Genomic DNA, 144179 nt, shown 5'->3' with positions numbered 1-144179 from the left:
CTCCGGCCCGGGGACTGGACGTGGTTTCAGGGTTATCGGAGGCAATTGTGAGGTGCGGCAGGCCTTGATAGCGGACAGGGACTCCGGCGGCGCACTCCTGGCCCATTATCGGGCGCGCACAGATATAGATGCCAAGGTCACGGCGTGGAGTGAGGGCCGCGTCGGTTGGAGACGGACTGCACTGACTTGTCTGCCCAGTGTGGTGGGCCCAGACTCCGTTGCTGCTTGTGTGCCCAGCGGCCGGTGACTCTCAGATTCAACCCCAGGATCTACCAGCTGGCAGTGAGTTCCAGGTGGGCCGGCAGGGGGCACCCGGAAACCCGCAGCCTACACGCACAGGCACGTGGTTGTTACTGATGGCAGGCCATCATCAGGGGCCCAGAGCACATCCAGCCCTTGCCCGGTCACAAGTGGAGCTCGACGCCGGGGTCGCGGCGTGGTGAGTGGGCCACGGGTGCTGCCGGCGTCGGATCTATGCGACATTTCCCGCCCTCCGCTGAGGCTTGTGGCGAGGGTGTTAAACTACCGCGATCGGGATGTTATCCTACAAACAGCGAGGGCAGCCCCACCATTAAACGTCGATAATAGCAAGGTCACCTTTTTTCCTGACTTCACCATGCGGGTCCCGAAACTGCGGCACAGTTTTCTGGAGGTGAAACGTGCCTTAAGGGAGCAAGAAGTCAAATACGCCATGGTGTTTCCTGCCAAGCTGCGCATTGAATCGGAAGGGAAACTTTGGTTCTTCACCCGTCCGGAGGAGGCATGGGACTGGCTTGATGGCTGGAAAACTGTTGGCCGGTGACCCCGCAGATCCAGGGGGGACGCTGGAGGCCCCGACAGACACAGACAGGGGACGCCGAAGCAGGACGACTCAACGACAGCTGCCCCAGAGGGGTGATTGACTCGGAACTGCAAGTATAAACTATCTAGAGATGGAGGTTCCCTCCCACCCTTTATCAACACCCTTAGACTGTTATTGAGGAGGTCTTCTTTCTTCTTTTTCTCCCACTTCGGCTCATTCAGCTTTGTTGGGGGGTTTGATGGGGAAAGGGGGGCGGTTTCATGGATTGAACATATTGCAGCAGAACTGTTGGCCTGTGGACAGGTTGTGGCAGCCGGCTCTATGATTTCGCTTTATCTGAATATTTGAGGGCTGGTGGGCCGGGGCGGGCACGGTTTTCTTTCTTTCTTTTTTTTTTTTTTTTTTTTTTTTTTTTTTTTAAACCTTTATTGACAGTTCAATAAGAACAAGTATGGGCCTACAACCCCCCAGGGCCGGCCGCTAAGCAATCAGAGCAATAACAACAAGTATAAACACAGGCAGCACTTCGGGGAGCAAAATCGTACTGCTAATACTGTGAACAGCGTAAGTAGGGCACCAGGAGAAAGAGGTTTTCATTTTATGATGAAACAAGGCAGAAGGATCAGGTGACAAGCAATTTTAAAAACAACGATCACGGATATGCGGAGTAATGAACGTTAGCGATTTACAGCAATCTATTCGGTCAATGGCGCAAACACAAGAACATCAGGATGGGGAAACACATAGTATACAGTTGCGCCCGCAGTCACCCGCCAGAACTCCCCAAGAACACCCCGGAAATTGTGAACACATGGAACGGCAACGAGGCATAGCAAAAGGAGGTGTATCACGCTGATCCCAGAAAAAGAAAAACAAAAAGAATCAGAGAAGAAAAAGGAGGCCATGGAAAAAGGATGAAAGAATACAGAATCCCCTCCCCCAACCCCCCACCCTGCACCTCTGCAGATGAGTACGGCCCCCCCCCCCCAGCAGTGTGCCTGTCGCCCTGGAACCAGACCCGAAATGTAGGAGAATAGGGAAAAAGAAGTAGGAAAGGACCCCCACCAGACGGGGGGGTAGAGAAAGTATTTATAAACTGGAGGAGGGCCTTCATAACAGACCCCCGGCTTCTCCCTCCCGCACGGTAAGGTTCCCCTAAAGTGAACAAGGAACAGCACAAAAACAATCTTCTCAAACCACGATGGGGAGCATTATGCACCTATTGTGCCAGTAGCCATGTCAGGAGAGCACACCACCCCAAGCCCGCCCGTCCACTAGGGGGCCAGCCTCATCCCTGACCACTCTTTGGAATTCTGCCCATGCCAACCCCTCGACCCAGCACCATACCCAATGTTCCTAGGCAGAGGAATGTCCAACAACAACAGAGAAGCGACGCACACAGGTGGGGTGGAAGTCTCTGAGCATCAACACAGTCCGCCGCGTGAGGAAACAGGCTTCCCAGTGCTGCCCTAGGATCTGCTCTGCACGCAAGGTTCAGGAAGGCAGAAGCAGCCAAAGCAGACATTAGTTGCTGGAGTTGTCTCTGGGTCGCAGGAGGGCATGCACGGGATGAGGCCACCACATCCCACTCAGGTCCGACGCCTCCGGGACAGATCAGGCCCTCAGAAGGTCGAACACACTGTAGCATACTGGCCGGGGCGTCCAGTCGTGTACTAACCTCAGGGGTGGCCGCCACAGCATCCTCCTGCGCGCAGTGTGGGTAGACTCTGTGTTCGTGCGGACAGGCGGGCCGCCACTGCCCCCACTCCGACGCCACACCATCGAGCTTACTCCCCAAGATCACGAAACCATGAACCAAGGAGGAGTGAAGAGTACCAAGAGCCTCGAGGAGGTCGCCGTACCCCAGCTCAGCTCTCTGTGATCTCGCCGCCACACTCCCAAAAATCGTACGCTCACAGGCCCGCTGCGGCCCAGCGGACAGGATGGTAGGCTTCATCGACCCAAGATGGCCGCCAAGTATGCCCGACCCTCACCGGGGCCGGGACCCCGGGACAAGCGCCGCGATGTCCACGTCGCGGGTGACCGGGTTCCGGGGGCAGGCAAAAAACTATCCGTGGTCACGGGCAACAGTCGTCCCCACCACGGACCAGCTCCCGTAGAAATCCGGGGGCGGCCCGCAATGATCGGGGCAGGATACGGACGGCGGCCGGGCAGCTCACCAGCAAGGCAGGGGCAGTCGCCGGAGAATCTAAGATTTGCACCCCCGGTCATGCACTCGGTCAGCTACACTGGGCAGTAGAAGTGACCACGCCGAAATGTAGGCCGAGTTTGGCACCGCTCCGGTGGGCCGACTCCACCCAGTCACCACCAGCCGCTGTTGTCGCACTGCCACCCGGCCACGGCGTCCACTCGATGTCCCGGCTCCAGGGCCGCACAGGCCGCAAAGTTCAGATGCAGTTTTCTCCGGCGATAGCACTGCTAGAAACCTCGGAGTCACACAGTCGGGAGCCCCTCTCCTTCAGAAACACGACCACGTAGCACAGGTTGAGGATCTCAGGCAGGATATCCGTGCGGGATGCGGAGGTTCACGGAGCCGGGAGTCTACGCTGCCGTCCCGGTCGCCATCTTGGCTCCTCCCCCCACGGTTTTCTTTCTTGATGCTCTAGGGAATGGGGTTGTATCACATACCTTGAAATGTTTGGGGTGGGTGACAGGCACTCTGCAAGTTGGGGTGGCGGGCAGTTTTATGTCCGTTATGCAGGGAGGCAGGGAGGGGAGTAGGAGTTGGGGAGGCGGGTCGGGGGGTGGGGGCGAATTTGGTGTTTGGTATGGTTATGGTTTTTTGTTCTTGCATGTTCTGGATCGGTGCACGATTATGTTTGACGCTCCCACATTCGATGCGCTCCCAATGCGTTTAGCGCTCGCAAACTCCATATTTTTAGTCTCTGGTCCAGAGTCCCCCTGGGACACCCCACCGTCCATGGACGCATCCTGTTACGTTCTCTCCCCCCTTGGCCCATATAATGGCGACTGACGTTATGCTCAAACTGGCAATGTGGAATTTTAAAGGTCTGGGGATAAAATTAAAAGGGGTATTGTACTGCACTATATCCAAAGGCAGGGGCTTGATGTAGTAATGCTGCAGGAAACACACCTTATTGGTAACACATGTGGAGCCTTGAATAGGAAAGGTTATCAGCTGCTGGTCCACTCCGGCTTCACCTCGGGCTCCAGGGGAGTGGGGATTCTTCTCCGTAGGAACTGTCCCTACATTGTTCACGACTCCTGGAAGGATGTACAGGGCAGATATGCGGCAGTTACAGGCACAAGGGAGGGGCGTGTTATCAATATTGTGTCCGTTTATGCCCCTCGGGGTTGCAGAGAATGACGCTGCGAGCAGTAGGTGCCCTGCTTTTGGAATTACCCATGGGGATCTTGGTGATGGGTGGGGATTTCAATTTGGCCATGGATGGGTCTCGTGACCGACTGCTGGTTCGGGAGGATCCCCCGCGGGGCTCACAATTATTTGAATTCACTAATGCTTTGGGGGTGGTGGACATTTGGCGATGGCACAACCCTCTACACACGCACTTCACGTTTCAGTCAGGGGCACATGGTACCAAATCTCGTTTCGATCACTTATTCACACATGCCCAGGACATTCACTCCTATGTGGGCGCCTCATGCCTTGCTCGTCGGATCTCGGACCATTCCCCTTTCCTGACATCTTTTACAATACGACGGGTCAGAAGCCCGGATACACTCACCGTGCAACCATGGACGTTGAGGGTTCCCCACATCAAGGACGCATTACGTAAGGACGCTGAAAACTATTTTGTGGACAATGTGGGAACATTTGACTCAGCTTTGACTTTGTGGGGAGCGTTTGGAGCCGTAATAAAGGGTAAGGCCCTCTCCTTGGTGGTAGGGTACAGGACTGAGAGGTCCAAAAGAGTGGGTGAGATGGAAGCTGAAATTTTAGCTTTGGAGGCGTCCACCGCGGCCGGCGCTGACAATGATGCTCAGCATAGCCTCAAAATCAAGAGGCAGGACTCTGCTTCTGGAAGAGGCCACAATGTGCGCACTTTCTTCACAGCACCGGGTGTATGAACTTGGGGAGCGAACGGGTAAACTCCTGGCATGGCTGGAGCGCCAAGAGCAGGCTTCTCGGTGGGTCCACGTAATCACAGCCCCAGACGGTACGCGTCTCACAGATCCCCAACTCATTGCCGACATTTTCACGTCTTACTTTGAAGAGGTCTACGCCACGTCACCGACTTCCCAAGCTCCGCTGTCGGATGACCTACTGGCCACCATAGGGGTTACCAACATCTCCCCACAGGACAGGGAAGCGCTCGAGGTGGATCTTACCGAGACTGAGATCCAGAAGGCTATTCACGGAGTCCACTATGGCAAGGCAATGGATCCTAACGGGCTCCCCATCGAGCTTATTAAACCCATGTCTGCACTGTTGGCCCCACACTTGCTAAACCTCTACCAGGAGTGTTTTGAGCTGGGACTCCTCCCGGCCGATATTCATAACGCCGCCATCATGGTCACCCACAAACCGGTAGATGACTGCAAATCCTATCGCCCTATTTCCCTGCTAACTGTCGAGGCCAAAATCTTGGCTAAACTCCTGGCTAATCAACTTCTGCCCTATGCTACTGACTTAATTGACCCGGATCAGTCCGGCTTCATGCCTGGCAGAAATACGGCCCGCAATATGCAGAGGGTGAACTGGAATTACTACTATCGAAGAAGACGCGATCCTCCTATCTTTGTACGCCAGCATGGCGTTTGATACTATTGAATGGGACTTCCTGTTCGCAGTGCTGACTCGCATTGGGTTCGGTCCCTAATTGATACGATGGATCAGGCTATTATACACGCAACCTACCGCACATGTTACGGTTAACAACCATCGGTCGGCCACGTTTGCATTGCACCGGGGTACGAGACAGGGGTGCCCCTTGTCTCCCCTGCTCTTCGCTCTGTCGTTGGAGCCATTGGCTGTCTGGGTCAGGGGGGGATCCGGAGATCTGGGGGCTCAGGTGGATGGTGGACCATGAGGATCGAATTTCTTTATACGCCAATGATATTCTTCTATATTTGGCCTCCCCAGCGTGATTCATACGTCGTGTGCTGCACATTTTCCATATTTTTGGTTCCCACTAGGGCTACAGTATAAACCGGTCTAAGTCCCAAATGTATGCGTTGTGGGGTGTTCCCTCCGCCAGTCCAAGGGGCTATGAGATACCAGTCGCGGTCTGAGGCTTTCGCTACCTCGGCATATTTGTCACCCTGCATGTTGATCTCTTCTACGAACACAACCTAGTCGGGCCTCTTCAACACCTTAAGTCAGACGCCCTCCACTGGCGATCGCTCCCCCTTACCCTTCTGGGATGCGCGCCCCTGTTTAAGATGTTAGCATTGCTACGCTTTTACATGCGCTGCAAAATGCCCCTATACATATTCCAGAGTCCTACTTTGCCCAAATCGACGGCGTTGTCCGGGGGCCTTTTATGGGAAGACAGAGCTCCACACATCTTGCTATCCAAGCTCACGATGGGATGTTATGATGGGGGAATAGGGTTGCCAGATCTACGACTCTACTATCAGACCTCCCAGTTGGTTGCCATTAACAGCTGGGTATTTGACCAGTATAATGATTCCAACTTCCGAGCGGACCTTTGGATCATGGGGACGGGTGGTTACAATAGGGCGCTGTACACAAACCCCCGTAAATTGCCCCACTGCCCGTACGGTGGAGACCTGGCAAAAAGTCGAGAGACAGCTGGGGTGGTCCAGTCGCGTGACCAAGGTGACACCGCTGTGGGAGCCTGAAAAGTTGGGTCAACTCAGTCAATGCCCTGGGTTCGATAAAGGGGACACAATAGGGATTTCTACAGTGGGGGACGTGTGGGTGAAGGGGAGGATGGCCTCCTTTGGTGACCTCCAGACGAAGTTCCAACTTGCGTCATCGGAGGCATTTCGGTACCTCCAGATTAGACATGCCATTTTGACAGCCATACCGAGGGGGACCCTTCTTCCAGATTCGTCCCCCTTGGAAGACCGGTTGCTACTAGACCCCATGGACCAAAAGGCCATTTCATTCACGTACAAAAAGCTTGTCAATAACCGTCCTGATCCAATGCAGAAACTGAAAGGGAGTTGGGAGACAGACCTGGGCACTATAGAAGAAGAGGATTGGCGTGACGCATTGGCCTCCCCTAGGGAAGTAGCCATTCCCATGCGGCTCCGGTTAATCCAGTTGAAGATCCTTCATAGAGTTTATTTTGATGCCAAGCTCTTGTACCGTCTGGGTAGGCGTCCTGACACACTGTCTTCGTCATTGTAATCTAGTAGGCACTTGTTTTCATATTATATGGGAATGCCCACACATACAACAGTATTGGGATGCAGTCACCCGTCAAATGGCGAGAACATGTGATAAGTCGCTGCAAAAGTACACCCGGCTCTGCCTTCTAAACATCTGGTCGACGACTCACCTCTCCCTGGCCGAACAGGCTTGGGCTGCGATGGGCTTTACTATTGCAAAGCGCAACATTGCACAGAAGTGGGGGGTAGATGGGGTCCCATTGGTACGAGATTGGGCAATGGATATGGACGCGGCCATGATCGATGAAAAAAACAGTATTCAAGGGACGGGGCTGCCCTGGGTAGGTGGACCACCGGAGAAGGAAGTGGAACAGATACCGAGGCGATATTTGTATCTCCCCTACGATAGAGCTGCGGCGTTAACGACTAGAAAGCTTGGACCAGTTAGCGCCTGCGGTTGTGGCCTATCCCATCCCGGAGTAGGAAATATACCATGCATAATCTAATATTATTTGCTGTGTTTGTTCAGGCATCCTCACCTAGTAATGTGCCCCGAGGAAGTTGGCCAAAGGTATTACAGGGCTCGAGACTGTGTTGGGAAATGTATGGAGGTAAAGCGCTGGACATATTATGAGGGGGTTGAACTCAATGTGCTGATTCATGTTTTATGCCGATACTTTGTTTTTGACAATAAAAATTGTCTTAAAAAATAAAAAAAAATAAAAGAGAAACAATTGCTAATCCGAAATGCAGTTCTAGCTGGACTCCCTCGAAGCACTGACATTTTACTGAAGTGCTGACTGTGGCGGCGTCTTAACATCTAAACAAAAGGACAAGTTGAGGCATCAGGTGCACGGAGGGCGGCGGAAAGGGCAGTGGGCTATGCCTGAAGAGGTATGTGTGCGCCGCATAGTTCACAGGCGAGGTATGTGTGTGCCGCATAATTCACAGGGTCAGAAACTGACCAGCAAAAATAAATAAAAAAAGACCCTCCAAGTGTTTCCCTTGCGGGAGCGAGCAGGGGCACCATCTGTTTGCAAGTTAATTACAAACAGATGTCGCCAAAGCTCGCTCCCGCAAAGGAATCGCCAAACGTGCACGCGTTGCCATTGAAAGCGATGTAAAGCGTGCACGTTTTTGGGTGAAAAAGCGAATCGATTCCAAGAGGTCCCTTCCTACTGCGTAGGCGAGACCTAAAAAAATGACTGAGCTGCTCTCTCTTCCAGTACAGTGCATGCTGACACAGCACATTTGATTGCAAAGCTACTTTTTAATAAATCTACCCAGTAGTCTACCACGAAGGATCACGTTTTATGACCCTTGAAAAGACTGATATAGATTATTCCTTTCGTGTTTCACAACTCTCTGCCACTATAGATCTGGCCTAATGACAGCTGTTTTCTATCACCTGTGCTTCAGGTTTCCGAAAAAATCCTAATAAAAATACATATAGGTACATAGAAGGTATTGCGGCCACTCCTCTACATCGATTTGTCTGTTCGGGTATTATTCACATTTTGCTTCATCCACAAAACTCTACAACATAGGGGCAATGGACTGCCCACTGCAGTAAATGGCTAGCTTTACTGTCCGTGGCAGCAATTTGCTTGTGTACATCCACAGAAAAAGGAGTCCATTTAAGTGCCATCCCGTGGGACAGTCGCTGCTTTAATTTTTTTGAATATATATAGTTATTTTTGTTGCGCATCGTATCCACATCACTTTTAGAAGACGGTATTATTACTTTTAATGCCCATTGGATAGGCTTGCAAAACAACTAATAAGAACCATTAGAGACTTGCCCTATTGTCAAAGCTTGTTTGTACAAGGATGTAGCAGACCCAGCTGCAAATACCGTGTGCCCTTAACCCCTTCAGCGCTCATGACGGAGCCACTCCGTCATGAGCCACGGGTGCCGTCTGCTCATGACGGAGTGGTTCCGTCATGCTGCGGCCGTTGGCCGCCGCTCCTCCCACGCTACACTGATTCCCCGCCTGTGCGGGCGATTAGCGCAGTGGGCGGAGTCATGACGGAACCCCTCCGTCATGAGCACAGCTCAACCGTGGCTCATGACGGAGAGGCAGGACTCTGCTTCTGGAAGAGGCCACAATGTGCGCACTTTCTTCACAGCACCGGGTGTATGAACTTGGGGAGCGAACGGGTAAACTCCTGGCATGGCTGGAGCGCCAAGAGCAGGCTTCTCGGTGGGTCCACGTAATCACAGCCCCAGACGGTACGCGTCTCACAGATCCCCAACTCATTGCCGACATTTTCACGTCTTACTTTGAAGAGGTCTACGCCACGTCACCGACTTCCCAAGCTCCGCTGTCGGATGACCTACTGGCCACCATAGGGGTTACCAACATCTCCCCACAGGACAGGGAAGCGCTCGAGGTGGATCTTACCGAGACTGAGATCCAGAAGGCTATTCACGGAGTCCACTATGGCAAGGCAATGGATCCTAACGGGCTCCCCATCGAGCTTATTAAACCCATGTCTGCACTGTTGGCCCCACACTTGCTAAACCTCTACCAGGAGTGTTTTGAGCTGGGACTCCTCCCGGCCGATATTCATAACGCCGCCATCATGGTCACCCACAAACCGGTAGATGACTGCAAATCCTATCGCCCTATTTCCCTGCTAACTGTCGAGGCCAAAATCTTGGCTAAACTCCTGGCTAATCAACTTCTGCCCTATGCTACTGACTTAATTGACCCGGATCAGTCCGGCTTCATGCCTGGCAGAAATACGGCCCGCAATATGCAGAGGGTGAACTGGAATTACTACTATCGAAGAAGACGCGATCCTCCTATCTTTGTACGCCAGCATGGCGTTTGATACTATTGAATGGGACTTCCTGTTCGCAGTGCTGACTCGCATTGGGTTCGGTCCCTAATTGATACGATGGATCAGGCTATTATACACGCAACCTACCGCACATGTTACGGTTAACAACCATCGGTCGGCCACGTTTGCATTGCACCGGGGTACGAGACAGGGGTGCCCCTTGTCTCCCCTGCTCTTCGCTCTGTCGTTGGAGCCATTGGCTGTCTGGGTCAGGGGGGGATCCGGAGATCTGGGGGCTCAGGTGGATGGTGGACCATGAGGATCGAATTTCTTTATACGCCAATGATATTCTTCTATATTTGGCCTCCCCAGCGTGATTCATACGTCGTGTGCTGCACATTTTCCATATTTTTGGTTCCCACTAGGGCTACAGTATAAACCGGTCTAAGTCCCAAATGTATGCGTTGTGGGGTGTTCCCTCCGCCAGTCCAAGGGGCTATGAGATACCAGTCGCGGTCTGAGGCTTTCGCTACCTCGGCATATTTGTCACCCTGCATGTTGATCTCTTCTACGAACACAACCTAGTCGGGCCTCTTCAACACCTTAAGTCAGACGCCCTCCACTGGCGATCGCTCCCCCTTACCCTTCTGGGATGCGCGCCCCTGTTTAAGATGTTAGCATTGCTACGCTTTTACATGCGCTGCAAAATGCCCCTATACATATTCCAGAGTCCTACTTTGCCCAAATCGACGGCGTTGTCCGGGGGCCTTTTATGGGAAGACAGAGCTCCACACATCTTGCTATCCAAGCTCACGATGGGATGTTATGATGGGGGAATAGGGTTGCCAGATCTACGACTCTACTATCAGACCTCCCAGTTGGTTGCCATTAACAGCTGGGTATTTGACCAGTATAATGATTCCAACTTCCGAGCGGACCTTTGGATCATGGGGACGGGTGGTTACAATAGGGCGCTGTACACAAACCCCCGTAAATTGCCCCACTGCCCGTACGGTGGAGACCTGGCAAAAAGTCGAGAGACAGCTGGGGTGGTCCAGTCGCGTGACCAAGGTGACACCGCTGTGGGAGCCTGAAAAGTTGGGTCAACTCAGTCAATGCCCTGGGTTCGATAAAGGGGACACAATAGGGATTTCTACAGTGGGGGACGTGTGGGTGAAGGGGAGGATGGCCTCCTTTGGTGACCTCCAGACGAAGTTCCAACTTGCGTCATCGGAGGCATTTCGGTACCTCCAGATTAGACATGCCATTTTGACAGCCATACCGAGGGGGACCCTTCTTCCAGATTCGTCCCCCTTGGAAGACCGGTTGCTACTAGACCCCATGGACCAAAAGGCCATTTCATTCACGTACAAAAAGCTTGTCAATAACCGTCCTGATCCAATGCAGAAACTGAAAGGGAGTTGGGAGACAGACCTGGGCACTATAGAAGAAGAGGATTGGCGTGACGCATTGGCCTCCCCTAGGGAAGTAGCCATTCCCATGCGGCTCCGGTTAATCCAGTTGAAGATCCTTCATAGAGTTTATTTTGATGCCAAGCTCTTGTACCGTCTGGGTAGGCGTCCTGACACACTGTCTTCGTCATTGTAATCTAGTAGGCACTTGTTTTCATATTATATGGGAATGCCCACACATACAACAGTATTGGGATGCAGTCACCCGTCAAATGGCGAGAACATGTGATAAGTCGCTGCAAAAGTACACCCGGCTCTGCCTTCTAAACATCTGGTCGACGACTCACCTCTCCCTGGCCGAACAGGCTTGGGCTGCGATGGGCTTTACTATTGCAAAGCGCAACATTGCACAGAAGTGGGGGGTAGATGGGGTCCCATTGGTACGAGATTGGGCAATGGATATGGACGCGGCCATGATCGATGAAAAAAACAGTATTCAAGGGACGGGGCTGCCCTGGGTAGGTGGACCACCGGAGAAGGAAGTGGAACAGATACCGAGGCGATATTTGTATCTCCCCTACGATAGAGCTGCGGCGTTAACGACTAGAAAGCTTGGACCAGTTAGCGCCTGCGGTTGTGGCCTATCCCATCCCGGAGTAGGAAATATACCATGCATAATCTAATATTATTTGCTGTGTTTGTTCAGGCATCCTCACCTAGTAATGTGCCCCGAGGAAGTTGGCCAAAGGTATTACAGGGCTCGAGACTGTGTTGGGAAATGTATGGAGGTAAAGCGCTGGACATATTATGAGGGGGTTGAACTCAATGTGCTGATTCATGTTTTATGCCGATACTTTGTTTTTGACAATAAAAATTGTCTTAAAAAATAAAAAAAAATAAAAGAGAAACAATTGCTAATCCGAAATGCAGTTCTAGCTGGACTCCCTCGAAGCACTGACATTTTACTGAAGTGCTGACTGTGGCGGCGTCTTAACATCTAAACAAAAGGACAAGTTGAGGCATCAGGTGCACGGAGGGCGGCGGAAAGGGCAGTGGGCTATGCCTGAAGAGGTATGTGTGCGCCGCATAGTTCACAGGCGAGGTATGTGTGTGCCGCATAATTCACAGGGTCAGAAACTGACCAGCAAAAATAAATAAAAAAAGACCCTCCAAGTGTTTCCCTTGCGGGAGCGAGCAGGGGCACCATCTGTTTGCAAGTTAATTACAAACAGATGTCGCCAAAGCTCGCTCCCGCAAAGGAATCGCCAAACGTGCACGCGTTGCCATTGAAAGCGATGTAAAGCGTGCACGTTTTTGGGTGAAAAAGCGAATCGATTCCAAGAGGTCCCTTCCTACTGCGTAGGCGAGACCTAAAAAAATGACTGAGCTGCTCTCTCTTCCAGTACAGTGCATGCTGACACAGCACATTTGATTGCAAAGCTACTTTTTAATAAATCTACCCAGTAGTCTACCACGAAGGATCACGTTTTATGACCCTTGAAAAGACTGATATAGATTATTCCTTTCGTGTTTCACAACTCTCTGCCACTATAGATCTGGCCTAATGACAGCTGTTTTCTATCACCTGTGCTTCAGGTTTCCGAAAAAATCCTAATAAAAATACATATAGGTACATAGAAGGTATTGCGGCCACTCCTCTACATCGATTTGTCTGTTCGGGTATTATTCACATTTTGCTTCATCCACAAAACTCTACAACATAGGGGCAATGGACTGCCCACTGCAGTAAATGGCTAGCTTTACTGTCCGTGGCAGCAATTTGCTTGTGTACATCCACAGAAAAAGGAGTCCATTTAAGTGCCATCCCGTGGGACAGTCGCTGCTTTAATTTTTTTGAATATATATAGTTATTTTTGTTGCGCATCGTATCCACATCACTTTTAGAAGACGGTATTATTACTTTTAATGCCCATTGGATAGGCTTGCAAAACAACTAATAAGAACCATTAGAGACTTGCCCTATTGTCAAAGCTTGTTTGTACAAGGATGTAGCAGACCCAGCTGCAAATACCGTGTGCCCTTAACCCCTTCAGCGCTCATGACGGAGCCACTCCGTCATGAGCCACGGGTGCCGTCTGCTCATGACGGAGTGGTTCCGTCATGCTGCGGCCGTTGGCCGCCGCTCCTCCCACGCTACACTGATTCCCCGCCTGTGCGGGCGATTAGCGCAGTGGGCGGAGTCATGACGGAACCCCTCCGTCATGAGCACAGCTCAACCGTGGCTCATGACGGAGTGGCTCCGTCATGAGCACAGCGCCACTGCGCTGCCCCAAAACCCCCCCCAGCGCTGCGGCGGAATTCCCGCCGCAGCGAAGGGGTTAAGCAGCATGTTGGGAGGAGGACTCCAAAAACTGTTTACATCTCAGTGAGGACCGAGGTATGCAGTTACTCTTTTGAGCTGAAGAGTTTTTTTTCTGGTAGTAATGACAGATGCTACACCTTTGCTAACAGGGTGTATGAATATGCTTAGGTGAAAATGATCTCCAAGTGAATATAAACAAAACACTTTAGGATGGACTTCTTGCCCTCTTTAAACCTAATGTTGTAGCCTTATCTTTTAGTTATAGATTTAAAACATTAAGTCCCCTTGAACTACGAAAATAAATCCAACCAGAGCAGGCTCTGTATTTTCTGGTGGGCTTTGGGGTTAAAGTTGTAAGGTGGGGCAGTGAACATTTCATGGCAATGCCCCCGGCAGCAACCAAATGATGCAGAACGAACTGCAGCGTGCTGATAATTTGATCAGAGGTTAATCTGCCTACTTTTAGAATTGTGTCTCAATCTTCTCTGAAGTCCTCATGGGTACAGGTCAGAGAATTGTTCCAAAGTAGTGCAGTCAAAGTTCTTGAGGCCTGTAGAACTCACTATCCTTAAGGCCATGTCAAATGTTTTGCAGCCTTCTTTTTAAATCCATCTGCTGCTGTTCTTGTAAGTGGTTTGTCATCTCCATGTGCAGTAAATAAAGCAGGACCGTCCTATAACAGGCACTGATCAGGGATGTCTGGTCATACTTCTTAAATGCTCCGACAGAAGAGGTGCAAAGAAGCCCTGCTTGGTAACCTGTAGTTGGTCTGGAGGCGATGGACTAGAGATCGGCTTAGGCTGTAGTGTCTCACAACAACTCAGATGTGCCCTTAAGGTGAAATCATATCTATGAAGAGCTTCCCCCACAACCATTTGAGACGTTTTAGGAAGCAACATCAAACACTGGCAATAATTTCAATTGTACTGACTATTTAGGTGTCTATCGGCAATCCTGGATGTCTGTTCTAGCCCTGACGTCAGCACCTCAAACAAAAATTCTATGGCTCAGATCAAATCACTCCTGCTTCCTACACCTGTAAATATGCATTATGTTAAAAAATATATATATAAAAGTTTAAATGAGCAGAAAAGAGAGAACTGCTGTCTAGGTCTGTTTTTGCTGCCCGTTTCTTCCACACCTGCCCCAGACCACCTCCTCCATTACATCATGGTTTTCATAAACTGGTTTCAACCAGACACCACTTATGCAATTCGGTGCACAGCCCCCCCCCCCCCCCCCCCGTGAGATTCCCTATAAAATGTTTTGCGTAGATTGCCACAGTTCCTTAGAGCTAGATTCACAATATATCAGATAGTTAAAATAAACACTTGAGGTGCATATACAGCACAGTCCATGAGTGGGCTGCAAGACTGAACTGTCCTGGGTGGACTCCGCTGTCTTCAGGAATCCGAGGAAGGGGGACGCCTTGACCCTTGAATGCACTCTGGGTCTGTTGCAAAAAAGGGGGTACCAACTTCTGGAAGTTGCTGCTTTGTCTGCACCTTTCTCGAGAGAAGGACTTGCTGAGGTACACCTTCCCAAGGCAGCTCTTGAGATGCAGGAGACAGGGTTTTTACCACCCCTATGTAGTCTTCGAAGGGGGAGGGGGATGATCTACAAGTCATGCACAATTTCCAGATTGAGGTTTTAGCACTTATATGGGTGCCTAGCGGTGCAGTGCCAGTGGTGCGGCGGTCCCGCTCCTGCAATTAGGATGCCACCGCGGCAGCGGCATCCTCCATTCCCAGCATTGTGGCGGGCAGTGCTCACAGCACCGCCCACCACAATGCTGGGAATGCACTGTGTGCATTGTCATGCACAAGGTGACAGGCACCGTGAGGTGCCTACCACCATGTCCATGACAATGCAGGGGGGTACCATAGGTACCCCCTATGTGCACCCCCCCTACCCTGAGGGCCCGCAACGGGCCCTCGAGAGCAAACCCCGCATGCCTTCCGTGGCGGCATCACGGAAAGGCACGTCTCCGCCTGCATCCAAATATGGATGGCAGTGTCATGCAGACACCGCCACCATATTGAGCACCTTTTCCTCCCGGTCGACTAGTCGACCGGCAGAAAACCGGCAGACGGTCTTTCCGTCCGCCAGGGTCCCCCCCCCGCCATACTAATATGGCAGGGGGGAATTGGTGGCGGGCGGGGAAGGATGAAGGATGTAGGGTGGATTCTAATGGACCCCTACGTGTCCCGTCAGTGACTTCATTGGTTAGAAACACATTAAAATTATCCAAAGTGAGTGCTGTTTCAGCGTACATATGTTTTCGATATCGAGCAGGGTGCAAGCAAGGCAATTATCAAACCATCAATAAGGAATATCAGCTGAAGATAACCCCACCATTAGGAAGTCATGATCAGAACAGAAGAAATGAATGAACTTGTTAAACTAATCACAATTCTTAGTGAACACCGATTATAGGACGGAAAAGTCCCCTACATGGCAAATGTAAGCCTGCTCCGAGCAAGCCAACAGCATGTGAAACAGTTTTTTGTTGGATTGGCCAGCAAGCTAAGCTAGTGTATGCACTCAGGCCTAGGCCTGTCCACTGTGCACAGGGATTTCAATGTTGCACACCTGTTCTGTGACCTGGAGGGGTGCACTAACCGCACACTCTCTACTAACATAGGATTACTTTTCAATGGTCTGGATTGTTGACATGAAGCAGCAGACTGGTCCCATCAGTGTACAATTCTGCTTAGATGTGACAGCCATAACCTTGGCCTGAGTGAGTGTGTCTGTAAAGTGTGTCCATGTGAGGTGTTGATAGCTAGCAATACTCAGTGCTGTAAGATTGCTGGGACCAAGCGGTTGCACACTCTAGCAACACTGACCAGTCACATGGACTTACATACATTGTTTGTTTATGTAGAACACGGTTATGATACAAACAGACAACACAACCACCGTCTTTCCATAGAACTCTTTCTGAAAAGCTTTTAAGACTAAGAACACAGTTTTTAATTCCAGGATGTTGATGTGCTGAATTGCATCCTGCTCTGTCCACACTCCCCTTACTCTGAAGTTGTTCGTGTGAGCTCCCCATCCCATCTGGGAAGCATCTGTAGATATGGTCACTGTTGGAGTGGATTGTGTAAAAGGGTCTCCCTTGTGATATGTTTGTCTTGTTCCACCATGCCATCTCCTACTGTATTCTTTGCGTGACAACAACTAGATCTTCCCAACTCCCTGTTGCTTGTGACCATTGTGCTTGAAGCCACTATTGGAATGGTCTCAAATGTAGCCAAATGAGGTGGATTAAGTGAATGCACATGGCCATTATCCCCAGCAGCTAGCTGAGTTTCCTTCAGCAGGGCTGTTTGTTTTTCGCTTGGGAACACTTTCCAACTCTGCATTTATCTTCTCCCCCAAAGAACTGTTATGGCTCTGGGGAAGATTTATCCTAGTATATGGAGAAACAGAGCTAATATAGTGTCTCTATTCCCTGATGCATATGTTGCTTGCAGGCTCTGTACAAGTTTGTCCTTACTAGCCACTCGTCTAAGTACAGCTACACATGGATTCCTTGCCTTCTTAGGTAAACGGCCACTGCTGCCAGGCACTTAGTGAATACCCTTGGTGCTGACATTATACCGACTGCTAGCACTTTGAATTGGTAGTGTGTCTTGTTGATCACAAATCTTAAGAGTTTTTTTGTGCTTGTTCATGGGGATGTGTAAATAGGTGTCCTTTAAGTCTATTGTAACCATGTAGTCCCCTTTTTGGAGCTGTCGTGTCACCTCCTGCAGGGTTGTCATTTTGAACCTTTGAGTCTTTATACATTTGTTGAGGTACCTCAGATCTAAGATAGGACACAGCGTTCTGTCTATCTTTGGAATTAGAGAGTATGTGGAGTAATTTCCCTGGTTTATTTCTCTGTGTTGCATTAGCTCTATAGCTTTCTTCGCCTTTGGAATTTACTTTCCTCCTTGGACCTCTGTTTGGAGGAAGCTTGATTAGTTCAATGCAGTAACCATACTGTATTATGTTCAGGATCCACTTGTCTGAAGTGATCTCTCTCCATTTGTGGGGGATATTTTCTAGCCTGCCTCCCACTGGTGTAGAATGTTGGATGAACTGGTTGCTTGTGTTGGTCTCTTGTGTCCTTAGCAGGCACACTCCCTGATCTTTTGGGGGGGAGGGGGGATTGTTCTGGTAGGTGCTTCAGTAGGTCACCTATCTCTTCCCAGTGCTGGTATGCCGGTCGGATGAGCAAAGTATAAGAATTGGCGATGTGTCTTTGGTTCACTGCACTTCTCTCGACTTTCTTGCCAATGAGGTCCATTCTCTTGCTTTCCTTATCTGGTGGCTGTTATGATTGGAGTCAGCAGGCACCGACCCCTTGGTGTAATTGGGATCCTTGGAGGAGTATTTGTATTTTTTCTCCCCTCTAGGCGTGACTGCCCTACATGTAGCAGGCTCCTTAAATGCCTCCTTTCCGTGGTCTTGCACACCTGTTAGCACAGGAAGGAATTGGTTCCTTGATTGTGCAGGCATTAGAGTTTCCAGCAAAAAACATGACTGAGGTTTTTCTTCCTCTAGTTGTACTCCATAGGTATCTGCTGCTCTCTTAATGACTAGTGGAAAAGGCCTCGAAGGATAGGTGTCGAATGTCTCTTCTGGGGAATCTGTGCCTAGGTCTTGCCATTGCAGCTCTTGGACCTCGGAGGATACTGATCCTTTGGCAGTCTGTTCTTCTTCCTTGAAAAATAACTCCTCTTCCTGTTCTTCTAGAGGTTCGGGGGTCAAAGGAGGCTCTAAACCCTTGAAGCTTTTCTCGATAGCCGTCGAGGTCCTTGGCAGTATATTGATTTGTTTCAGGCTTTCGGCAAAAACCTTCTTTCACAGTAAAATACTCACAATTTCGACTTCGAGCCTGCTCTTTTTCTTGACCTCTGACACGTGTTTCGGCGTAGAGATTTTCAGCCCATCTCTTTGCGGTAGAAGGCGCCTTGATGGCTGGCGCCAGGCTATGCTTTTTGGATCTTTCAAGTGTCTTTGCTGCTACGGAGGCCCTGTCTAAGGATCCTCAGTACGTTTTTCTCGGGATGTGGCTGCGGACGTCGAGTGCTTTGACACCGAGATTCCCTTCCAGGCCCCAGTCTCTTTTTCAAAACTCTTCTAGTTTCTTCGAGGATGATGGTTCTCCTCCCTCTCGAAGTTTTCTTTTCAACCTCGATGACTTTGATGCCCATCTCTGTGTCGCCTTCTGGCCAGTCTGCGACATTGTCCTCCTCCTCACTGGAGGCCCAGGTCCCGGAGCGATTGTGCGGCTCTCTGCCCCTGGATATTATAGTTGGCTGTTCCCTGCCTCTCTTACCTTAAGGGTTTTCGGGATGAACACTAAACACGCTTTGCAATCCTCACTTCAGTAATCTACCAGTAAGCAATGGTTGCAGACTGGATGTAGGTCCTTCTGGGCGAACTGGTGATGGCAATTCTGGCAAAACTTCAGTGTTTTGTCCATCGCCACGCACAGGGAGCCCCCTGCATGAGCATTGTGCTCCAGTCATTGAATAGGTTGTTACTTCCCCTCTCTGCACCTTGATTCAAAGTCCAGTACATTGAATTGCTGTACTGTAGATTTTCCTGATTTTCATAGATTCTACTCTCCAAAGTTTGGAGCTCCTTACATATTGATCCAGACCCAACGGAGGAAAAAGAAACTGAACATGGCAACCAAAGGTGGGAGCTTCTGGAGGAAGCACGACGACGTCACAAGGGGAGGCCAAATGGTAGTACATTGAGGCCCACCGACAAAAAAAGTAACAAAATACGCCACTAGATGGCAGAAATGCACAGCATGTGAATCCAGAAAAGATTCATGCTGCAAAAAAAAAACAATTGAAAGGGATGGGCGTGGTCTAACCCCACAAAGGGATTACAGCATGCCTCGCAGGGTATGCCCGCTGCCTCTAGACTCAACCTAAAAATTTACTGTCTAGCTTAAATGGGAGTTTGCAGGTTACCGAAAATATTAACCACTTCTGGAAGACTCACAGGGGCTGCCAAGGATACTGGTAGCCTGATCCACCTAGCAACATTCATCTGCAGCGTGGTTACCGTAACAGAGAGATTCAGGGACACTGCTGCTCTCTTGTTCCTGCAAGTCACAATTCGAAGATATGTTATCTAGAGCCAAACAGAACATTGTACCGGTGGTAAGAGGCTTGTTTGCAGGACCTCCGGTTTTGAGGTGCCAGAATTAGGAACAAATCAGACTGACTCGGTCCGTAAGAAAAGAGGCCCTGGAGTCAGCTAACTAGTAGACGGTCATCTGCATAAAGTGATATGAATATGCTACTTACCAGTGTGCATCTGTTCTTGGCATGTAGGGCTGCTGACATTCATATCTGTGCATAGATCGCCGCCTAGTGTTGGGTCCGGATGTTTGCACGTTGTTGTCCTGGAAGAGTCTTTCAAGTATCCTGAGATAGGTGACTCCTCCCCTGGACCACAGTGCGCATGGGCATCCTCTCCATCCTCAGATTGTTTTTCGCCATTGTGGCAGTGATGGAGTAGATATAGAAAGTGATGACCATGCTATACAGTAATTCAGAGAGCTGCAGCTGCTACAGGCGCCGGGGAGGAGGGTGGGCGATATGAATGTCAGCAGCCCTACATGCCAAGAACAGATGCACACTGGTAAGTAGCATATTCAGCTCGAGGCATGTGGGCTGCTGAATTCATATCTGTGCATAGAATACATAGCAGTCCCTCCCATTAGCTGCGGCCATCAGTGCCAGCTGCAGCGGTCTGAAAAAGAGTTTTGAGAACAGCCTGTCCTACAGCTGCCTGCTGTTTTGAGTGTACATCTACACAATAGTGTTTGGTAAATGTATGTATAGTGGACCATGTGGCTGCTCTACATATATCATGTAAAGGAATGTTTCCCAGGAAAGCCATGGAGGCCCCTAACTTACGTGTTGAGTGGGCCCGTGGGGGAATCGTTAATGTGCGTTTAGCCTTTTGATAGCAAATTTGAATACATTTAACGATCCATCTGGCTATACCTGCTTTGGAGATTGCATTGCCTTTGTGTTGTGGGGAAAAGGCGACGAAAAGTTGTTTTGTCTTCCTAAAGTTTTTAGTTCTGTCTATATAGTACATGAGGGCTCTTTTGACGTCTAGTGTATGGAGCATTCTTTCAGCGACATTTTGTGGATTCTGAAAGAAAACAGGCAGTTCAATGGTTTGATTCATGTGGAACTGCGATATTACTTTAGGCATGAATTTGGGGTTGGTACGTAGTACAACCCTGTTTGCGTGAACCTGTATGAATGGCTCTTGAATGGTTAGTGCCTGGAGTTCACTAACTCTTCTCAACGAAGTGATTGCTACTAGGAAAGCTACTTTCCAGGTGAGGAATTGAATCTCACATGAGTGGAGAGGTTCGAAGGGTGGACCCATCAGTCGGGTGAGGACCAAGTTGAGGTTCCACACTGGTGCTGGTGGGTGTCTTGGGGGAATTACTCGTTTAAGTCCCTCCAAGAAGGCTTTGATGGCAGGCACTCTGAATAAAGAGAGGTGCTGCCTGTTTTGGAGATAGGCTGCTATTGCGTTTAAATGGATACGTATTGAGGTGTATGCCAGATTGCATTGGTATAGGTGTAAGAGGTAACAGATTATGTTTTGAATGGATGCGTCTAGCGGGTTAATGTCATTTTTATTGCAATAAATGACAAACCTCTTCCATTTGGCTGCATAGCAAGCTCTGGTAGTGGGTCTCCTAGCTTCCTTAATGATCTCCATACAGTCAGGTGGCAGGTTTAGGTAGCCAAACTCTAGGACTTCAGGAGCCAGATTGCCAGGTTCAGCTGTTGCGGATCTGGGTGCTGAATTTCTCCATGGTTCTGCGTCAAAAGCGCGGGTTTGATCCGCAGCCTCTGATGCGGCACCACGGAAAGTTCCAGAAAGGTGGTGTACCATGGCTGGCGTGCCCATGTTGGAGCAACCAGGATGAGTGTCAGTGAGTGCTGTCGCAGTTTGCGTGCCACCAGCGGTATCAAAGGCGCTGGGGGAAAAGCGTACGCAAATCTGCCGGACCAGTTCATCCATATCGCATTGCCCTGCGACTGTGGATGTGGGAACCTGGCGGCAAAGCTTTGGCATTTTGCATTTTCCCTTGTGGCGAATAGGTCTATCTCTGGATGACCCCACTCCTGGAAGTACGGTTGGAGTACTGATGGGTGTAACGGGGCACAACCTTTACAACGCACTACACTTACAACGCATTTTTTACAACGCAAAATCCATTACAACGCATTCCATTACAACGCATGACACTACAACGCATGACACTACAACGCATTTTTAAAAACTACCTTTACAACGCATTCCATTACAACGCATACTACCTTTACAACGCATACCATTACAACGCATTATATTACACTATACTATCCAACACTTACCCTACTGTTGCACCCCCTGGAGTTAGAATAGTAATTTTTATCCCTATACTATCCAACACTTACCCTACTGTTGCACCCCCTGGAGTTAGAATAGCAATTTTTACCCCTATACTATCCAACACTTACCCTACTGTTGCACCCCCTGGAGTTAGAATAGCAATTTTTACCCCTATACTATCCAACACTTACCCTACTGTTGCACCCCCTGGAGTTAGAATAGTAATTTTTACCCCTATACTATCCAACACTTACCCTACTGTTGCACCCCCTGGAGTTAGAATAGTAATTTTTACCCCTATACTATCCAACACTTACCCTACTGTTGCACCCCCTGGAGTAAGAAAAGTAATTTTTACCCCTATACTATCTAATACTTACCTTAAATGCAATTTAATATTATGCGTTGTAATGGTATGCGTTGTAAAGGTAGTATGCGTTGTAATGAATGCGTTGTAAAGGTAGTTTTTAAAAATGCGTTGTAGTGTCATGCGTTGTAATGGAAGGCGTTGTAATGGATTTTGCGTTGTAAGTGCATGCGTTGTAAAAGTGTGCGTTGTAACGACATACATCCGGGTGTAACTCCCACTCGTGCATCTGGTGGCTGTGTCTGCTGAGCAGATCCGCCATCTGGTTGTCCTTGCCTGGGAGGTGTTCCGCCATGAGGAATATGTTCCTCTGAATGGCCCACTTCCACATGCTCTGAGCCAGATGAGACAACTGTGGAGAGTGTGTTCCTCCCTGCTTCTGTATGTAGTACATGGCAGTCATGTTGTCCGTCCGGATCAACACGACCTTGTTGCACAGGTGTACTTTGAATGCTTTCATAGCCAGGAAGATTGCCATCAGTTCCAGAAGGTTGATGTGCATCTTCTTTTGTTGTGTAGTCCATAGTCCCTGCACTGTGTAATTGAGTACATGAGCTCCCCATCCCTGGAGAGACGCGTCCGCTGTCAGTATTATTTGTGGAACAGGCTCTTGGAACGGTCGGCCCTTGCAAAGGTTTTGTGGATTCCACCAATGCAGAGAGTTGTATGCCCGACCGCTCACCAACACTAGGTCTTTTAATTGCCCGTGAGCCTGATTCCATTGACGTGCTAAGCACTCCTGAAGCGGGCGCATATGTAGTCTCGCGTGTGGGACTATGAAAATGCAGGAGGCCATCATGCCTATCAACTGCATGAACACTCGCGCAGGAAGGGAGTGTTGGGGTTTGAACTTGGAAATCAGCATTTGCATGCTGTTGATCCTCGCTAAATTTGGCTGAGCTGTGGCTGCCAGAGTGTCTATGGTCGCACCTAGGTACTGTTGTACGTGTGCGGGTTGGAGATGTGATTTTGGGTAATTTAGTGAGAATCCCAGACTGTGAAGAAGGTGAATGGTGCGGGACATGTGGCTAGCACATTGCTGGGCTGACTTTGCCTGAACAAGCCAGTCGTCCAGGTAAGAGTCGACGTGAATGTGTTGCCTCCGTAGATGTGCAGCCACGGTAGCTAGGCACTTTGTGAAAACTCTGGGTGCTGTTGTCACTCCGAAGGGAAGGACTTTGAATGGATAGTGCTGCCCCTGAATGGTGAACCGGAGATATTTTCTGTGTGACGGGTGTATGGGTATGTGGAAATACGCATCTTTGAGGTCTAGCGTGGCTAGGAAATCTCCCTGTCTGAGGAGCGGGAGAACCTGCTGTAGGGTGAGCATGTGAAAATGCTCTGAGAGAATGTAGTGGTTGAGGGGTCTCAGGTCTAGGATAGGTCTGAGTGACCCGTCCTTTTTTGGTATTAAGTACAGAGAGTACACCCCTGTTCCCTGCTGGTGGACGGGCACGACCTCTATTGCGCCTTTTTGCAGCATACTTAGCACTTCCTGCTGTAATAACGCTAAGTGCTCTGAGGACATAGGACGTGCTTTGGCGGTATGGTGGGTGGAGTGGAGGTTAATTCGAGACAGTAACCGTGTTGGATAACATCTTTGACCCACCTGTCCGTGGTGATGGAATCCCACGTGGACAGGACCCGCAGGAGCCTTCCCCCGACAGGTGTTATGTGGGCGGGGGAAGGGAGAGGGCGTCACTGTTTGTTCTTAGGGGAGGACCTGGTATTGCCGTAACCACGTCCTCTGCCTTTGGTGCTGGAGCCACGATATCCACCTCGGGTGTTTTTATCGTAGGAACTCTGTGTGCCCCCTTTGTTGTAGGTTTGCTGTGTCCCTTGTCCTCTACCTGCACCTCTTTTTCCGGGGCGACGAAAGGAGCCACTACGAAATGTCTGCGTTTGCAGAGCCCCCATTGACTTCGCAGTGTCTGTGTCTTTTTTTATCTTTTGTAAGGTGGTGTCAACCTCCGGTCCAAATAAGTAGTCGGGGTTGACCGGCTGATTGAGGATGTTATTTTGGACCTCCGGTTTGAATCCGGAGATTCGTAACCAGGCGTGTCGTCGTAGCATGACGCTGGTGTTTATTGCCCTTGCAGCAGTGTCTGCGGCATCCAGTGCACACTTGATGGATGCGTTTGTGAGCAGTTGTCCCTCCCTGATGAGGAGCTCCGCTGCCTCTTTGTACTCGTCTGGCAGGTGTTGGAGTAGGGTCTCTAACGTGTCATAGTGTGAGCGGTCGTAGCGAGCTAGGAGGGCCTGTGTATTGGCAATGCGCCATATATTTGCTGCCTGGGCTGCAATCCGTTTGCCGGAGGTCTCCAGAACCTTGGACTCTTTGTCCGGGGGAGGAGCATCACCAGTTGTCTGCGAGTGTGCCCGTTTGCGAGCATTGGCAACTACAATGGAGTCCAGAGGCAACTGGCTTCTAATGTACGTGGGGTCCCCAGTTGCGGGTTTGTACTTTTTCTCGATCCTGGGGTTTATTACCCGTGCCCTGGTGGTTTCTTTGAAAATGTCCTTTGCTGGCTTGAGGACACCTTTTAACATGGGCAGAGTCTTTACAGTCCTCTCGGAGGATGCGAAAGTGTCCACCAAGAAATCATCCTCGATAGTGCCTGAGTGGAGTTGCACTCCATGATTGGCTGCGGCACGTTCAATGAGGGCGTTGAATGCAGCAGTGTCCTCTGTGGGGGACGTTTTTGCGCCATAAAGTTGCGTGTCCTGTGTATCCAGAGCGGCACCTGGGTCTACAGGGTCATCCCAGACTTGATCAGGGTCTTGCTGGCCCTCAGGGTCCATGTCTTCGGGGTAGGTGGTGTCGTCACCCATGTAGTCCTCCACTGCATCCGTGTCGGAGTGCGTTGGAGAGAATGATGGATCTGTGTAAGAGGTGTGGATGCGTTCATAAAGAATTGGTTCCGATTCCGCCGGCATTTTTTGTTTTAGCGGGATCCTATAAGAGTCCAAAGCCTGCCCTGAAGTGATCTTCCGCTTTCGGAGCATGAGCCTGCCGGTGTCGGCGTCGATGAAGTGGGACGGTGATGTCCCAGTAGTCGAGTGTTCCGTAGATGGGGACCTTGTCTGGGTAACATGTGTTCTGATTTCGAACATTTTCGGCGCCGTGGATGGCGGCAAACCAAAGGTGATGTTGGACGGTGCCGAAGGTGCCTTCTGTGCCTTTTTCGGTTCGGAGCCCGACGAGGTCTGGAGGGCCGCCTTTTCCCTGATGCGTTGCAAGGACGCTGCCACTTGTCGCACCTGGAACGCCGACGGTTCTTTTGCGCCGAGTGGTTCCGTAGAGGCAGGTGTGGACTTCTTCGAAGTCACCGGGTCATCGAGCCGAGGAGAGGTAGTAGCCGTCGACGGCGTCGATGAATGTACCGTAGTCGCTGCCTTCGAGGTGGATAGCGATGCAGTGGCCATTTTCACCTTGGTGGCCGGTGCGGATTGCTTCGGTGCCGGGGGCCGAGGCGCTTTGGCGGTACCGACGGCTTTTCTTTTTGGGTCGGCGCCGACATCGGCTGCAGCGAGTTCGGCACCGAAGTCCCTTTTGGTGCGGTCGGAGCCGACGGGTTTGGCTGGCGTCGAAGGTGTGGTGGTCCTCGAGCCGACCAGTGTCAGTTTCACTTTCGGTTTCTGTTGAACCGGTGCGATGATTGGTTTTGGGGTGGGGAAACCAGTCTTTTTAGGTAATAATGGCTCTCGCTGTATGTCCGTGGCCGGGCCAGAGGGCGGGGCCGAAGAACTGCGGGATTGGTCTTGGGTAAGGCCCGAAGGCGATCCCTCGACTGGAGCCGTCGACTGACACACTGGGATATCCTCCATTTGGACGGGTAGGCCTTGCTCCTCACCAGAGCTACCTTCTTCGGCCCCTAAGGCCTCATCGTAGTCTACCTCATCGTCGGCTTCTTCCCTGTGAAAAAGCTCTTCATCTACATCTTCCGATCGGGAACCGTGTTCGGAAGTGGGGCTGGAGGGTATATTTTCCACGCTTTCGACATCTTCGTCCTCGGTGCTGAAGATGTTGGTCGGGGCCGGTGCCGCTTGCTGCGCTTCCAGTCGCGTGGCTCGTCGATTCCGGAGAGTCTTCTTGGATCTGAATCGGGCACAGGCCATGCATTTCGATTCGTCATGATCCGGTGAGAGGCATTTGTTACACACCGGGTGGACGTCGATATGGGGGTATTTGGCGTGGCAAACAGGACACCGCTTTAATGGGGTCCTCGATTCCATCGTCGAAGTTCGGTCGATGGTCGGATTTAATGGATCCGAAAAGTTGTTAAAATCGCGAAACTAGCCTGTAAACGGTCGATACCGATCGGGAACAGTACCGTCGAAAACTAAAGGCCTTTTGGCCTGAAAACTAAATTTTCCTAACTTGAGTCAAGATAAGCACATCCGAACCCAATGGCGGAAAAAAACAATCTGAGGATGGAGAGGATGCCCATGCGCACTGTGGTCCAGGGGAGGAGTCACCTATCTCAGGATACTTCGAAGACTCTTCCAGGACAACAACGTGCAAACATCCGGACCCAACACTAGGCGGCGATCTATGCACAGATATGAATTCAGCAGCCCACATGCCTCGAACTTATTTGTTACAAAAAGTGCCACCTAGATCCACCAGTGGTCACATTACAGCCAAAGGTCCAAAAGCAAGAGCGAATAGCAAAAGGGATAGAGGGCACCCCTGCATAGTACTATGCTGCAGTGAAATTACCGATAGGGTGGCACTATGAACAATAACCCAAGTCGCTGGGTCTGCATACAGAGGCAATGCCATATTAATAAAAGAGGGGCTATACTGCTAAAGTACCTGCCACAGATAAGCTCAAAAGATGAAGTCAAACACTTTGACTGCTTTGAGAAGCCACTCATCACATTAAGCAGCATGTGGATAATACAAGTAGTCCACTTGTCAGATAGGGATCGAGGCTGATCTACTGGCCAGCATCATAGACTACATTTTGGTATCAGTATACAAGAGTGAAAAGGGAACATATGAGCCACAGTTCGGGGGTCTCTCTCTTGTTTGGGCAAAACAGATTACTCCAACACTTAACGAGGGACCTGAACCCCTCCCATTCCAGAGTCTTTAAAGAGAGTTTTATAATAAATGCTTGGGAAAAGTGATTGAGGATTGCCACTAAATACATCTGTCACTGGGCACTGCCAGGCAAACTTGACCTATCAAACCAAGGACTTCCATGATGGTGGCCTTCAGATTCTCCCTTTCCTCTCCAGATAGCAGCAGCAAAGTCAGATGATCGAGGTAGACAAACATCTTGCCAGTGGAGAGTCACACTGTGTATACAATAGAATTGTGCAAGCTGGAGGCAGAAACCTTCATTCTCCCTGGGGCCACATTCATCTCACATCAGCACACATCCCAGGCCCCTATCAGTCTTGTCGCCCGCCTTAATAAATGTTTTTGGTTTTTTTTTAAACACATTTTGTCACATTTCCAAACAGTTTTACAAAAGGCTGCAACAGTGGTTAGACTTTTGGGATCCACTAGGTTTAGTTAAGCTAAACAAAAGAAAACTGAACAAACATTTTCGAAACAGTTTTGTACGTCATTTATTTAAAATAACCAGCGGTAACTTTCACCAACCAATAACGTTTGCATTAGTTATGCAGCACAAACTGAAGCATTACAGAATTACTTTACATTATCAACAAGTGCTATCAAGAGTTTAGCTTCTCTCTGAGGTCTGACAGACCACCTCCATTTTCCATGGCTTCCTTTCCAAAGCACTTGTGCATGCTGTGCAAGTGGAGTGCCATTTCCGCAGGTTCAGTACAAATGGCATCAACGTGCAATGGGAATATTTCATTTAAAAAAAAAAAAATCCTGTGCATCGCCTCAATCATCAGGTCAATGGAGCACCAGGAAGGGACACATGCTTGGACTGTAATCCTAAGCTGAAGTGCTAGGTATCCATTACAACTTACCTTTCAAGCTACGCAACAAACCAACAGGCACCGTCCACTTCACTTTCACCTGTACAGCCTTTTTCAAAAGTTAGGCTGGTTTGAATTACATCAGACCAGCACAGGCGATCTAGAACAACAGTTGTTAGTTAAATAAAAATAGGTCAGTATATGCTGCCTTCTTGTCCAAAAACCAAAAATTAGCTTGGACAAAATGAAAACAGCACAGGCCACATTGTGAACCTGAATATGTACCTACAAGTTTAGTTCTATGCTATTTTCTACTGTACGTCAACTAGACCAGGTTCATGTTTCTGAACAGGTAGCTGCAAACACTAACACGATCTGGATAAAGGACTGGCTCCATCGCAGAAGCTAGTGGCAGTTCACACATTGAAAGGCTCCATCCACTGTGGCATGTGGCGATCTCCAGTTGCAGAAACTGCAATATGGCTTTTTCAACAGTTTGGACCACGTTTTTAAGCGGCACTTAAACCTGGTGTTGATTTCTGTCAAGAACATTAAACGCCCAGGCATTTAACTGCGATTACATCCCCACCCAACCCCAAAACCTACAGATTTCAGGCGACGTCCGCCATCGATCTCCCCCCCCCACACTTTGGATGTCAGTCTTTGATTTTACTATAAAATACTACACTAAAAATACAAATGTAACCTTTAGGGTTAACAATTAGAAAACTGCAACACTACTCAATGGCCAGTTAATATTTAAGAGGACATCATGGCGACAGACTCCAAGCTCCACTCAGCATGTGATTGAAATACAAGCACACTGCTTCCAAAAAGGACCCACTATTGCAAACATTGATAATTGCATTTAAAATACAGCAGCATTTCTTTCAGTCATATCTAAAGGTTCTCTTTACAAACAGTTACAGGACATGGATGAACCCCATTTACTCCAGGTAACTTTCCACATTTTAGACAGCAAACTCCTTACAATACTGCCTCTGGACCCTCAATGCTAACATTTAATCAGCCTTGTCAATTTTCAAACTGGAGTTCTGCTCTATGTACCCATCTATAAGATATGCAAACAATCGTTTCCAGAGTCTGGTCACAAGCAATGATACTAAGGCACATCACAGCCACATGCATATGTAACAATGCATTGCTTTCAGACAGAAAATTGCATCACCGTGACCTGCAGAACATTTGTTCAATGCAGGTCAATCTTTTCTAAACATAAATCCCTGAATAGTTCTAAGATTCCTTTAAAAAAAAGTTTTTGCAAATAGTAAAAACATTGCTAATGCGTTTCATTTAGTAGAAATTGACTGGAATCCCCACTTGAAAAAATAGGTACATTTGCAGTGCAAAAATCTCTTGCCTGGTCTACTACCACTAAGATACCTTTTCCATAGTACCCCTTCGAAAAAGAGATTCAAACTCAAATGAAAAAATTGGCAATGTAAAATGTTTGCTGATCCAACTGATAAGTGTCGAGCCAGATTTCCTTACATAAAGGATCATTAGCGTGGACGTTTTATTCATTCAAGATAGCGCTTAGTCTTTCAAGTTAGTGTCAAAGTACCAGCCTAAATCATCTTACTCCAAACATCGGAGTCTGCGGTATAAAGAAGTCTGTTTGGATCAAACTGATGGGCACGACATGAAATGCAGACAATACATACAGATTTTGAATAAATACCATTCCCCAATGCAGAAGCATTTATAGCAATTTGGTATTTGTACATGGTGCATCATTGTTAAGGTCCCAAATGCTTACTACACGTTTTTGCCCAACATAAAATTGGTACAGTTTTGTTGTACCTTGGAGCACATGAAGGCGATTGTTAGAATACAAAGAAATGTTGGTTATTTGAGGTACTCCGGAACTTCCTATGGTTATAAAATATAGTCTAATCTGTTAACCTGCTCCACCCCAAAAAAGTTTTGAGTCTTAATTGCAAAAAAGAAAATCAACGTTCGGAGTTATTCCAGATGGACGCTTCACTTCACTTGTCCCCACTGGAACAATTTGTCTTACCGATGACGCAAAGACAGATTTATCCAAGTAAAACAAAGTGTATTGTCTGGGAGTTTGGAGTGGACTGACAGCACCAAATGTGGACTGTGTGGGTGCACAATAACTTCACTGTATCATGAAGCCTGCAGCAGGCGGATGGCGAGGTGGTGGTCTATTGGGGATTGCGGGAGGATATTGGGCCGCAAATGGATTTGGATACCCTGGCTGTACCGCCTGACTTGATCGAGGTGGGAGAGGTGGGTAGGGACAAGCTGCATAAGGAAGGCCGGCCGGTCCTGGCCCCATTGCTGCAGTAAACGGAGTAGGATAGGCCCCTGGTTGGGTCGCTGCTGGTGGTGGTGGTGGTGGCACTGCTCTTCGAGGCATGACAGATGGTGGATTGTTTAATTCTGAATGGTAAGGTGCCTGAGGTGCAGGAGTCACTGTGGGCTGCCTTGGCTGTGATTGCACTGGAGCCTGTGGAAGTCTCTGTCCTTTAAGCACCATATCCTGAAGTTTTTCAATTTTCACACGTCGTAAATGGGCCAGTTTACGCTTACTTTGATATTCATCAATAAAGGAATCCAGTGGTATTTCACCATCAAGGAAGTTTTCTGCCATATTCTGAAAAACATTGAAGAGATTGGCTTATTGTTGTACACCAGTAAATGACAAAAATGTACTCTAAAGTAGTATCAATTCAAGTAGAAACTAAAAACATTTGAAAAACCCCAATGCTGTTGGGAACTTTTTACTGCTGCCCATCCTTAGCCCCCTCAAGGATTCCCTAATCTCAGGTCATCCTCAGATGATTTTGACATGGTCATCCGAGATGCCCTGCAGGTCACTTTCAGAAATACTAAGGGTGGGCGTAGTTCGCGAAGTAGCACTTCGCGAAGCTACGCAAAGTGAAGTTCGCACTACGCGAGCTACGCGTAGCACTTCGCGAACTGCGTAGTAACATGTTCGCACTGTGCAAGTTGTTGTTTTCAATGATTACACAGTGCGGACAAGCAACCGGCACTGTGCAATCATTGAAAATGGCATCTTGCACAGTGCGAGCTGTAGTTTTCTGCTGCTCGAGTAGATTTTTACTCGAGCGGCAGCTTTCTCAACGCGAACTGGTAGTTTCTCATCGCGAGCGGTCGCGAGCATACGCGACCCCTCGCAATGAGAAACCTGACCTCCTCGCGTTGGGAATCTCGCCGGGAGGTTTATTTTCCATGGTCGCGATCGCCAACTTGATGTTGCTGATCGCGAACAAGGAAAAAGTCTCGCCGGGATGTCATTTTGCTTGCTCGCGGTCGCCAACTTGACGTTGAGGACCGCAAGCAAAAAAAGACCGCAGCACTACGCTACGCGTGCTCGCACTGTGCTACGTGCAGTTAGCGAAGTAGCGCGAACTTCGCAAACTACGCGAGCGTAGCGTAGTGCTTCGCCCAGGCTTAAGAAATACACAAGAGCATCCGAGGCAAACTGATCGAAATAAGCACCCATGAGCCCATCTCGTTGATCACAAGCCAAAGTTTCCTATCGTCGGTACTCTCCAAATTCAGGGTCTCTGAACAAACATGCTAACTAGGGCGCACTTTTCCCATTTGCACCACGGCACACCTTAAAACAGGTGCACGAAGTGCAAACAGAGAAAATGCCCCCTATTTTGGTGAACGTGCTGCCGCCAGGGCAGCTGCAAACTTGGGCTGCCTCGGGGCGGCGCATTCAAGTGAAATTCAGAGCGGCTACTTCAAAGCCGCTCTGTGTTTCACTGTGCAGGAGGTAACCCACCTACATTTTCAAGAGGATCCCCTTCCAGGCAGGTGCAGTTAGTGACTACACCCGCCTGCAAGGGGATGTCTGGAGTTTCATGGGACCCCCCCCATTCTCACCTCCAAAGGGTACCTTTAGGAGGCACACTGAAAGTGAGCCACCTTTTTGAAGCATAATTTCAGCGCGCCTCGTGCTTGCCTCTATGTCCAGAATATAGCACGGGCACAGAGGAAAAGTGATTCTCCCATTTGCGTGGGGCCAGGCCTGCATGTAAATGAGGGAACACCTTCTAATGATAGCGCTGATGCTACATGTGAGCCAGCGCTATCTGTATTACAGCAGGGGCCACAAAGCGTCTGTGGCCTCTTATGTAAGAACAAAGTGCCACGGCAGTGCACAAAGCAAGCACACATGCCTGTTGCGCCTCCGGGGCACTCTGTAATTGGGCCCCAGGTGGTCATCCTACATTCACTACGTCAGGAATCGCATGTTCAGATCAAATTGGTGTAATCTAATCTAGAGAGGACAAGTGTTACGATGGTGGACGGCTTCAGTGTCCTCTACCCTGGCCTCCACAAAACACACAGCAATGAAGCCACCACTCGTGCACAATCAAGCAGTCAGGCCCATGCTCATAAAAGGCCACTGTCACTACAAACCGGCAAAGGACAGGATATGGATGGCAGTGGAGACGTGCATACAACCCTCTCGCAACAAACAAATCTTAATAAAAGGGGGTTCCTGTTAAACTGCAGTTTGATCACTAGATACAACCCCAATATGCATTTGAGATCACCAGTCTGTTAGAACTCACTAAGTACCTTGATGAAGGAGGAAACTGAGTGTGCTCCCTAAAGTAATTTATACAAACTTATTTCGCAAAGACTTCTGACCCGACCCCCATGTGCAAAAAAACCCAAAAAACAGTATGATGTGCTGATTGAAAGCGGCACAAACTTGGTAGGAATGCAGAATGAATATGAAAACATAGGGCAATCTACAGTGTTGATTGTATTACTTAACTAACTTGCATATTTGAGTTGTAGGTTTTTAACTCTTCCTACTGTTGCGCCATGTCAGTAAGAGAATATTAGGTTGATTGGAGAGTAGAGAAATAGGTGCTGGGACATAGGTTATTTTCCAAAAATATATGGACACTTACGTTTTCCTGAATAACTGATAAATTATAACCACCCCACCCCCAGATTCTCTCTCCTGGGAACATCAAATATTAACAAAAGGCATAGAGGACTGAGTTAGGGCAGCTAGCTTCAGTATTTCTTTAACATCCTTAATGCAGTGAGTTATACCTATCAAATGCATTCAAAATACACCCATGCACATTACACTGCATCAGTGCTCCAGGAAACAAACCTCTATATAATATAGCTGATCCTTCCATACCTCTGTCTCTTCTTCAATCTTGGCACCCTCTGTTTGAAGAAGAGCCAACAGTGTCTCCAGGGAAGCATTGCTTGACTGTTGGTCTGTGCAAGGGGAAAAAAGACATGTAAACACCGTGTAAAAGGAATTAAAATGTCAACTATTATCAAGTTTTTTGAAAAAGAAATTATCGGGGCCACAAGGCAGTAGACTCATTTCTGATGCACACGTATACTCTATCTGTACATTCTAAAAAAACACATGGAATATAAACATATGCAATCACACATCAGAAGGGTTAATCTGTCAGATTTTGAGGAGCACAGTCCTTTAATGTAACAGATCAAATCACCTAAGAGCCATATTAGTATGGTGGGCTCCATGCTCGCTGTGCCACAATGCTCAGGCGCACCTCATTCATGAATGACCTCACTAGTGAGGCCCAAACAAGGCTAAAATCTCCTAGATTTGCACGTGTTCCTTTACAGAGAGAACCATACCTAATGTAGAAGGACAGAGTTAGGCTTGCATAAAGTTGGTCCCTGGGTGTCCCCCACCCCCCAGCAAGCCTTCTGCAAGTATTCCACCCATGACCTGTGTTCCATTAGTGTTATGGCAGTCTTGGTGTCCGTAGTTAGCCTTGCTGCTGACTCCCAAACAATCACAGGGAAAGCTGTAGCATGATACCAGAGAACTCAGTATGCCCCTTGGTTCATCTGGTTGCCATTAGTGGGGCTTTACTAGAATCATTACTTATCTGCTTTGACACCATTACCCACTGGGTTCATCCCTCCATCAGAAACACTACTTTTAACCAAATTTCCTCTTTGCAAGTCTGGAACAGTCCCGGGGGGCCCCCATCTCCCCACCAAGGCTGAACAAGCATTGGCATAGCCAATAGGTCTCGCCTTTGGGGCCTTATAAGTGTTTAGGCAGAGCTATTGACTATGCCAATGTGTTTAAGCTGTGCTGTAGAGAAGTGTGGTTGCTGTGCAGCATGCTGAAAAGTTGTAATAAAAAAAGTATCAGAAGCATTTTTGTTACCTTATATATGACCAAGAAGGCATTATGTCCAACAGAACGACCATATAAAAAAATTTAAGTACAATAAAAAATTCTCATTTTTCTTTTGTTCTTGCAATGCTGGCAACTTGTTTTTGCTTATTCCAATGGTTGTTAAAGTTTTTTTTTTGAGGGGGCATAAACAATTGGAGGTTGAAGGTTATGAAATAGTACCTGTATTATAACACTAGCAGCGGCCAGATGCTAGGGGAGAATCAACAGATGGCAGATTCCGAGAGCAGGCTGAGGTGATGCTGAATGATACTTAGGTCTTGCCGAGTGCTGCCGCGGTGGCCGCCCCGAGTGCTGCCGCGGTGGCCGCCCCGAGTGCTGCCGCGGTGGCCGCCCCGAGTGCTGCCGCGGTGGCCGCCCCGAGTGCTGCCGCGGTGGCCGCCCCGAGTGCTGCCGCGGTGGCCGCCCCGAGTGCTGCCGCGGTGGCCGCCCCGAGTGCTGCCGCGGTGGCCGCCCCGAGTGCTGCCGCGGTGGCCGCCCCGAGTGCTGCCGCGGTGGCCGCCCCGAGTGCTGCCGCGGTGGCCGCCCCGAGTGCTGCCGCGGTGGCCGCCCCGAGTGCTGCCGCGGTGGCCGCCCCGAGTGCTGCCGCGGTGGCCGCCCCGAGTGCTGCCGCGGTGGCCGCCCCGAGTGCTGCCGCGGTGGCCGCCCCGAGTGCTGCCGCGGTGGCCGCCCCGAGTGCTGCCGCGGTGGCCGCCCCGAGTGATGCCGCGGTGGCCGCCCCGAGTGATGCCGCGGTGGCCGCCCCGAGTGATGCCGCGGTGGCCGCCCCGAGTGATGCCGCGGTGGCCGCCCCGAGTGATGCCGCGGTGGCCGCCCCGAGTGATGCCGCGGTGGCCGCCCCGAGTGATGCCGCGGTGGCCGCCCCGAGTGATGCCGCGGTGGCCGCCCCGAGTGATGCCGCGGTGGCCGCCCCGAGTGATGCCGCGGTGGCCGCCCCGAGTGATGCCGCGGTGGCCGCCCCGAGTGATGCCGCGGTGGCCGCCCCGAGTGATGAAGGGGAGTGAAAATGAGAAATAGAGTGAGAGTAAATGAAGGGGAGAGAAAGAAAGAGAAAGGGGGGGGAGAGAGAATGAAGGTAGGGGAAAAAGAGAAGATGCAATAAAAAATTAATACAATAATACATTGCTAAATGCCTCTGCTTATTTCACCTTGCCTTGTATCAGCTGCTTGTGTCTGAAGAAAAAAAAAAAGTGCACGAGGGAAGAGCAAATGCTATTGTTTTAAAAAACATCTGTGTAACAGATGTTGTCACAATAGATAGCTAATAATAATATTGTAAAGCACGCGCAAAATAAAAGCCGTGCAGGAGTGAAAGCTAATTTGCCATTTGCACGCGCTGTAAAGCACACGCAAAATAAAAGCAGTGAAGGAGTGATTAACTAATGCTGATGTGCGCGCGCAGTAAGGGTGCCCTCGAGCGATGCACTTAATTAGGAAGAGAGGAAAGCCAGATGGCGCCTCTGCGCGTAACTGTGCGCGTGACCGCATGCTCTAGGCCACACAAAAAGCATGTGGTCGGATTTTTCAATGCCCACTTACTAAAAGTCTCTCCAGAAACGATATAGGGGTGGTGGACGTGCAGCCCCCATCCAAGAGTCACCTATATGCCCTGGGGCCGCCTCATATACGGTTTCCTGGGGAGTCTACCCTGGGAAAGAACAAATGTTACTTACCTGTAAACTGTGGTTCTCCAGTATTGGTGTCTTTCATAGATTCACATGCTTGAATATTCCCCGTCGTCGAAGTGGGAGTCCCACGGTATATATAAAAAGCAATAAGTATCATGTATATATACATATACACATACATAACCAGATAAGAGTATATACATACCCAAATAAACTTATATATATAGTTTAAATAACATATCAAGTTAAAATACCATAGGATAGCATTGAGACATAGGAAAGCATTGAGAAAAAGAATCACTTTGCTAACATATCACTGTCATTTTATAGTCCAAACTCCAGCCAATCAGGCGCTAGCACCCTCTAGAACCTTCTCCTCAGAGGCTCAGGCCCTCAGATTTTCGAGCACAAGAGTGACCATAGAGCCGAAAGAGGAGAAGAGAGCCTCTGAGGGGAGGAGGGTGGGTCGCATGTGAATCTATGAAAGACACCAATACTGGAGAACCACAGTTTACAGGTAAGTAACATTTGTTCTTCTCCAGTATTTGGGGTGTCTTTCATAGATTCACATGCTTGAATAGAATAGTAAGCAGTAAACAGTATTCGGCTGACCAAGCCGTATTGATATTGCATGTAATACAATGACAATGTATTTAAAACGCAATCAATAATACCCCAGGAGGAGGGAAGTAGCAGAGGCTCACCTTATTTAAACAGATTTCGTAGAACTGCCTGTCCCACAGCCGTGTCTGCTTCGTTAATGGATTTCAGACAGTAGTGCTTCGTAAACGTGTGCCTGCTGGACCACGTAGCTGCCCGGCATATCTGATGGATGGGCACACCAGCGAACAGGGCAGTGGAAGATGACATAGCCCTCGTTGAATGGGCTCTCACTCCCGAAGACAGAGGCTTACCAGCCTTTTGATGGCAAAAAGAGATTGCTGATGAAACCCAACGGGCAATCGTAGGTTTGGTGACCGATTGTCCTTTGCAAGCACGCCCGTAGGCCACAAACAACTGGTCAGATTTGCGAAAGGATTGAGTTCTGCTAATGTAGAATTTAAGACATCTCTTCAAGTCCAGAGAGTGTAAGCTTTGCTCCGCCGGGGTTTGGGGATGCGGGGAAAAAAGTCTTTAAAAGCACCGGTTCGTTAAGATGGAAATCGGATGGTACTTTAGGTATAAAAACCGGATTAGTGCGGAGGATGACACAGTCCGATCTGAATTGAAGGAACGGAGGCTTTATTGTAAAGGCGTGAATGTCACTGACTCTGCGGGAAGAGGTCAGAGCAAGGAGGAGGGCCACCTTCCAAGTTAAAAATTTGACATCCGCTGAGTGGATAGGTTCGAAGGGCGCCTTCATGAGTTGAGCCAGCACGATGTTCAGGCGCCACGTGGGTGGAGGACGCCGAATGGGCGGGAACATGCGGAAGAGACCCTTGAAAAATTGTTGTATGACTCTGGATGAATAGAGAGAGGACGAGCCGTCTTGTCGGAAGCGAGATATTGCCGCTAGAAAGACCTTTAAGGTAGAGTGCGATAATCCAGACTGCGCTAGTTGTAGGAAGAATGGCAGAATGTGTTCTGGGGGAGCGTGCACAGGATGAATGTGGGCGGAAGCACACCAATGACAAAATCGCTTCCATTTGAGCTTATACGTTTTCACTGTGGATGGAGCTCTTGCCTTAGCTAACACCTCCCTGCAGGCTGGAGGAATGTTCAAATGAGCAAATTCAGGTGCTCAGGTTCCAAGCCGACAAGCTGAGAGAGCTGGGATTCGGATGGCATATCCGACCATCGTTCATTGTCAGCAGATCCGGCTTCAGGTGGAGAAGGATGGGCTCGCGTTGGGATAGGAGAAGCAACTCCGAAAACCATGCTTGCCGAGGCCACCGTGGAGCTATTAGAAGTACATGGCACGGTTGTTGTCTCATCTTCCGCAGCACTCGCGGAATCAAAGGAATCGGCGGAAAAGCGTACGCAAATATCCCGTACCAATTGATCGAAAGGGCATTTCCGCACGACCCTTGGTGGGGAAACCAGCTTGCGTAGGACTGGCATTTTGCATTCTGCGGGGTTGCGAAGAGGTCGATTGTTGGGTGACCCCAAAGGTTGAAGACAAACTCCAGCGTCGGTTGATGTAACTCCCACTCGTGGGTTGATGATGCTGACCGACTGAGTGCATCCGCCAGAGTATTGGAAATGCCGGGCAGATGAATTGCTTGTAACGTCATCTGATGGAGTATGGCCCAACTCCAAATCCTCTGCGCCAGACGGGAGAGCAGTGGAGATCTTGTCCCGCCCTGTTTGTTCAGGTAGTGCATGCACGTGGTGTTGTCCGTCTGAATGAGGACTGACTTCCCTTGGAATTGCAGGCGGAAGGATTTCAACGCCAAGAAAATGGCCATCAGTTCCAGTCTGTTGATGTGCCAGCAACGCTGAGCCGCTGACCATTGGCCCTTGACGGATAGATCTTGAAAATGTGCGCCCCAACCCTCCATGGATGCGTCCGTGGTAAGGACGAGTTCTGGGGTTGTCGACAGAAAAGATGTTCCTGCTGCGATGTTGGCAGGACGAGTCCACCAATGCAGCGCTTGAGCCATGCGGGGTGACACCACGATCCGATCGTTGAAGGAACCGGAAACCTGGCGCCACTGCTTGTCTAACTCCTCTTGGATGATGCGACTCTTTAGTCTGCAGAGAGGGATCAAAGCGATGCATGAGGACGCCATTCCCAGAAAGGATTTTAATATGCGGACTGAAACTGACTGCTTTGCTGCGATGGAGCTCGCAAGCTGTTGAATCCGTTCTTGACGCTCTGCTGAAGCAAAGGCCATGGCTGTGCTCGTATTGATACAAGCGCCGAGAAAGGTCTTGCACGTAGTCGGCGTGAGTTGAGATTTTTGTACATTGATTGACAACCCCAGGGACTGGAATAGATCGAGACAGCGCTGGGTATCGAGGGCCGCCTGGTGGGAGGATTGAGCTTTGATGAGGCAATCGTCCAGGTAGGGGTATATCTGAATACCCTCTTGTCGTAAGTGAGCCACCACCGGGGCCAGGAATTTTGTAAAGACCCGCGGGGCTGAGCAGAGTCCGAAGGGTAGGACTTTGAATTGGTAATCCCTGTGGCCCACTCGAAACCGTAGGTATTTCCTGTGACGTGGTAGAATGGGCACATGGAAATATGCGTCCTGCAGATCGATCGTTGTCATGTAATCCTCCTGAGAAAAGAATTGGAGGATGTCCTTCAATGTGAGCATCCGAAAGGACTGAGTCTTGAGAAATTTGTTGAGCAATCTGAGATCGAGGATGGGACGCCATTCCCCTGATTTCTTTAGTATGAGGAAAAAACGGGAATAGAATCCCAACCCTGTTAGACCTGTCAGCCCTTTGGGTGGTCCCTCCTCATCATTATTTATTTTGTCCCACTTTTGCCTCAAACCCTGTTTGAATTTTTCCTTTTTGGGAACCACCAGACTTTTTCGTGTTGCTGCAGATTCAGGGAGCCATTTTAGCTACCCCTGAAGCTTCTGTCTGAGGGCCTGGAGCACAAAATGGTGGCCACCTGTGACATCACCAGCATCCACTGGAACCTACCAGCACCTTCCAGAACATTCCCGGAGATTCCAGAACTCTGTGACAGTTGGAGACCGTTTAGAATGTTGGGAGGATAAGAGAGGCAGTTGGCAGTTGGAGCTGGCAGTTGGCACCTGACTGGTGAAGAGAGAGGAGCACAACAGTGAAGGAGGAAGGAGTGAAGCAGCAGGGGTGGAAACTTGTGCCTGGAGTGGGGTCCATAAACCCACCCTTGATACTTGTCCCTACTGATGGATCCCAGCCTATAAGCCCTGTGTGGGAAGAAGACAGAAGAAACTTATCCTAAGGACCTGGACAGCAGGAACAGGCCTTAGAACCAAGAAAACAGCAAGATTCTGACCTGAGAACTGGTTTCCCTGGAGTCGGGCGTCGAGTAGCCTGAAGACCTGGAGCCCGAGGTGGAGAAGCGGCGCTGACTGAAGTAGCAGACGTCGTACCCGGAGCCGCCTGAGGTCGTGAGAGGGCGCCGACGGAGGTCGTGAGGAATACCAGAGGTCGAGGAGGAAGTGAACCGAGGTCGAGCGAGCGGCGTCATCGGAGGAGTGAAGTCCGCCCTCCGGAGTCGTCGGAGACCGAGGTAGAGGAGCACCGGAGGTCGGGAGTGAGGATCGCACTCCGGAGTCGCCCGGAGCCTGTGAGGAGGAGCACCGGAGGTCGGGGGTGAGGATCGCACCCCGGAGTCGCCGGAAGTCGACATCGAGGCCAGGCCGGCCGACGTCATCGGAGCCGAGAGCGCCATCGGACCGGAGCCGCCCGAAGTCGACATCGTGAAGAGACTGCCCGACGCCGTCGAATCGGAGGTCGAGATCGAACCGAGGCCACCGACATCGGACCGGAACCGCCTGCCGGCGTCGTCAAAGAACTGACATTGTGCCGAGGCCGCCGAGACCGAACCGGAACCGCCTCACGGCGTCGACACGACTCCAGCGGCGTCGGAACATCAGAAAAAGGGCAGTAAGTGGAGTAGAGGGCGCCTAAGGCCCTGTGGAGACCTGAGAGACTGCTCTAAGGGGCTAGGGAGGTGCTGAAACCAACCTGACTGTGCAAGGGGTGAACTGGGACTAACCTAGAGAGGTTGTGTGGAGAGAGAAAGCCAGGGCACTGGTATACCCCCCTTGGATCTACCTCAGATTAGGCCTCAGCCTTGTCCCAGCCAGGGAGTAGCCCCCCTCAAGCCTTCCACAACCCTACAAGCTGTGCCTGGGCCATATCAGCCCTTAAGAATTGAAGTGTCATCTGATTATATGAGGGTTGCGGTATACTTTTAATTATTTATTGGGGATACTGTATTTATTGAGTTTTTACCTATTTATTGCTGCACTATATTTATAGGTCCACAGGACTTGTTGGTGTACAATATTTATTGGTACAGTATTTATTGCCTTAAAGTATTTAATTGTCTGTATATATTGCACTTGTATTTATGCCCTGTTATTTATGATCACCCCTATTTATTTCATCAAACAGCCAATATTTATTTGACCTGCACTAATTGAAACTTGTATATTGTGATTGACCTATTTATTTTTCCAATCAGCAACTAAGAGAAAAAGATAAAGAAAGAATATTTTCATAATTTTTACGGTGTAGAGTCGTTTTTGGAACGGATGCACGCATGGTTATTGTATGGGTATATTGTATGCTTAGCACTGCGCCTGTTTCCTGACCACTCGAGCCAAGCTACCACAGTGTGTTCGGGGAGTCCACCACCACCCTGCGGAGTGGGAGTGGGCTGTTTCCAACATAAATTGGTGTTCAGTGGTGGGATAGAGCTGTGCCTACGTATACTCAACAATAACTGTGGGTAGTCCATAGGCCTACACCGGGAGTTTTCTCAAAGCGGCCTTCCTAATTGTGGGTTTTTGTTTTTTCCAAATTTACTCTGGTGGTGGGAGGAGGTATTACTAAAGGTACCACCCTACATTGTTACTGCACAAAACCTGTCCTCTAACCTGAGTGGGCAAGATGGAGTTTGTACTAGAGAATCTAGAAACGTACACTGTGGCCCAACTCAGGGAGTTTTGCCAGCGGGAGGGGGTGTACTGTCCCCCAGGAGCAAAGAAGGGTGCACTCCAAACCAGCTTAAGGGCTTGGGGGGAGGCACGCCGAGAAAGCAAGGCTGAGGAGGAAGACAGGGATGGAGAGCCTGACCCCGAGGGGGCTGAGATGTACCAACCTGAGGTGGGGAACCTGTCAGCAGGGCCCAGGACACTTTCTAGGAAGGGCAGCACTGTCTCTAGCGGGGGCTTATCCAGCGTGGAGTTAGCAGATCGGAGAGAGAAAAGACAGCTCACATGGGATTTAGCAAAGCTGGAGAAGGAGAAGGAGGAACAGAGGATGGCTCATGAGATAAGACTGAAAGAGATAGAGCTTCAGATCTTAAGAATTGGGGCACCAACTGTTCCTAATGGTGGCAGCAAAGACCAAGAAATCACCAGGGAATCCAAACCTTACCTGCCAAAGGACATAGTAGCTAGCTATGGGGCGGGTGACGACATCGCCAAGTGGCTAGCAGCCTATGAGGTCTCGTTGAGGGCCCATGGGGTTCCAGTGAAGTATTGGGGAGGAGGATTGTATAGGTACATGCCTCCAGCTGGTAGGGATGCTTTATTGGCCCTCGAAGAGGATGAGCAGACCCACTACCCCACCATGAAACTGGCGCTCATCAGAAAGTTTGGACTAACACCTGAAAAGTACAGACAGAAGTTCAGGGGTAGTCACAAGCTGGGCACACAGAATTGGGTGGACTTCCTGGACTATGCAAAGAAGGCACTGGAAGGTTGGATTCAGGGCAGTGAAGTAAGGAACTACGAGGAGCTGTTTGACCTAGTACTGAAGGAACACCTACTCGAGAAATGTTTCCCTGAACTGCGGCAACACCTGGTGGATAGCAAGCTGACCAGTCCCCGGAAGCTTGCTGAGGAGGCGGACATTTGGGCTAGTACCCGGGTGTCCACAAGGGGGACTGGAGGGGATACTCAAAAGGCCGGACAGGGCGCCCCCCAGAAGAAAGAAGGAGGGGAAAAGAAAAAGGAGTTCTCCAAAGGCCCCCAAAATAACTTCCAAGGGAAGGGAACAGGATTCACCTCTAAGGCTAACCCACCCAGAAACCCTAATCCTGGCCAGAGTCAGCAGCCAAGGGTTGTCCATTGCTATGAGTGCGGTGGCGTTGGACACTATAAAGGAGATCCGAAGTGTCAGAAACGATCACCCCCTCCCACTGGAGGAAAGCCCCCCGGAGTAGCTAGTGTAGTGCTCGGGGAGGAGATGCCCTTAACTAAGGGAAGGGAGTGGGCGGGTGTCACTTTAGTGTCCCTGGGAGAACGGGAGATGGTTCCTAAGATCCAGGTGCCCGCAAATACCGCAAAGTATGGGCAGTGGATCACCATCAACGGCCAAAGAGGGGAGGCTCTGAGAGACACAGGAGCCAGTATGACTATGGTGCGTAGCCAGCTGGTGTCTCCAGAGCAGGTAATTCCCGATGTACTCCACCCAGCCGCGATGGCTGACGGCAGAACAGGTCACTATCCAGTGGGCGAGGTTCCCTTTGAATGGGGGGGGTTGCAGGTTCACTTCGAGTTGCCGTAAGCCCTGCCGTGCCAGTCGATTGTCTGCTGGGCAATGACATGGAGCACAACGCTTGGAAGGAGGTGGAATACCGGACTCACACCGAGATGCTGGGTACACCTGACTGGGCCTGTGTTAGCACAAGGTCCGAGACTACCCGAAGAGGGAGTTCATTTCGGCTGGAGCCTGGAACCAAGGCCCAGCCAGCTGCCAGTCAAGGGAAGAACCGAGGACAGGAGGAGCCTGCCTCGGCGTCTCCACCCCGTAGGACGGATAGGCCACCGGAGGTGGTGGGCCAGGAGTCTGCGGAGGGGGACGTTACCAACCTGGAGGACTTACCCATCCCGGCCGAGTGGCACGTGGAGGGAGGCCCGTCCAGGGAGGAATTCTGCCAGGGCCAGAGGGAGTGCCCTACCCTTGAGGGGCTGAGGCGACAGGCCGAAGCCCAGGCAGCAGGGAACGTTGAAGGGAACTACAGTGTTTACTGGGAGGATGGCCTCCTCTACAGTGAACCCAAGGCACCCCTACATGGATCGTCACGAGCCTTGGTAGTTCCTCCACGTTATCGAGCCTTCCTTCTGGAGTTGGCTCACGAGATCCCCTTGGCAGGACACCTGGGGCAAGACAAGACCTTCGCCCGTCTTGTCCCACACTTTTATTGGCCTCAGATGAAAGTGTCGTCCGATACCTACTGCCGGACATGTGTGTCTTGCCAAGCCAGTGGGAAAACAGGGGTGAAGCTGAAAGCTCCCCTGGAACCACTTCCTGTCGTTAGCACCCCCTTTGAAAGGGTGGGCATCGACATTGTGGGTCCATTAGATCCACCAACTACAGCTGGTCACAGGTTTATCCTGGTTCTGGTGGATCATGCCACACGGTACCCAGAGGCAATACCTCTGAGGACCATAACAGCACCTGTTGTGGCTAGGGCCCTGATGGGAATCTTTACCCGAGTGGGTTTTCCCAAGGAAGTTGTGTCCGACAGGGGGACCAACTTCATGTCAGCATATATGCGGGCAATGTGGAAGGAGTGTGGAGTGACCTACCGGTTCACCACTCCTTACCACCCCCAGACAAATGGTCTAGTGGAAAGGTTTAACAAAACCTTAAAAGGCATGATCAGAAGTCTGCCTGAAAGCCTGCGGAGGAAATGGGACGTCCTCCTACCCTGTTTACTTTTTTCCTACAGGGAAGTGCCACAGAAGGGAGTGGGCTTCAGCCCCTTCGAGTTTCTGTATGGGCACCCTGTACGTGGACCTCTTAACCTGGTGAGAGACGGATGGGAAAGAACTCCCAGAAAGCTCCCCCAGGATGTGGTGAGCTACATGCTGGCCTTCCGGAGCCAAATGGCTAAGTTGTGGAAGCAAGCTTCTGACAACTTGGAAGCCAGCCAAGCAGTGATGAAGGCGTGGTATGACCACAATGCTCACCCGGTGGAGTTGGAGCCTGGCCAGAAGGTGTGGGTGATCGAACCAGGAGAGCTTAGTGCCCTCCAGGATCGCTGGTCAGGACCCTTTGAGGTGTTGGAGAAGAAGGGTAAGGCTACCTACTTGGTGGACCTGAAGACCCCTCGTCAGCCCCTGCGGGTGCTGCATGCCAACCGCCTCAAACCCCACCACGAGAGGCCCGAAGTCATCTTGATGATGGTGACTGACGGAGGAGAGGACGTGGAAAGCGAGCCTCTCCCTGATCTGTTTGCGTCTCAAGAAAAGGATGGGTCGGTGGAGGGAGTGATTCTCTCCCCATCTCTAACTCCTGAACAGCAGGAGGACTGTCGCCAGGTCCTGGGGCAGTACTCTGCGTTGTTCTCCCTTGTCCCGGGTAGGACTCACCTGTGCGTCCATGACGTGGACACAGGAGACAGCCCACCTGTGAAGTCCAAGATCTACCGGATGTCAGACAAGGTGAAGGCCAGCATTCATAGTGAAGTCACTAAGATGCTGGAGCTAGGAGTGATTGAACCTTCCAGCAGCCCCTGGTCCAGTCCGGTGGTGTTAGTACCGAAAGCTGCACCACCGGGTGCCCAACCAGAACTGAGGTTCTGTGTGGACTACCGGGGACTGAATTCAGTGACAAAAACTGATGCTCATCCGATCCCTAGGGCGGATGAATTAATTGACCGGCTGGGAGCTGCCCAATATCTAAGTACCTTTGACCTTACTTCGGGGTACTGGCAGATCTCTTTGACTGATGGAGCAAGGGAAAGGTCAGCCTTCTCCACGCCCAATGGCCACTACCAGTTCTGTGTGATGCCCTTTGGGCTCAAGAACGCACCTGCCACGTTTCAGCGCCTGGTAAACCAGATCCTCACCGGGATGGAGAGTTTCTCTGCTGCTTATCTGGATGACATAGCCGTCTTCAGTAACAGCTGGGAGGATCACTTGCGTCACCTGCAAGCTGTTCTCCAGGCCCTGAGACAAGCTGGATTGACGATCAAGGCCAGCAAGTGCCAGATCGGGCAGGGGTCGGTAGTGTACCTTGGACACTTGGTGGGTAGGGGAACGGTGCAACCCCTCCAGGCGAAGATCGAGGCCATCATGGCCTGGGAACCCCCCAAGACACAGACTGAGGTCCGAGCATTTTTGGGCCTCACGGGATACTACCGCCGCTTCGTGAAGGGGTACGGTACCATCGTAGCCCCCCTCACGGAGCTCACGTCCAAGAAACAACCTCGACGGGTAGTCTGGACGGAGGCTTGTCAGCAAGCCTTTGAGAGATTGAAGAAAGCCATGTGCGAGGCCCCGGTCTTAAGGGCCCCAGACTTTTCCAAGAAGTTCATTGTCCAGACAGATGCATCAGAACATGGCATTGGGGCAGTGTTATCGCAACTCAACGAAGAGGGTCTGGATCAACCCGTGGTCTTCCTATCCCGGAGACTACTTCCCAGGGAACAGAAGTGGAGTGCAATAGAGCGTGAAGCCTTTGCAGTGGTATGGGCTCTGAAGAAGTTGCGGCCATACCTGTTTGGCTCGCACTTCCTAGTTCAGACCGACCACAGACCCCTTCGTTGGCTGATGCAAATGAAGGGGGAGAATCCCAAGTTGTTGAGGTGGTCTATTTCCCTACAGGGGATGGACTTTCAGGTGGAACATCGGCCTGGAGTGGACCACGCCAATGCAGACGGTCTCTCAAGGTATTTCCGCCTTAGTGATGAGAACTCCCAAGGGGTTGGGTAGCTCTCCCCACTTTCAGCTGGGGGGGACGCGTGTTAGACCTGTCAGCCCTTTGGGTGGTCCCTCCTCATCATTATTTATTTTGTCCCACTTTTGCCTCAAACCCTGTTTGAATTTTTCCTTTTTGGGAACCACCAGACTTTTTCGTGTTGCTGCAGATTCAGGGAGCCATTTTAGCTACCCCTGAAGCTTCTGTCTGAGGGCCTGGAGCACAAAATGGTGGCCACCTGTGACATCACCAGCATCCACTGGAACCTACCAGCACCTTCCAGAACATTCCCGGAGATTCCAGAACTCTGTGACAGTTGGAGACCGTTTAGAATGTTGGGAGGATAAGAGAGGCAGTTGGCAGTTGGAGCTGGCAGTTGGCACCTGACTGGTGAAGAGAGAGGAGCACAACAGTGAAGGAGGAAGGAGTGAAGCAGCAGGGGTGGAAACTTGTGCCTGGAGTGGGGTCCATAAACCCACCCTTGATACTTGTCCCTACTGATGGATCCCAGCCTATAAGCCCTGTGTGGGAAGAAGACAGAAGAAACTTATCCTAAGGACCTGGACAGCAGGAACAGGCCTTAGAACCAAGAAAACAGCAAGATTCTGACCTGAGAACTGGTTTCCCTGGAGTCGGGCGTCGAGTAGCCTGAAGACCTGGAGCCCGAGGTGGAGAAGCGGCGCTGACTGAAGTAGCAGACGTCGTACCCGGAGCCGCCTGAGGTCGTGAGAGGGCGCCGACGGAGGTCGTGAGGAATACCAGAGGTCGAGGAGGAAGTGAACCGAGGTCGAGCGAGCGGCGTCATCGGAGGAGTGAAGTCCGCCCTCCGGAGTCGTCGGAGACCGAGGTAGAGGAGCACCGGAGGTCGGGAGTGAGGATCGCACTCCGGAGTCGCCCGGAGCCTGTGAGGAGGAGCACCGGAGGTCGGGGGTGAGGATCGCACCCCGGAGTCGCCGGAAGTCGACATAGAGGCCAGGCCGGCCGACGTCATCGGAGCCGAGAGCGCCATCGGACCGGAGCCGCCCGAAGTCGACATCGTGAAGAGACTGCCCGACGCCGTCGAATCGGAGGTCGAGATCGAACCGAGGCCACCGACATCGGACCGGAACCGCCTGCCGGCGTCGTCAAAGAACTGACATTGTGCCGAGGCCGCCGAGACCGAACCGGAACCGCCTCACGGCGTCGACACGACTCCAGCGGCGTCGGAACATCAGAAAAAGGGCAGTAAGTGGAGTAGAGGGCGCCTAAGGCCCTGTGGAGACCTGAGAGACTGCTCTAAGGGGCTAGGGAGGTGCTGAAACCAACCTGACTGTGCAAGGGGTGAACTGGGACTAACCTAGAGAGGTTGTGTGGAGAGAGAAAGCCAGGGCACTGGTATACCCCCCTTGGATCTACCTCAGATTAGGCCTCAGCCTTGTCCCAGCCAGGGAGTAGCCCCCCTCAAGCCTTCCACAACCCTACAAGCTGTGCCTGGGCCATATCAGCCCTTAAGAATTGAAGTGTCATCTGATTATATGAGGGTTGCGGTATACTTTTAATTATTTATTGGGGATACTGTATTTATTGAGTTTTTACCTATTTATTGCTGCACTATATTTATAGGTCCACAGGACTTGTTGGTGTACAATATTTATTGGTACAGTATTTATTGCCTCAAAGTATTTAATTGTCTGTATATATTGCACTTGTATTTATGCCCTGTTATTTATGATCGCCCCTATTTATTTCATCAAACAGCCAATATTTATTTGACCTGCACTAATTGAAACTTGTATATTGTGATTGACCTATTTATTTTTCCAATCAGCAACTAAGAGAAAAAGATAAAGAAAGAATATTTTCATAATTTTTACGGTGTAGAGTCGTTTTTGGAACGGATGCACGCATGGTTATTGTATGGGTATATTGTATGCTTAGCACTGCGCCTGTTTCCTGACCACTCGAGCCAAGCTACCACAGTGTGTTCGGGGAGTCCACCACCACCCTGCGGAGTGGGAGTGGGCTGTTTCCAACAAACCCTCTTTGATATTTCGGAACCACTTCGATGGCACCCTTGTTTAACATTATTTGGATTTGTTTGAAAAGTTCTCTGAGATGGGCGGGTGGTGGCCCGGATGGAGGTGTGCGTGGAGGAACCTTCACAAACTCTAGGGCGTGGCCCCTTGAAATAATATCCAGAACCCAGCGGTCCGAAGTGATTGAGGACCAGGTTGAAAAGAACTGGGAGATTTTTCCTCCAACAAGAACTAGAGGACAACTGGGAAAAGGAAGTTTTGTCCGTACAGAGTCACTGCTTCTTGGTTGAATTTCCTCTGTAATTCGACTTTCCTCTATAGGACTTGCTAGTTTGCTGTCTGTAGGACTGCTGCGGTTGTGAAAAGTACCGTTGTTGCCCTTGATTGTACGAGCGGTATTGGGACGAGGAGCCACGAAAGGATGATGATGAGGAGGTGCCGCGGCCGCGCGCACCTCGAAAGGGCTGCTTCTTAAACTGTAGAGTGCCGAGGGAACGAGCCGTATCCGTGTCTTTTTTAATGGTTTGCAAGGCATCTTCCACATGCTGGCCGAATAATGACTCCCCGTCATATGGCATGTCCAAAATCTTAGCCTGGACCTCTTGCCGAAAAGAGGTTGATCGAAGCCAGCCCTGTCTCCTTAGGACGGCTGCTCCCGCTAATTGGCGGAAACCGGTGGATGCGATGTCAACAGAGCAGTCAATGATCTCGGATGACGCCCTCTCACCCTCTTGCAGGATCTTCTGAGCTTCCGCTCTAGAATCCTCCGGTATAAGCTTGATCAATGCAGCCATGTCCGACCACATCTGTCTATCATAACGGCCGAGGATTGCCAAGGAATTCGCAGCCCGGACCGTTGTTGACGCCATGCTGGAAAACTTCTTGCCTATGGCATCCAGGCGACGGCCGTCGCGGTCCGGAGGCGCCGACATTGGAGATGATGGATTCTTGGAGCGGCGCTGTGCCGCTTGTGTGATCACTGAGTCCGGCTTAGGTTGAGACACCAAGCAGGCTGGGGAAGAATCCGGAGCTTTATATTTTTTCTCCAGGCGTGGGAGCACCGCTGGAATAGAATTAGGTGTCTTCATTAATTTTATGCCTTCATTCCATATGAAGTCTATGATTGGTACAGCTCGTACTTGTTTCTGAGGCTGGGACTTGAAGTCGTACAAGAAACAGTCCTCTTCCCTAACCACCATGGGAAGGTGAAAGCGTTGCGCTGCTCTCTCCATCAGCTGATGGAACCCTGTTATGTCGACAGGTGGCGAGTTGACTGGTGACCTTGGCGGTGATGCGGGCGAATTGATTTGGTAGTCATCCCAGTCCGCCATAGAGTCGTCTTCTGGGAGCTCACCCTCTTCCGTATCCAGATTGTCTATATTATCCTCCTCTACATTGGAAGGCAGTGCAGGTATGGAGGGCGTGGGTATCGTTGGCAATATAGGATGAGGTGGAACCTCAGATGGCGCTTCACGTGGAGAATTTTGAGGGGATGCTGGAAAACGACGATTATAATCATCCAACATATATTGGAGGTTGGAAATAAGCTGCACAGGAAGCTGCACCATAGGAACCGGAGCAGAGGGATTTTGCTCTTCTTCCTGTTCATAGTATTCATCCTCCTCAGACTCTTGGCACTTTATATGGAGCTCAGAAGGACTATGAGCATCCCGAAAAAGAGACTGATCGCCCTCATCCGAATCGTCCTCATCCCCTGAGGGAAATAGTTGACGAGGTGGCCGTGGTCCAGGTGGTAACATAACTGGGTCTAGCATAGCCTTACGACGTAGCATTAAGGAGCTGTCCACAGACCCCGGTGCTGGCGTTGACATTGGCACCAATGGCATTGTCGCAAAATTTGACCCTGTCGTCGTCGAGGCGACCGTCGACGAAGCAATCGTCGACGGAGCTGTCGTCGACGAGGAGGCTGCCGTCGACGGGACTGCCGTCGACGGGGTGGCTGCCGTCGACGGGGCTGTCGTCGACGGTGTGGCTGTCGTCGACGAGGCTGTCGTCGACGGGGCTGTCGTCGACGAGGAAGATTTCCTCTTCTTCTTTTTATCCATCGTCGACGGAGTTGTAGACGTCGACGGAAGCGCCAGCTTCCCAGTCGTCGATGAAGAAGTGAGTGGTATCGTCGACGAGACAGTTCTAAGAGACACACATACTACCGTCGACGGAGAAGACGTCGACGAAGTCAGTGTCGTCGACGAAGGATATCTGCTCGATACCGTCGTCACCGTCGTCGACGAGGCTGATGAAGTAGCCGATCTCGTCGACGGAGGGGCCGTCGACGGGCCCGTCGACGGTTTTGAAAGTTTCTGACTGGAAACATGTGCTGACGGAGTCAAAGACGCCTGAGAGCTACGTCTCGGGGGCGCAGACGTGGTAACAGAGACTTTGCCTGTAGACACTTCCTCAAGGTGAAGTCTCTTCTTTTTCAGAAAAGGAGATGGCAAGTCCTGGACACTTCCACGCTTTGAGGAGACTCCTGTTTTGACAGAGGCTACACTTTCCACCTCAGAAAGTGGGTTGTCTGTGTCCTTCAGTTTTTGAAGCCATATTAAAAGGCGACCTTCTCTATCTTTCAAAGTTTTGTGAGAGAAAGTTCTGCAGATCTTACAATTAGCCACCTTATGATCAGGATACAGACAATAAATACATTTCTCATGGGGATCCTCAGAGAAAAGTCTTGACTTTCCGCAAGATGAACAAGGACGGAAAAGAGATTTCTTACTTGCAGACATGATGAGAGATAAAAACCTCAAACCAGATGAAGAACTGAGCAGAGCTCAGGGAGACTCCCTTCACACGACGTGCGGTAGAAAATCTGAGGGCCTGAGCCTCTGAGGAGAAGGTTCTAGAGGGTGCTAGCGCCTGATTGGCTGGAGTTTGGACTATAAAATGACAGTGATATGTTAGCAAAGTGATTCTTTTTCTCAATGCTTTCCTATGTCTCAATGCTATCCTATGGTATTTTAACTTGATATGTTATTTAAACTATATATATATAAGTTTATTTGGGTATGTATATACTCTTATCTGGTTATGTATGTGTATATGTATATATACATGATACTTATTGCTTTTTATATATACCGTGGGACTCCCACTTCGACGACGGGGAATATTCAAGCATGTGAATCTATGAAAGACACCCCAAATACTGGAGAACAGCAGTTTGCCTGCCCGCAGGAGCACAGACCAGGGAAAGTCAGTCAACTCTCACCAGGCTTGAGCATTTTCATAGCTTCCGCCTGGTGGGAGCGGACTTACCTTCCCTGCCCACGCTCCTGCGGGCAGGAAAACTCAGGGAGCAAACAAAAACAGCTGCTACTGCCAGGCAGAAGCAATACAGACTCAATGCACCCGGGACAGGTGCACGCAGGGAGCTAGTTGGGGCTGTGAAGGGCCCTGGGTGGGCACCAGGGCAGCCATCTAAAAGCAGAGAAGGCTCCAGGGGATGGGGTCTCTGGTGCCACTACAGGCTTGGGGAGGGGGACACACATGTGCCTGGCTCCTTAAAGGCCATGTGGGATAGGGATCCCTAGGCCGCTTGTGGGTCAGTGAAAACACCCTAGAAAAATCACTGAAAAAAGAAACGTTAAGTGACGCTACAGTTAGATGAGGATTTCAGTGACATTAGGCACAGGGAACCCCCCCCCCCCCCCAAGAGACAACCAAACAGCACACAATAAGACCTAGTGCCCTCAAGTGGCACTGCTCTAAGGAAAATATATAGGCGCGGGGCAACCCAGACATACATCCAAGTCAAAACATATTTACGTGTATTGGTTCAACTAAAGATACTCCACAGGACATATATCATAGGGCCACAACTAGTCCATATGGGGAGGAGTGAAGGGGGTGACTGCAGACGCCGTTGTGGGTACCTTCATCCACATAATGTGGGAATGTGATCAGATACAAAGGTATTGGCGAGCAATACATAAGGTGATGGAGAAGGTACTACATAAAACCATTAGTCCGGAAGCTAAACGATGTCTCCTAAACATGTGGGGTCCCACTGACTAAACAAGTATGGAGAGGCTCTGGGCCACACTGGGGGCAATGGTGGTCAAACGAGATATAGCCCAGGGATGTACGATAATACATCGCCAACCGTCATAATGCAAGCAATTACCACGCTGTTGTGACATCGTTAAAGGAATTACATCGCACGCATTTACAGCGCATGCTGCTGCCACGCGATTGTAGTGTCTCTGCTGCTTTGGGTCATTACAACGCAGTTCACCAAATCGCCTGCTGTCACATCGTTTTTTTCCTGATTTGATGAAGTTTCCTGGCCGTGTCTCTTGTAATCCTGGTGTTTTAGGTTTGGGAATAGTGTAAGAATAAATGCCAACATACGATCACCAATTGATTACTTTAAAAATGTTCTCCGTTATTACAATTAAAACCGGTCTATTGAAATATGAATCTGAAGTGCTTTTTTTGGATCAGGAACACGGAAATCATGGCCCACATAATGTGTTGCTGCTAAGGCTTTGCGGAAGAGAGATCCAGTTTCATATTGCCATCATTCAAGTGCTTAAACATCAGATCATGACCGTCATCCAAAAAAAATGCTTCAATCGAGCAATGGCACTTTTTTTTGGTTACGTGATTTTAGCCAAGCAGTTAGTAATGAAGGTACTGAAGGTACACACAACACGCCTGCCCCCTGATAGTTGAAGTTTCCGCACGTACAGTAAGGAATCACTAACCCACATAATGTGTTGCTGCTAGGCTTTGAGGAAGAGAGATCCATCTTCCGTGCACGTCCATGCTACGCATCAGTCACTGCACGCATCTGTTATCTTCCGTGGCTAATGTAATATCATCTAATGTAATATCATCGCAGGCTATGTCATCTGTCATCGCAGCACGCGCTGTAATATTTGAAACATCTTCCGTGGCTGTCATGTCCATGCCATCCATCTTCATAATCGCAGGCTATGTCATCTGTCATCGCATCACACAGGCTATGTCATCTGTCATCGCAGCACGCAGGCTACAGCAGCATGGACGCGTTGTAATTGCTAGCGATGTAAATTTCAATGCACAGTTGTAGCCTGCGTTCTAAAAGCATGCGATGTAAAGCCTCCTGCGATGTGAAAGTTGCGTTGCAATGGCACCGCGTGAAAAGGCAGTCGTTGTAATGGGTGTTTCCCATAGCCCAGCAGTGGGGAGCGGCTGCTCCACCTACCCTGGCCTCATGGGAAAAGAGTCTCGACTGGTGTATGCTCAGGGAAAAGACTGTATATGTAGCACGAGGATGCTCCAGAAATTGGTCCGTGGTGTGGGCTGGGTGGAATGACGACAGGGGAGGAATCTGTGTAGTGCCTGTGCGTTCCTCTGAGGGGGAATTACTATCCCCTTGATGCAAATCAAAAGATAATTTGTCATCATTTGAACCATGTAGTTTTCTTTGCTGCTGTCACCATTGTGTTGTCTCAATAGGACTGTGCCATTGCCGATTGTTTTTGTTTATTTTTGTATAAAATAAAAAGATGTTAAAAAAAAAAAAAAAACATTTACGTGAACAGAAAGATCAGGCAGCACACAGCTTCATTGAGGGAAGTAGGAGCAGAAAGCAAACAAGCATTGGCATAGTCAATAGGTCTCGCCTTTGGGACCTTATAAGTGTTTAGCCATGCAACAGTTGCATAACTAAATACTTATAAGGTCCCAAAAGCGAGACCTATTGGCTATGCAAAGCGGACACGAAAGTTAAAGTGATCGCGATCGGGATCACAATCAAACATCAAAGCGGCTGTCCGGGTGCGAAAGTAATTGCGCTAAAGCGTGGCGCGCGCGCCCGCGCACATGCACTGTAGCTCTAGGCTGGCCTGGTAGCACTGTTTGGAGCCCTCTCAATAATTCTCGCCAGACCAGCACATGCACTGGGTCAGGCGAGACCTAAAAATAGAGGAAAAGTATAAAAAAAATAGAATGCAGGCGCAGAGTTAGGGCATGCAGCGATATGTAGACGGTGCACTGACACAGGCATATGAATCCAACTTACCAAGATACATAGACGAGGCTCCTCCTCCACCACCCAGCAGTTCATCCCCCAAAATAAGCAGGCTGATCTACCAGATATCACACATACATCTCATTAAAGCACTGTCTAATATGTTGACATATCAGTTGACTGATGTACGATTCATTTTTTAAATGTATACATACATATGTTTATTATTGGCAACTGTTGAAATCCCCCCACCTCACAAGCTGCATGTGCTGAACCAAATACATATATTTGCCCGTGCACACTTTATATGTGTGTGTATATATATTATATATATATATATATTCACTGAAAAAAACATAGGTTTCACACACGTTATAGTTACGAATTAGCATTTAAAAAACCTTGCAAATTCACTTAAAAAACCATAGGTTTCACACATGTTATAGTTAGCTGGACATTTCACTCGTAAAAAACCAATGAAATTCCCCCGTTATAGTTAGTGCAGGCAACTATAACTCACGCGACCGCAATCCTCTGCTGATGACGTCAGATATATATAATGATTTTATTTTTTCTAACTCTTTTGCAAGAAGTCTGAAGAGCCGGTCAGTGGCTAGCATGCCACTTAGCACATTGTGATGGCAGGAGCTGAGAATTTTTTCCCAATTCCTTGCCAAAACCAATTGCGTCGCAAAGAGTTGAAGTATCAGTTTTCAAATCTAAAACTTAACTTTACACCAATCAAATGGTCTGAGAATCAGAACCACTGCAGCAGGGTCAGCTGGATACTGTAACCGAACCATGACTTCAACAGCGACAAGACTCTATCCAATGTTTGGATAGGTAAACAGGTGCCCTAGATATGAAAGGTTGAGCCATCCTGCACTCAGGCTTCAACATCTTGATTTATAGTACCCTCATAGACCTCTGAGAGACAAGAACAGTGCATTGCTAGATTATCCAAGTCATGGTGTGTGCTTAGAGCCGCCCTTGAGAAGGGGCCTAGACTGCAGTATTATAGTCTGGGGAGTTTCACTTTTGATCTAGAATCTGAATTAATGAGAACAAATGGGTGATTTTTTTGGGTTCTTTCCACTACCGCTCGTAAGTCCACCTCATCTCACCAACCCATCACTGCTACTCGCTATTTCTGCACACAAAATGCACGTTTTGCTCTTGACTGCACAGAGTTCAACTGACAATCTCTAGAAGATCACGTAGGCAGCTTTTTTTAACTCGCGGGTTATTTTCCCCCACTTATTTTGTGACATTGGTCCTTAGACTCATGGCGATACAGTCTGCAAATAGGATGTTTGGAAGCGTCACTTTTGAATGTATTTCCTATAACTGGAAGTAGAACCAATATCTGCCACTTCTATACGTGTCCCTCGCCATGTTACAGCAGCCCCTTTCATTAAAGGGAATTCCCACCAGTGACCATGGCAAGAAACAAGCGATGATTTAGTGTGGTCTAATAAAGACCCTAGGCACAGCCTTCAAAACTCAATTCCTTCCTCGAGATTCATGAGAGCAGTTAAGATATCAACTGTTCTTAGGTTCACTCACGTACACAGACCATTATAGGCGCATACTGGGAAGGACATGTTTTATTTTGTTTGCCAGAAGATGCAGAGTTCAATGATTCTTCTTAAACTAATAGAAATTTTACAATACCGCGTGGGAAATGCAATTAATGCTCTAGACAGAAGTTACTAAGCCACCTTTCACTGTAAGAGGCAGTATTTAAAATCCATTCAACTACATCATTTGTACTGTTTATGTCAGATGGGTGGCGTTAGGGGTGAAGCATAGATGCTTTTGTATTCTATCAGGAGGAAAACACCATTACAAAAGAAGAAACAGACACTCGTACAGCCATGTGAAAGGAAGACTCGTTCTTTCTAGGAAAAACCTCATTGCAACGTCCAACATGGTTTCAAAGCACAGAGCAAACAGAGAAAAAAATATATTGCATACAAATATGCCCACATAATATTGTGAATATTCGACATTCAATTTATTTTTGAATGAAGCTTTTCTCTGTCATTCCAGCTTAAGTTTCCACGTGAGACAAACTCATATTACATCAGATCTCAAAGCACCATTATTCGCAATAGTGCAGAATTGGTTGTATTGGACTGTATTGGACATTGGCAGGCACAGAGGTGGTTCTCCTCCATCCAACCCACTGGGGGAATACAGTAAGGCACGATTTCCTTGAGCAGCCCACTATGGAGAATAAACCATTGGACTACCTGTCCCAGCATTCCTGAAGTCCCACATGGGCGGGGCATGAGAGTACAAGTCCCTACAGCTGCCGGGACCTGCGTGTTAGCCAGTGAACAAGGGCATGGAGCGCGAAATACATTTGGCATCTGGGATGGGGGAGGAATGCACGCTGAACCTGCATTCGCAATAAATGAAGTAAATTATCTTCCACTGTGCAGGCGTTTAATAGGGCAACCTTTTTTGTGTGGATTGAAAGTGCGGCGCGCCTAGTCGCAGAAACGCCCCGCCGCAATTACAGCGAACCTGACACAGGGAGTCCCGAGTGTTGATAGGAGTGGAAGATTTCCAGTATTGTGGCTATGGACATTGGCAGGCACAGAGGTGGTTCTCCTCCATCCAACCCACTGGAGGAATACAGTAAGGCACGATTTCCTTGAGCAGCCCACTATGGAGAATAAACCATTGGACTACCTGTCCCAGCATTCCTGAAGTCCCACATGGGCGGGGCATGAGAGTACAAGTCCCTACAGCTGCCGGGACCTGCGTGTTAGCCAGTGAACAAGGGCATGGAGCCCGAAATGCATTTGGCATCTGAGATGGGGGAGGAATGCACGCTGAACCTGCATCCGCAATAAATGAAGGAAATTATCTTCCACTGTGCAGGCGTTTAATAGGGCAACCTTTTTTGTGTGGGTGGGTAGATATATATATATAAAATATATATCTATAAAAATATAAATATATATATATAAATGGGACTGCTATTTTATCAGATAGAACTATTTTACATACAGCACAAATTTGCGAAATTTCGTAAGGAAAAAAAAAACATAAAACACGGGCAAATTTACGAAGCCCTACTTTTGATGCAAGAAAACACCAATGACTCCGTCTTACAATAAAAATCATTATATGTATTTAAATTATGCCAATTAACTGGATATATAGTTCCCTTTTGTATTACAAATCTACTTCATGGAACATTTTTCAGCTAATATCTAATTGCTTGAAAATATTATAGGATAGTAATAAACTGGTGTCAGAAGGACTGCATAAAAAGTATGTACATGCAATAAATACTGCATATTCAGGTTTTGCACAACGCATAATTCAGTCCTCGTCACATAATTTATTCAGCTGTGTTCCCCAATTTTAGTGCCACAGACAAAACTTCTATAAACCTTCCATTTTGGGAAAAATGCATTGATCAAAAAAATCTACTTACATAGGGCAGAACATGGTTTCATACAAAAAAAAAACATCGAAACCTGCATCGGAAAGCACGTTACCTAGCTTTGTTTTCTTTATCTGATGTGCTTCGAAAAGGACCTGCAGCTCTTGATATTTTTGGGTAAGAGTAGCTTTTAGACTGTCCAGTTGTGGTTGGTACAAAAGATTTTCTTCTGCCAGGCTGCGGTTTCCAGCAAGGGTCATATCTTTGGTGACCTGCACGTTTTGAACCTGTAACAGAAAAAAGAAATACAAAAAAGGGCGCTTTATTACAATTTCATGTGTAACCAGATATCCATCTCCCATGGACTTACAACATACAGTTAGATTCATAACGGCCTTGTCCTTACAACATGCAGTGTTCGCCCCCCTGCAAGGCTTCATTGCTGTTTCAATGCGGTCATAAGGCACAAATACATCAACTATTCAAGTATTCAAATAATGAGAGCTCAGGACACTAAACTGCATCATGGAATGAGTTATGTGTATTCCAAGTCACACACAAAAAAAAGGAACATGTATTGAGTTCCATGAAAACAAATTCCACATTTTAACAGAGTGGAAAAAACGGATTATGCTCCCAGTTTAGCAGCCTCATCTTGTGATGATTTGGCAGGTTTCACAGCCCTTTAGGTTTAACAAGCCAAATAAATATACTCTTGCAAAGTAGACCAACATATTTAACATCGTTTTTTTGCAAGACCACCCTGAGACGAAGGTTTAGCAGTACTGAGATGAGCAAATCAGCATAATGGGAGACTGCCCTACAGAAAAAAATAAAACATTTCCAAAATGTGGTCATTCGGCATTAAACAAATGTTATCCACCCTGCACATGGATTAGCAGAGTAATAAGGTGTGGTCACGTTGTGGGGGGAAGAGTCCAAGATATTAGAAATGAGAAGGGTCAGTTCAGACATTATCCAACTAAGGCTTTTAAATGCAAATGGCATTTTCGCAGCCACTGAACTGGACCCAACATTGAAGAAGAAAAAAAAAGCACTGACAATTGCCTCCATTTCCATGTAAAAGGATGTTTGCTTTGCGGGGATCTTTAATTAAAGTGGCCTGACCCTAAGATGGCGGCCATCTGAAGTGTACGGGAAACATTGTGCCTGCTCCTGCAGAGCTTAGGTGCTAACAACTGGCGATTTAGACAACTACCATTATGAAAGCTTTAAGGAAGTTTTCCCACGAATCAAACCTCATCAACATAACGATCTTTATCAGAGAGGGCCTGACCTTAAGATGGCGCTCGTGATTTACTTGTCAGCAAAATCGATCGGCAATACAGCGGCCTGTAATTGCTGCAACACGAACACAAATTTCATTTTAAACCCCTCCTTGTCACACCAAGTTCGGGGGCACTTTGTTAAAATATCAGTCAGTTACCAGCTTGTCCGATATTGTGCAAGGGGCCCTCACAACTTTATTGGATTTCAGCTTTTAAGATCGCAGTTCTCTTTTTTTAGATGCATGAATCCAGGCATCTGTTAGTCACTCAAACTTCTAGGAGATACCATCGTTGCTAGGGAACCTTTTTTTTTTCTTTGACTTCGCCAGTAATCTCTCCTTGCATCCTCCGACCTGGGGGCGAGATGGAGGACGATGCCGACGGCGCCTCCCAGTAACACCGGGACTGATGCCTTCTATGGAACTATGACTATGCCCCACGGCTGAAACTATAACTGTATTTCCACGGAGCCAGAGTTCCCTTGGCCATTGTCCAGTGGAGCTGTCCTATGCAGCTATAGCGGATTCGGGCTCACCCCCTCTGCCGTCACCTACCCAGCCGGACATCAGACATTGTTTTTCACGGTTCTTCACGGTTTTATCTGTCTCTCTCTTCGACTGCTTTGTTCCCCCTGGAGTACTTTCCCCCTTCAGATTTACCTAACTCTGTCTGCTTTCCTCTCCCCAGTGTCCCTCCCCCCCCACCTTCCATTCCCCATAGGACGTGTGTCTTGGATATGCTACGCGCTAATATATCCTTATATTATTGTGTAAGCTCACGTTTTTCTCGTAAGCATATACTGGTAACTGTAACTGATATAACTGTTCTGAAACAATGTCCTATCTCACGTAAAGCGCTCCGATACCTCCGGGTCTAGCCAGCACTATAGAAAACTTTTATAAATAAATAAAATAAAGCCAATGGGTTTCCCCTATGCAAGATCTATTGGCTTTGTCAATGTTTTTTGCTACACAACAGCTACCTATCGCACCCATTACAGCTTGGATCATCGGGGCAGGGCGGGCTCTGGGGCGGTAAGTTTGGTACCACTGCACCAGGTGCAGACTTCAGGGGGCGCTGTGTTGTAAAATATATAGTGAATTTAAAAGCACCTGCTACCGCCTTCCTTGCCGCCAACAATTTTCAGGCAATAATAAAATGTTCAAGATAACTGGTGATTAATGGACCTGCTGGAGCGCAGCCGAGTTGCGTAGTTAAAGTTTTCAGTCAACATAAGGTAGCGCAGTGTTAACATGCCTGCTGCAATGCGTGTGTACCATGCAGATCACAGAAGTGCATATCATGTAAATAGTTCAGTGGGTTATGGCTTTCGTCGGAGAAATCCTTTCTTGCAATTTATAAAGTCCCGGAACAGTAGCTACTAAGGGTCATCAAACAGCTGCGTGGAAAGTGCAAAGTATAGATTAGCGCGTTGTGATATTTTTCCCCAGCTTCATCTTAATGCTGCAAAAGGGTTTAACTTGGGTATAACTCAATTCGTATTAGCAGCGACAACCCCCAACCATTGTGGTACGTTTTAAATTCAGTCTGTGCTTCTCCAGACCAATCCATCTTAAACGATACTGCTTACTAGTATGGATGACATCTGACTCCTATACCTTGCAGTCCTTGTTCTAAAGGAACCTTTCCTACACTGATTTACCGTGTGATTCATTGTCCCTGTGTAACGTGTGTGAAGTCCAGTGCTCTGACCCCATACACTGGTGTGAGTGGCGCTATAAAACAAAAGAAATGCACGTGAGAGTGGTTGTGGAGACTTGAGGGTCACTGTTAAAAGTTGGCAGTGAGGGAATCCGTACCGAAGGAGGTCATTGGGGGGCCAACAAACATGGTCGCACTGGGCGCCACCAGTGCGAAAGCCGGCACCGATCGGGGTGAATCGCTTATCAGTTTTTAGCAGTGCTTTAAATGGGCCGGTACTCCCCGGTACTGAGTACCGGCACTTCTTAGAATTATCACTCTGAGTACCGGCACTTCTCTACTGCCCTGGAGAGTACCGGTATTCATGAAAAGGTAGGCTCATTGGATGTGCTGGTGAGCAGGAGTGGTACGTGTCTCCGTCAGCCAAGGCGCCGCTTCTGTAGACCGGATCTGAGCCCCAGCTGAGCTATTCAGCAGGGCTCCTTTGAATAGTGTCCGGGTGCTCGCCATCACGCTGTGATGTGTTTGATGGAGCAGGGTCCGTTCAGGCCCTCTGCTGTCAATCACATTGCAAAAACGAAGGTTGCGATCACACTCCTTTAAGTATAAACAAGCTTAATGCATGAAGTTGTCCCTGTCCTGATGTTTAGGGTGCCTGAATTCGACCCACAGTACGCGTCTTACTGACGTTCATAATACGAGTGACTCAGCAGCCCCAAGGGTGACTGTAGAAAAATAACGGGTGTCTGGCACAAGAATGTGCCCCGTAAGAAAGAAAGTGTGTCCGCTTAATTGTAATACCGAACTTAAATAAGTGCTCCTGACGTAAATCAGAATCCAAGTGAATGAGAACCCGGTGCAACTCAGTAGTTAATAAAGTGAACACCGCTTCACCTAAAATACAAGACGTCTGCAATGCCGGGACGTGGTGTCAATTACAAGGAATAAAAGAACGTGTAACGTGACAAAGAATTGAAAGGAAACAAAAAATAGAAAATGCAAATATGAGCCACTGTCTCCAATGTAAAATAACTGTGAATGGAAACCATGTTATTTCACGTGGTCAGGAACTTGAACGCATGATTGTGACATTAAGGCACCATTGTTTAACGGTAACTAGGTGTTACTGGAGCAGTACATCGATGTACTTTGTTTTTTTTTTTAATGAATTATACACACGTTGGTATCAAGCGCTTGGATTACAAAGAGTGATATTCTTGATTTTGGAATCGGGGTTTATGCTAAAGCAATGTGAAGGTGTATGCGAAGTACAATGTGACGTCAACATTAGTGCTGCAGAACCACAAGATGATTTACATGAAATTTGTAACAGAATTAAATACAAATTGGCCAACACTGTGATTGAAAGAATAATTATTTTTCAAAAAGCAACAGCGGAGTGCCGGGAGGGTGCGATTTTCCTCGTGGGAGAACGTCCTCTTTACACGGTCAATCACACTCACACTATCCTCTGAATTTCTGCAAACACAGTAATCATGGCAGTGGCAATCAGGCTACGGCCAGTCCGGCCCTGGTGGCAATTCAAAAAGACATGGTAGATGAAGAGTGTAACATGGCTTTTATCATACCGAGTCTTGTGTGTGTCTGCTTATGTTTGTGTGTTTGCCTACATTTGGGGGCCTGTTTTTGTAAGAGAAAAGTGAAAGAAAGAGAGAGAGAATCAAGACACTCTCAGGAGGTATTTTAAAGAAAATGTGTGGCACTTTGTTTGTACACGTCTGATCGGTGACAAAGATTAATAAATAACGTAAAAGGGAGGGTTGGTGGGTTGATGGGTGAGTGGATGAGTGAGTGGATGGATGAGTGACCAAGGTGGATGTATAGATGGGTGGATAGATCGATGGATGAGTGAAAGCATGCATGAGTGCAAGAGGGTGGATGATTGGATAAAAGGGCGGATGATGGGTGGATAAGTGAAAGATTGGATGGATGAATGAAAGGTAGGGAGGATGGATGAAAGGGTGGGTGATAGATGAGTGAAAGGAGAGTGAGTGAAAGGGTGGATGGAAAAAAGGAGTGAAAGGGTTGATGGATGAACAAAAGGATTGATGGATGAGGGAAAGGGTAGATAAAGAGATGAATGAGTGAAAGGATGAATGGGTAGGTTTGGAGATGGATGGATGGATAGGTTTAGATATGAAGGGTGGATAGACGGAATGGTGAAACTGAACGATTGATGAAAGACTGAATAGATGATAGCATATAACGGTTAAATGGCGGAGATCAGCAGATAAATGGTAGGATGAAAGGATGAATGGATAGATTGATGGAAGAGACAAGAGATATCTTCTGGGAAGGGTCATTATGAGTTGCTCCATTTGCTTGGTGCCATAAGAGCTTTGGTTCGACGGGGGGGGGGGGGGGTATTTTCAGTCTTCCTACTAGCGTGCTCAAGAATATATAGTATTGTGCCAAACAGCAATTAACAGTATGAAATGTAGAAGGTGCAACTATTGCAAAAAAAGGAAATGTTAACATATCGCATTTCTTTTTCATTTTGTTTGAGTTAAACTGCTTTGTTTATATAAACACATTTCTCATGTGTTTTGATATGTGCTGCAACTAATCTAGAAGTTGTTAAGTTTCATCATGCCTTACACTTAGCCCCGCCCCTAACCCCGCCCCCTCATTACACCTCTAGCTCATTTTAATGAGTACCTGCACTTATTTTTTCCCATTTAAAGCACTGGTTTTTAGTGAGAAATAGGGTTCGCTGTTCGTGACCACTTTATTGCTCGGACCTTTTCGGCGCGCTGCAGGATTAAGGACTGGAAGTCATAGTTCTGTTCAGGTTTTGCAATTCAAGTAGCGCGAGTCACATGAGAACGCTTCTGACTAAGCCTTCCAGTGGACGAGTTCCAAGCGCCGGCGGGTCACCTCTGGAGTTTCGGCTTTGTTGTTACGTCAGATGAAACACGAGCCTTGTAATTAAGGCGGAACCGGTGAGGCGTAGCTGCTCTCTGCTAGTTTGCCCTTGCAGGGGGGTGTTCATGGAAGACGATCTCACCAAGTCATTTCAAAAGGCGGCTTGCTACAGCACCACTCTATTCAGGTGCCTCACACTAAAGCACGCGATCCAGGATTCGGGCGTGGCAAAGCACGTGACAGAACCGCGGTCTTCTGAAATTCGTTTTTAATGTTAAACACGCTGCCGAGCAAAGCCCTGACCTTGATAAGGTTATGTGGCAGGCAGCACACGGGCGCCGCCATCTTTACCGCCAACGTTCCATTGAGAGAACTCAAAGAACAATAATGTGGCAGGTTCAGGGATACCTAACGGCACCCACAACACCTAGATTAACTCCTGGATGAGAGGGCCACAGTCTCTTGCAGCTTCCAAGCTGATGACACACCAAAGGGACGCTTAGACACTGAGAAGTGAACATGCTGGAACAAAACACTGCCAGTCTTGTAAAACCTGGGCGGGGATAGCATACTTTTAAAAGATTCAAGGAAAGGTAATGGCGATATTTTTGCAACGTCCTAATACCCGTTGGCAGGCCGCGATGTGGGTGGTGTTTGATCATATGGGGGAAGCTTGATGGCACTAGTGAATTTTAAGGCCTGATACGCTAACAACTAGTCACAACTGGATAATACAAGACCTCTTCACATGGTAGTTGGGAGTGATCTTTCCCATGGATAATTTCTGTGAGAATACGAGGAAACCAGGCTGCTTTCTGCAAAATGGTGGCAAATTCTTCCTTCATCCTCTCTCTGTGGCAATAGCTCATACCATCAGAGGTATGGAGCAGCAACAATGGCCTCCTTCACACACGAAACAAGTGTTGGAAAGGGGAGAACAGACGCAACTTAACGCACAACTGAAGCAGTCGCCGTACAGCCAACAGAGTAAGACTTACATACCAAGTACAACGAACTCAGCAGTGGTGCTAACATTTCCTACATTGAGGCTATATTCACCCTAGAACCTGCAAGCTTTCTCAATCCCTAATCTAGCACAATTACAGTAAACAGAGCAGTCAGGGAACAGGCTGTAAACAGCAAAAGATTCATTCAACGAGGTGTAACAGTGAGAAGCAGCGCAAGTCTCCATCGAACACTGAAACATACATTCTTATGCGGAATTACATGTCAGATTAATGCAAGCCTTCCTTGCAAACAGAACCGATATAACTCAGCCATCAATAGAGCATCCTTCCCTCAAGCATAAGCAGTGCTGCCTAGTCAGCAGAAGGGCAGCTTCATTCACACAGAAGAGGTACAGCACCTGCAGGAGCAGCCCCGGCTTCCTTGGTCTCAAAACCAGCAGCAGCAAAGAAATCCTTCAGACATAACAAGTATGGAAGCAAGTAGGAATCTACTTCAACACACAGAAAACAGGTACAACACAAAAAAACCCAGCAAAGCTGAAGCGAGCCTTTCGTCTCTTCACCTCCATCCTACATAGACTGATGCATTCTCGCTGTACTCTCTTATTGAACCTTTAACTCCTCATATTAAAAATAAAAAAATGCCATTATTTAGATGGCTGAGGTAACACTAGGCAATAAAACACCTGCCACAAGCAAAATATTTCCTTTAGCGTCCAATTCACATATTGGTGCTAAAAAAATAGTTTTCTTCAAAATGTGCCTCCTTTATGGACTTATTTGTTTTCCATTTTGCTTGGGTAGTTAGTGCCGGCTTAAAGCCGGTGGTTAGTTCCTTAGCAAAACACAGAAAACTGCACAATTTGAGCTCATGTCCTAGGAGGGCACTACTCTAAAATGGGTGCACACAACACTTTAATTTTAAAGTTATCCAATCGATACCTAAAGGGTTAGCCAAATGCTCTATTGGATACATGTCCATTTAGAAAATTGTGCACTCCAGGAATATAATGTTTATATTGCTCCATTTAGTATGGGTACCTGTCATTGCAGCTAGGTTTAAATTAATAAAACTGGAGTGATGTGTACATGTTAAATATATTCCTGAGAAATAATGATAGATGTAATAACTTGGTAGGCTACTGTTTTTGTTCACGGTCAGCAATGCTTGCCGCGCAGGGCAGCGCAGATTAACATCTACATGCGTACACAGTGGTGTGGTAAAGATTACAGCAATAACTGAAGTATGTGAAACGTGCAGGAAGTTTAATTGACACACCATGCCTGTTACTCTGTTCCTCCCCACCACACACCCTCCTGCTCAGAAAGCATTGAGGCTGTACTTACTCTGGATCTATTGAACTGGTTGGTTCCAAGGCAGGCCAGACCAGAGTGTTGATGCTGAACTCCTGGGATGAGTGGCTCTCCTGAAGCTGGAGCAGGCAACAATGCTCCGTCATCAAGGAGCCAGTTAGCAAAGCACTTTTGGCCCATAGCTGTGTTGGAACAGGAATGTCCCTTGCATGGTAAACTGGTGTGTACCCCTGTCCTTTGTAACATGACAATGTGAAACTGTTCCAGATTTTTTTGGGCCCCAGCGCACAAAATCCTGTATGCTTGCCAAGGCCTAGGCCATACATTGACCACAAAAGCAGGTCTCTGAAATCAGGAGCTTGCCACAAGAATTCTTTCTAGCAGACATGAGACTACATTCTCAGTAATTAGAGACCCATACTATGAGCGGTGTCAGCAACACAGTTTTTTAATCCATAGTGTTGGACAGGCTTTTACCTGTTCAGAGTGTAAGTGTGATGCCTACATGCATGTAATGTCTAGAGTAGACCCTACTCTGACATCCCTGCATGTATGTCGAGTGAGGGTGTATATAAGTAGGATTCTAGGTTTGCAAGAGTGTGAATGGTTAAACCAGTGAGATCCACTTTGGATTGCCCATGGTTTGACATGGCACAAGATAGGTGCTGTGATACAGTTCTTCTAGACAGAAGTGTATTGCCTGCATTGCTGAGCTGAAGGGCAGAGCCCTAGACACTGAAGCACGGATTAAAGGAGAGAGAGAGAGAGAGGGCTGCTATGGTAACATTTTTAGCAGGTGATTGTGGATTAGTCCTTTCTGAGAATGGCTCTTTGGCGGTTTGTGAGGGGGATGCGGGTGAGTCACCAGATTCAGTTGTTGGAGGAAGTTGAGTGGCCCATCAAGGAAGCCGGATGACAGCCAGCAGTCACGCTTGTTGTGCTCATGTTCGGATTACTCCTATTTGGAGCAAGTCTCATCAGTACCAACTGGGAGAGTCTCACACCAAGACTCACTGCGCTGCAACCAGAAAAGGAAATGTGGAGGCACTGGGAAAGTATCCCTCTAGTGGCGTTTCTTAGGCATGGGAAACATGCTCAGTTCTTCTGACATTGCCTCCTTAAAAGTCAACGTTCTCTTTTTAAGAGGCTCAGCATCTACATTTCTTTTCGTGTGGGGTTGATGGTTGGTTCGCTCAACATCAAAGCAGGTGTTGAAACAGGTTTCAAAACGGATTTCGGAGCAGACATCAGCACCAAAGGTGATGGTTTGGTAACTCGGGGAACAGCAGGGGACAAAGCTCAATGGCAGCTGTCAATGCATTTTTCACGCAATGTCAGGGTTTTCAGCCCAGCTCTCTCAAGACAAGTGCCTGGCCCGACTTCGAGACTCTCGACCAGATCAAGCCCTTGAGGGGCAATACCTGCACAGCGTTCAAGGTGTGGAGGTCTTTGGTACAATCAGACTGGCTGTGGGTTTCACTTGGGTCCTACAAGACTGATTTTCTTTGTTTCTGACAGGTAAGGAAAAAACGTATATGTAAATTTCTGAAATCCTATCCTGCAGCAGCACACATGCTAGTCGCACACATGCCAATAGGTCCGACTCAGGCCTCGACAGAAGTCAATGGGAGAAATACATTCTACCGATTTTCTAAAATCTCCCTCTTTCCTCTTCTAAAATGTTGGCATGTATGTGGATGACTCAGAGCCCTGGTACTACATTCTATAATTCAGCCACCAACATTCCCTCAGATACCTTAGCCTTTACTTTTAAAAGCCTGTCAGGCCGAACTAATCGAATCCTTATGGTCCCAGTATAAACAGAGGTTACATATCCAATGATGGCCTGACCACAAAAACTTACTGTTGCATTTGGGATGAAACTGAAAGGCTCGTTTTTCATAACCCACCCCACACACCTCATTCTCATGCGACCTGGCGCCAAGCGGAACACTCAGCCCTGTGTCGGTTTTGAGTGCCTGAAGGGGATTTTGGTATATGGAGTCAAAAGAAAGGTCTTTCGTAGATCACTGGTCTCAGGTCTGAGAAAGCACTTCCGAACCAAATGGCGGTACAAAAATAAATGATCTGAGGTGGGAGCGCGAGTCACCGCGGAAAAGCAACTTCTACTCCGAAGAAAAACAGTTTGCAACGTCCAAGCTCAACACAAGATTGTAGCAGGTGTAGTATGGCTCACATGCTTTGCACACACCAACAAACATGCATCTACACTGGCAAAGTTAATACTGTACATCCAGAAAATAAGAAAAGGTTAAAGGAGATTACTTTAAAACACATTATTTAGTACGCAGAATAAAAACTCAATTTTAGGATCCAAAGCAATCAAAAAAAAAAAAAAGATTTCGACATTGAGACTTCAGCGGCCAATCCCATTTGTATTTTTGCGGTTAAAGCAAGACTTTGGTGGATTAAAATGGAAGCACTTGCATTTGGCATGTCACTTTCCTGGGTATAACAGATTCCATCACAAAATAATCTTGACTCAACCAAAAAAACATCCTTCAGTATTATAATCCTTTTAGGAAGTCCTTCTTATGCCTTCGAAATAAAGAGACTTCTCCCCATTCTCAATATCCACTTTTGGCTAAGGCCGTTTCAAAATACAAAGACTGTTTGTACTTCCCAAATGACAGCCTTTAATCTTCTTTTTGGCGCTCATAAAGAAATAGGCTTTGAAAGGACCCAGTTTTTTCTGTCACGCCACAATAATGTAACTCCCTGTATCATGATACATCGGTTAGCAGTGGCACACGCCTTTTCATTAATCTCCAAGTTCTCTTCTGAATACCAGTACGGCTCTAGCGGCAAGTTACATGTCAGAACTCTTTCCATTTCTCGTTTCTTCTTCGTGAGACTGAATCTACTCTTCCAGTAGCAGTCTGGCATCTCTCAGTACAAATCCAGACAGCGTCTTGTCTACGTCCTCTAGATGGTTATACCACCAAGCCAAACGACACATGCAAACCAAGGACCGTCATCTTTCCTTGTGTGCTACCCAACCAGTTATATCATTCTCCCAGGCTCCTACATTTATGTCAATTGTTTTTATTCACCAGCAACCTAACCCCATAACTCTTACAATATTCACCTAATATCGGAAATGACAAAAGCAGTGTCAACCTGCCTCACAGTGAACATCTGTACAATGGCTTCTGCGCCTTCACCCCCCTACACAAATCTATGCTTTAGCCTTATTGAGGTCTGGCGCTAGTCAAGACCTTTTAACTTTAAATAATGTACATTATATATTAGCTATGGACACTTTCAGCCAGGTCTCTTTATCCAGTGGTCTGTTGTATCATTTTCATTTTACTTCTGCGCCTACATCTGGGACAATGGATCAGTCCTAAAAATGTGTCCGGGCAATGTCCTGCCTTCCCTGCAGGCCATCCTCCATCTCGTTCACTCACTCCCTCTGGATGGTATAGGTTGCATATTCGTTACACAGCCGAGTTTCCTCCTGCCGCCTTCTGCCCAGGATCCTGAGGTGTTGGGCTTCCTGGTTTAGTGTGTATCCGCAGTGATGATTCCCCGATTCAGGCCCAGGGTCTCTCATGCCATCTACCAGGGCTTCCCAGGCTCTGGCTGTTTCTATCCAGCCTAATCCCCCTGTGGGTGTTCCTAAGCGAGACTCTACTCTCACAGCTCGCCCATTTTTCTAGTTCTTTTTCCAGGTCTCAATTCGGGGCCCCAGGTGCCTACCAACGCCTTGTTATTTCCAGTTTGGCTAGGATAAAAGATAAGTCTTGGAACCTGCCAGTGATCCTTGTTTTGGAGGTGTGGGGGAATAAGCTGAGTAGGCAGTGGGCCGGCAGACAGGGAACAGTTCTCTCAGTGATACCTGCCACTGTTTTCAGGACTTCATCCCAATAACTGCGTAGTGTTGGACATGGCCAAATCATGTGCAGCATTCCTGTACCATTGCACACATCGTGGGCACCCAGCGTCCTACCTGTGGAAGTATCTGTTAATGAGCTCAGGGATGAGATATTGCCGGTGGAGGTCATAAAAACGGATTAGTCTAAAGCGTTTTTTCTCGATACCTTGGGGTTTCTGGCTAGGGTATTCTTCCAATCCTTATCCTCCATAGTGATATCCAAGTCTGCTGTCCAGCGTTCCCCTAACACAATCAATGGACGTAGGGTGTAATTTCCTACTGCTCTATAGGGGCACGTGACCACCCTAATTTTCCCCTCCGCTGTGCCAATATACCGACAGGTATAGTGGAGCTTGGGTTCTGAGGTGCCCATTCCCCAATGTCGTCTGATGGCCACCATCAGCACTCTATGGAGTAGAAAATGGCCATGGGGAAGGCCCCACTCCACCTTAAAATCCTCGAACAGAAGAAGCTCCCCTCTCTAATAACAAAGGATCATTGGGGCTAGTGCCGATGTCCTGGGGTGTTTTCACACCTCTAAAGGACGTCTGCACTTCAAAGCCTCCGAAAACGAGCTCAAAATTCACTGTTTACAGTGGTTTTCAGCTCGTTTTCCCTGCCACCGCGTGATTTCGGCTCCTCACCAGGTGTACGTGTGAAGGGAACCGAAATCGCGTGACACACAGTGGCACCATGTGTGCTGGCAGGTATGACAATGTGTGCTTTGAGACAAATGCTTTTAGCCATTTTTTTTTATACTGTGGAGAACCCTGCAATTCTCGCAATAATAAAGTTTGACAAAACCAAAACGTATTGGCATAACCAATAGGTCTCGCCTTTGGGACCTTATAAGCGTTTAGTTATCCAGCACAATATTCTTGGTGCAACAGCATCACGTGTTGCATGGCTAAACACTTATAAGGTCCCAAAGGCGAGAGCTATTGGCTATTCCAATGCTTGTTTCTACTGGTTATTGAGCTCACTAGTGAGGGGTGTGCAAAGTTTCGATGGTTCTACCCCCTCAAACTTCTTAAAGTCATAAAGTCTTAAAGTCATTCCATATCTGTGCAAGCTTCACACAATGAACGTAAAATTGCTAAGTCTTGGCAAATAAATTGGAGGTGTGGGGAAAATAGCTCAAAACCAAATTTTAAGAGAGTATTTGGGCAAAAAGAAAGGAATATTATTTTGTGAAACCTTTTAAATGTGATTTAGATGAGATTTTGTGCAATTGGCAAATGCTGCAACTTATTTAATCTGAATATTTGTCATATTTGCATAAATTCACCAATTTTGCACACCCATTTACTATGACCCACAATATTCTTCGTCTCGCTCTCTTTGCCTGGTCATTGTGGTCAGCCACACAAAAGGTCAGTGGTTATGATAAGTTCAACATCCTTCCACTAATCCTTAGGTTTCATCTCCAACCAAGGGTTGCTTAAGTTGTATAGTTACACTTTTTCTTGTGCAGCATTTATAATTCTCGTGAGAACTTTAGGTTGTACACGTGCTGCACGAGGAGGGCTGTCCCATTAAAAAATCTCAAATGATAAAGCTTTTCAACATGAGATCCACATTTTCATCATCTGTTCTCGTATGATTTTGCGCACCTTTCTCTTGTGACAGACAGTCCACTGCCACGGGACATTAATCCTCAGACAAATTATCCTGCGATAAATAGTACATTATGTGGTCGGGATGAGAGTAATGAAATCTAAAAGTTAGGTGAACTGTAGATAATCAAGATCTCGGTTACATTATTCCTGGACGAGCTCCAATCTTGCGTGACCCACAGGATTGCTGTGCCCTACAATCTGCTGCGGTGAATGTACCCTGCACCCGTCTTCCACTGCCTTGTGCATTACACAGGCAAGACGAGCGCATTGACTTTTGCAGTTTCTAATTTGAAAATGCCTCTATGGCGAATGTACTTCAAGGTGTGTGGCCGAGCAGCAGGAAGTTGTTTCAATGTACCTTCTTTATTGATTCACCCCCCTCACACACGCAGACAGGAGAACAGCGCAGACAGGAGAGCAGAAGACTGACCGTCAGTCCCTCCAGTGAACGCGCTCAATGAATTCCCTTCCATGTTGCCAGTCAGAAGCAGTCAGCAGGGGTGAAGCGTCAGCCCCTCAAGCGCTCTTTGCAGCCTTTTACCTCTGAACCTATATTATTAATTTCGCTCAGCAACAGTTCTATTTGTTTCCAAAGAAGCTTATATCCTGGTTTCAACTGCTGCACAGATGGGTTAACAAGACTAATTAGCAGAAGGACCTGTTCCTGTGGACTCCGCGCAGTTTACTCATGCAGCACGCATTAAATAAAACATAACTTACTAAATGAATGAATGCATACGTTAGCTTCTCTGTGAAGCCCCAACGGGGTCGGACTCTCGGACCCGCACTGCAGTGGACTAGGCCAGCATTGGCCGGCTCCGAGTCATGGGCTGGTGACCAGATGTTCCTGATGGATACAGATGGACAAGCATCTAGGAGAAATGCCCACAGCTATCGGTTTGTGTACGCTCTGCAGCACACGCATAGAATTTCCATCAAGGCAAACACATTTTTTCACCGATATCATGAAAACAAAACACATAGGAGACGTTTCTTAAATAACACGTGATGGCATGGAAGATGAGAGTTGTGTGCGCGCGCGACGCGGCCGTCAAAGTGAAAGTGATCGCGGGCTGGAAAGATGCCCGCGAGCTATGCACTTAATGAGCCATGACGGGAGCGCGCGCATAACCGCAAGCTCTATGCCACACGCAAAAGCATATGGTAGCATTTTCTGAACCCCACTCACTAAAAGTCTCGCCAGAGCAGCGCATGCGCTGGCTCAGGCGAGACCTAAAAAAACACATTTACAAAGCCGGAGGGGGAGAGAGCGAGAGCGAGGAAAGCGAGGAAAGCGAGAGCGAGGAAAGCGAGAGCGAGGAAAGCGAGGAAAGCGAGGAAAGCGAGGAAAGCGAGAGCGAGGAAAGCGAGGAAAGCGAGAGCGAAAGCGAGGAAAGCGAGGGCGAGGAAAGCGAGAGCGAAAGCGAGGAAAGCGAGAGCGAGGAAAGCGAGGAAAGCGAGGAAAGCGAGAGCGAAAGCGAGGAAAGCGAGGGCGAGGAAAGCGAGGAAAGCGAGGAAAGCGAGAGCGAAAGCGAGGAAAGCGAGGGCGAGGAAAGCGAGGGCGAGGAAAGCGAAAGCGAGGAAAGCGAGAGCGAAAGCGAGGAAAGCGAAAGCGAGGAAAGCGAGAGCGAAAGCGAGGAAAGCGAGAGCGAAAGCGAGGAAAGCGAGAGCGAAAGCGAGGAAAGCGAGAGCGAAAGCGAGGAAAGCGAAAGCGAGGAAAGCGAGAGCGAAAGCGAGGAAAGCGAGAGCGAAAGCGAGGAAAGCGAGAGCGAAAGCGAGGAAAGCGAGAGCGAAAGCGAGAGCGAAAGCGAGGAAAGCGAGAGCGAAAGCGAGAGCGAGGAAAGCGAGAGCGAAAGCGAGAGCGAAAGCGAGAGCGAAAGCGAGAGCGAAAGCGAGAGCGAAAGCGAGAGCGAAAGCGAGGAAAGCGAGAGCGAAAGCGAGAGCGAGGAAAGCGAGAGCGAAAGCGAGAGCGAGAGCGAAAGCGAGAGCGAAAGCGAGGAAAGCGAGAGCGAAAGCGAGGAAAGCGAGAGCGAAAGCGAGGAAAGCGAGAGCGAAAGCGAGGAAAGCGAGAGCGAAAGCGAGGAAAGCGAGAGCGAAGAAAGCGAGAGCGAGGAAAGCGAGGAAAGCGAGAGCGAGGAAAGCGAGGAAAGCGAGAGCGAGGAAAGCGAGAGCGAAAGCGAGGAAAGCGAGAGCGAGAGCGAGAGCGAGAGCGAAAGCGAGGAAAGCGAGAGCGAGAGCGAGAGCGAGAGCGAAAGCGAGGAAAGCGAGAGCGAAAGCGAGGAAAGCGAGAGCGAAAGCGAGGAGAGCGAGAGCGAGGAAAGCGAGAGCGAGGAACGCGAGAGCGAGGAACGCGAGAGCGAGGAACGCGAGGAACGCGAGAGCGAAAGCGAGAGCGAGGAAAGCGAGAGCGAGAGCAGCGAGGAAAGCGAGAGCGAGGAAAGCGAGAGCGAGGAAAGCGAGGAAAGCGAGGAAAGCGAGAGCGAGAGAAGCGAGGAAAGCGAGAGCGAGGAAAGCGAGAGCGAGGAAAGCGAGAGCGAGGAAAGCGAGAGCGAGGAAAGCGAGAGCGAGGAGAGCGAGAGCGAGGAAAGCGAGAGCGAAAGCGAGGAGAGCGAGAGCGAGGAAAGCGAGAGCGAGGAACGCGAGAGCGAGAGCGAAAGCGAGGAGAGCGAGAGCGAGGAAAGCGAGAGCGAGGAACGCGAGAGCGAGGAACGCGAGAGCGAGGAACGCGAGAGCGAAAGCGAGAGCGAGGAAAGCGAGAGCGAGGAAAGCGAGAGCGAGAGCAGCGAGGAAAGCGAGAGCGAGAGCAGCGAGGAAAGCGAGAGCGAGGAAAGCGAGAGCGAGAGAAGCGAGGAAAGCGAGAGCGAGGAAAGCGAGAGCGAGGAAAGCGAGAGCGAGGAAAGCGAGAGCGAGGAAAGCGAGAGCGAGGAAAGCGAGAGCGAGGAAAGCGAGAGCGAGGAAAGCGAGAGCGAGGAAAGCGAGGAAAGCGAGAGCGAGGAAAGCGAGAGCGAGGAAAGCGAGAGCGAGGAAAGCGAGGAAAGCGAGAGCGAGGAAAGCGAGAGCGAGGAAAGCGAGAGCGAGGAAAGCGAGGAAAGCGAGAGCGAGGAAAGCGAGAGCGAGAGAAGCGAGGAAAGCGAGAGCGAGGAAAGCGAGAGCGAGAGAAGCGAGGAAAGCGAGAGCGAGGAAAGCGAGAGCGAGAGAAGCGAGGAAAGCGAGAGCGAGGAAAGCGAGAGCGAGGAAAGCGAGGAAAGCGAGAGCGAGGAAAGCGAGAGCGAGGAAAGCGAGGAAAGCGAGAGCGAGGAAAGCGAGAGCGAGGAAAGCGAGGAAAGCGAGAGCGAGGAAAGCGAGAGCGAGGAAAGCGAGGAAAGCGAGAGCGAGGAAAGCGAGAGCGAGGAAAGCGAGAGCGAGGAAAGCGAGGAAAGCGAGAGCGAGGAAAGCGAGGAAAGCGAGAGCGAGGAAAGCGAGAGCGAGGAAAGCGAGGAAAGCGAGAGCGAGGAAAGCGAGAGCGAGGAAAGCGAGGAAAGCGAGAGCGAGGAAAGCGAGAGCGAGGAAAGCGAGGAAAGCGAGAGCGAGGAAAGCGAGAGCGAGGAAAGCGAGGAAAGCGAGAGCGAGGAAAGCGAGAAAAGCGAGAGCGAGGAAAGCGAGAAAAGCGAGAGCGAGGAAAGCGAGAAAAGCGAGAGCGAGGAAAGCGAGAAAAGCGAGAGCGAGGAAAGCGAGAGTGAGTGCGAGGAAAGCGAGGAAAGCGAGAGCGAGGAAAGCGAGAGCGAGAGAAGCGAGGAAAGCGAGAGCGAGGAAAGCGAGAGCGAGAGCGAGGAAAGCGAGAGCGAGGAAAGCGAGAGCGAGAGAAGCGAGGAAAGCGAGAGCGAGGAAAGCGAGAGCGAGGAAAGCGAGAGCGAGGAAAGCGAGAGCGAGGAAAGCGAGAGCGAGGAAAGCGAGAGCGAGGAAAGCGAGAGCGAGGAAAGCGAGAGCGAGGAAAGCGAGAGCGAGGAAAGCGAGAGCGAGGAAAGCGAGAGCGAGGAAAGCGAGAGCGAGAGAAGCGAGGAAAGCGAGAGCGAGGAAAGCGAGAGAAGCGAGAGCGAGAGAAGCGAGGAAAGCGAGAGCGAGGAAAGCGAGAGCGAGGAAAGCGAGAGCGAGGAAAGCGAGAGCGAGGAAAGCGAGAGCGAGGAAAGCGAGAGCGAGGAAAGCGAGAGCGAGGAAAGCGAGAGCGAGGAAAGCGAGAGCGAGGAAAGCGAGAGCGAGGAAAGCGAGAGCGAGGAAAGCGAGAGCGAGGAAAGCGAGAGCGAGGAAAGCGAGAGCGAGGAAAGCGAGAGCGAGGAAAGCGAGAGCGAGGAAAGCGAGGAAAGCGAGAGCGAGGAAAGCGAGAGCGAGGAAAGCGAGAGCGAGGAAAGCGAGAGCGAGGAAAGCGAGAGCGAGGAAAGCGAGGAAAGCGAGAGCGAGAGAAGCGAGGAAAGCGAGAGCGAGGAAAGCGAGAGCGAGAGAAGCGAGGAAAGCGAGAGCGAGGAAAGCGAGAGCGAGAGAAGCGAGGAAAGCGAGAGCGAGGAAAGCGAGAGCGAGAGAAGCGAGGAAAGCGAGAGCGAGGAAAGCGAGAGCGAGAGAAGCGAGGAAAGCGAGAGCGAGGAAAGCGAGAGCGAGAGAAGCGAGGAAAGCGAGAGCGAGGAAAGCGAGAGCGAGGAAAGCGAGGAAAGCGAGAGCGAGGAAAGCGAGAGCGAGGAAAGCGAGGAAAGCGAGAGCGAGGAAAGCGAGAGCGAGGAAAGCGAGGAAAGCGAGAGCGAGGAAAGCGAGAGCGAGGAAAGCGAGGAAAGCGAGAGCGAGGAAAGCGAGAGCGAGGAAAGCGAGGAAAGCGAGAGCGAGGAAAGCGAGAGCGAGGAAAGCGAGAGCGAGGAAAGCGAGGAAAGCGAGAGCGAGGAAAGCGAGGAAAGCGAGAGCGAGGAAAGCGAGAGCGAGGAAAGCGAGGAAAGCGAGAGCGAGGAAAGCGAGAGCGAGGAAAGCGAGGAAAGCGAGAGCGAGGAAAGCGAGAGCGAGGAAAGCGAGGAAAGCGAGAGCGAGGAAAGCGAGAGCGAGGAAAGCGAGAGCGAGGAAAGCGAGAGCGAGGAAAGCGAGGAAAGCGAGAGCGAGGAAAGCGAGAGCGAGGAAAGCGAGAGCGAGGAAAGCGAGAGCGAGGAAAGCGAGAGCGAGGAAAGCGAGGAAAGCGAGAGCGAGGAAAGCGAGAAAAGCGAGAGCGAGGAAAGCGAGAAAAGCGAGAGCGAGGAAAGCGAGAAAAGCGAGAGCGAGGAAAGCGAGAAAAGCGAGAGCGAGGAAAGCGAGAGTGAGTGCGAGGAAAGCGAGAGTGAGTGCGAGAGCGAGGAAAGCGAGAGCGAGGAAAGCGAGGAAAGCGAGAGCGAGGAAAGCGAGAGCGAGAGCGAGGAAAGCGAGAGCGAGGAAAGCGAGAGCGAGGAAAGCGAGAGCGAGGAAAGCGAGAGCGAGAGAAGCGAGGAAAGCGAGAGCGAGGAAAGCGAGAGCGAGGAAAGCGAGAGAAGCGAGAGCGAGAGAAGCGAGAGCGAGAGAAGCGAGGAAAGCGAGAGCGAGGAAAGCGAGAGCGAGGAAAGCGAGAGCGAGGAAAGCGAGAGCGAGGAAAGCGAGAGCGAGGAAAGCGAGAGCGAGGAAAGCGAGAGCGAGGAAAGCGAGAGCGAGGAAAGCGAGAGCGAGGAAAGCGAGAGCGAGGAAAGCGAGAGCGAGGAAAGCGAGAGCGAGGAAAGCGAGAGCGAGGAAAGCGAGAGCGAGGAAAGCGAGAGCGAGGAAAGCGAGAGCGAGGAAAGCGAGAGCGAGGAAAGCGAGAGCGAGGAAAGCGAGAGCGAGGAAAGCGAGAGCGAGGAAAGCGAGGAAAGCGAGAGCGAGGAAAGCGAGAGCGAGGAAAGCGAGAGCGAGGAAAGCGAGAGCGAGGAAAGCGAGAGCGAGGAAAGCGAGAGCGAGGAAAGCGAGAGCGAGAGAAGCGAGGAAAGCGAGAGCGAGGAAAGCGAGAGCGAGGAAAGCGAGGAAAGCGAGGAAAGCGAGAGCGAGGAAAGCGAGAAAAGCGAGAGCGAGGAAAGCGAGAAAAGCGAGAGCGAGGAAAGCGAGAAAAGCGAGAGCGAGGAAAGCGAGAGTGAGTGCGAGAGCGAGGAAAGCGAGAGTGAGTGCGAGAGCGAGGAAAGCGAGAGCGAGGAAAGCGAGAGCGAGGAAAGCGAGGAAAGCGAGAGCGAGGAAAGCGAGAGCGAGGAAAGCGAGAGCGAGAGAAGCGAGGAAAGCGAGAGCGAGGAAAGCGAGAGCGAGGAAAGCGAGAGCGAGAGAAGCGAGGAAAGCGAGAGCGAGGAAAGCGAGAGCGAGGAAAGCGAGAGCGAGAGAAGCGAGGAAAGCGAGAGCGAGGAAAGCGAGAGCGAGGAAAGCGAGGAAAGCGAGAGAAGCGAGGAAAGCGAGAGCGAGGAAAGCGAGAGCGAGGAAAGCGAGAGCGAGGAAAGCGAGAGCGAGGAAAGCGAGAGCGAGGAAAGCGAGAGCGAGGAAAGCGAGAGCGAGGAAAGCGAGAGCGAGGAAAGCGAGAGCGAGGAAAGCGAGAGCGAGGAAAGCGAGGAAAGCGAGAGCGAGGAAAGCGAGAGCGAGGAAAGCGAGGAAAGCGAGGAAAGCGAGAGCGAGGAAAGCGAGAGCGAGGAAAGCGAGGAAAGCGAGAGCGAGGAAAGCGAGGAAAGCGAGAGCGAGGAAAGCGAGGAAAGCGAGAGCGAGGAAAGCGAGGAAAGCGAGAGCGAGGAAAGCGAGGAAAGCGAGAGCGAGGAAAGCGAGAGCGAGGAAAGCGAGAGCGAGGAAAGCGAGGAAAGCGAGAGCGAGGAAAGCGAGGAAAGCGAGAGCGAGGAAAGCGAGAGCGAGGAAAGCGAGAGCGAGGAAAGCGAGAGCGAGGAAAGCGAGAGCGAGGAAAGCGAGGAAAGCGAGAGCGAGGAAAGCGAGGAAAGCGAGAGCGAGGAAAGCGAGAGCGAGGAAAGCGAGAGCGAGGAAAGCGAGAGCGAGGAAAGCGAGAGCGAGGAAAGCGAGAGCGAGGAAAGCGAGAGCGAGGAAAGCGAGGAAAGCGAGAGCGAGGAAAGCGAGAGCGAGGAAAGCGAGAGCGAGGAAAGCGAGGAAAGCGAGAGCGAGGAAAGCGAGGAAACCGAGAGCGAGGAAAGCGAGAAAAGCGAGAGCGAGGAAAGCGAGAAAAGCGAGAGCGAGGAAAGCGAGAAAAGCGAGAGCGAGGAAAGCGAGAAAAGCGAGAGCGAGGAAAGCGAGAGTGAGTGCGAGTGCGAGAGCGAGGAAAGCGAGAGTGAGTGCGAGAGCGAGGAAAGCGAGAGTGAGAGCGAGTGCGAGAGCGAGGAAAGCGAGAGTGAGAGCGAGTGCGAGAGCGAGGAAAGCGAGAGTGAGTGAGAGAGCGAGGAAAGTGAGAGCGAGGAAAGCGAGGAAAGCGAGAGTGAGAGCGAGGAAAGTGAGAGCGAGGAAAGTGAGAGCGAGAAAAGTGAGAGCGAGAAAAGCGAGAGCGAGAAAAGTGAGAGCGAGAAAAGCGAGAGCGAGAAAAGTGAGAGCGAGAAAAGTGAGAGTGAGAGCGAGAAAAGTGAGAGTGAGAGCGAGAAAAGTGAGAGTGAGAGCGAGAAAAGTGAGAGTGAGAGCGAGGAACGCGAGAGCGAGGAAAGCGAGAGTGAGAGCGAGGAAAGCGAGAGCGAGGAAAGCGAGAGTGAGAAAAGTGAGAGTGAGAGCGAGGAAAGTGAGAGCGAGGAAAGTGAGAGTGAGAGCGAGGAAAGCGAGAGTGAGAGCGAGGAAAGCGAGAGTGAGAAAAGTGAGAGTGAGAGCGAGGAAAGCGAGAGCGAGGAAAGCGAGAGCGAGGAAAGCGAGAGCGAGGAAAGCGAGAGCGAGGAAAGCGAGAGCGAGAAAAGCGAGAGCGAGGAAAGCGAGGAAAGCGAGAGCGAGGAAAGCGAGGAAAGCGAGAGCGAGGAAAGCGAGAGTGAGAAAAGCGAGGAAAGCGAGAGTGAGAAAAGCGAGGAAAGCGAGAGTGAGAAAAGCGAGAGTGAGAAAAGCGAGGAAAGCGAGAGTGAGAAAAGCGAGAGTGAGAAAAGCGAGGAAAGCGAGAGTGAGAAAAGCGAGAGTGAGAAAAGCGAGGAAAGCGAGAGTGAGGAAAGCGAGAGTGAGAGCGAGGAAAGCGAGAGTGAGAGCGAGGAAAGCGAGAGTGAGAGCGAGAGCAGCGAGAGCGAGGAAAGCGAGAGTGAGAGCGAGGAAAGCGAGAGTGAGAGTGAGAGCGAGGAAAGCGAGAGTGAGAGTGAGAGCGAGGAAAGCGAGAGTGAGAGTGAGAGCGAGGAAAGCGAGAGTGAGAGTGAGAGCGAGGAAAGCGAGAGTGAGGAAAGCGAGAGTGAGGAAAGCGAGAGTGAGAGCAGCGAGAGCAAGAGCAGCGAGAGTGAGGAAAGCGAGGAAAGCGAGAGTGAGGAAAGCGAGGAAAGCGAGAGTGAGAGCGAGGAAAGCGAGAGTGAGAGCGTGGAAAGCGAGAGTGAGAGCGAGGAAAGCGAGAGTGAGAGCGAGGAAAGCGAGAGTGAGAGCGAGGAAAGCGAGAGTGAGAGCGAGGGTGAGGAGAGTGAGAGCGAGAGTGAGAAAAGCGAGAGCGAGAGCGAGGAAAGCGAGAGTGAGAGCGAGGAAAGCGAGAGCGAGAGTGAGAAAAGCGAGAGCGAGAGCGAGGAAAGCGAGAGTGAGAGTGAGGAAAGCGAGAGCGAGAGTGAGAGCGAGGAAAGCGAGAGTGAGAGCGAGGAAAGCGAGAGTGAGAGCGAGGAAAGCAAGAGTGAGAGCGAGGAAAGCGAGGAAAGCGAGAGTGAGAGTGAGAGCGAGGAAAGCGAGAGTGAGAGTGAGAGTGAGGAAAGCGAGAGTGAGAGTGAGAGTGAGGAAAGCGAGAGTGAGAGTGAGGAAAGCGAGAGCGAGGAAAGCGAGAGTGAGAGCGAGAGCGAGAGCGAGAGTGAGAGCGAGGAAAGCGAGAGTGAGAGTGAGAGCGAGGAAAGCGAGAGTGAGGAAAGCGAGAGTGAGAGTGAGAGCGAGGAAAGCGAGAGTGAGAGCGAGAGTGAGGAAAGCGAGGAAAGCGAGAGTGAGAGCGAGGAGAGCGAGGAAAGCGAGAGCGAGAGCGAGGAAAGCGAGAGCGAGGAAAGCGAGAGTGAGTGAGAGCGAGAGCGAGGAAAGCGAGAGTGAGTGAGAGTGAGAGTGAGAAAAGCGAGAGTGAGAAAAGCGAGAGTGAGAGTGAGAAAAGCGAGAGTGAGAGCGAGAAAAGCGAGAGTGAGAGCGAGAAAAGCGAGAGCGAGAAAAGCGAGAGTGAGGAAAGCGAGAGTGAGAGCGAGGAAAGCGAGAGCGAGGAAAGCGAGAGTGAGAGCGAGGAAAGCGAGAGTGAGAGCGAGAGTGAGGAAAGCGAGAGTGAGGAAAGCGAGAGTGAGAGCGAGAGTGAGGAAAGCGAGGAAAGCGAGAGTGAGAGCGAGGAAAGCGAGAGTGAGTGAGAGTGAGAGCGAGAAAAGCGAGAGCGAGAGCGAGAAAAGCGAGAGTGAGAGCGAGAAAAGCGAGAGCGAGAAAAGCGAGAGTGAGAGCGAGAAAAGCGAGAGCGAGGAAAGCGAGAGTGAGAGCGAGAGCGAGAAAAGCGAGAGCGAGGAAAGCGAGAGTGAGAGCGAGAGCGAGAAAAGCGAGAGCGAGGAAAGCGAGAGCGAGGAAAGCGAGAGTGAGAGCGAGAGCGAGAAAAGCGAGAGCGAGAGTGAGAGCGAGAAAAGCGAGAGCGAGGAAAGCGAGAGCGAGAAAAGCGAGAGTGAGAGCGAGAGCGAGAAAAGCGAGAGTGAGAACGAGAAAAGCGAGAGCGAGAAAAGTGAGAGCGAGAGCGAGAAAAGCGAGAGTGAGAGCGAGAAAAGCGAGAGTGAGAGCGAGGAAAGCGAGAGTGAGAGCGAGGAAAGCGAGAGTGAGAGCGAGGAAAGCGAGAGTGAGAGCGAGAGCGAGGAAAGCGAGAGCGAGGGCGAGGAAAGCGAGAGCGAGAAAAGCGAGAGTGAGAGCGAGGAAAGCGAGAGCGAGAAAAGCGAGAGTGAGAGCGAGAAAAGTGAGAGCGAGGAAAGTGAGAGCGAGGAAAGCGAGAGCGAGGAAAGCGAGAGCGAGAGCGAGGAAAGCGAGAGCGAGAGCGAGAGCGAGGAAAGCGAGAGCGAGAGCGAGAGCGAGGAAAGCGAGAGCGAGAGCGAGAGCGAGGAAAGCGAGAGTGAGGGCGAGGAAAGCGAGAGCGAGGAAAGCGAGAGTGAGGGCGAGGAAAGCGAGAGCGAGAGCGAGGAAAGCGAGAGCGAGAGCGAGGAAAGCGAGAGCGACAGCGAGGAGAGCGAGAGTGAGAGCGAGGAAAGCGAGAGTGAGAGCGAGAGCGAGGAAAGCGAGAAAAGCGAGAGTGAGAGCGAGGAAAGCGAGAGTGAGAGCGAGGAGAGCGAGAGTGAGAGCGAGGAAAGCGAGAGCGAGAGCGAGGAGAGTGAGAGGGAGAGCGAGGAAAGCGAGAGGGAGAGCGAGGAAAGCGAGAGTGAGAGCGAGGAAAGCGAGAGTGAGAGCGAGGAAAGCGAGAGTGAGAGCGAGGAAAGCGAGGAAAGCGAGAGTGAGAGCGAGGAAAGCGAGAGTGAGAGCGAGAGCGAGAAAAGCGAGAGCGAGGAAAGCGAGAGTGAGAGCGAGGAAAGCGAGAGTGAGAGCGAGAGCGAGAAAAGCGAGAGTGAGAGCGAGAGCGAGAAAAGCGAGAGTGAGAGCGAGAAAAGCGAGAGTGAGAGCGAGAGCGAGAAAAGCGAGAGTGAGAGCGAGAGCGAGAAAAGCGAGAGTGAGAGCGAGAGCGAGAAAAGCGAGAGAGAGCGAGAAAAGCGAGAGCGAGAGTGAGAGCGAGAAAAGCGAGAGAGAGCGAGAAAAGCGAGAGTGAGAGTGAGAGTGAGGAAAGCGAGAGTGAGAGTGAGAGTGAGGAAAGCGAGAGTGAGAGTGAGGAAAGCGAGAGCGAGGAAAGCGAGAGTGAGAGCGAGAGCGAGAGCGAGAGTGAGAGCGAGGAAAGCGAGAGCGAGTGCGAGAGCGAGGAAAGCGAGAGTGAGTGAGAGAGCGAGGAAAGTGAGAGCGAGGAAAGCGAGGAAAGCGAGAGTGAGAGCGAGGAAAGTGAGAGCGAGGAAAGTGAGAGCGAGAAAAGTGAGAGCGAGAAAAGTGAGAGCGAGAAAAGCGAGAGCGAGAAAAGTGAGAGCGAGAAAAGCGAGAGCGAGAAAAGTGAGAGTGAGAGCGAGAAAAGTGAGAGTGAGAGCGAGAAAAGTGAGAGTGAGAGCGAGAAAAGTGAGAGTGAGAGCGAGGAACGCGAGAGCGAGGAAAGCGAGAGTGAGAGCGAGGAAAGCGAGAGCGAGGAAAGCGAGAGTGAGAAAAGTGAGAGTGAGAGCGAGGAAAGTGAGAGCGAGGAAAGTGAGAGTGAGAGCGAGGAAAGCGAGAGTGAGAGCGAGGAAAGCGAGAGTGAGAAAAGTGAGAGTGAGAGCGAGGAAAGCGAGAGCGAGGAAAGCGAGAGCGAGGAAAGCGAGAGCGAGGAAAGCGAGAGCGAGGAAAGCGAGAGCGAGAAAAGCGAGAGCGAGGAAAGCGAGGAAAGCGAGAGCGAGGAAAGCGAGGAAAGCGAGAGCGAGGAAAGCGAGAGTGAGAAAAGCGAGGAAAGCGAGAGTGAGAAAAGCGAGGAAAGCGAGAGTGAGAAAAGCGAGAGTGAGAAAAGCGAGGAAAGCGAGAGTGAGAAAAGCGAGAGTGAGAAAAGCGAGGAAAGCGAGAGTGAGAAAAGCGAGAGTGAGAAAAGCGAGGAAAGCGAGAGTGAGGAAAGCGAGAGTGAGAGCGAGGAAAGCGAGAGTGAGAGCGAGGAAAGCGAGAGTGAGAGCGAGAGCAGCGAGAGCGAGGAAAGCGAGAGTGAGAGCGAGGAAAGCGAGAGTGAGAGTGAGAGCGAGGAAAGCGAGAGTGAGAGTGAGAGCGAGGAAAGCGAGAGTGAGAGTGAGAGCGAGGAAAGCGAGAGTGAGAGTGAGAGCGAGGAAAGCGAGAGTGAGGAAAGCGAGAGTGAGGAAAGCGAGAGTGAGAGCAGCGAGAGCAAGAGCAGCGAGAGTGAGGAAAGCGAGGAAAGCGAGAGTGAGGAAAGCGAGGAAAGCGAGAGTGAGAGCGAGGAAAGCGAGAGTGAGAGCGTGGAAAGCGAGAGTGAGAGCGAGGAAAGCGAGAGTGAGAGCGAGGAAAGCGAGAGTGAGAGCGAGGAAAGCGAGAGTGAGAGCGAGGGTGAGGAGAGTGAGAGCGAGAGTGAGAAAAGCGAGAGCGAGAGCGAGGAAAGCGAGAGTGAGAGCGAGGAAAGCGAGAGCGAGAGTGAGAAAAGCGAGAGCGAGAGCGAGGAAAGCGAGAGTGAGAGTGAGGAAAGCGAGAGCGAGAGTGAGAGCGAGGAAAGCGAGAGTGAGAGCGAGGAAAGCGAGAGTGAGAGCGAGGAAAGCAAGAGTGAGAGCGAGGAAAGCGAGGAAAGCGAGAGTGAGAGTGAGAGCGAGGAAAGCGAGAGTGAGAGTGAGAGTGAGGAAAGCGAGAGTGAGAGTGAGAGTGAGGAAAGCGAGAGTGAGAGTGAGGAAAGCGAGAGCGAGGAAAGCGAGAGTGAGAGCGAGAGCGAGAGCGAGAGTGAGAGCGAGGAAAGCGAGAGTGAGAGTGAGAGCGAGGAAAGCGAGAGTGAGGAAAGCGAGAGTGAGAGTGAGAGCGAGGAAAGCGAGAGTGAGAGCGAGAGTGAGGAAAGCGAGGAAAGCGAGAGTGAGAGCGAGGAGAGCGAGGAAAGCGAGAGTGAGAGCGAGGAAAGCGAGAGCGAGGAAAGCGAGAGTGAGTGAGAGTGAGAGTGAGAAAAGCGAGAGTGAGAAAAGCGAGAGTGAGAGTGAGAAAAGCGAGAGTGAGAGCGAGAAAAGCGAGAGTGAGAGCGAGAAAAGCGAGAGCGAGAAAAGCGAGAGTGAGGAAAGCGAGAGTGAGAGCGAGGAAAGCGAGAGCGAGGAAAGCGAGAGTGAGAGCGAGGAAAGCGAGAGTGAGAGCGAGAGTGAGGAAAGCGAGAGTGAGGAAAGCGAGAGTGAGAGCGAGAGTGAGGAAAGCGAGAGTGAGAGCGAGAGTGAGGAAAGCGAGGAAAGCGAGAGTGAGAGCGAGGAAAGCGAGAGTGAGTGAGAGTGAGAGCGAGAAAAGCGAGAGCGAGAGCGAGAAAAGCGAGAGTGAGAGCGAGAAAAGCGAGAGCGATAAAAGCGAGAGTGAGAGCGAGAAAAGCGAGAGCGAGGAAAGCGAGAGTGAGAGCGAGAGCGAGAAAAGCGAGAGCGAGGAAAGCGAGAGTGAGAGCGAGAGCGAGAAAAGCGAGAGCGAGGAAAGCGAGAGCGAGGAAAGCGAGAGTGAGAGCGAGAGCGAGAAAAGCGAGAGCGAGAGTGAGAGCGAGAAAAGCGAGAGCGAGGAAAGCGAGAGCGAGAAAAGCGAGAGTGAGAGCGAGAGCGAGAAAAGCGAGAGTGAGAACGAGAAAAGCGAGAGCGAGAAAAGTGAGAGCGAGAGCGAGAAAAGCGAGAGTGAGAGCGAGAAAAGCGAGAGTGAGAGCGAGGAAAGCGAGAGTGAGAGCGAGGAAAGCGAGAGTGAGAGCGAGGAAAGCGAGAGTGAGAGCGAGAGCGAGGAAAGCGAGAGCGAGGGCGAGGAAAGCGAGAGCGAGAAAAGCGAGAGTGAGAGCGAGGAAAGCGAGAGCGAGAAAAGCGAGAGTGAGAGCGAGAAAAGTGAGAGCGAGGAAAGTGAGAGCGAGGAAAGCGAGAGCGAGGAAAGCGAGAGCGAGAGCGAGGAAAGCGAGAGCGAGAGCGAGAGCGAGGAAAGCGAGAGCGAGAGCGAGAGCGAGGAAAGCGAGAGCGAGAGCGAGAGCGAGGAAAGCGAGAGTGAGGGCGAGGAAAGCGAGAGCGAGGAAAGCGAGAGTGAGGGCGAGGAAAGCGAGAGCGAGAGCGAGGAAAGCGAGAGCGAGAGCGAGGAAAGCGAGAGCGACAGCGAGGAGAGCGAGAGTGAGAGCGAGGAAAGCGAGAGTGAGAGCGAGAGCGAGGAAAGCGAGAAAAGCGAGAGTGAGAGCGAGGAAAGCGAGAGTGAGAGCGAGGAGAGCGAGAGTGAGAGCGAGGAAAGCGAGAGCGAGAGCGAGGAGAGTGAGAGGGAGAGCGAGGAAAGCGAGAGGGAGAGCGAGGAAAGCGAGAGTGAGAGCGAGGAAAGCGAGAGTGAGAGCGAGGAAAGCGAGAGTGAGAGCGAGGAAAGCGAGGAAAGCGAGAGTGAGAGCGAGGAAAGCGAGAGTGAGAGCGAGAAAAGCGAGAGCGAGGAAAGCGAGAGTGAGAGCGAGGAAAGCGAGAGTGAGAGCGAGAGCGAGAAAAGCGAGAGCGAGGAAAGCGAGAGTGAGAGTGAGAGCGAGAAAAGCGAGAGTGAGAGCGAGAGCGAGAAAAGCGAGAGTGAGAGCGAGAAAAGCGAGAGTGAGAGCGAGAGCGAGAAAAGCGAGAGTGAGAGCGAGAGCGAGAAAAGCGAGAGTGAGAGCGAGAGCGAGAAAAGCGAGAGAGAGCGAGAAAAGCGAGAGCGAGAGTGAGAGCGAGAAAAGCGAGAGAGAGCGAGAAAAGCGAGAGCGAGGAAAGCGAGAGTGAGAGCGAGAGCGAGGAAAGCGAGAGTGAGAGCGAGAGCGAGGAAAGCGAGAGTGAGAGCGAGGAAAGCGAGAGTGAGAGCGAGAGCGAGGAAAGCGAGAGTGAGGGCGAGGAAAGCGAGAGTGAGGGCGAGGAAAGCGAGAGCGAGGAAAGCGAGAGCGAGGAAAGCGAGAGCGAGGAAAGCGAGAGCGAGGAAAGCGAGAGCGAGGAAAGCGAGAGCGAGGAAAGCGAGAGCGAGAGCGAGGAAAGCGAGAGCGAGAGCGAGGAAAGCGAGAGCGAGAGCGAGGAAAGCGAGAGTGAGAGCGAGAGCGAGGAAAGCGAGAAAAGCGAGAGTGAGAGTGAGGAAAGCGAGAGCGAGAGCGAGGAAAGCGAGAGAGCGAGAGCGAGAGCGAGAGTGAGGAAAGAGAGAGTGAGGAAAGCGAGAGTGAGAGTGAGGATAGCGAGAGTGAGAGCGAGGAAAGCGAGAAAAGCGAGAGTGAGAGTGAGGAAAGCGAGAGTGAGAGCGAGGAGAGTGAGAGGGAGAGCGAGGAAAGCGAGAGAGCGAGGAAAGCGAGAGAAGCGAGAGTGAGGAAAGCGAGAGTGAGGAGAGTGAGAGTGAGGAAAGCGAGAGTGAGAGTGAGGATAGCGAGAGTGAGAGTGAGGATAGCGAGAGTGAGGATAGCGAGAGTGAGAGTGAGGATAGCGAGAGTGAGAGTGAGGATAGCGAGAGTGAGGATAGCGAGAGTGAGAGTGAGGATAGCGAGAGTGAGAGTGAGGATAGCGAGAGTGAGGATAGCGAGAGTGAGGATAGCGAGAGTGAGAGTGAGGATAGCGAGAGTGAGGATAGCGAGAGTGAGGATAGCGAGAGTGAGGATAGCGAGAGTGAGGATAGCGAGAGTGAGGATAGCGAGAGTGAGGATAGCGAGAGTGAGGATAGCGAGAGTGAGGATAGCGAGAGTGAGGATAGCGAGAGTGAGGATAGCGAGAGTGAGAGTGAGGATAGCGAGAGTGAGGATAGCGAGAGTGAGAGTGAGGATAGCGAGAGTGAGGATAGCGAGAGTGAGAGTGAGGATAGCGAGAGTGAGAGTGAGGATAGCGAGAGTGAGGAAAGCGAGAGTGAGAGCGAGGAAAGCGAGAGTGAGGAAAGCGAGAGTGAGAGCGAGGAAAGCGAGAAAAGCGAGAAAAGTGAGAGCGAGGAGAGCGAGAGTGAGAGCGAGGAGAGCGAGAGCGAGGAGAGCGAGGAGAGCGAGAGCGAGAGCGAGGAGAGCGAGAGTGAGAGCGAGAGCGAGGAGAGCGAGAGTGAGAGCGAGGAGAGCGAGAGCGAGAGCGAGGAAAGCGAGCAAGGGAGCAAGAGAGAGCAAGAGAGAGCAAAAGAGAGCAAGAGAGAAAGAGAGAGAGAGCGAGAAAGAGAGCGAGAGGGAGAGCGAGAGGGAGGGAGGGAGAGAGAGGGAGAGAGAGGGAGAGAGAGGGAGAGAGAGGGAGAGAGAGGGAGAGAGAGGGAGAGAGAGGGAGAGAGAGGGAGAGAGAGGGAGAGAGAGGGAGAGAGAGGGAGAGAGAGGGAGAGAGAGGGAGAGAGAGGGAGAGAGAGGGAGAGAGAGAGAGAGGGAGCAAGAGCGAGCAAGAGCGAGCAAGAGCGAGAGAGAGAATGAGAAAGACAATCCGAACAAGAGAGAAAATTGTATGTGCACCTTGACAAGACAGTACCTGCGTCACATAAAAGCGTGAGAAAACTCTTCAGCTATGCAACTGCCAAAATGATTGGCTTTGGTAATACTATTTTACAGTAACTTCAAAACACTTCAATCATAACTATAAAACATTGCTTCTGCATCATAAAAGGAGGAGAATCGTCTATCATACACTTCAGATATCTGCACAGAAAAGGGGGGTAGGTGTTTGCTACTTTGAAAACACGTGGGCCATTTTCTGAGGGATAACTACCTTAATATATATATATATATATATATATATATATATATATATATATATATATATATATATATATATATATATATATATATATATATATATATATATATATATATATATATATATATATTCCATCAAAAGTGCCCGAAGCATTGGGAAATCACTCCCAGCGTTTCTCACCATCTGGCAATCACATGCCAATCGATGGCGAGCCTAGAGTGTCATTGAGCAGCCCATGAGGAAGGGGCAGTGAGCCCTGAAACGCGTCGGCGAAATATGTTAATTTCTGGGAATACGAAGGCAAGCCTGCATGTGATTGCCAGATGGTGAGAAACGCTGGGAGTGAATTCCCAATGCTTCGGGCACTTTTGATGGAACATATATCACACGGCAGCCCAGCCGTGGGGAAAAGCACCACCGCAACGAGAGGGGCTGGATTTGAACTTTCAAGTCGACGGCGCAGCGTTTCCAATGCTTTAATTACTTGCCAGTCATATTCCTGAAACCTACAAAGGACTTTTTAACAAGCTCAACAGTAATGGCACGCTAAACCTACTATAAGAAAATAATGCAACTCGCAATCTAAAAATACATTTCCCAGGATGCATCTCTCACGATGTACATCCAGGAACGCCCACTGAGGGATGTAACTTCAATAAAGCATGTTGAAAAGATGGCGAGCCTAGAGTGTCATTGAGCAGCCCATGAGGAAGGGGCAGTGAGCCCTGAAACGCGTCGGCGAAATATGTTAATTTCTGGGAATACGAAGGCAAGCCTGCATGTGATTGCCAGATGGTGAGAAACGCTGGGAGTGATTTCCCAATGCTTCGGGCACTTTTGATGGAACATATATCACACGGCAGCCCAGCCGTGGGGAAAAGCACCATCGCAACGAGAGGGGCTGGATTTGAACTTTCAAGTCGACGGCGCAGCGTTTCCAATGCTTTAATTACTTGCCAGTCATATTCCTGAAACCTACAAAGGACTTTTTAACAAGCTCAACAGTAATGGCACGCTAAACCTACTATAGGAAAATAATGCAACTCGCAATCTAAAAATACATTTCCCAGGATGCATCTCTCACGATGTACATCCAGGAACGCCCACTGAGGGATGTAACTTCAATAAAGCATGTTGAAAAGATGGCGAGCCTAGAGTGTCATTGAGCAGCCCATGAGGAAGGGGCAGTGAGCCCTGAAACGCGTCGGCGAAATATGTTAATTTCTGGGAATACGAAGGCAAGCCTGCATGTGATTGCCAGATGGTGAGAAACGCTGGGAGTGATTTCCCAATGCTTCGGGCACTTTTGATGGAACATATATCACACGGCAGCCCAGCCGTGGGGAAAAGCACCACCGCAACGAGAGGGGCTGGATTTGAACTTTCAAGTCGACGGCGCAGCGTTTCCAATGCTTTAATTACTTGCCAGTCATATTCCTGAAACCTACAAAGGACTTTTTAACAAGCTCAACAGTAATGGCACGCTAAACCTACTATAGGAAAATAATGCAACTCGCAATCTAAAAATACATTTCCCAGGATGCATCTCTCACGATGTACATCCAGGAACGCCCACTGAGGGATGTAACTTCAATAAAGCATGTTGAAAAGATGGCGAGCCTAGAGTGTCATTGAGCAGCCCATGAGGAAGGGGCAGTGAGCCCTGAAACGCGTCGGCGAAATATGTTAATTTCTGGGAATACGAAGGCAAGCCTGCATGTGATTGCCAGATGGTGAGAAACGCTGGGAGTGATTTCCCAATGCTTCGGGCACTTTTGATGGAACATATATATATATATATATACATATATATATATATATATATATATATATATATATATATATATACATACATATATACATATATACATATATATATATATATTTTTTTTTTTTTTTTAACACCATAGATACCTACAACTATGCTTTGGGAAAAAAAGAGTAAGCTTAATGCAAGGCAGTGGAATTTGCATAAGCAGACCGGTGTTTCTTTGGATCATTGCCATGGCAGTACTTCCATGACTGTGGTACATTTTGTTCTCTTTGCAATGCAAAGCAAATACAAATGCAACCAAATAACCATGCTATGTTAAAGATTACGTAATGCGCTAAATTCATTCCCAAGGTAGTGTAGCGGAAAAGACTGAACGCCGCACACTACTAGACCGCTTTATACCAAAGGAGTCTGGGCTTAGAGGGGTGTAGAATTTACAACACTGGCTTTTGTCAACTTAAAAGCTTTAATATGTACCTACTTCATGAAGTTTGCGAAGTTATAAATCGAGTATTGGCAGTGCCAACAGCTCTGGCTGCTTCTTCAGCCACTGGAGACCTTAGGCACTCAATAAAACATACATGCACTCTGGTCTCTCAACCTTGCAGTCGTGCATCCACTCATCTACCCACCGACTCATTCTTGCATTCTCCCACTCACCCTTCCACAATAAAACACATACAAGCTCAGCAACCATAAGAGACTCAAAGAAGGAAACAAGCATTAGCAAAGCCCATAGGTTTTGCCTCTGAGAAATCTATTGGTTTGGTCAATGTGGGTTTGATACATGATGCGTAGCAGCGGTAGCTGCTGTACAACATGGCTTAAAGTGTTTTTTTAAAAGCTATGACGCAGCTAGGGTTGACTGAATCATAGCACTTGGGAAATCTCAGCTCACATAGAGGTTGTGTATCAAATTTAAGAACACATTATTAAAATAGCAGTAAGATCTACACCATCTTTCATAGTTTGAGTTTGCCAAGTATGTGGTACCACACGATTTTAATACACCCACTTGTGCGGCAGGATTCCTGGATCGTGCCAGTGAAGCGTAGCTAAATACAGACAATGGAAGCCTGCAGACATATTAATTCTACAGCCAGTTTCTTTGGAAGCCATGCAAATACATAGCTTCAACCAAAGATTTTTTTCACGTGCATTGTGATTTGGGGAGGCCCCCTTGGATGCAGTGAACAAGATACTGATTACAGAAGTGATATTCAAACTGTTTGCAACCCATGGCAAGATGGGGCAGTGGGGAAAGAGGTGCATGACCAATGGGAAAAACTGTTGTAGCGAAAGAGGGAGAATAGCTGAATTTTTATATATGGATTAAAAAAATAAAAAAAAAAAAAAAAAAAACACACAACTTTGGCATTCTGGGTAGCCCAAAGAAGAATTTCTTGGGAGGGTGGGGAGGGTGGGGGGGGGGGGGGGGGGGGGGGGGTCAAAGGGATTTCAAATAATACGTTTAAACACCACAAATCGATAGAGACGTCCAGACCACAGGCGGCCAGAGAGACAATCTGCACCAGTGGGCAAGATGCTTGAAGAGAAACTTCGTAGTGTTCATTGTGACTTGCCAGGCAATGTTTGGACAAGCACTGGTAATCGCAAAAGGACAAGAAAAAATGTTAAAGAATGCTATGGCGGTCTAAAATATCCAATGATGCTGTAGACTCAAAATAAAACTAATCATAAAAGGAGTACTTTTTATGTTGTAAATGATTCTTATAAGCACAGACAAATTATGAAGAATATGTAACACCAGTCGTCAGTGAATCCCAGGGCGTTTCCTTTCAATTTTAAGCATCACTGTTCCTTTGTCAATTGGCAACAAACATGTTTTGTTATTTTTTTTTCTTTTAACGTTACATCTACTGCGCACTGAAAACTAAATTCTTTCAACAAAAAAAACAGGTCTTATAAAAACCCAACTCAATGGTACTAATTTTATGTACCTAGGATGAGCGAAGAGCTGTGCTGCCATTGGCACCCGTGGCAATTAGCTCACATACAAATCTGTGCGGCAAGTACACAACCCACTGAGCAAACTCAGTAGCATGCCTTTTCCAATGCTTGACTTATGGCAGCTGCTGATGGTTACACATTATGTATTTCGGGGGAATGTCAAAGTAGATGTGCCTGCATGCGACAGGGACACCAGTTGGGGGAACAGAAACAATGCCAACACTGGTGTGCTCTTGGATGAGGCAGCATGAAAAGAACAATGTTAGTTGGCACAGGTCCTGCGTATTGGTAGGCAACACTTTCCCTAAAGCGGCAGGGGACCCCAGTGGCTCTGTGAAACCTAGTTTTGCTCCATCTCACTACAGATTTACACCTCTATTCTGAGATGAATGCACTGTGGGAGGCTCAACATCCTGTGATTCTGAGCCAATCACAATCTCTTCATGCCTAAAAATGAATGTGTAGGTCTGTAATGCAACTGGTGTTCATGTAAAATGCTCCGATACCTTTGGGTCGAGTTCGGGCTATATAATATTGCAAACAAAAAAAAAAAAAAAAAAAAAAAGAGAAAAAGAGGAGACTGGGTAAAAACACATGCACCCTTATAGAGTGCAGGGACAAAGGTAATAAAAAAAAATACCTCGGAAGTGTGTGGTCAGTAGAAAGACACTGGCACCAGCCAGAAACAGTACTTGGTCTAAGCTCCAGGGAACAGCTGAGGAAAGAAGAGGTGAATGCTGATGACATAACCCTGATGCTGCTGACTAGTGAGAAGCAAAAAAATTATTGACATCAACGCCTACGAATGGTTAGTAATGGGAAGGCTATAAGCATCTCTTAAGGTTTTCTAAATTATTCTTTATTTACAAGAGATTTTGCAAACGCTGTGCAGGCGAAACCTAAAACTGTAGCACCTGCACGTGTCAGGCATATGCTTGCAATATAAAATAAAAAAATAAACATTGCAACTAGCGGCTATCTTACAATACTGTGGTGCACTGTGCATCATTGTTGTGTCGATCCATGACGCTAGCTTTAGCATATTGCTTCTTAATGCGGCAGCCATCTTGGTAAGAGTAATGAACTGCAAAAGAGCAACTAAATAGAACTCTTAGAAACAGCTAGGCTCCCAAAAAACCTAAAAATAAAAAGACAAAGAACTGAGAGGGGACATATAAACTTGTTTTCACACGGATGTTCACGTGTAACCCTAACAAGCATTGGCATAACCAATAGGTCTCGCCTTTGGGACTTTATAAGTGTTTAGTTATCCAGCACAATATCCTTGGTGCAACAACATCAACTGTTGCATGGCTAAACACTTATAAGTTCCCAAAGGCGAGACCTATTGGCTATGCCAATGCTTGTTTTCCTTCTTATGATCTATTTTTCTAAATCCAGCAGTGGAGGGAAAGGAGAGAATAGTGGCATCATATTTATTTTTTGCCCATATTTCAATAACAGGAAATAAAGTATCCATCTGTGCGTTACCACTCATTCTGATATTCAGATTTTGTATTTAGGATTTTCAATAAACTGGTGCGAATAGGTTTGTGTCACATATACGCACTTTTGATGTGTTCCATTTTTCAGTACAGATTCAGCTTTTAGCCTTCATTCCCGATAACTCTTTCAAAAGAGCCACACCCCAAGGATTCAAGAGATTTGTGGGAAGAACGAAGGTATGACCATCTGTTATAAAGAAAAAAAAAATACACTGTGCCATATGTTAAATGGATATTAACTTGAACTGAAGTAGAATAAGTTTTACATTTCGTGGAGGCAAAGTAACTTTTGGGGTACAAGAAATAGCGAGTCTCCCGACTAGATACGAGTGGCAGCATGCAGTCGATCATGTGCTGAAAGGAAAGGAAGGTTGAGGAAAATGACTAAAGCTTTCTTATGCCACTACTTAAAATGTTTAATGAACAAAAACACCACTATTTACTCTAATTTTATTAAGCCTACTGCACATTCTAAAGGTAACTTTCCAAATGGTTTAGTACTGGATTCATTCTAGTTGAGTTCAGCTAAAAACAGGCATTTCTCCCTGCGGACTGGTCCAGTAAACAGTGACTCAAAGAGGCGGAAGGGCAGAGTTTCTTTTGTTTGGATGTTCTGTGACAGTTTGAGAGCCTGAGGCCTACAAAACAAGCAGTCTGCACTTTTCAAGCACTCGTGCTTGTGGCGGCATCCACCTTGCGGGAGCGAGCAGCGGCGTGCAGGGGCCATCTGTTTGTAATTAACGTGGCCGCGCTGCTGCTCGCTCCCGCAAGGTGGATGCCGCCACGAGTATTTGAAAAGTGAAGACCGATTCCTACCGGCCCTCTCCTAGAGCATCGCCTATGCGAGACCTAAAAATGAAGTGACCAACAGGACAAGATAGCAAAAGACTGAAGTGGGCTGACTCGTTACACAATGCTTTATGCTGCCATGGATAGAAGAATAATGTATATGAGACTCTAGGAGACCAATGGCTGAAGAGAGCTGACCCAAAGCCCCAATGTATGTACATGTAGTTTTGCATGTTTTTTTTATCACAAGTGTCTAGAAGACAAAAAAAAAGCATGTGAACCCATACTACTAAATACCATGCGTAAAATTACATTTAAGGACAAAAGTTTAGTTAGCAAAACAATGTACAACCCCTCCTAAAACGACATAAGGATTATCACAGTGCAAATCTTGTATTCCAAGTGTTTGTCAGAGAGGGTAATCCACATCAAACCCTTTGTCCATCACGGTAATGTGTGAGAGGCCATGAAACACCCCCACTACCCCCCCCTCCAAAAATACATTGTGTGCAGAAACAATCCCCTACATGAAGCCATAGTGCCTTTAACATATGCCCTCACCATAAGTCAAGCCTACTGCCTTAGACATACGTTTTCATAATAAACAGATCTATTGCATCTGACAATTTTTCCCACTGAACAAATTTGGCCCATCACTTTGATCATTGCATTGCCACAATATCCAACCCAGGCCTAAGGCAGTGAGCATGAGCTTTCTCAAAAGGCAAAAAATGCAATGCAATTGCACCATCAGTAGAATCAACCACCTTCTGTACTGCCGCACAGCCACAAGGAGAGGATGAATACCAAAGTCTGCCATTTGTAAGAACGCACATGACAAGTCTGGGGTGGCACAAAGTATTGCCTTGGAAACTGACAATATCGAAAACATGGTATCAAACAAAAGGTGAACAATAATAATTCCTTTTTCTTTGCCCTACCTTCCACCAGTCACCAGACCAACATGGCCCCATCTCTGCAGTCATCATGATAACCAAATCTAATACGGGGAGATGGGTCAACTATCTATACACAGAAGCAAAAGAGCAAATCAATAGGTGGTATTGTTCTTCCAGTCTAGTGAAGGAGCCCATCAATTTGGCAGGGCACATATCAGTCTTGTAATAAAATCAAACCGAGTAGAGGCCCTAAAGGTGACACCACAATTGCGGCTCAATCATCAAACATGTACACAGATTTACATAAGACTCACACAGACAACCATTCACAACCCAAATTACAATGACAACCACACAAGTTTTTCGGAAGTACTCAATGTGGAGTTCACCTGGTTCAAAGATCATCAGTTGTCACTGTTCTCTTCGAGCTAATTACTGGCAAAACTTCACAATGAACTATACAAGAAAGCCTTTTGGTCATCCAATTCAAATAATGCTAAGCCAAGGCAAATTTCAAATAACAAAAAGCTTCCAGTGGGCACACCACTGAAACATCACTTGTAGAAATTCAGTCATAACGAAGACAGGCTGCTCTACAAATTTCACACCAAAGGCTAGAAATAAAGTATTCCACGAAGTTCATGAAGGAGCCATGAACATAATGTTTCAGCAGATCCACTTAAGAAACCATATGATGTTTCTTATATAGCGCTAAACACTGTACTTCTGCAAGTTCAGTGCAGTAAACAAAAGATGCTACTAGTAGCCAATTTATTTTACTCAATTTACCAGCACTGGAAGCATTGACGGCGGAGTCTGCATCGCCAGGATTGGAAATCACGAATTCCAGAATAAAGAGGTGAGCTTTCAGCTCACTGAGCCTTCAGCTCACTGAGCCTCTCAGCATATATTATCTTAGCAGATAACTAATTTTGCAGTCTGAAAAAAAAAACATGTTAAAAGTTCTCAGCATCATCAACAACTTCTAAGTGGTGGTATCAAAGACGACAACCGTACTTAAGGCATTAGTTTCCACAATGCTAATGAACTTAATGCAGATATTTGAGAGTTTTATATAGTGCTAGCTATACCCGATGGTATCACAGCGCTTTACAACAGTAAATGTTCAAATCAAAGATAACAAGTCCATACAGAGCATCTGAGTCGGAGCGCTTTACAACTGTAAACATTCTGTTTTTTAAAATTATTTTCCCAGAAAAAAGCAGTGGTAACAAAAAGAAATGGATCTACATAGATACAAAATATAAGTATTGCAAGCGGCAGATGCCCATATAGTATCAATAAGAAAAGGAACAAGCATTGGCATAGCCAATAGGTCTCGCCTTTGGGACCTTATAAGTGTTTAGCCATGCAACAGTTGCATAACTAAACACTTATAAAAGGTCCAAAAAGCGAGACCTATTGGCTATGCCAAGCGGCCGCAAAAGTGAAAGTGATCGCGATAGCGATCAAACATCAAAGTGAAAGTAATCGTGGTAAATGTGGCGCGCGCACCCGCGCACATGCACTGTAGCTCTAGGCTGGCAGCACTTTTTGGAGCCCTCTCAATAAGTCTCGCCAGACCAGCGCATGCGCTGGGTCAGGCGAGACCTAAAAACGAAGGGAAAGGGAAAAAAAGGAAGGAAGGACAGTCGTTTAAACCAGCACAATATGAGTTAAACATTTCATACTGTGTTGCAACACAAAAACACAGAATGAGAAAGTTTATACATCGGACCTAGTCCATCAAAGGGCCCCAGATTTTCCTGCCCCTTCTCCTCGCCCTCCGTCCTTTACATTTGTACAGTGCCATCTCCAAGTTGTATATATGGAGCATTCTGGCATTCCAAGCTTGATACGCCGGAGGGTCAGCGTCCTTCCATTTTGATGCAATCAGCAGTCTGGCTACTGCCGTTGCCATAAAGCCAAACTATACCTGTGTCGATTCTAGTTGTGCCTTCTCATTGAAGCCTAGCAGCATCATAGTTGGCGAGATAGACATCACCTTATATATATATATAAAGACTTCAATCTCTTTCTTCAGGGGGTTTAGCTTACTGCAATCAGAAAACATATGGGCCAGATCTGCTGGCCCTGCCCACATCTCGGGCATTGATCATTTTCCCTTTTCCCCCCCCAACCAAACAGTTTTGCCGGGGTAAAATACAAATTGAAAACTGTTTTGAAATGTAGTGCCTTCAAATTAGAGGAGAAAATCACTTTCTTGGATAGAGCCAGCGACCTGCTTAGATCTACGTCCTGGTTCTCTAACTTGCCTGCCCAGGTAGTTTCAGTTTTTACTAGACCATCAGGAGTGGCCTTATCAGAAAACAGTATATATCCTTGATACAGGGTTGTTGGTTTTTTTTTTTTAAATATAGGATGGTATCGAACACTGGAATCCTATCTGTAGAGGCAATAATTGATACAACGGGTCTGATGGTTTCCCCTAATTTGAACATACTTAAAATGAGATCTTGGATCGATTTTCTACCGCTGCTGTAGCTCTTCAAATGAAATCATTCCATTCAGATCTATGACATCCCCTATTCTGCTGACACCTGTCTGTTCCCAATATTTACCAATTCTGTCAGAGAGAGGCCGGAAATACCGGTTATCGCCAGAGGGGAAGGTATCTCTGAAGCCTGGGAATTTCTAAAAGCTTGCAGACTTTCTGCCATACGTTCCAAGCTGCTCTAAGAGGCTTAAATCGTGTTTTTGTAATAGCTACCCCCCAACTGCCCGAGTAGAACCCCGAATGCTGCTCCACCCACTGCCAACTGAAAGATTGAAGGGGGGGGGGGGCTTCACGTTCCCGTGCTCCCAAGCCTATTTCTTCCCCCATTTTGGATTTAAACAGGATGGCCATTTGTTGTTATGTTATGGCTCAGTAGTAATATAGTAGATTGGGAGCTGCCCCCCCCCCCCCCACACCCACAGTATAGTTTCTCATCGGCGTTAATCAGGAAAATGGGTCGATATGAGGCTGGGTCTTCGGCAGGTTTCCCTTTCTTCAGAAATACGAATATGTCGGTACCTTGCCAGGATTGAGGTGGAAGCCCCGTCTGCTGTACAGCCAAGAACAGATCTAGGAGCAAAGGGTATAGCTCTGACTGGAGTGCTTTATACAATGCCATCGGAATTCTATCGGGCCTGCCACTTTCCCTGTAGCCATCGCCTGGAGTGCCTCGGTGACTTCACTAATCTAGATAGCGGCCTCTAGTTCCTGCAAGATAGGAGGATTCATATCATCTTCAAGCCCAGTGGTTTCTGGAGATTCGTCCTCAGTCTGGTAACGGTCCCTATAGAACTCCGCAAACACACCAAGAATTTCTTGGGATCTGTAGCCAGGGTCCCGTCTTTTCTTTTTAACCTCAAGATGTTATTTTAAACTGCCTTTTGTCTTAGGCGTAGTGCTAAGTGTTTACCTGTAGTCTCCCTGAACTCATAATTACCCCTGGAGTAGGTTTGAAATGCTTCCGCCACTGATTTATTGTAAAAGCCATTGATTTTTGCCTATATCCTTATGACCTCCAATTGCAGCGGAGTTTGTAGCTCTGCCTGTTTTTGCCAGATGGCAGCCGTGTGCTCCTCCTCACACTTCGTCAACTGATCTGTTAATCTGAGTAATTCCTCTTGCTGCCTCTTCCTACGTAGTCAATAAAGCTGGCAGTCTCCCCCCTTAAGCCAGCCTTAAATGTATCCCAAACTATTTCTCCAGAGGCACTTAACCGGTTTATATCGAAGAACTGTCGGGTCCATCCCCTAATATGCTCTATGAATCCCTCAGTGACCAAAAACTTCCTATCAAAGGTCCACTTTGTTATAGAAAGTTGATGGCCCTGCACCATAATTGCCATCAAAGGGTTGTGATCTGACAGTACTTTTGGCATCTTCCTTATATATAAGCACCATCCGTAAGAGCGGCGGAGGCACAGAAATAGTCGAGCCTAACGCAATTCCTCTGGGGGCACGAAAAATAGGTATAGCCAGGGTCACTTGGCTTCCTACTGGACCAAATATAGACTAGTCCATGGCTAGAGGTCAAAACAGCTAACGCTTTATACACCTGTGGCTTTCTTCCCTGATATTTCTTGATAATGGGGCCACTTACATCCAAGTGAATATTGAAATCCCCACAGCTAATAAGAGGGGAGGGCCAGGAGGCTAGCTCTAACTCCAGTTCCTCTAGCATCCAGTGACCATCTAAATTAGGCCCATAAACCGTGCAAACAATGCCCAACTGATAATGAGACTATTGCCCATCGCCCCCATTTGTCCGATAGCATTCATTTTGCTGAGGAAATCCGGCTAGAGTCATTGATTGCCACACCTCTAGTCGTAGTAGTCTGGGAAGAGCAGGTTACCTGTGTGTGACCCGGAATTACCTTGAGCCCTCTCTTTTGCCACGGGATGTGGGTTTCTGGTTGACAAATTATATCTGCCCAAGGTGATCTAAGTACCTCACTTACCCTACCCCTCTTCCCGGTCATTTAAACACTCAACATTAATTGAGCAAATAGCTAACCTACCCATTATTAAAGCATTTTAAAACACCAAGTTGATTACTATACAATTTTAAATTATGCATGCTGTTTCCTGCCTCCTTCCTTCTATTACACTAATCACTCGGCTTTTCTGGGTTTTTTCTAGACCACACACACCACCCCTCTCCACCCGGACCTCCCCTACATCGCCCACCCGCCCACTCCCCCCCCTCCTCCCGCACCCCCCGCCCGTCCCTGCACCCCCCCCACCTGGAGGAAAAACAGACCCGAGTCGGTCTGAGGGGGATGAAAGGCGATGCCCCTTCCAACTGGCGGCTTATCTGTGCGTTTGTGTGCCTATCTGGTGTCTCAGTACCCCATCCGTTGTCTCAAGACAATAGCTTATGATGTGTGCACATTTTAATTCTCTTCTCTTTGTCCCTTTTGTTCTCCCCTCCCCTTAATTCCTTTAAGACTAATCCCTCTCTGTTTCGAATAGGACAGTAATGGGTATTCCTCACCCCCCACCCTACTATTTTCCCCCCCTTTTTTTTGGGAAGGGGGGGGGGATTGGACTTATTCCTATCCAATCACATTAGGGGTCCTTAGAACCCCCCATAGAAACATTAGTACTAATAACTAGGTCATACAATTATACTCCGCCTGACATTAAGGACTCTTTAGCCCTGATTTCCGATGTAAAGAATCTGGTGCGATCACCCCCAGATTACTTTCAGGCGGGCCGGGTTAAGTAGGAAGGCCTGTGCCCCTTTCTCCTGGAAAGGTTTAATCATTTGGCGTACGGGCCATTGGCGTTCAACAGTAATGTGACAGAAGTCAGGTCTGGTAAAGAATGAAAATCCTTCCCCGGCCCTCTGGTCTCGCCTTTCCCAATATGCTCTGTTGAGGCAGGAAGTTTCCAAAATACACCAGGAGCGCTCGTGGTTTAGTATCAGGGCTGACTGGTTGACAAAGTGTAAATGGGATTCAATGCGCCCTTTTGAATTTTGTGGGGCCTGTTCTAACCTTCTAGTCCTGGGAAGGATTTTTGCAGTGGCTGGACCATGTACAGCCAGGCGTCCGATCCCTCTTTCCCTTCCAGAATTCCTCAGAATCGCAAATTATTCTGTCTCCGACGGTTTTCGTTGTCCTCGAGCTTCCATTGGATGTCGATTAGTTGTGACTCATGAGCTTCTGGCTGACCCTTGGTACCGGCGATGTCCGTCTCGAGGGCAGCTGTGCTTGTCTCGAGGTCAGTCAGCCGGTCGCTGATGGCATTACAGGTTTTGGCTACTTTCCTCACTGCCTCCTGCAGTTTACGAGCTGTGGTTTGTGAGCGTCTACTTTCCAAGCGGGCCTCTTCACCGTGCGCAATTACGCATTGCAGAATAGTATCAAATGTGGGAGGTGCTGCAAACTGGCCGTCAGAGGGTGCCTTATTATTTTCCCCAACCAGTTGGTCGCCTGGGGAGTAGTCCCATTTTAGGTCCCTGTACCTCCGGTTGTCTATTCTGACCATTTTATTATGCGTCTTCCGAGAGGTAGCTGTCGAATCCACACCGCTGGTGTCTGGTAAACTCTCCATCTCACTTGAATCTGAGTTGGACCCTGAGCCTGATCCCACATCTGACCAAGTGGCATCCGATAAAGAAAAAAAGAAATCATTAGCCTCAGAGTCCTGCTCCCTTTCACTTCGTGCTCCCGTTTTCTTAGAGCTTTGTACCCTGAGGAGATTTTGCTTTTCCCGCAGGTCCGAGCCGGGAGAGACGGACACATTAGTCTCCTTTGGGGTCACTGCTACGGATGGAGCTACCTTGAAGAACATGCTTCTGAGGGCCTTAAAAACTGATCAAGCAGCAGCAGCCTCCATGCTCTCCTAACACTCTGAACCAATAGCATTTAACCTGTAGTCTGAGGTCCACTGGCCCTGCCCAGGGGGACCGCAACCGATTTACAAAATTAAAAAATAAATTGAAAATGTGAAAACCTTTTCTATATTGGATTGTAATTTAAACAAATTATTTTAATATTTGAGCATTTGTTTGGTTTATACTGTTTTTTGTATTTTATTGTTTTCTTAGTTTCAAATCAAATACATTGCTTGGGTCGTGGGTCTCCCAGCTTCCAACTATAACTTCAGTTTGAGGTCCCCGGATACCAGTAATGATTCAGCGGGGCGCCACAGAAGAGCACAGGGTGGAGAACTGCTTCTCCAAACAGATGACACTGAAAAATGAAAATTACTATTTTGCTGCTGCATGTGTCATGGAGATCTCAGGCAACATTTACTGGCTATATGGCAATGAATATAGGACCATTCCTGTCTAGCAGCCGAGATGTGAAATTAGGTGTACTCTAGATGTCTATACCGCTCCTCGTGGCTATTCAATACTCGTATGTGCCTTTTTAAACAATGTATTTGGGCAACACAGAGCGCTCTTACAAATGTACTCAAACCTGTAGTTTCTTATCTGCCTCAGAGGATCTGGAATCCATTTTAAAACAACAAATTGAGAGCTGTCTAGGCCCAAGTGGCTAGGAAACAGAAATACCGTTGCCATATCAGTAGTGACAGCATACCATGGCAAAGATCCCTAACAGAAGACACAAACCTAGACTTCTAGAAGATATGTACATAGGTCACAAAGAACCTACAAAAACCTGCTTCGGCTGAAACAGAGGAAAAAAGTACGTACCTTACAGCTTTCTTACTGGGCATGGGATTCAACCTATCCAGCGCTCAGTTGACTTTTGGGTAAATTCACGCTACAAAAATACCATATACATTTCAAAAACACATCCAAGCAAACCAATAAAGTAGAAGACAGATATTTACCAAAATGCACGCAGCGGACAGGTAAACAGCCATTTATGTCTGACCTGTTAGTTGTTCATTAGCTTTAAGCACCAAATCCTTGGCTCCATCTCCCTGGGATTCAAGGGACGAGACCTTGGAGGATTATGAACATCTCAGGGCACAACTTCAGAAAACTTTAACAAACTAGATTCCTCAATTTATTCGTACAGTTTGACTGAAAATGGCCAGCCTCACAAGCATTCAATTAATACATTAGGCAAAGATGACAATAAATCAATCTAGCACAATACAATCACAAATATCACAAAATCAAGTATAGAAAGCACAGAAATCAATGTCTATACATTATGCTCCTTCAAACGCACACGAGAGCTTCATAGACTGCACACCAGATGACGTAGGGCCCTAGCAGAAGTCAGGTATAAGTGACATTAGGTTCACTTACAATTTGCAACTGGACGCGCCAATCTTGCACTTTTAGAAGTAAATTTCTGAAAACTCTGCTCCAATCATGAAATCCCACCTTCTGGACACACAGCTCTATAGGATATTCCATTGTGCATGCAGTGTGCAGGACAATTCAAAATAACAGTGATGTCTCCGCGTAATCACACAAATATACTGATGCCATCTTTAATTAGCCATGAGCCCAGATCAGCAGACACATTCCATTCATCTCACTGACCGTGCAGCTGCATCTAGTACAGCGCTTTATCAATATGGTGTCAACGACCTTACCTCCCTCCAGTACAGGAATCATGCTCCCACTGCTTTCTCACCGCACTAGACCAGTGCGAGTGGGCTGGGATCAGATGTAAAGAAGTACTTCGAATAAGCCATTATTATATTGCCATAATAGCAGTGCCATTGTGAGCACGTCACAGCAGATTTGTACAAAACGGGTTTTAACCCTTACCTATACCCGGGGACACGACAATTATACTGCAGGGTTGACTAAATTATGCAGCAAGAATTGAAAATGATGTGGAGTAATGCAGAAAATGCTATGATAGTATTACTACATTATTTTCTAATTTTTACACTTGTGAACACTTACTGGGCATAGGTTGCATCTCATTATCACCAGGGTAACACCCAAACAGAACAATTAGCAAAAGAGAGGTGCCAACCTCCCCGCCATGCACAAAAGTCTGCGCACGGTGGTGGGCTGCATTTATGTGTCGTAATTCAGTATCGCTTTGGCTAAATACATTTTTAAAAAACTGATAAAAAGAGCTGTTTTCATTTTTTTTAAAACCTTAAAAGTTAATTGAACAAACTAAAAGGTTAAACTAAGTAACAGTTATGAATTGCACAATAAAGGTATGCACTATAATACCATGTTATGTTATGTTATGTTACTCCGCACTTTTTGAGCGCACGGCTACCCCGAAAGGGTGTCCCGGCGCTTTGGCAAGGTGACCCAGAGAAACACGAAACCAAAGGGAAAGACCTACTACCGTCACACTAGGTTACTTAGTAAAAAGCAGAGTTTTCAACTCCTTTCTGAAAGCCAGAAGATTATTCGCCTTCCGAAGGGAAAGTGGGAGCTCGTTCCACAGGCAGGCTGTCACGTACTGGAAGGAGCGACCTCCCATCCGGACACGTTTGACCACAGGCACCTCCGTTTTAGCCAGGTCCGCCGACCTCAGCAGCCTCCGCGGCACATAGAAGACGATACGCTTCCTCAGGTAGTGAGGGCCAATCGCATGAAGGGCTTTGAAAGCCAGAGTGAGGAGCTTGAATCTAATTCTCCCCAAAATTGGGAGCCAGTGCAGCCTAGCCAAAAGCGCAGAGGCACTAGCTCTCCTAGGCAACCCATAAATAGCTCTGGCCGCCGAGTTCTGGACAATCTGCAGTTTAGATAACAAATACTTAGGTAGGCCTGAAAAAAGAGCATTTGCATAATCCAGGCGGGAGCCCATAAGCGCCTGGACTACCTTCCTACGATACTGCAGTGAAAGTAGAGGAAGAAATTTCCTAAGCATCTTAAGGATGCTGAAACATTTCCCTGCTAATCCCAGGATGTGTGGACGAAAAGATAGAGCATCGTCAAACACCACTCCGAGATTTTTTACCTGGGATGATGGCTTCTCTGGGGGGGACATGTCCTGGGGCCACCATGACTTCCAGCCCGGATCAGGGGCACAGCCGAAAAAGAGCAGCTCAGATTTGTCTGAGTTGCATTTCAGGCTGTGCCGCTGAAACCACGCAAAGACTGCACTCAGGCAGTCCTTGATTCTGCCGCCGCTAAAGGCCTCTCTCCATGTGTGGTATTACAACACGTAATAACTTAGTAAAGGCATGCACGGTGTTGATACTTGTGTCTATGTCCGACATTCATTTGTTTCTCAAATACACTGCAATTACTCATTTCAATTATCCCAATCCTTACCATATAGTGCGACTTCAGCTAATCGCTGGCCAATGTTCTACAGGTCTGTTATCTTAGGTGACGCACATAACTCACACCTTATTTTTACAGTCTATGGCTGAAACATCTATTGGTGCTGTATAGCAGAAAGACACACACACAAAAAAAAACATGCCCAAAGAAAGTGTTGCTGATCATTTTCAGAAACATTCTCTGTTTTAAGAAGAGAAGTAGAAAGTATACAAATTCAGAAAGTATATGCCATTCTAAGTTAGTTGATGGCAGCTTTCAACATCCTGGATAAGCAGGTATGTTTCAACATGCTGGCTAATGCAACATGGGTCACAGCAGCATGAATTTAGCCAGCCTTAGGGCATCAGTGGCTCTGCAGAATTTGTGTGTACTAGCCACAATGAGCGTCAGGTCAATATGTACTGACAAAGACCAGAAGTACACAAAGCAGAATAAATAAACTGCAATAGTTTTCAGAATTAACACAAGTAACAGCAGCTTATTTGGGGCTTCCAGTAACTTCATTAGTCCTCAGTGAGGTGGCCCTCCATGCAACTGCATAATTAACAGGCACTGTCCAAGTCAGCTGTCTTTTAGTTAGTAGGAGTGTTGGTAAAAGCTGGAGGACTGCGAGTGCTTAGAATTTAAAATCTGACTGAAAGGGGAAGGCGGATTTTTGATACTTATGTAGGCCTGGGCTGAGTTTGTGGAGTTCCGCTACGAGGAACTCTGCGAAGTGACCAAAAAACTCTGCCATGCTACGTGGAGTTCCTCAAACGGCAGAGTGCGTTACATCGCACCATTCGCGCGGATTTTTAGCACTGGGTGTTGGTCTTGTGCTGTAAAATCCATGCAAACAGCACCACATGCAGTGCAGGAGGGCGCTGCTTCTTTCTGCCAATAGAGTACAAGTTCTACTCGAGTTGCGGCTTCCTCAATGCGAGCAGTATGGACCATCTGCGACTGCCTGCATAGAGAAATCTTGCCGGGAGCATGTCTGGAGTAAGATTTTCCTCGCTTGCCAAAGTAACTTAACATAGAGCGGCAGAAAACACCTTAAACTCCGCAGGTGGAGCAGATTCTCACGCTCAGGCCTACACTTAAGAAGAAAAGTTACTTTGTAAAAACGTACTGCAAGATGTTTGAGCCAGAACTGACTTAAAAACAGTACTAACTTTCCTTGAAGATGCGAGTACTGTATGATTGCAGGAGTGGGAATCTGTTCTACAGATACAGTGGTCTGGTTATTCCTGGCTTCCTTTTTTTTTTTTTAAATAAGAACGGATGGCAGTACTGCAGCAAAGGGCTTGTTTGTGGTACTAGAGTTTGGATCTAGTGTGTGCTTGCAGCTGAATAGCTTGATGTGACCGGGGAGTGCAGGCATGTGCTAATCGGGGTGTGTCTTTTTACCCCTAGCTACAGAGTGACTACTAGGAGACGCTTCTGCTTGCACTCCAGTTTCAGTGATACATAGGGTAAAACTTAGTAAGCGACACATGTGGTGTCCTGATCTTTTTTAATTGCACTTTAACTTTGGGGTGTTGCTTATCAGTGGTGGTGGTTTGCTCATGTAGGTGGGCAGATAATGAGTACCAGTGTGTACATCTGTGCATGGCAAGATTCCCTGTTAAGGGCAAGATAACCTGCATAAAGTGTGGCGAGAAACCAGGTATCGTTCTGTGGGGAGCAATCCCAATTGTGTTACGGAAAGACTTATTGTTTTGTACTTATTTATGTGGTTTGTCATTTCAGGAATCTTGAGTGTGTGATCAGAAAAAGTGACACATATAGAAAGAGACAAGTAAGGTAATTATATTTTGCGATAAATATATCCTATAAAATGATTTAATTCTTGAAGGGGACTTAAGTGGGATCGCTAGTCCTGAGGAAGGCCGAATGACCCCTTGTGGGTGATCGATAATAGGTGAAACATGTCGACAAAGTGAACAGTATAGAGGGATGAAATGGCACTAATTATCCTCTGGGTCATCCCCAGGTTTTATCCTTTTTAATTCTATCCAGGGGAATCATAGAATTAAGAGTATTTGGGGAATCCCCGAGACAGTTCTATATTCCACGTTTGTGTTGTGCTGCATGGATCCCCAAATCTTTGTATTGTCTTCCCCCTTCCCTCCATCCCCGGCATTGGTCCACGCGGGGATGTTGTAGCAGCTCCATGATGAAACATGCCACTGTTAGTGGGTGAGGGCGTTTTAAAGAAACTTTGCATCTTTCCCAAATATTGCTTCTAATCCTTGAGATCACTTATATTTCCTCCTTTTCTTTTGTGTTTTTTACATTAAAACCAGAACTGTCACTCATCACACCTCCAGAGGAGGAATACACATCCTTGGTTGGGAGAGCTCATACCTCTGGGCCCAGGAAAAGCTAATGGCGTCACCAACTGACCACTAAGCATGGATTGGGTATGTGGGAGTGGACAGGAACAGTCGGCAGAACAAACAGTAGCCTTAGCACTACCTCCTTTACTTGAAGATGGCAGAGAGGGACTTCTCCTGGCCATTCCTCGGACTCTCCTAGAAAGGCTGTCCCCAGTTGCATCAGAAGGGATAACCAGTTCAGCCACCTATCACACTTCCAGAGGTGGAAAAATGCCTTTGGCTGGCAGAGGTAACCGCTCTAGCTCAGAGGAAATGGCTTGCCTCTAGACACAGGAAGACGAACGGGTATTACAGCGGACCACTTAGCAGGGATGAGCTATTTGGGAGTGGACATGAACAGTTGGTAGAACAAAGGGCAGCTTTATCGCCATCACTTGACTTGGAGGTGCCAAGGGGCGTTTCTTCTATTCATTCCAAGGATTGCGGGGTAGAATTAGAAATTTTTCATTAGTATCTTTGAAAACACCGACTGAGTTTGATTTTATTCCCAGAATGAAAGAAAAAAAATTACCAATGGCTCAGCTGACCACAGACACCTTATCTGCTAAGAGAGGTGAAATATTTTGTCCGTCCTTTGCTTTCAACATTTGTAACTGCAACAACCGAATTTGGAAAAGCAAATTCAATGCCTGACATTCACTAATGCCAATACTGGAAATGTCATCATGTGGATACATCAGAACTGTCACAATACTGATTTCCAAACCCCGAAACTTGTGGAAAGTTCTAAAGATGAGTAAAATCATTTACTAGTTATGTGCCTAGATATATAATGATTTCCAACAGCTACGTGGTATGGGTCATAGGTGTGTTGGCGCCTCAAAGAAAATACACATTTGTTTTCGGTTATTCACTTCTATGACGGTGCTGTAAGGTGTAGAGAAACCACAAACTCTACAGGGGAAAGCAAACGCTCGGCACAAATAATTACAAATCCCCAGCACACGTAAATATAAGGTTTCTAACAGTTTTAGGTCTGTAAGTAAAATACAGTACATAAACAATTCAATGAGTCATGTATGAAGTCTTCTTCTTTTTCTCTTTATTTCAAGAGGCTTTCAAGAGTAACATCACAGTTACAGCCAACACATGTTTCGTCGTATAGGGAATGTAGTTCCACGACTTCCTCAAGGCTGTGCAAATAAAACAATAATAAACACCAGATATGGCATCACGAACTATGAACAAAGAGGGGTTTCTCATCATTAGTATAAAACAATCACAATCCAGAAAGAGAAGGAAATATAAGAGATTCAAGCATTGTAGATTGTAAATTACAGATCTTACAAGGTGTAATAAGAACAGAGCCAAAAGTAAAGGCGGATTCGATAAGACTATGACCCAAAAGAGATGGAGAGCGAAGGAAAAGAATCCGCCTTTACTTTTGGCTCTGTTCTTATTACACCTTGTAAGATCTGTAATTTACAATCTACAATGCTTGAATCTCTTATATTTCCTTCTCTTTCTGGATTGTGATTGTTTTATACTAATGATGAGAAACCCCTCTTTGTTCATAGTTCGCGATGCCATATCTGGTGTTTATTATTGTTTTATTTACACAGCCTTGAGGAAGTCGTGGAACTACATTCCCTATATGACGAAACACGTGTTGGCTGTGACTGTGATGTTACTCTTGAAAGCTTCTTGAAATAAAGAGAAAAAGAAACAGACTTCATACATAACTCATTGAATTGTTTATGTACTGTATTTTACTTACAGACCTAAAAACGTTAGAAACCTTATATTTACGTGTGCTGGGGATTTGTAATTAGATATATAATGATGCACTGTGTAATTAGTATATTTGGACACTTAAAAAAACCTGCCAAACTCCAATGGCTGAAGAAAACAACATTTATTTTGTAATAAAGGAGCTAAAACTAATAAAATAAGTGGGCACTATTCATTCCGCTCATTATAAGACCTCAATCAGACATGGAATAATTGCTAAAACTATACATGTTTGATACCACATCTGGAATCTAGTAGCGCAGCAAGCACCCACTGATCACGGTTTATGTTGTTACCACCTGCTTAAAACTGTGTGAGCTGTTCTATATGGGGTACGCTTCTGGTCAAAAGACTAATATATCTGTTTATATTAATATTACTGAAAAGCAGTTTCCCGATTGGCACAGTTAACAGAAAGAGTTCCTCTCCCGACTCAATAGGCCTCTAATCCTGGAGCTACACTCTAAGGTCTTCGAGCTCACAGTCTTCTCCATTTAGGCCCTGGGGTACTGAGCAGTCAGTTTATGGGGTCACTCCCCTCAAGGACACAGTGTGGGGAGGACTTTGACTCTTGGACATGAACGGCCTCAAATTTGATGCTGAAGGCACTATCTGCACCACTTAGATGTAAATTGTGCCTCACGCAGGCTGGAAGAGCCAGAGGTATAGTACAGAGACGCAGACAGAGCAAGATCACATTTGACGAGCGTTAACACATACCTAAGGGGCTCTTTGTCGATAGATGCCTAAAAGTGGAGGGTTCAGGTAGTCCTCGGTCTTGAAAGTCTACTGTGAAGGCCAATTATTGCTCAACAAATATCAAGGTTACAGATCATACTGTAATGTGCAAGTCAGATCACCAGATCATGTAAACGATGCTACAAGTTCCTCAAACACAACCAGCAAACATATACAACACTACATATGGACTATTCAGGCCTCAAACACGCATGTGCTGACAAACTGCAGTTCCTAACAAAACCACACTCCGGTCTGTGAGGAATCCTCAAGAGAAGAGTAGGAAGTTATGAGATTCAGTTAGAACTGCAAGACCACACCTAGGTCAGAATATGTGCTGCATAAGCGCATGTAATATAATACTGTGTTAAGGTAATCGGCTATTCACTTGTTCCCTCTGTCCCATAACACCCTGTCATTTGTTACACCAATGTGTCCATTGATTGTCAATGCATCTGACTAGCTTAAAACCCATAGACCTAGATATGTATACAGATTAAATGATGAGAATGCATATACATAGTAAACATTACAAATTTGTTCTGCAAGAGGTTTATATCTAAATGATAATGCCAATGTCAATTTCTATGTATTTGAATATATATTTAATATTAGATCTCAAATACATGTACAAATAAATCGATGGAGATTTTGAAGGTTGTGCAGATGCAATTCACAAAGAACAGGTTTTTGTGAGGTTGTAGAAACTCAGCCAACACGTGTTTTGTCCTTGAGTGGCATGTGAGCCTAGGGCTTTTTCAAAACGAGTAAGCAATCGTATTCAATTCTGAGAGACCAATGCTCTATGGTAAGAAAAAGCAAGCAATCATGTGATTGGCTGGATGTTTAAGCAGTATGTAAGAAAACCTCAGCAAGTACTTCCGTGTGAACACTTTCCTTAGACCAGTAGTCACTGGAGTGGAGAAGCGGCAGCAGGCCGTCAGTTTCCTAAACAACATCTCATGCGTTCTGCTTTCCAAGTCGTGCATGTAATATGGAATATGGTATGAACTTTAAAAAGTGCCACTCATCTATGTGATGAAATGTCAATAAAGTAGTCCCTTGCGTCAGACAACATGAATTCTTGCACCTCCAACACACACTTGCATCAGCTGCTGGTTGCGTCATGACCTTGAGCAGGTATAAGATTTGTGGCCAGCAATGACCTGGGTATGAAATGGCTGCCCTCCAGGTAGACAAGAACAATCCTTCTGTCTTACGAATGAATGGGTTGGTTTATAAAGCACAAACAGCTGCCCTACAGGACGTCCATGCGTTAGACGAACAGAACAGGGTCCAATATTTTATTCATCAGCAAAACTATTGAGAGGAAAACAATGTTTTAAGCAATTTCCTGAATTTAAATTCATCATACAACTCCTGCAATGCTGATGGAAGATTATTCCATAGTTTAACTGCCAAGAAAAGGCTTCGCCTTCCATTCTCTTCAATCTGAAAGTTTGAGCAGCCTTGCTCCACTGGAACTCAGAGTTCTAACAGGATAATAAAGCGGATATCTAGCTCTCAAATATTTTGGGCCGATCTCATGGTATATATGATGTACCAGGGTCAGAAATTTAAACTGAATGCGCTTGTGCACAGGCAGCTGGTGCAACTGCCCAATGCGATTCAATATCAGTGAGTGCCCTAGGAGATTTAAGACCACATGCGCCACAGCATTCTGCACAACCTGCAGTCCATTAATCAAAGTTTTAGGAAGAGGGAGATAGAGGCAATTGGCGTAATCGAAAAGCAAAGTAATTAAGGCACGTACAACTGTTTTTTGCGCTTCCAAAAGGGAAAAGATCACAACAGTTTTTCAGAGTCCGAGATAAGGCAAAGTGCATACCAGCAGTGAAGAGAATTTGCTGGCGAAATGACAACTTGTTGCCAAATTTAACCCCAGGTTTTTTACCACTGTTGTCAGGTGAGGAGTCGGAGGTCCTGCTGCCCACCATTCATCAGAGGTAAAGTTATTTGTTTTTATCGAGGACTAATATATCTCCATCATATCAGAATTATATTTCAGGTGACTGTTGCACACATTTAAATACCGGTGCTACACGGTTTTTAAAAGTTGCTTCTGAAAAGTCAGATGAGACTATCCATAACTTAGATGAGCTGAGGATTACATCAGCAGAGCTAAGGGAGCCATACATACATTAAAAGGTGTCCGATTCAGGGAGGATCTCAGAGGAACAAATACTGAAGCTCTTAATTCTCCAAGAAGTATCGAGACATCACAACTGATGGATCTCTCTCTGATAGAAAAGGCTGAAGCCATTTCAAAGCCTGCATGCAGACTCCCAACTCGGCCAACTTTCAAGGCAAAAAGCAGTGGCATACCATATCCAACGCTGCCAGTAAATCAAGGAGAATAATGGCAGCGCTCGAACCTCTATCTAAAGGGATCTTTAAGTACTCTAAACATTCTAACAAAGCCGTTTGGATACCCAATAGATTTAAAGAAAGAGAGGAGAGACACAAGTCAACATTTCTGAAGTGCAGTTATACGTGAAGGGTAAAGTTAACTTCTACAGTAGCTTTGCTTCAAGCACAGCAACAAAAGCAGAACCGAGAAGTGTTTAGCCGTTAGCATACTGACTCCGACACCAAAAAACTAGTTTGAGTACACAAAGGCTTTTAAATAGTGCATGGTGTCTACTGTTCTATGGTTTAGGGCACTCTCTTCAATGAACAAGCTAAGTGCATCGATCTGTGTGGAGCGCAGGCTCTTTGGGGAGTGCGCTGTGCATTTGCCACCGTGTAAAATGCATCACAGAAACATGATCACATCGCATCAGATATTGACAATATCCTCAGCTGTCAATCTGCCTGCTAACCAGACCGGTGCCCCAGAAACCATCTGTCTGTGGTACCAGGAAGCCAATGAGATCTTACAGAAACCTACAAACGCAGATGGAAGCAGGGGTATACCACCCTTTGTACGCACCAGTTAAAAGAGTAGACAGCACCTTGAGAGTCATAACACGTGAATGTGTCATAAGGAGCACAAACAAACAATGGTGGACGAGCCACTAAGAGTTCGAGCCAGATGCCTGACTCTAGTTCAGCTCTCTTAGAACCTCCAGCCCAAAACGAGTTGATCTTTCACTGCAGGCAATATGGCCTAGTAACCAGAGCTGCTGACAATGTATTATGCGCGAACGACGGTAAATTACCCGATGTCGAAAAAAATAAACAAAATTAGCCCTAGTCTTTGTTGTGAAGCGCTCTTATGTCCATGGGCAAGGTTTGCACTACGTAAAACGCCCAAAATGAAATGTGGATTCTACCAGTCACCCACATCTTGTCTCATCCTTCAAGAATGGAGGACAAAGCGTTAACATTTGATAAAAGAAAGATATAACCATCTAGTGGCTGAACTGCACAGTGAGAAACAAAAATATGGCATCAATACAGCCTTCATTGCTTGACTAAACTGTGTGATCTTGGGCAAAAATCTTATTTCATATGAGAGCACCTTTTAAATAAGTGAACTCAGGATGTACGGTGTTCAAAAACTCTCGTGTTTAATAGCTTATAACTTTGCACCACCTATAACACGAATCTAGGCAACATTTAAGGTATACGTGACAACTGACTTGGCTCTTAGTTTCGTCATCAGACGGGGCGCAGGAAGGTTTCCCAGTTCATGGTGAACAACTCACTTTTAGTAAATACTTTTCAAATAATCTGGTGTACTACGGTAAAACACTTCCATGCTTTAAAGACATACAGTCCAGCCCTCCTCCCCTCCCCCCCCCCCCCCCCCCCCCACCCCCCGTTCAGCTTAAGGCTAATGAATATCTGAGAGGCACGGGAGCCTCAGCGGCCCTTCATCACACTTTGCAGGAAAGGGGGGGGGGGGGCACCATTTCGCGTAAGGCCACTAGTCAGACAATGTCTGTGGAAGAAACAACTGAAAAGACAGTAGGAGCCACAGGCAGCAACACCAACACATGGGACGAGTGTGGGCTAATCGACGATTTCTTGTTTGGAGCCAAGATGGTGAAGGAATGCTAAACTACGCATCCTGCGGGGAGGGAAGCGTTTACACTGCAGAAGGCAAGCGCGGCCAGTACGAACTACAAGCGTAGACCGGTGACCCGAGACTTTGAAAACGAGCCTCGTCAGGGCCAACTTGTGTAGCCTGAGAGACGAGACAGGAATGCAAATTCGGCAGACAAATGCAAACCAGTACACCCCTGAGAAGGGCGGGGTAAATATTTTATCCTGTCCAAAGGGGAAGTCACGGATGCCGGGACTAGTCCTGAAACAGAAAGCAGACCCTTCAAGAGAGGTCTGACCACATTTCATGCATGCTGCGCGAGGCTCGGTTCATGGAAAGCCCGCCATCTGCAGCGCGCGAGCTGCGGCCGTTATTACAACACAACTCGCATGCCGAGCCCGAGACAGCGCTTGGAAACTGTGCAAACACCGCACTGTCTGGAGAGTGGGAGAACAATCTCTTTTTTAATAATACAACTTAAGAAGCTCGAAAACATTTTAACCAAGTCAAAACAACAGCTCACTTGTGAACAACCAGATTGCCCCAAAATGCAAGCTAAATGAAAACAGAGGACGACAAAACATATGTTGGCAACCAACAAAACTCTGGATCTCGCCCTTTGCAGGCAGGTCTCAAATCAGTCCAGACGTCCAAGATCGTGCTGCACCGGCTGCCCCCAAAGGCACTCAACTGTCTGATGGGAGACCCTTCCAGACCATTAGAACCCCCTCCCCCATCTAAGGCTCTAAGATGTACTCAAGACCAATGGAAAGCCACCCACACTCCCCTACAGGTCTGAAGTCAACCAAATGTAGAAATATAGTCTACAGAAGACAACCAAAGAAACAGCAGCTCAACTGAATATCGTTTTTTTTTTAAACGTATGACATTTAGACATGTTTTGCACTAGAAGTGATAATGTCAAACGAACATGAGAGCACCAAAGTAAAGGTGGCAAGGCATTAGGTTTTATTTTCCAGTGCTATTTAACATAACTCAAAATGATTAAGATACAGCACCAAATCCATTAAAAAGTTACATTTGCAAAAGCAATGTGCGTTTTTATAATTCAAATGTTTTCTACGGCAGAATGTAGTTATGTGGGTGTCAACAGGCTTTTGAACAGCAGTCCACAGTGGGAATCAAAATTATATTTGAGAAAATCAGCTGGGTAGCAAGTTACTCTGATAACAAATATAACATTCTTAAAATACTTAAAACACTTCTTGCACAAAGCACTCTTCCCTATTTCTGCGGGGGCGATTTGGGGCCTGAAACATGTCGACCTACTGTAAAATCAAGGGCTCATCACTATACCTGGTTTGTTCAGTTTAATTTTTAATCTTGACACATACAATAGCCAGGAATTAACACTGACCTGGGAGGGACCGTAGCCAATTTTAACCACATGATCAAAGTCCTTCTCCTATCTCACAGCCATGGCCTGGAACGACCTCCTCCTCCGGCAAGCCCCTACACTGCTCCAGTTCAGGAAGGGCCTCAAGACCTGGCTCTTCGGATGACCCCAGCACTCAACAAAGCCACCCCCCTCCCCCCTAGCGCCTTGAGATCCTCGAGGGTGAGTAGCTGCGCTTTACCAACCCCCTGATTGATTGATGCCTCCGTGAAAGTTCACAGAGACCCGGAGTGCTGTTGTCCTCCACTCTGAGTGCAGTGTCCAGAAGCATGACTTTCACCACATCTGGCTTCCTTTACATGCTCACGCAACAGGGATGCTTCAAGAGATTAAGATAATTAATAGAGTTCTGACGTTGAGTTCCTCTGTTCCATCAACTCACAAAACATTGAAGTTCAGGAGACTGATGGGCCATACAGATAAGCAGGTGGTGGTGTCTGCATTGGGTCAGGAAAAGGACCTTGAGGTTATGTTTGAAATAAAAGCGCTCTTTCTATTGTGTAGTACTGTAACAATGCTTTGTACAAAAGAGAATTAGCTAGCCGTCCGACTGGCAATGCTCAGGAAATGGACTGGACAAATAGCGTGAGACACCAACACTTGTGTGAGCAATGGACACAGCATAGCCTGAAAATGGTTAATAGTGGCGGCGCCTTGTACCTATTCCCCAATACACCCACAGCACTTTAAATCACCCCGGAAGGGTCTGTTGCATACCCGGAAACAGAACAGCATGGGTGAAGAACCACACTAAAAGACTGTAAATCTTTGAGCCAACTGCAGTCACAAATACAAATCTGTTTAATTTATGTTAAAATACATCCTGTGTAGGCAACAAAATAAGAGGATTTAAACATCGCCTTTTGGTACACAGGCAGTCTGCAACCTAGCAACGGGATATTTTAAAACCGGTTAAGTATGTCATTTGCTCAAAGGGGTGTGCATGGGCGAGTTTCTACACCATTTTACTTGCCCTCTTGTCCACTGCATGCTATCAACTGATTTTGTTTCCCTGAAATATACGTCCACATATATCCTTGATAAGTGAATAAATACTTCGACATTCTTTGTAGCGTTCCAGAACTTTAGGTTTGAGGAACAGACATTTACATTGAAAGACAAGTGATGCACTGTAGTAGATTTAGGGCTATTTGCATGAAATGCTGCAAATGACTCAAAGGCAATAAACACCTCCACAGTGCAATGACTGTACAAACCAGAAGAAGTGGTGTTTGTCATACACAGAGGAGCTGATGGCTAAAACAAGAATACGCCTTTGCAGAGAAACTAAAGCCAAAACCTGCACTTGCACATGGCAACAGTTTTAAGGGGGCAATTCCACAATGGCCTATTATCAAACCTATTCAGTTGCTTCCACCACGGCTCACTCTTCTTACACAGACACTAATTGCAATAATAGGTCTCAGCCAGATTTGCTGCAGTTGATGGACCGAATCAAGGTGCATTTCCTGATGCGATTCTCAACTAGTGAACCATGGGCTAGCCATACAGCCCCTACAGGTAAGGTCTATTCCATAAGGCAAGACAGTATGACATGACAGCTTACTGAATCCAGCAGCAGGGGAGAATCAGTCACTGAGCATGCAGATGGACGCCAGCGGACTGGTTCAAATTGGATCAATCTGCACATTTACAGGATCTACCTGGGCAGGGAAGCAGAGTAGGGGGGCCAGTGAAGAAGAATAGGGATTGGCCTCAGAGATTCTCTTTCCTTTTCAGGGGTTAGGGACCAATAAACCAGATACTTGTCACTATCTCCAAGCTGCTGCTGTCCAGGCATGGTCTTTCAGAACCCCTCTTCGTTTCTGCCTTTCTAGTGAGGTGCACCAAAACAAATTTTGATGCGACATGATATGCAACCACCCTGCCTTTCAATTATAGTTATGCTCCAAATTGGGGATTACCTCACAGGCTTCCAGGAAATCTAAATTCTGGCACTATAATTCACTTGATCAACAGACATCCTATGTAGAAGAGAAGAGCCCTCATGCTGACTCCCTCTTGGTTAAAGAACAAATAAAACGTGCAAGATGGTTTGCACGGCCTTTGCACACATTCCGATTTCTGATTCACACTGATACTCTGCTTTGGTATGAAAAGTTCATGCTACCTATCAAATAAAAAAATATATATATACGTGAACTGCATTGAGCGCCAATACTGGATCCCTAGAAAAATACTGCTTGTCCAATATACAGAGATTTGCATTTACCCTCCTCTAACAAGCAGGCAAAGAGGCTCTTTTCTTCACACAAGGACCGTCGTTGAACTCACTGCTGTTAGTATAAAATGAAAAGGCACATGTACCATCCCCAGGCCTGTCAATCAAAAGGGATGTCTACTACTCCTAGGCCTCTCAATCAAAGGGATGTCTACGATCCCAAGGCATGTCAATCGAAGGGATTTATACTATCTCAAGGCATGTCAATCGAAGGGTAGCCGATTATTTCTTGTGGCTCAGCCATATCTGCTAAGTCTCTTAGTACGCTTCTGAAGTCGTACAAAAGGTAATATTTCGGGCATTAACACAATTTGTTAAGAACATCTCTAGAAACAAATTGTCCAAAGAAAGAAAGGAATAAACGTAATACTTTTAATTTGTGCGACATAGGACACCACCTGCAAAAAACTGTCTATTTGCTCGTATGGATAAGCAGTCGCACAGAATTCAGGCAAACAAAAAAAAAACCTGGTTGTTCTCAACGAATTTTCGGCTTCAAGAGGTACTGATCTGAATATGTAAAGCATAACCCTCTCTCACACTTCGACATCTCACTTCCTGCATAGAGATGCTACATGCAGACTGACATGAACAGAGTGCACTTCAGAACCTAATGCATGATCACAAATCGTACTTTTCACAGGCAGTACCTCAAGCAAGACTCTTCCGTCATTCATAACAAGCGGAGTAGTTACCAAACAGATTTGCGGGAAATTGGACCACCACAAGCACTACGCTGCGGGGTAAGATTTCTACAAAAAGCGAGCGGCCAAACTCTTTCCCAAACTGCACTTTGTACAGGCTCCAGCCACCTAGGCCGTAGTTTGTAAAAGCGAAACAAGAGAACAGTTTCGGGGTCAGGCAGTCCAGGAGTTAGTTCTCCATTTAAAGCCTGGTAACGCAAGAGGCCTTTGTCTCTCCCAACACCCCCCAGGCCTGAGCAGGCCCCAGACCAGCTTAATCCTACAAGCCTCGATGGCCACATCTTGCTGCGGCACAATGACCTGGCAAGCGCCTAGCGTCCCTCCTGGGAGCTGGAAAAGCTGTCCCCGCAGCAACAAGTGTATTGGACAGATGGTCCTAATCTGCTTTCCTCCAATGGGAGCTCGCCGCACTACAAAGCCAGCTTCCCTTCTTTTTGATAAAGTGACGCTCTGCATGCATATGCAAGTGGGATTTTTACACCCTTTGGCTTTCAAATAAACACCGCTAAAGATATTCACCAGTTTCTCACCTACTGTTGGAAGTGGCACGTCACTCTGAGAGGTGAAATTCCCACCTCCAGCTAGCAGATGAACAAGCTCCCTGCTTCTCCAAACCGCTGATCTCCCCACAGCAAACATGCCAAGGCCCATAATTGCCACCCGGCTCGGATTCAAGGCAAGCTCTCACTGCAAACAATCACTTCCAAGTAAGGGACACTTGCACAAAACCACTAACTATTACTTTAGTTCATCTGCACAGTCATCACAGCGCACGCTGAGACGTTTTCAATGAAAGTTCCAAAAATATGCCCTTAGACGATCAACAAAAGCTTGTCTTTTACCTGGACAGGTATGCATTATTCCATGCAGGTGTGCCTAAAACATGTGACTGCGATCAGAAACCGCCCAGATTATGCAGCATGAAATGAAATGCTCCAGTCTGTAAAAACCGTTTTGTTCTTTTCAGAAATATGCCTCCAACAGGCATAGATACAATAACAGCAGTTACAACGACCATTGGCAAAATCAGTAGGTCTCACCTTTGGGAGCCATTAGCTTTGCCAATGCTTTTAGCAATATGTGACTGTATTTACAGTGCATATTTTGCGTTAGTAAATATTTTTAAAGCGTTACGCAGCGAGTGAGTGTGCCATAACAGTGTTTCGATTACAACCTCATCCAATCCTTAGCTTCTCTCCAGAGCGCACATACTGTTGGTCACATATGTACCATTGGTGATAACCAATTCTAATTATTTACAACAAAATCATTATGGTTAACCATTTATGCCAGACTGCTAACAAGCACTAACAAAGTTAATAGGTCTGGCTTGTTTTAGGCATATGCTGGTTGTTGTGTGATATACCCGGAAGCAATAGCAGAAAACTCACAAAGAGGCACGTAAATGCTGGTCAGGCAGCAAGCTGACTAAAGCACAGGCTTGCAGTTCACATGTTTTGAGGTACAGCCTTAATTACTTAGGCCCTGCCTGTTTTAGAGCTCCCCCCGCCTTTTTCATCCCACTTAAAGCACTGTGCATCACAACAGACTTTTGCCTACAGACAGTTAAAACCCATGTCAAAGGTGAGAAGTAAAAATTGTCATTTTGTAAATTCTGGAACCATCTGAGTCAAATCTAAAACTTGTGGAGGAGAAACAGATTACATTTCGGTAGAGACCTGGACTCACTTCCTGAAATCCCACTTCCACAAACTATCAAGAAACGCCTGGAAGAGTACAACCACAGGTCCAATCTTAACCGGGAGCCAAAAGAACAACTCCTCTCCAGGCACCATCACACTATACCAGGAAGCAGACAGGCCAACTTGTGTAGCCATAATCAAACACCAAAATTCCAAGGGCAGAAAAACGACTGCCTTATTGCCCTGCTTGACATCGAGAAGAAATAATTTGCCGCACTTTACTAGCCGAGATTCAAGACTGGGCCACGGAGCATGAAATTATTCCATTCAACCAGACAGGGTTCTGCAAAGCAACCGGCACAACAACAAACATCTATTCAGGTCACTCTTCATGGACATGGCCAAGTCAACCAAACTGGCACTGCATCTCTGCTTCATAAACTTCAGGACAGCATTTAACATAGATCAAGATTGGCTGTGAAAGAAACTAGCAAGCTGGAAAATCCCACACGCTCCCTTAGTCATGCTAATATATCTCCACACAGGAACCTGGGTGCAGGTAAAACTCGGCAAGGCACACCTCTCTAGACGCATCCCTACCACCAGAGGACTTAAACAAAGGTGTGGACTCGCCGCAACCCTGTTCAATCTTTATATGGCAGACCTGACGCAAACCCTAAACTCATGCAATGCACATGCTCCAAGAATGGGTGGTAAGGCCTTATACAGCATCCTCTATGCGAACGTCATGGTACCCATCAGCTACACTCAAGTAGGTGAGCAACACCTACAGAACGCACTACAGGGCTACACCGTAGACGACTCACTAGAAGTAAATCTTGAGAAAACAAGAACTAGGTCTATAAAAAAAGACCTTGAAAGATCTTCTGTCTGGCATCTGGGGGATGTAGGAATGCATCAAATTACAAATACCTAGGCGTAACCATTGATAACAGCGGCCGATTCGCTAGTCAGCTTAAAATAATCAGAAGGAAAGGACTGGCCTTAGCAACAGGTTTGAAGCAACTAAAATCTAAGTTGACAGGCTTCATGCTCTCCCTTCTACTCCAGGTTGCACAATCCTACCTACCATCTCATACGGAAGCGAGGTCCTGAGAGGAAGAGACTCCAAAACCCTGGACAGCACTATTATCAGAGATTATTGGATCCTGTTCAATATACCAATCTACGCCTCTGCAGCTCAGAATTTGGGCTCAACAAAAATTAGCAAGGCAGGGGGCCTATATTAACTGTTGGCATAAAATCAGGAATGCCTCCGCGAACACTTTAAACCACCTACTCTGACAAAAACTACAGCTCCGAACAACATCGCCGGCCAGAAACTTCTTAAAACACAGTCTTGCTATACAGGTCTTTCCCAACTCTGGGACACTCCAACCACCCACGCACTATTAAAAAAAGTTGTGCGAAGGACCACTAGGAGTCTCGCTCTAATAGAAGACATGTATATTGTAAATAGCTTTAATTAACCATACACAATAAAGGTTATTTACTTACATTTTAGATACACCCCCGCCTTTTTCATCCCACTTAAAGCACTGTGCATCACAACAGACAATTTACCTGCAGACCGTTAAAACCCCTCTTAAAGTTGAGAACTAAAAATTGTCATGTTGTATTTGACCTAGCTGCACCACTGCCTGCTCCTGCAGCCATACCTGCTCTCACTCTTATCCGTAGTCCCCATGTTAACTGGCCACTAGGTCCAGGGTTTTTTTCTTGGCGAGGGGTAATTCTTGTTCTTTATGTGATTGATCTGCCTTACCTCTCCTTCACTCAGTTGATGTAGGCCTCCAATCATGGGTGCCCGATTCCTTATTCGCTTTCAGGCAATGCGACCCCGGCGCGAGGGTGTCCTACTGCTCTCTTGGTTTATATTGATGTCCGCGATAATATGCGGCTTGCCACCCCGGCCTAGTGGCGGGGGGAGTACGCCTGGCAGAACCATGCCACCATGGAATGATTCCCTACCTAGTCAGTGATTATCCCCTTCCCAGTTGGGGTTCCCTTGGGCGGGTGGGGATGGTATCTCAGCCTAATTGGGGGGTTGGTGTGGGTGGCGGGGGTTCGTTGGACTTGTTGCCTCCACCTCGAGGCTTGTTCGTTTTGTTTTATGATGTTTCTCGCAACATGTTGTACGCTAAATCAGGCTCTGCACCGCACATTTCTTCACTAATGCACATGGTCCACATTGCACATCTGTCCCCAACCATCACTCATTACCTTGGCGCCGCAGTATGACGGACACCACACTTTGGACTTGGAAAGTCAGGGGTCTTAATGAACATCGCAAGGCCCGTCTGGTACACGCCCACCTCATCCGACACAAGGTATACATTGGTTTCCTTCAGGAGACCCACCTGCTGCCCGCCACATCTTCCAGGCTCCTCTCTAAATATTGGGGCCAAACTCACTCCTTTTACTCCAGCTACTCCCGCGGGGTATCCATTCTAATGCGCAGAGGGCTTCTTTGGCACACTTCTCAAGTCATTGCAGACCCAGGGGGGGGGGGGGCGCTTTGTCATCCTGCATTGCACTCTCCTTGCCCAACCTCTTATCCTTGCAGCTATATATGGTCCCAACTCCAACAGTCTCGAGTTCTTCACACAGGTATGGCAACACATCTCCTCCCTTGGCCCTGTTTTGGGGAGGCAACTTTAATATCGCACCCTTCGCCTCCCTTGACCGCTCTGGATCCCATGCTCTGCACTCACGCGCAACTTCTCTGCTTCATTCCATACTGACCGATAACTTGATGCGTGGCGACACGGTCCGCGAGGGCACGTGGTTGATGGACTCACAGGGCTGCTGGTCGCATTTGTACCTCTGGATCCCCACTCGGGACGCCTTTGCGTGGATCACCTCCGTGGAGCACATGGCGCAAACACTCTCTGACCATGCTCCTGTGCGACTCGGCATACAGCTTCCGCAACTTCCACGGCGCATGTTCACCTGGCAGCTGCCCCCCAACGCGCTCTGAGATTCTGTTTTCAGCTCCGAGATTCAAACTGCAATCACAAATTATTTTGAACTCGACGCTGGCTTAGTCGAATCCCCCTCCATGCTCTGGGAGGGTTTCAAGGTGGTGATCCGGGGCGAATGCATCTCCAAGCAATCGGGTGTACTGCGCTCTATTCGCGGCGCCCTTGAGCGACTGGAGGGGAAGATCAAGGCTCTGGACTCCATGCAATCTCCAGACCCTGACCCCGATACCATGGCGCAGCTTAGGGGTAAACTTACTGCCTTCAATGACGAGGTCTCTAGGGAGCTCTCATTTTTGGGCAGGAAGACTAGGGCTCGCCGCTTTGGCGAAGGGGAGCGTCCTGGCAAGACTTATGCCCATCTCCTGCAGCAACCTCATGCTGCCTCCTACATCACTGTGCTCCAGGACGGAGGCCCAGACAGGACGATCTCTCCCAAGGAGGTTGTGGCCAGATTCACCGCCTTCTACTCACAACTCTACACGACTGAGGACGTGCCCGCGCGCAACATCCTCGATCAATACTTCGATACTCTTCAGCTCCTCTGCTTGGGCAACAGCCACCGGGAATATCCTGACGAGCCCTTCTCCAAGGAGGAGATTTTGGCTGCTATCAGTGGCCTACCGGGCGACAAAGCTCCCGGCTCCCATGGCTTGCCGGCATCATTCTACAAGACATTTGCGTCCATCCTGGTTCCACACCTCGCCGCTATGTATAACAAGTCTTTTGAGTGCGGCCGCTTCCCCCCTTGGCTCCGCGAGGCCCTGCTCACACTCCTCCTGAAGCCAGACAAGCACCCCGAACTCCGTGACTCCTATCGCCCTCTGCCGCTCATTAAGATCGATAACAAAATCTTCACTAAACTGCTGGCCTCCCGTCGTCTCCCACTCATGCCTCTGATAGCTCGCCCAGATCAATCTGGCTTTGTCCCCGCCCGCGCCACCTGGCAATCTCTGGACCATAGTTGCCGTCCTCCATAAAATCAACCCTGCTCTTCCGGCCGTGGCTGCCCTCCTGGACTCCACCAAAGCTTTTGATACTCTTGAATGGCCCTTCCTCTTCTACCTTCTCCCTTGCTTGGGCTTTAGCCCGGTTTTTCTGCGCAAAGTCCAGCTTCTTTACACTCTCCCCACGGCTCACATTCAGATAAACGGTCAGATCCCAGAACCCATCCCCGTCGCCAGGGACACCTATGTTATTTGCTATTGCTATGGAGCACCTTGCCTCCAGGCTCAGTCAACACCACACCCAGAGGGGCCTTGGCTTCTCGGCTCGTGCCTTGGTTGTTTCCATGTACGCGGACGACATTACGTACGTCCACAAAACCCAGGAGAATCTCGGTCTTATGGTGTGCTTGGGAGGTCTGTCTGGAATCCAGGGCAGCTGGGGTAAGTCCGTTCTTTTTGCCCTTACGGACACCACTGTTCCCTTCACTCCGGACTACCCATTTGTTTGGTCGTCGGGACCCACCAGGTATCTGGACATTTGGCTCAGCAGGGATGTGGAAGAAAATTGGAGGGCGAATTTCAGCCGGGCTGTGGACTGGTTGGAGACCAAGATCCAGCTCTGGTGAAGACTGCCCCTGTCGGGACGAATCGCCTTCGCCAAAATGGTGGTACTTCCAAAGTTTCTGTATCTATTTCTGAACATCCCTATCCCCCAAATGGCTCACTTCTTTCACAGGCTCCGTTCACTTGTTATCACCTTTGTCTGGGTCGGGCGTCAGCCCAGAATTGCATACAACATTCTCACACTGCCTCTATCGCATGGGGGGCTGGGAGCCCCAGACTTCAAATTATACGCCTTCAGTGCCCAAGCCAGCTTCCTTCACTTCTGGTTGCACCAGATGCCTTTTCAACCCCGCGTAGCGACAGAGGCCGATCTCAACTGCTTTTTGCCCCCGCAAAACCCCCACGCGGCGAAATAGACACTGCGGAGACCCTGCGCTGGGCTTGGGATCAGGAGGTGCTCTAGCATACTCTCCGCCAATGCCATGCCCCTCGCCCATAACCCAGCATCCCCCCTTCTGTAAACTGCCGGAATAGTCAAACGTGCAGCTTGCCTGGGGCTAGCCATAGTGTCAGACCTCTACCCTGGAAATACCTTCTTCACCCTTCCGGCCCCATGGACACGTTGCTGTACTACCAAATTAGAGCGTCCTGTCGGGAGATTCACCCCACATTTCCTCAGCCCCCCCTGCGATTGCCGCCCTCAACTTTGCAAACACATCCAGCTCCCCCCGCAAGTTGGTCACCAGGCTTTATGCCCACACGCTAGGGGCATCCCCGACCACTGCTGACTGCGCTGTCCGGAGTGAGGACCTGGGCATCGCCCTCTTTCAGGAGGTCTGGCTGTACTGTTGCAATCAGACCAAACGTTTGTCCCCCAATTACTGCCTGCGCCCTATACATTTTAAATTTCTGCACAGATTATACTGCTCACCTGTCATACTGCACAAAATGGGCCTCATTCCTAGCGACAGATGTCTGCGATGCTCCGCTCCCGACTTTTCCCACCTAGCCTGGTTATGCCCAAATGTGTGCGCCGTCATCTCTGAGATCACCTCGGTGACTGTCTCGCCAGACTCACTGCTGTGCCTCTTAGGCTTTGTGAAACACTGCCCAAATGCCTGCCGCAAGCTAATCGCCATGCTGCTCGTTCTTGCGCAGCGCAGGGTCTCCATGCACTGGGGACGGAGGCCTGCGCCCAAGGTTAAGGCTTGGCTCGAGGACGCCTCGCGCTGTCAGACACTGTTGTTCGAATTCTGGGACCTAGTGCCGGCAACCAGCCGAACAACTGACATCTGGGGTCACCTCATTTCTTACCTCCAGCGCCGGGGCACATCGCCCTCTGTGCCCTCTGCTGGTGCTCCACCTGCAGCGGATGAAGGGGCTGGCTCTTGATACACAGCGCCTCCACCACCATACTCTAACAATAACTTGCAATCATTCCCACTAGCATCTGACTCTCCCAGGCGTTCCCCTGTCCTACCTGCTCTGTTCCACACAGCTTGTTTCCACGTAATGTATGGAACTGCTCATGCATGATTGTCCCTACAGTATGTGTAACAGATGTGGTTTACTTAACTGACTGCGGACCTTCCGCCCAATGTAATGTACTATGTTGTGCAATTTCCTTAATAAAGGTTTTTCAAAATCCACTGGAGGGCAGGTTGCTGATGGGAGATCTGGGGGCTCACAAAATTCGTCAAATATACCAAACCCTCACTACACACTCCAAAAATACGATGCATCAGACCCGGGAGGCGGACTTACCTGCCCTGACAGATGATTGGGCCGAGGCGTTGGCTAGTCCCAGGTATTCTGCTGTTTCCACTAGATACCAGCTGATCCAATTTAAGTACCTATACAATATATATGACATGCGCCTCCGCCTCTGGAAGATGGGGGCTATTCAGTCCCCCACGTGTCTCTGCTTAACTCGGACGAAGGGTCGTTTCTTCATACGGTATGGAACTGTGGGGCACTGCAACACTTCTGGTCGGGCGTTCTGTCTTGCATGGGGCAGGTACTGGCATGGGATATCCCAGCAGACCCTAGACTGACTTCCGCACAGCACCGAAGATATCGGGGGAACAGATATAAGGCACCCCCTGTTCTTGGGTCTCACACTAGCTAAGCAGGACATTGCACAACATTGGAAGGCCACCTCCCCTCCCCGGTATTGTGACATGTAAAAAGTCCTCCGACACATGCATGTCTGCCGAAATTGCAGTGTTTTAGGCGAGGGGCTGTCCACAGAAGCACGGGAAGATTTGGGCCAGGTGGGCTAAATATCGAGGTATCGACTTGTCTCTCTTAACGCAGCCAGCAAACCAGGACCCTATTGAACTTGCTTTTCATGGGGTGTATGGTGCGTGGTTTGGGATGGGGGGTTTTGGTCTGATGTTCCTCAGAGATCCTGGGGGGAAACTTTTCAGTACCTAAAGTCTTTACCATCTGCCATTTCCATTTACGATGCTTCTCGGGCTTTGCCCACTTGGCACTATAGAAAATTAATAAAATCTGTTAAAAAAAAAAAAAAGTGAAGCTGCAGTATTTGTTCGCAGGTGAAGTTGATGCAAGAGTTGAGAAGTTCATTTGTTGCCCTTTGAAGCAGATGGAAATATCCTCCACTTCTCTGGCAGGGAAAGCAACACAGGGGGGGGGGGGGACATGGGCATGAGACAACAGAGTGTGAGGAAGCCAGAAGCAATACAAACGATTTGAATCATGGAGGATGGGATGGTGGGAGCAAGAGGAAGGCAGGGAAAGCAACAGGGGTGGCAGACAAAAAAAAAGAATCACAGGGAGAAGAAAAAGAAGAAGAAAAAGAAGAAATAATAGAGGACGGACATAAGTAATGTGTGTGCTGCAGGGAGGGACAAACTCAAGAAGAGGAAGAAAAGCCAAAACCAACTAACGAACAAGAAGTAGGCAAACTAGGGTGACAACGAAGACAACTAATATTATGCAATGTGTGGACTCCGAACCTATTGTAAGCCAACAATGTCTCACACAGACAGTGCATGTGCTGTCTAGTAGGCGAGACCTGAACAAGGTTAATCTTACCTTGCAGTAAACTTTCCCATGCCTCGTTCAACATGCTTCTTCAATTAATCAGCATGTACTGATTGGCACTAATAGATCATTTGTAAACGGATAGGAAACATTTTTGCATTGTATTGCATTAGTCATAATTTATAGAATGTGTTTAGAGATATCGAAAAAAATACCAAACGAAACTCCGTTTAGTACTAGCCCTTAAAGCTCACAGCAACCAAATTCTCAGAGTCCTGTATATTATTTCTCAGGCACATGGGCAACTTTTGAAAATGGTGGAATCTTTCCTCCTTCAAGACACTGAAAAGGTTCCACAAATGATAACAAAGAATGGCATGTACAGGTCGGCAAGCTACTGACTTTAGAAGCATAGTAAATGTTTGTTGGAATCCAATATCAATTCACTGGAATAAGCGTATCAGGATTAAAACTAACAGATTACGCCTCACTCCTCTATCTCCAGGATCCTAAATATATTGGCCTCATTTCGGACATACTCCTATTACACTGATCACTGTCCCAATACAGTGATCTTCCTCTTGCATGGACTGACACCACAACTTCCGAAGGATTGTGAGGCCCAAGTGGTGTTGGAGGGTTTCCGATACTTAGGGATATTTGTCACACCCCATCGGGACCTATTCATTGCTAAAAATATCCTTTCTCCACTTACAAGATTGAAAGGTGATGTACAACACTGGAGCTCCCTCCCCCATTTCACTGCTAAGCAGGGCAGACGTTTTTCAAATGATGGATTTACCTCGCTTCTTATATATTTTTTCAAAATACGCCCTTTCCGGTTCGGGACACATATTTTAAGGCTTTTCAGGGTGAGGTCAGAACCCAAATGTGGGCGCACCTAGAATTACCCGTGGATGGTTTGATCGAGGGATAGCACTACCAGACATTCAAATGTATTACAGGGCGGCCCAGCTGACAGTAATCAATGGGGTTACCAACCTAGGACTGAGCCGGCCCTTCATATGGACCGCTTGTTCATGCACCCGGGGACGTTCATGCACCCGGGGACATCTACATGCGCTGTGAACAAAACCAAGGAACTGTACCCTAGAGGGGCCATCGGGCCGGACAATCCAACTATGGCACTCAACACTCAGTAAACTGGGCTGGAAGAATAAAATCACACTAGCCACACCCTTATGAAATTCAGACCTCCTAGGGGAATTAGGCAAGAGAAAAGGATTCGATAAATGGGAGACTCTGGGCATATCGCGGGTGGGAAATATATAGACACAAAAGGGAATTATTCCCTTCAGTGACCAAAAAAAAAAAAAAAACTTATGAGTTGGCCCCGACTGAGGCATTTCGATACATACAACTCAGTCATGGCATGAGGCCCTGTCCTTCCCTAGAGAGGTAGCCTCAGAGGTGTGGAATTTAATAAAATATCTACTTGTCCATGGGGCAGGTTGCTTCATAAATCTACTTGCCCTGCAACAAAATCCACTTGTCCCATGTAGTGTGGTGACAAATTATGGCAGCAATATCATTATATAGGAGCTCTGATATAGCCACTCTGATTATGCCATGGCTCATACCATCGTAGTGTTTTAATACTTGCAATTCCCTTATGTTGCCACGTTTTCGCAGATCTACATACTGGGGCTGAAGGTAGTGCTAAGCAATAGTTCCAGGGTCAGAATGACTTTCTGAGTCAGTGCCAACCTACTAACTGCAAGTTTTAAGGGTTTTCAACAATGCTTCTCTAATCTTTCCCCATACTTAGAAATGTTGGAAATGTTCTGACAATGACAGACGTAAACCTTATTCCAGAGTTGGGGAAAAAAGTGGTAGGAGAGAATGTGAACTTGCAAACACTCAGATTTTCGCATGCGCAAATCTACACATGCATATTTGCTCAAGCTAAAATGCAGTTCACAAATATTTTCTAGGCGTACTATTTCTTGTCTTACTTCTGTAAATTCTTGGGTATTCATGAAAGCCGTATAGCTACACTTAATGAAAGGACATACACCATGGGTGCACTTTTGAGACTTTCTTTAATAAGTGGGCCCCTAATTTGGTCTTTTGTGTTTATTAAAATTCTGTCCCTTCCTCTGTATCGGTTGGCTTCACTGTGAATTACAGCATTCTGCCCTTTCACAAGGAGCATATCGGCACACAAAGTTTTGTTCAGTGCCAGTAACTACTGTGACAGTGTGCTTTTTGAGCCCAAAAACTATTTATGCTTTTGCCAATGTTTGTTATAATGGTGAGGGCCCGGCAGCTCCCACACCAATAAGGTTTTACAAAAACCATGCCAAAACAAGTCACACAGACAAAACTGAAACGCTGACCACCAATTACAGACCTACCGGCTTAGCCAATGCTTGTTCATTTTTGTTTCCCATAATCTTATTGAAACTAGTTACACTAATTTTCTGTTATGAATATTTTTGGGAAATACTAGCATGCATCAACACATGTTACTAAATGATGCTGCAAAGATATGGTACCTGAAATTTTACAGTAGTTTAGTTGAATTATTTCCTGCTTTCTTTTTATATGAACATTTTATTTTGAAAGTAAAAAAATCATCAATCTTGCTTTCAAGCTTCTGCAAATATTTGCATCAAATTGGAGAGCATTCTGGGTGAATTATACATAGCCTCATATTGCTAAACTTTGAAAACGTGTGTACACTTTTTTATACTAGGACCACTGTCAGTCGTGCAGTCAGAGCTAACAACATTTACTTAGAGCACTCACCCTAATAATTAAGGCTTTCAATTAATGAACCGTAAATACAAGTTTAAACAGCATTAACATATGGACAAAAATATTACCTTAACAGCAGACAGTGCCCTTTCCTGATCCATAATGTGGTACTGTAACCTGGCAGCCAAAGGGTTAGTGCTGCAGGGGGTTGGGCCTACTTGTCCCAAGGACAAAATACCACTAAAATGGGAGGTGTGGAATAAATATAGAGGTTTCCCATGCACTGCCCCGGTGGACCAACAGCAGCTTTCGTAATCGACAGATAAAGTGGACTAAATAAAATCCTGAATGGAGAGGATGTGTCAAATACTGTAAAGAAGTGTTGATATAAAAAGTGGGTCTGGGTTGTGCTGACCTTGATACTTAAAGATGTATGGGAATACTGATGTAATGCATCACACTTAGTATGCGTTTCTCAATAAAAAGATTTTATAAAAATTAAAAAACTGATTAAAGATGTTCTTACTACAAGTTACTGTATGCATTTTTTTTCCACTGTGATCTAAGTTTGACATACCCGACGAACCACTGACATGACGATGTAAAGGATGCGCAAACACCAAATGATGCGGAAACAGGCAAGTACAGATCAAGTGTGGCCCTTATAAATTACTAAATAAAGGAGACTTTACCAAAAGCGGGGGATCAGGGCTGCCAGTCTGAAGAATAACAATTAATTTTGGACTGTTTTAAAGGAAGACAAAAATTCTGTAAGAGTAACACTGAAGTAACCGAAAAGTGAAATGATGCACTTCATATACACTTCAAATACAAAACTAAATGTGAAATGCAATTAAGGCGTATATTTAGGTATTTTAGTAAAGAAAGCAGGCATATCGGAAAGTCTGTGGTCTGCTTTCTCAATTACCAATACGTTTAAAGATAGAATGCTTTATTGTTTGATTTCAAACCATACAATATACATTTTAAAATATCAGCGCTCTATAAAATTAAAACACTAGGAAAGAAGAACCTCATTTTACAGCATTAAAATTCTTCGTCGTTTCTTACTATTCACACACACATATATATATAAACAATCAAATAAGAATTATTTCTACTATTTTAAACACGAGAGCAATTTCCCCCCAAGTTCCTTCTTCTAAGTTTACATTAGACAATTCACCAGAAACTTCTCTTGTTTGCCAACAGCATGACTTTAACGAAAGCAGCGTTCAAATCTGTACCTGTTGAATTAAAACATCTTATGAGCGCTTGCCTACAAGTTAGAATTCCCCAGCTATTACATTTTTTCCCGAGGTAGCCTCCTCCTTTCTTCCATCAAGTCTGCGCATATGTAAGTTAGGCGAATAATGTTTCCCTCTCCCTTTTTGCATAGTCTACAATGCACAGATGTTGTTGTACGTTGCCATGGCATTGCATGTGATAACCCTGGAAGAAGGCCAAAACGAGCTTTAGTGGGGAAAAAAAATCGTTTTAAAGTCCACAGTGTTTCTAAGTAAATGTGGGACTTAGTTGGTTTATATTCCCTCTGAAATAACCATATCGAATCACGCTGGTATTACAAACATATGGGGCCAAGCAGATCCAGAGAGTACGGCCATTTACCAGCTACCTACGTCTCTCCCACTGAGAAGCAGACGACCTTGGACAGTTGGCTGCCAGCACAGGTGACAAACAGGGTGATTGTGAAACCAAGAATTTGACACTGACAGCTCCAGGCGTTCAAAGGAGTCTCGCGTGCTGGGCATAGAAGGTGGGCCCATTTTACATTTAAAACATTAAGGCTACAAGAAAGGAGATACATCAATGAAAAGCCGCATGAAAGGGCTAACACGAGTTGCTGTTACTGTAAGGTTAAAACATGTACAGCAAACTGTGAGGAAATCTGACACGACTGGGGTGGATCCAGGAAACAGTCCAAGCAACAAAAACAGGCTCACGCCAGAGCCACCACAACTCCCAGGGAGTAAAGAACGAGAAAAGGAAGAATGGCAGGCAGAGAGACAGCGACAAGCCTTGGGGCACACACGCGAGAAAGAAGGGGCGTTGTTTTACTCCCCACGGAAATAAAAACAATTCGTAGAGCTCTATCGTCTCTTCAAGGGCAGCCCGTGCGATCCTAAGATTTACCCCATTCTAAGAAGGGGGCCCAGTGCTGCTTCTCACTCATGAAGGGGTTACGTTGTTGGAACCAAAGCAAACTGCCCACCCACAGCGAGTTCTATCCGCCCTCTCCCCTCCTTTGAGGTTGACTGAGTTCTTTGGCCGGATCCCCGTCTCCACCCTCTCGTGAGGAGGGCGAGTATTTCTCATCGGACGCAAGCCACCTGCTTCCTCTCTGGGACAGAGGGCGCCTCCTGACACCTGGTCGCTCTCTCGGGTGGTGATATGGGGGGCTTCCCTGTTGGTGGTAAGCAGGAAGCTCTTGGGGACATGCCTCCCCAAAGTCCTCCTACCTCTTGTCGCAAGGGAGGGGGGGTACACTACTGCTTGGTCTCGGGGAGGGGCGCCCTGAAAGAAGAACCTCTCCTCGATTCAACCTCGTTACCACGGGGTCGACCCTGCATGGAGCAGGCTCCCCCCTATCTGAGACCGCCTCAGCCTTCTTTGTCATAGGCAGAAGAGAGGGTCGGCCTCTGGTCTGTCCTGGCTCGCGGGGCAGGGGGATCCCTTCGCTTTAGTGAGCCCTTACCTCCCCCTCCTTGCAGGGGTCGGAGGCTGAATTACATGGAGAAAGGCACCCCAGAACTTTGAAGGGAGACCACAAGGGACTCCTTCCAGTAGGGCACTAAGTGATTGCTTTGGAGGGTCCCTTGTTCTCATCACTGTCCAGATTTATGTCCTCTTCCTCGCCCAGGCATGGCCCCCGTTCCTCACCTCGTCCATCTCCAGGCTGATTTCGCGAAGCTTCTCCTCGTCCTCCAGGAGCTCGTTCAGCTGCGTCAGGCTCAAGCCGCTGAACTTACTGAGATCCACGGCCATGGTGCCGCCTGGAGCTGCTGCTGGTGCCTCCTCCGGAGCCTCCTGCCTCCTCCTATCCGCAGCCCGGGCGATGCAGACTGCGCCCTGACCGGAAGCGCACAGGAGACTTTCCAACGTCGTCCCGCCCCCAGGGAGGAGCGGACGTGACGTCAGTGCCCGAGGATACCCCAGACAGAGTGGAACTACGTAGGCGGAAGTGACGAGAAAGGCTTCTGTTATCAAAAGTATCCTAAAAGGGAAACAAACGAAGAGCTCTAATGACACATTCTGTTAAAGATACAATATCGGCCAGTGCAGGCAAGGCAGCTCGTTTAGATGTACACTTTCTGCACCACCCTCAGACAAAAGGTCAGTGGAAGCTGCAGATAGAGGAGAGCCAGAGGAAGTAAACATCTAAAGGTAAACATGAGGTAGCACAGTGAACAGGTACAGGAGTGGAAGTAGTGTAGACGTAGGAGGTGTAGCAAATGCCCCACGCAAACCTGCCAACATTGTACGGCTAAAATGAGGTACGTTTCTACAGGTTTGAAAGGCACCAAATAGCATACTGACACCACAGGGAAAACATCACATGGGAGTATTATGATGACATCGCAGGAAATCACATTGCAATGGTAACTTGTAAACGAGGGTTGTAATCCCAGCTTCAGCGGAACACCTTGTGATTCTGAGCAAGCTCTATTTTTTGTTTTCTGCAGTGCTATCATATCTAATAAGTGTAACTGCGCTTTAGAAGTAACCAGTAAAATATAATTTAAACATTTTCAGATGCAGAGAAAGGAGCGAATAAAAACTTTTTATCAAGCGATGGAAAGATTGGATATAGGTACGTTCAGGCCAACTAGATCCCGAACAATTGTGCTTTTAACATCTTCCCGAGTGTGCACTGATCCAGATGGGTTCTTAGTGAAGATGGCAGTGAGTTACGGAATGATCACAGTACTAGGCCAGTAAAGGACTGTTCGAAACCAGTGAAGTATTCAAGACAGGATCATTTTTTTTCTCAGGCGCCTCTCTGACCTCCAGAGATTGCAAGAGTTAGAAACTGCAACTTGTCAAACTAAGCAGGAACCACGATTCTAGTCCGGGTAACTCACAACACACCTTAAATCATCCTGTGCTCACACACTGGTAGCTTGGCATAGAGCAATCAGGCTTAACTCAAGAGGCAATGTGTAAAGTATTTGTGCAACACCTCATACAATAACACAGTGAAAACACCACAAAAAGACCCCCCACCAGGTTTGGAAAATAGATTATGATTTTATAAATAAATCAAGACCAAAACGACAAAATCTAGTTAGTAAAAGTCAAGATATTAATCCGCTTAAATGTGTTATCTAGTCGCGCTAGAATGGGTCAAAAGTCGAGGTTGAGGCTGACCACAATGGAGCGCGTGCTGGATACAGGGACCCACTTGGCCCAGCTGAACAAAAGTACCTTGATCCTGGATGCATTGTCGTCGATGAGGACGCAAAGTGAAGCTAAGGTGATGCGGTGGTGTCGAGCCACGCAGTGAATGAGATGCATCAATTTTCTCCATGGAACTGCAGCGATGCCGCGGGTCTGAGTATGAGCGTTGGTTCCAGATACGATTCATGCCTGCTGCTCCTACAGTAGGCAATGCGTCGATTCCAAAGGCAATTTGCTGGTTCCGACGCCAATGCGCCAGGTCCACTCCATACAACGACAAGCATGCGCTGCTTCCGACTCACGCAGATGTGGAAATGCACAAGCCCAAATGAGGATGAGTGGTTCTGGTTGTAGAGCATCTTAGGCCTCACTTCCAAGGGTCCAGGACTGGGTAGGCACCACTTGGTAGGACAAACTCACAGCTTGCAGAGTCCACGTGTGGATACATGTAGTTAAGTCTTTGATATCCCTGAGACTTAAAACAGGAGGCAAGTCCTTGGTGTCACTCTGGGTTGAAGTGATGCAGGTCCAGTCCTTCTCACCCAGGCAGGAGACCAGCTGGGCAGCTCAGCAAGGCAAGAGCACAGCAAGACAGAGTCCAGCAAAGCAGCAGTCCAGCAGAGTGGCAGTTCTTTCAGCAGCCCAGCAGTTCTTATTGCTCGCAGAATAGTCACAGGTCCAGAAGTGTGCTGAAGTCGTGGGGGCAGAGGTCTAGTACTTATACTCAGTGGTGCCTTTGAAGTGGGAGAGACATCAAAAAAAGCACAAAGGGTCTCCCTTCATGCCCTGGCTCCAGACTCACTACAGGGGGTTGATCAACCCTTTGTGTGGGGAAAGCACGTAACCCTTTGAGGTGTGTCTGCTCCTCCCTCCCATCCTTTTCAGGATGGCCCATCTGCATGCAGATGACCACTGAGTCCCACCTATATTTGCTAAACTGGAGTTTGAAATCCAACTTCACCATAGGTTGTGATTTTAAATTGGAAATTCAGTGACACCAAACTCGAAAAGTCTATCCCTTCACAATTGAGAATTACACTTAGAAGATGTAATAAGGTAATGCCAATGTTCAGTGCCGGCCTTTAAGCAGTGCGGGCAGTGCCACTGCTTCTGCGTTAAGCTGGGGTGCGTCATTTGCACATGCACTCTGAAAATACGCACCATTGGGAGCCCCGATGGCGCTGCTTTTAAAGTGAATGCGCTGATTCCATCCTTTCCCCTTGGTGGCCTGTGAGAGGTCGCTGTACTTTATTTGTGTCACCCACCGGCACTTATTTTTTGGCTCTGGGACTCTTCTCCAGTGGTTTTGCCGAACGAGTGGTGGTGACGGCATCTTTCAGTGCAGCCTGGCCTGTCATTGTGCATCAATCACGCATTCCTTCCTATTAGTTAATTGAAATTGGTGTGGTGGCTGAGCGTGGTGAGAGGGGAATGCACAACCTGACTCGAGAGTGCATGTGGGTGGCAAAAGTGCCTAGAATTTGTTCCGCTTTGGATGTAGCATGCTCTGGCCCTATTTCCCTACTTATGCCAGCTGCTTGCTTGCTCTGTCCGCCTAGTCTTCCTGAAGCTCCTTTGTTTAAAACATTTCTTAAAACTGACAGCAGTGCACACTGTTTTCTGTTCCAGTCCCCTATGGGCTCTGATCTTAGAGTGGTTCTCCAAGGCCTTGGCCCCATTCTGCCTCAGCCTCGCCATCCTCTAGTTAAACCCTGGAGGAGCAGATGTGGTGCCTGTTGTGTGTAACAATAGGAGTAGAAAATGACATACTTATGGTTCTGCATAGTAACATTGCGCATATGCGGGCATGCAAGATTTTGCATGTTTGAAAATGTCACAGAGCACTGTGTTTATCAGTGAGAATAGCAGTCAGCGAGCGAGTTCTGAAGTTTTACGGCTGGTTGTGTAACCAATGATTTTTTTTAAGGTTAGGCTTCTAACAACAGTATGGAGGTGTTTGACAGTGTAGCAGGGTTGTGTGTTTGAAAACTGTAATTGTGAATAACTATTCAACAAAATAATGTATGCATACGTTTGAGATTGAATAAGTGTATGCATGTGGGCCTGATTCAACAATAAATCAGTGCACGTACGGAGGGTAATAGAAATATATGTGAGAAGAGAGCAGTGTCTGACTGACCATGCAACTTGCTGTCTATGACACTCCTGTACCTGTGGCTATGTGTTTGGAAGGAAACTCTGTATATTGAATGATGTAAAATGGCAATATGCTCAGCTCAGTATGTCATAGTCTCTCCTGTAGCTTATAGGAGCACTTTGTGTGTTTGCTTGGAAATTGTGTATTGCTATATATGTTACAAAGTCTAGCAGAGGAATCAGTTTGTAAGGATGCCATTTTGCTTATGGCCGTGGTTGAGAGCAGTGTGTCTGTGGCTGAAATTGCTACATTTGTAAGGCTGTGCATCAGAAAGAGCAATGTTTATGCTTGGAATTAATGCAGTGTTTCAAGATTTGTACCACTATGTCACTAAAAGACTGTTTAGTACGTTTGAATGTGACTAGGTCAGTGTTGGTGAGCATGGCAGCCGTGTAGTTCTATGTTAGTGTGAGCGTTTGGTTGTTTGAATTATATATATCTATATATATATCTATATATATAAGGGGAACTTTAGAAGAGGGTGGGTGTAAGTGCGTTCCAAAATTCCGTTGGTGACTGCTGGTGAGGAGGGTTGATTTGCTAGCAAGATTGCCTGGTCCTTTGGATACCATTGGGACTGTGTCGTGCCGAGCGAAATAACTTTCCTGAACTTTTTGGGTCTTAACCTGCGTTTGATTGGACAATTTCACCAGAAGGGATTTGATTTATGCAGGGCTGACGAGTTTCTGGAAATGGTCACCGGTATCTAAATTTAAGTAAATATAATTGTATGTAAATTGTGCCAAAAATATTCATTGAAAATTCTGATTTGATTAAAATGCTGACTATGCCAATGAAAGTGAATTAATTAGATAAACTAAACATTGATTAACAAAAAAAAGGAGTTTGTGATTATTTTAATAAGGTATTGATTAATCAATGGCTCCGAAGCTTTAATGTGTTTTAGCTGGTTCTAAATCACCATCAACCAGTCCAACTAATTGGTCCATCGACCAAGTGGTGGAGTGCCTTGATGTTAAAGTTAGGATTCTATAGGTACTAATGTATATAATGAATATAATATAAAGAATTTCCCTCCTATAGGTAATAAGGTACCCCCACATGTCCAGCGCTTCTTTCCTCCTGTGTGCAGATTCGGAGTGAGACGAATGAGTGTTGGTGTTCTGGGCCCCACCAATGAATGCGTGTATGAAGGAGTCAGTGCGATGACGGATCTGTGACGCAGTGAGGATATGTAAATTTGCCCTTTTCCCACTGGAGCAGTCTTCCTGGTAGCAGAGTTATGTTTTTTTGCATTGGTTTGGTGATTATTGATTATTGATTGATTTATGTACTAACATTCTATGTTGAGTCGCGTCACGTTTTATGTTGTCTTTGAAGACTTCCGGGATGTAGGAAGTTGGATGCCCTGTAGGTACACGGGGAAAACGTGTGGCAAGTGAAGTCGCACGGTGTATTGTTTGGTTGCCCTGTAGGTACACGGGGAAAACGTGTGGCAAGTGAAGTCGCACAACGCATTGTCTGGGTTCGAGTTGGTAACATTGTCGTGTGTTATCGTTAGGTACATTTCTGTGTGAATGTGTGTGAGTGCAATAGCAACAGGTTCTCTCGTGAATCTCTGGCCTTAATTCTCAGGAGCAGTGTAGTCTCCACAGGTGTTTTATCCCAGAGAAACGGTTAGCCTTTTTGCTTGTTAGAAGGGTAAGGTAGAGGGAAGTGCTACTTTATCGGCGAAACAGAATAATTCTGTGGAAGGGTAGAGGTTAGCGCTGCCTACTGGAAATACAGAATTCTTGTGTAAATGAACAAAACTATCTCTTTGGTTTAGCGAAACAGGCAATGGTGGTGTTTTTATGTCGTTACTAACAGATTTTTATGAAAGAAAACGTAAGAAAAGTTTGCTGATAAATTTTGTAAAGGAGGGGTCAGCAGAAGCAGGAGTAGTGAGAAACGCTGACGTCAGAAAAACTGCGCTGGGATTGGCCAGCCATAGAGAGATGAAGCTTTCACGGATTGGTGCGTGGGTGTGAGCCGCGCTAGGAGTGGAGAATTGCCAGTGTGACGTAGACGCTCTGGATTGGTGAGTTAGTGTGAGTCGCGCTGGGATTGGAGAATTACAGAGTGACATAGACGCTCTGGATTGGTGCGTTAGTGTGAGTCGCGCTGGGATTGTACAGCAAACAGAATAGTCGTAGAGAAGTGATTCAAGAAATCTAGCGATTCAGGATTAAAGAATAAGCAAAAATGATGTATCACGATCCACCAGAGCAGGAGAAAAAGTCATGGTTTGGGATAATCAAGAACCTATTTAAAAAGGATAAGCCAATTGTGACTAGGGAAGGACAGCTACTTCTTCCACCAAAATCTCCTGCATCCTTTATGGTAGCGAAATATGGGTACCATACATGTATTAGGCTAGATAATTGGGCAAAGTATACAAAAGAAGATGGAGTTTTAGCATTTCCAGAAAGGGGTTTGTTCAGTTGAGCTGTATTAAGGAACTTAAGAGAAAGGATGATGAGGTTAGAACCGAGACCTAGACCAACTCAGTTTGAAGCTTTAACGGAATGGGAAGAAGAGATGTATGAAAGAGAACGGCAGCGGAGTGGCAGAAGGTATAATTACATGTTTGGTAGACCATGTGGGCAGGAAAGTCATGATGACCGAATGAGGAGATGGCGGAGTGCAAACATGACTGATGGGATGTTTCCATTAAGAATCGCTGAAGAGACTAGTGGCAGGAAGTGTACAGAGAAGATAAACAATACAGGTTTAGAAGGTTACAAGTATGGTGTGAATGAGTCAGAGGATGATGTGCTAGAGGACATGTTATATAAAAGTCCTCCCCCGTATCAACCAAACTCCACGTTGCTGACGCCGAGTGCGCCAGTAAAAGACACACCGATAAATAAAACTTTTGAGCAAACGCCACCTGATTTAGGGAAAAATAATCAATTTAGAGACTCTGAAATAGCACAACCTGTCAGGACGGGAAATGAAAACTCAGCTGAACTGGCTAGAACTACCCTGGAATTAACGGAGAAAATTAGTGAATTAACCAAAAATATGGAGGCCGTAACTGTACCTGTAACTATAGGACCAGCGATGCCTGTCTTTGATAAACAGAAAGATAGTGAGAATTGTTTAACAGTTCCTTACACTAGTAATAAACAAATCAAGATGGGAAAAAGTGATTCAGGAGAAAATCCATGGAGAAAATTAGTAGGAACCTCAGGGTTAAATACTCCTAAAAATTTGACGATGAATCAAAGTCCAGCAAGTAAGACGCTGATGACAACAGAATCGGCATCAGAGACCCCAGAAAGAAGTATGGAGCGAATAAGAAATGAAACAATTCCTGTAGGTCCCACTTCTGATGAATTAAGCGATTGGTTAAGGAATTTACAGTGAAAAGATACAGAACCTCAACCTTCAGATGTGGCAAAATTTAAAATAACGTTGTAGGAATTAATAGTAGGGACTATTCCAACTGAAAAATTAAAAGCATATCAGGATGAAGAGCTAATGTTTCTTTGTAAAAGTATAAGTTGGAGAGCGAGGAGTTTGCATGAGAAAATGGAGGAGACAGCAAGCGAAATGGGCATTGACTTTGAATAAATAAGATCGTTACAGAAGCCATATAGAGTAGATTTCTCTGAAAAGGATATTGAAAATTTGAAATCTGCAGGAAGGTTAACTCAAATTAAAGAACTGATTGCCTTGCTAAGGAAATGGGGTGATGTGGATAGATGGAAAAGCAGGTGGTTTTGAAAGAGAGATGATGCAACAGATAAGACCTTTTCAGCGTTCCCGGTAAGAGAAAAGGAGAATGTGGTAACAGAATGTCCCATGAGGGAGATCCCAGGAGGGGGTTATGTGCATGTTCCCTGGACTAGACAGGACATTTTATCATTTACAAATGATTTCCCCAGGCTCAGAGAAAAGCCTGTGGAGTGGTATCGACAAGTGGAAAGGTTTGTTAAATTATCAAAGGTGCTGTGGATAGATTTGAATGGTCTGGTAGATATAATGTGCTGGCAGATCTATGGGCGGAATGTAAAATTACAGTAGGTTGGCCCACTCAAGAGTATCCTAGGGATCCTAAGATGGGTGCCCCTGATCCAGAAGTAATGAGAAAGTATGAACATGTAATTACCTTTTTGAAAAATAAAGTCTTCTCCAAAAGAAACTGATTGGGTAAAAATTTATAGAACTCACCAGGAAGTTAAAGAGTCTGTCCATGCCTATTATGAAAGATTGTTGTTAGCCTTTAAGCAATACAGTGGTGATGAGAAATTGAGTGAAAACGATTTGTCATTTTGTATATCGTTTTGTTTATGGGTTGAGACCTGAAGTAAGCGAAATGATTAAACAGCATACAGTAGATTGACAAAATAAAAATATAGATGAAGTACTGAGACATGCAAAATATTTTAGCGACGAAATTGAAGCAAAACAACGCAAGCTGAAAGAGAAGGCCATGTGGGCACTGGTTAAAGTAGCGGAAAGGCAAGAAGCCCAGCCGATTGAACAAGCAAATGGCATGGGCCATGTGAGACCAAAACCTAATATTGGAAAAGGAAAGGGACAAATTAGTTTAGACAAAGCAAAAAAAGAAGTGGTCATGTCATAATTCTGGAAAATTAGGGCATTGAAAATCCGAGTGAAAATTGCCCCTGAGTGCTAATGGCGATAATGCATCATTGAATCCACAGGTGCAGAGTGAGGTGAGTTGCCAACCGCCGCGACAGCAGCAGGTTTTTGCCCAACAGTGTCAGGTGCCAAAGCCACCTTTGCCACAGAGCGTAAACCCTCAGAGATACAGTAATGCGACATGATTCTACACAGAGGAACAGGTAACAAAGCTTCCGCACGCTAGTGCTGTTTCGCAGTATTGACGACAGTGCGAAGAGAGTGAGTCGAGAGTTATTGACGGTGCCGAGGAGAGGAAGAGAAGTGCGTACTTGGCGCAACTCTAGAGGTAGACCAGACAGGACCTTTTGTGGATGGAAAGGTAAATTATGAAAATATTACTTTCCTAGTAGATACTGGGTGCTACTCGTTCAACTGTTAGATCAGCTGACGTCAAAAATCTTCCTCTCTCGGATGACACAATCCAAGTAGTTGGAGTTTCAAATAGACAGATGAAAACGTATCTTACTTAACCTGTTAAAGTTAAAATAGGGAAATTTACTGACATGCACCGATTTGTCGTGTGTGATACCAGCCCTGTAAATTTGTTAGGGAGGGATTTGTTATATAAAATGAACTGCACGATTTTCTGTACTTCAGATGGCATAGCCTTTGAAACTCCTGATGAGGATGTACTGTATAGAATGACAATGGCCATTTGGAACCCAAAGTTACTGAGGCATTTGTTGTATTTGACCCAGAGGAATTGCCTCAGGAATTGAAGAAAACAGTGAAACCTGAGGTATGGGATCTCACGGGAGAAGATATGGGATTGATGAAAAAAGTAGACCCTGTAAAGATAACTGTAAAAGAAGGAATAAGTTACCCGAATATTCCCCAATATAAATTGACACCAGAAATAACTGCAGGAGTGACTCCTGTAATAGACAAAATGATTGAACAGGGAATTGTGAGAGAGATAATGAGTAGTCCATGTAATTCACCAATCATGGGTTTGAAAAAGCCTAACGGAACATTCAGGATAGTGCAAGACTTGAGAAAAGTGAATACAATTGTTGTACCTTGTTGTCCCATTGTACCAAACCCTTCAGGGATCCTATATCAGATTCTCCACCACGCAGAATGGTACAAGGTCATTGACCTGTGTCACGCTTTCTTTTCCATCCCATTGCGCCCTGACAGCCAACAGATTGTTGCGTTCCGGTTCGGCGAACGTACCTTGGCATGGTGCCGAATCTCACAGGAAGATTTAAAAATGCCCGAAAGTTCAGTACTAGTGCAGTACATCGATGACCTATTGGTGGCATCGAGAACACGAGAAGCCTGTGTGGTAGATACAGTTGCATTACTGAATCATTTGGCGGATGGAGGACTTAAAGTATCCCCATCGAAATTACAATTTTGCAAAAAGGAAGTACAATATTTAGGTCATAAAATTGAGAAAGGTCTGAGAAAGGTGACTGCAGACAGGATCAGAATAATAAAGGGAATGAGAGCACCAATGACTCAAAGAGAGGTGAGAATGTTTGTTGGAATGGTTGGATACTGTCGTCAGTGGATCAGCAACTTTTCGCTGATTGCAAAACCTCTGGTATGCTTGACGAAGAGTGATGTGAAAGACCCCCTTGAATTGAACAAAGAGGAAATGAAGGCTTTTAAACAATTGAGAGACAGCTTGTGTGAAGCCCCGGCTCTTGGAATGCCTGACTATGAAAAAGAGTTTGAGCTCTATTGCAGTGAGAGAGATGGGTGTGCACTTTCTGTGTTAGTACAGAAGCATGGAAAATTAAGACGACCAATTGCATATTTCTCAGCTGTACTAGATCCTGTAGCATTGCCTGGTTGTTTGAAAGCAGTGGCTGCTACCTGTAAGAGTTTGGAACAGAGTGAAGGAATTGTGATAGGATACCCTGTGAGAGTGTTTGTACCCCATGACGTTGCGATCCTTTTAACAAGGAGCTGCACTCAGTTCATGACGCATAGTCATCTAACTAAATATGAGAAAGTCATTTTGGGTGCTACGAATGTGAGCCTTGTGAGGTGTCTCAATGTAAACACATCGACATTGCTACCTGATGCTGTAAATGTGGAAGTGAAGGATGACGTGGATCATGATTGTCTGGAAGTGCTTGACTTTTGCACCAAGCTGCGTCCGGACATAAAAGATGTGCCTTTGAAAGAAAGTGACTATGTGATGTTTGTGGATGGGTCATGTCTGAGAACTGAAGAAGGAATTTTGAGTGCAGCGTACGCAGTCTGTAATGTAGCAGCTATATTGGAAGCGTCTTGTCTGAAAGGAGTGAGATCAGCTCAGGTTGCTGAATTGTTTGCATTGACAAGAGCATGTAAATTGGGAAAGAATCTGAGAGTCACTGTGATTACTGATAGTCAGTATGGATTTGGAGTGGTGCATGACTTTGGGCAGATTTGGTCCCAAAGAGGGTTCTTGACGCCGAGTGGAACTCCTATAAGAAATGCTGAAGTGGTTGGCAAATTGCTTGAGGCGATACAGCTGCCTAAGCAATTGGCGGTAGTAAAATGCGCAGCCCACTGAAAGGGTACTGACTATGTGTCAGCGGGTAACGAATTTGCGAATGACATAGCGCAATATTGTGCGCGCAACCAGAACTCAGTAAACCGGAATCGGGAAAAGGTAATGAACTCATGTCCCTTACTTTTTACTAACACTGTGAGTACTTGGGAAGAGGTGAGGCAGTTACAGGAAGAGGCAGGAGAAGAGGAAAAGAAACAGTGGATAAAATCCGGATGTGCACCACGAGAAGTAGACAGAGTTTGGGTTTATCGGGATGGAAGACCAGTTATGCCCGATAGCATGATCTCTACCATGGCACGGATGTACCATGGACAGGTACATGTAGGCAGGGATGCTATGATCAGACTTTTCAAACAGACATGGTATAATGCCAAGTTCCGGCTTGTAACTGAGAGCCTTTGTCAAAGATGTCTAATATGTCAGCAATACAATCCAGGAAGATAAACAGTGGTGAGTTTGGGAACAATAGGACGGGAGGGAGGTCCTTTCACCAGAATGCAGATTGATTTAATTGAAATGCTACCATGTAATTCGCTAAGGTATGTTCTAGTAGTTGTTTGTCTGTTTTCACGCTGGGTGGAGGCGTA

At 47.8% G+C, this 144179-nt stretch overlaps 1 protein-coding gene across 4 annotated transcripts; it reads right to left on the bottom strand.

Annotated features, from left to right (window-relative positions):
- Positions 1-27979: 27979 nt before the first annotated feature.
- On the bottom strand, positions 27980-132990 carry VPS37B (VPS37B subunit of ESCRT-I). 4 transcript variants are annotated; one of them, XM_085636221.1, is made up of 5 exons: positions 132749-132990; positions 72281-72432; positions 58040-58211; positions 33520-33602; positions 27980-30972 (listed from the first exon to the last, which is right to left on the bottom strand). In XM_085636221.1, the coding sequence occupies exons 3-5, from the start codon at positions 58182-58184 to the stop codon at positions 30475-30477; spliced, it is 726 nt and encodes a 241-aa protein (XP_085492347.1). In that variant the 5' UTR covers positions 58185-58211; positions 72281-72432; positions 132749-132990; the 3' UTR covers positions 27980-30474. The 4 variants fall into 4 exon arrangements, with proteins under 4 accessions (XP_085492347.1, XP_085492346.1, XP_085492345.1 ...); XM_085636220.1 differs by having other exon boundaries at positions 33490-33602; positions 132749-132949; XM_085636219.1 differs by lacking the exon at positions 72281-72432 and having other exon boundaries at positions 132749-132977.
- Positions 132991-144179: the final 11189 nt, after the last annotated feature.

This window comes from Triturus cristatus, chromosome 11 (assembly GCF_964204655.1).
Source record: "Triturus cristatus chromosome 11, aTriCri1.1, whole genome shotgun sequence".
Lineage (NCBI taxonomy): Eukaryota > Metazoa > Chordata > Amphibia > Caudata > Salamandridae > Triturus > Triturus cristatus.
Note: the sequence above shows the minus strand (reverse complement) of the source record. Positions and strands in the feature narration are given on the sequence as shown.

Excerpts from the sequence above, each read along its gene's own strand:
- VPS37B (XM_085636222.1), bottom strand. The coding sequence starts at position 132,853 with ATGGCCGTGGATCTCAGTAAGTTCAGCGGCTTGAGCCTGACGCAGCTG. Across the intron at positions 58,212-132,748 it reads TCAGCCTGGAGATGGACGAG|GTTCAAAACGTGCAGGTCAC; the intron begins GTGAGGAACGGG and ends TTTCTGTTACAG. Across the intron at positions 30,973-33,489 it reads ATCAGCTATATTATATAGAG|AATATGGCAGAAAACTTCCT; the intron begins GTTTGTTTCCTG and ends AATGTTTTTCAG.